The 125,112-nt window shown below is 36.5% G+C and overlaps 1 protein-coding gene across 2 annotated transcripts; it reads right to left on the reverse strand.

The window, feature by feature from the left end:
- Positions 1-40,412: 40,412 nt before the first annotated feature.
- LOC145689034 (alpha-L-iduronidase-like) lies at positions 40,413-121,428 on the reverse strand (the record flags this gene model as incomplete). Of its 2 annotated transcripts, XM_081763172.1 has the most annotated exon segments (10): positions 40,413-40,652; positions 45,041-45,159; positions 49,885-49,961; positions 65,398-65,526; positions 69,316-69,434; positions 76,459-76,625; positions 94,656-94,784; positions 110,576-110,779; positions 120,548-120,827; positions 121,333-121,428. In XM_081763172.1, coding segments are annotated over 10 exon segments (1,433 nt in total), but the record flags the coding sequence as incomplete, so codon positions are not given.
- Positions 121,429-125,112: the final 3,684 nt, after the last annotated feature.

Consider the following 125,112-nt stretch of genomic DNA (forward strand, 5'->3'; position numbering starts at 1 on the left):
TCAACACTTCGTGTAGAAGTTACTCCAGGTATGTAAGAAATAATTCTTTTGCTTTCTACTAAACGGCAAAGAAATTGCAGATATGAAGGTTGGGAGGCTGAAACTTTGGACTTTATCAACTTTCCGTCATTCAGATCATTAACTCTAGCTTAGTAAATTATTTTTGCCACACTTTCCTTTTCGGACGTAGGTAGACTACCATACAGTCGTGAGATAGCCAATGACATAAAGGGTATTCAATTGGGTGTTTAATATTATGAAAATAAACTACATAAATGGTTAAAATATAAAATTGAATAGAACTCTTGTAAATCTTGAAGAAATGCTAGTTACTTCGGAATTCTTACTTTGTAATTCTATTGTATAAATTATTTTCACTAGTCTTGTAATAAATTTGCTAGCTTGAAAGGATTATTTCATTTATCATATGGATTATTGTTCTAAGAGTTAATGACCACTAACAGCGGTTTGGAGGATCAGTCGATAGACATACTATGCTACTCGATCCCGTTAGTGTATTATAGCTAACGTCCCCGTTTTCTTTATAAGTATCCTGTGAACTTGGCGCTGATGACAGAAGGTTTTCTCGAGGCCGTTTAGATAGCTGACTACTCACTATCTTATCCAAGGGACATGATACTGGGAGTTGCTTAAGCAAGTACTGAATTAGATTGTGAGACGCCGGCGTGAACGAAAGGTGTGTCGGAATCGAACCTTCTCTATGAGCCTCACTCTCCTTCAATCTTACTCGTCCTACACCTACTTTGTGTGCATTCACAATAATGTAAGACTTGCTTAAGGAAGATTCGCCTAGAGGAACAATCTGCGACCAACCTTGATAATGGCATCATGGGAATCTAATACCCATATTTGGTAAAGTAAGTATGTTTCTTTTTCAGGATCCGTCTAGGAACCACATAACTAGTGTTCTGCATACTTACGTAGTTACTAAATTAGGGTCGCCACTTGACTCTTGCCAACTCCCTCAGATTTTTAGTGTAATTTGCAGTGTGTACATACACACAAATATATATCGTAATAATATCTACTATTATTTGTCTCATATTTGGAGAATATTTTAGTTAAATAGAAAATAAAACTTTAAAGAGTTAACCATACTTTTTGGTTATATCTCATTCACCATAGTACGTACTTTCGTCTTGTTAATATCATCATGAAGAGATTCATAGAGGGTATACTTCAGTACCAGTCCCATCATAATAGTTGTGTAACCGCTTTCCAGATCTGTTCCTGACGTCCCACCAACGAGTACTTTCAGGAGATCTGAATGTACCTGGTTAAGACATTAAAGAACATTTCCAAAAAGGGATTACAGAACTTTTCCCGGATCGCTCTCTGCTTTCAACAATAAGATGAGCATCAAGCACCGAAAGGTTCGGATGTCTCGTCTCGAAATCCACACGGACGTCCAGCTGATCGCTCAGACCCCGACACACAAAAATACCATTCACACACGCAACAAAAACACATTAAATAAAATTATACTATGCTTATTTATTAAAAGCACTATATATATATATAGAAGAAAAATAATCACAACACTACAACACTAAAAACTGATATGAATGTAGACACTTAACTATTTCAATAAATATAAAATAAAAATATAAAATATATATATGATAGATAGATAGATATGGATATGAATGAAATATTATATTTTGGGGTTCACCACAAGCACTTTTCTCTCACCGCTAAATAATGCACATTGGGATTAACACTGTGGGGTAACACTGAAAGTAATCCAACGACGTATATTCCTTGAGGTTATGCTGAGAATTCACCAAAAATTGAAGATGGTGTATCCATGGAATGCATGTCTGTCGGCACGGCATAAAATTCAAAAAGTTACTGAGAACCGTTCGCACTGGGCCAAAGGATCCGGGACTTTACTAAGTGGGTGCAGGCCGCTGAATAAGTCCTTGGGCGGCTACTTAGCTTTGCCCCTTTGCTTAATTCTATAGCGAACTAAACAAATTTGTTGGCTCTATCGACAAACAGAGAAGATTCCTAGAGTTGAGGTGCTCCAGGTACGAGCTGGGTTGACCAACCGGTCAATGTTGGCAGTTCATTTTAAAATGTGATAAGGTTAAACCACGTGTATGGATATGCAAATTAGATGTTGAAAGGATTTGAGTTAATTCACAGTTCACTGGCCACAATGTAGAAGACGATGATGATATTTCCATCGCGAGAACTTCAAGATAAAAACTTGGCTGAACAATATTACTAGCCAACTTTTCCAATTCCGACAACAAAATAGCAGTTGTTGTTATCTCATTCCTTATTAATCTCTCGCTGTGCTCAGCTACTTCAAGTAATACATCACCGTTTAGTGTTGGATACGTTTCAACTAAACATTTAAATAAGCTAACGACTGTTGACAAATGATCTCTCACACATCGGGAGAATGCATGACCCGATATAAATTGTGGAATGGTTTCTCTGGCATATACACATTACCATAGTCTCTCAATTCCACTTTTACTGATGATGGTTCCTATACTCCCTAAGAAACTCATGAGTAGATGGAATCCTCCGAGCCTGACAATGACGGCAGACAGTGGACTGTCGACGGCAGATGATTCAACTATTTCGCATACCTTCATAAAGAGTGGCTGATCGAATGTCACAATACAAGGTTGATTTCTGCGATGGGATTCAGATGCTGCGTAGAGCAGTGCAGAGTACAGCGATGTCGGGTTGGCTGCAATGAGGTGGATGAAAGGCAAGGGTATAACTTTTGATGTTTGGTATTCTGTGGATTCTTGTGTGGCTTCAAGCATGTATCCATTCCAGAAAGGCATTGTAGTATTTGAAAGCAGGTAATCAGCCACCCAGTGCAAATGTACGTGAAGTTCATTTCTAATTACATCTTTCTCGGTGCTTTCCACATTAAAGATCTTCACCTACACGTTTTCCAGACCTACGTGCAGTGGTTTCTTATACTGAATTATTGGTATACTATTCGATGATGGGGCCAGTTTGTTGTTGCTTTTCACACGAAGAAGAGGTGGGGAGGAGTTGGCAGCATTACCAGGTGTTACGCACATGATACCCCCAAGTATGTATACCATTCCATGACCATCTAATGTTTTAGTGTTTACGTCAGCATTGTCAAAAACGTACTGCGAGAAGCCATTGCTTCGCAACTCAGACTGTCCATGATAAGCAGCAGTATTCAGGTACGCTACAGTTTCGTTGTAGGGGACACACAAAGACATGGAATGAAGGAGGTCAATCAGGTAACGAGATCCAAACTTAGTGAAGGTGAACAGGGAGAGCTAAGTGCAGAGGTGACAGAAAGGGTCTGGGTCGAAACGATGAAATTATAGCATGACTTAAGGATGTAACCACCTTGGATTTATCAGTTCGCTCTTTACTGTTATTTCCTCGTATGATGATCTCCAGAAATCGTTGCAAAGTATCTGGTACTACATCATGACCACCAGTTTTCATATCATCCAACGATGGATAGTGTGACAGGCCATAAGTTTTTGATCGAATATCTTGCCGCACAATCTCATCCGCCATTTCGATGATTCTATACCTTTCGTTTTCAACACTTTTCTTTCTCTCAGAGCACCATTGCTCGTACAATACGTTATATGCAGTTCCAAGGAAACTAATGATTACCGGTCTGCCTCCACAAGCCTCTGTTATTAATATTCTGTCTTGGAAGTATTTCTTTAATTTATCTTTGATAATGTAATCGGAAATCGCACACTCACAACCACCAGAAAGCTCTTTAATGATTTCTTTTAATTCCGTAAGCGTGTATTGACATTTATCTCGGTCTTCGATGTACTTGTACAGTAATTTCATGATTTGATCATACTCATCTCTTGTTGGGCGCCCGCGCTTCTCACGATCAGTCACCCATCGGAAATCGGCATAACGATTAGTATGATAACGAGTTTCCTCTGCAATTAAGTCAACTGGAAGTACACGTCGTCTAACTGCTTCACCATACTCATCTGCAGGTTCATTGCATTTTTCGAGAATGGACTGCCTAATTTCTATTGTCAGAATATGAGTGATTCGTCTTCGTCTGTTTTTTGGAAGTTTTGGGTATGGAGCAAGAGCCTCTTCTCCCCAGAATAGACAGCAATCTTTATAACAGAATGATGTTGATGATCGAAGAAATGGCGGGTAACTGTTCGAATCTCTATCGTCGTCATCTTCTAACTTTCGTTTAGCAGCTGCAATGCTCGTTGGTTTTGTGTATGACAGTCTGCAAGAAACATGAACTTGAATCGCCTTGACAGTAGCTACTTGACGACTTATTCCATCTTTTCGTTCTTCGCTGGCTGCAATCAAAGTGGTAAATCCCTTCATGACAGTGACAACTTTACTATTTGACAGATTAGAATGACATGTATGCACGTTTCATCTTCCATGGTTGTTGAGTGCTTACTCACAATATGTTCTCAATCTCGCACCTGAAACACACATAAAAATAATAAATAATCTATCATCCACAAATCAAAATTATTTTTTTTCTTAGTAAAAGAACATAGCAAATATAATTGGAAATCTAAACTTCTTTGAATGATTTGCCCAGTCATAACATGAAAGTATTGATAACTTGTATCAGCATGAAGTATTGTTGATAGATGCGGTTAGTTGTAGTGCAAACCCTATTGGAAGATTGCGCAAATATTACACATGTGTCGTCATCTTCCAATGTGGTGATCATTATGACATTTACGATTTTGGAAACTTTGTGTTCGTGCTTTTCACTACAATTAAATGCTTTTCTTTACAAAGACTCCTGTTTAAAAGTTTTCAAACTGATCATACTTGAAAATAATTTCCATGATAGAGTGGCCACTTACCAATATGGCGGCCATAGCACACTTCAAACTTTTGATGCCTTTAAGTATGCTTTGTGTTTCACTACTACAGAAGCGTCTATTTGCGAAGTCCCATTCTTGCAAAGTTTTCTTCTAGTTACAAGTTCATACGAATTTTTCATATTGTGTCGGCCATTTTCCAATATGGCAGCCTTACCACACCTATAATTCTGTTCCAACTTTTAGTATGGTTTTTACTCTAACACAATGCAGCTATAAAGTAAGTTCCATACTTATAAGTATTTTTTAAACTGATCGCAACTTTAAAACCATTTCTTTTCTTGCGGCGGCCATTTTTCAATATGGTGGTCATAGCACACTTGCGATTCTTGGGGACTTTTAGTACGTTTCTCAATGCAACTTAATACATCTATTTACAAAGTCCCATGCTTATAAAGATTTTTTCAACTAATTTTCATATTATGACTGGTGGACTAATGGGCCAAAGTAGATCGAGTGATGTAGCATTTCTGTCAATAAATTCGGAGCAAGTTAAAAAAAATGGATGTACGGGAGTTACTAAAGAACTTTGGTGACAGGAAACTAAAAAGGAAACCACTCAATTAATGCCTGGGACTCTTCATGAAAACTGACGTCAATGATTACAAAGAGGTGAGTCTACCTTTCATTTTGAAGTTTAATGAATAAATTACAAGTATAACAAAGTGGTTTCCGTTCATGAATTTTTAGTGATTGCAATTCACTTAACACATGTTATTCACTAATATAGCGAAGTTTGGTGCTAATCATGTTATCTACCATTTTACCAAGGGAAATGTTGATCTTATTGGCGAAATCGTTAGGCGGAATGATAACTAGGTAAAATGCGAATTCACACTTCGTCTAAAATGACAGATGTGATTTTTATCAATGAATGATACTGATAAAGAGTTAAGGGAAATAAGGATTAGGCGAATCGGCGAATAAACCAGTACTGTCCATCAACTTAGGTCTGGTGTAGTCAATTTTGCCTGCTCTACTTCGATGTCCACTTTCTTTTTTTCTTTCTTTCTTTTTTTCAACTCATAGTTTCGACGAATTCTAAATGCTGAAATTTTGCTCTGCACATATTGTTTGACAAGCTCTGCAATGCCACCAGGTTATCAGTATTGCCAACGGAACATGAATTTATATTTTTCAAATAACACTACAGCAGTTTATTACATATTTCAAATCTGCTTTTCAATCAGAAGGAACAAATACCACATTTTATTATTCAGTGATACAAACTCAGGATGCTATAGTATAACAAACATCGAACTTTGGAGCCTCCACAACAGTAGAAATACAACTAAAATATCTTAATATCGAATACTATGATCATAATACGACATATTTCCAATCTATATATATAAAAGAGAACGCACAAAATCCTTTGTCCGCTCATCACGCTAATACGGCTGAACCGATTTCTTTCATTTTTGGGGGGTTGTTAGGATTTGGACCCTAGATGGTTTTTATCATATCACTTTAATTTTCAATTACCAGTGTCTTGAGATAATTGACCATTCAGGTGTCCATACGTAGAAATCCTTTGTTATTAGTTCATCATAGGTATAAAAATAAACGTATTTATATGCAACCCGCATGACCCTGTGACTCGGCGGGTTAACATAACTAACAGGCGCTATAAATCACTTGAAAGCGAAAAAGTAAAAATTATCTAAGTAACAAAGTTTATTGCGTTCCGGGGTGACCGCAGCGAAGCGGGGTGAACGCTGCTAGTAAATAAAATAAAGTTATAAGGGATTTAAAATAAGACCTTTCTCGAAAGTCTTTATTTGGACAAACTGCTTAAATGAATATCGCATTTACTATGTAGATGGTTTTCATTAGTTGTTAAGATCATAATGCCGCTTACAGCAATGTAATATCACAGACCAGCCCGGAAACATGATGAGCATTGGTAAAGTTTGCTTACTCTGCTTAAAATTATGGAATTCCGAGAACTTGTAATAAGTACAGAAACAATTCCTGTAATGCTGTAGAATTAAAAAGAATAAACAATCATATCTAAAAATTTCCTAAAAATGCGTCATTTTAACCACTATAGCTGTTTCTACCATGTTTCTCATATCTTCAGATCGCTTTCATATATCAAATTACAGTAAACAGAATTATGATCTGTACGTCTACTGAAAACCATGTAAGTGGTTGGATGTAATACTTATCACAGCATTTTTTCCAAACATCGTTTTGAAAAAAATCAAATTTTCAATCTTTTGTAATTTTGTTCTTATTTGAGTGGCTCGGACGAACACAATGGTAATAACTACTCCCGATAAAATTGAGTTGTTAGGTGCAATGCGTTGGGATTGAACCACAGAAGAGTATGGAGGTAGTTCAATTTCAGGAAATGTACCTGCACATGACAGGGTAAATTGGTTTCGTGAGTGTCATTGTATTGATTTGCATAGGAAAGTTGAAGTTTCTTTTCCAGTTTATTCGAAACTTAGGAAATGTGATATACCATTATGATTGCCCGAGCTGCTCATTTATTGGAAATATGTCATACCATGATCATAGTATTCGCCGTTAAGGTACTCCCTCACCTGCGATTTTGCTGTTGTAGAGGCCTCCAAAGTTTTCATGTTTGTGATACTATATTGTCCTTAGTTTGATGCATTGTTCATTCTCGTGTAACATGTAAATTTGATACATATAACAAACTAATGTAGTGCCTGGCGTGGGAGACCCGAGTTCGATTCCCGGCGGGAGTTCATGTGGTCGGATTAGCCTAGCTGCTGAAAGGGACGTTAAACTCACAATCAACTCAACTCAACTGATGTAGTGCCATTTGAAAGAATAGAATTTTAGGTTTGGTTGCCAACACTAGTAGCCTGTTGATATCACAGACCATTAAGATTTCAATGTTTTTATCTAATAGTTTAAAAGTTTATATCTATTAGTTTAAAACTTACAAAAACATTTCGAGATAAATTGTTTACTTTGTATGTATATACAAAGAAAATTCATGTGTCTTTTCCGCTATAAGTAAAATTTTACAACATTCGGTAGAAGTTGAAAGCTACAAAGTTTTTGTATATGGGTAATGAAAAAACTAACTTCGCTATTACAGTAGTCAGAGTTCAAACTGTCTTCAATAATTCTGATGGTTTTTGGTGAATCATTCGTCTACAGAAAATTAAGAAACAATGCTTCCCTGCAGTGGCGTAGCACACTTTTGCGGGCCCTCCCGCAAAGTATAGAGAAGGGGCCCTAGTTGTAAAGCCGATAGAAGTAAGATTGAAGTTCAACTTCTTTAAATCTTTATTCATTGCAAGACTTCGGGGCCCCTACACGTCGGGGCCCCCCCGCGCTGCGGGGGTTGCGGGGGCAGCTGCTACGCCACTGCTTCCCTGGCTTGTAAATAGTAACGTGCTTTCTCACTAAACACTTAAACTTGCACAAATCTTTGTAATGATTTTTTGTGTTAATTTCCCATAAGTCATTCTCGGATTTCTGTCTCTCTATCATCTATAAATTCTATAAATTAAGTTATTTTGTGAACAGAAATTTTCGCATGGGAACAAATAATAAGCGCAACAGTAAAGGCAAACTTGAGCCTCAACTCATAAGCGATTCCCCTCAGCCAGTGGTCGGTTCAACTCTATCTTAAATAATGTAGACTGCAACGACGCATGGAAGTGCACAAATTTCTTAGACATATCCGATTTCTCTGTTTCCCTTTCTCTTTAAGGAAATATCCTTATTTTCTTTCTGTACGCGTTTTCTGTATGTGTATGGACGGGGTAGAAGTAACCATATTTGCATTTTTCCAGCCTTTTGTTTCTTTTGATTTTACACGCACACTTTGCCTTTTGTCCTGCTTTTTTCCAGCTGTATGCATTCAGGTAAACGTGACACTCATGCGAATCCATTGTTTTATCATCGACTATTTTCCTTTCTTTCCTAGATGCTTCTTCCGCCTTCAGAAACTATTGTTCATGAAAGATTGCCAAATACGAAGACATCCAGTAACAGTTCCAGCAGAACAGTGAGACGTATACGGAAAAATAATAGAATGCAAAAGATCTAACAATAACAGATTTCCAAAGATAGGTTACCAGATTCGTACATTTAATATTTTCTTGTTGTTTACATAAAATATATGTTTGCCAGCTTACAGAGCTTTTGCTTCGCTCATTGTATTATCTTTACCAAATATCTTGATTCCTTTAAAACATTGCACTTAAAAAGCCAACAGAATCCTAAATAGACGTATTAAACCTCCGATCGACGAGTAGGATACAGGCAACCAGCGAAATATTCCTTATATTCTACCCGGTTCACAGACTTCCCTAAACTTTAATTAATGCCAAGTTGACAAAAATAATTCAATTTCCAACAGACTTCTATAATTTTGAAAACTCACGTATTAAACTGTAAGTTCATTTATTATGTAGCATCGGTAGTAAAAAAAAAAAAAAAAAAAAACTATTAAAGAACAAAGAAGAGATTTCATAAAAACGATTTACGACTCTGAAAACTATTTTTTGACATTGTAAGTTCATTAGTCTGATGTATACATGTACAGTTGCCTACAAGACATACTGTTCGATGTATACGGACCAAATTTTAAAGATAAAGTATTTACAAGATCCTTCAGGAAATATGCACGAATTTTCTCGATACAGACAAAAATAACTATTTTTTATTTTTGATAAACCAATATTTCATCCACAATCTTGTAACTTGGTGTAAGTCATTTTTCTGAGCAAAATCCAGAACTCTAGAGTAAGTTCTTTCCGGGCAATTTTGTCAAAAACGACTTACGCGAATTTGTTACGTATTTCATAAATAAATATTTCGTCAAAATGCTATGATGCGCCATAAGTGAATTTTCATCGAAAGAACCACAAGAGTAGTATATTCTTAGAGATAAGCTGGACGATTTTATAAAAAATAACGGGCGATTCTATTCTAATTTCATAAATAAATGTTTCATTGATGACTTTACAATATGGAATAAGTCAAATATTTTCAACTAATTTCAATGGAAAATATGTGTTGATAGATATTTTAGGTTAACGATTCGAATAATAATAATAAATTGGCAATATTGAATATGTTATTGTTCGTTTGGCTTTCTGCCCAGTTACGTTTTGAGATTCACACAACAATCTTGTTCACACGCGTTTTTGTATCTTATCAAAAGTGTATTTGGTGACGAACAGTCTGAAAAAGCACTTAACTGGTCTCCTGAATTAAGAAAAAAGTACCGGTACACTGTTCGTTGCAAAAAAGAAGAAAGAAAATTAATGATTTCAGAATGTTTTAGATTCTGCGCTTCTCACAGAAATTGAGAATTGTTGCGAACAAATAAATGCTGGTTAATATGCATCGTACACTCGGGTAAAAATCATGGAACCATGGACCGATTATAACATAATGTCACTCAATATCACGCTCAAGCCATCAAACGCTCATTCAATCTTACACTTACATTATTCCAATCTCACACTTACACTATCAGTTCAACAGCAAGGTCACTCGATCTCACGTTTACAACATCAATCAGACATCAAAGTCACTCAAACTCAGACTCACATTACCAGTCTGATATCATAATCATGCAACCTGGCACACACAACACCATTTCGACATCACTCTTACTAAGACTCACAAGTCCATATCCTGATTTGGAACTTGAGCTCACTGAACCTCACGCTCATTTAATTTTGCACCCTTGAAAACGAGACGAGAGATATATTTTTAAATTCGGGACGGGACGAGACGATACATTTCACGAGTCTCGTGACCAGCATTAGTTCATCCAAGTTTTAGATCTCAAACACCGCTTTTGTGTTACATGATTCATAGTATAAAACTAAAAATTGATAACGTAATTGTTTGAAGACAATGAAAAGCATTTATCAACATTTAATAATACACACATCATTACACAATATTCTTCGGCAATCAATTTCTTCCTATCTTAAAGATCGTCACCAGAGAGTATCGTACCGAGGTATACAAACTGGCGATTACTCAGTCCTCTCAGGGGTCCCTCAAGACTCAAACCTTGGCCCACTTTTATTTTTAATTTTAATTAATAATATTCCCAGTAGCCTGCAAAATTCATTCAGCCTACTATATGCAAATGACTTAAAATTCGGAAGATGCATTGGTAATGTCAATGACTCGGTATCTCTACAAAATGATATCAATGCTGTTTCCAAATGGTGTCAACTCAATGATCTGAACTTTAATGTAAATAAATGTTTTATAATGTCATATTCGCGTAAGAACACACCTCTAAAATTTAACTATTGCATTGGTAAAGTCAATTTTAAAAGGATCGAAGAGTTTAAAGACCTCGGGGTCACCTTTGACACAAAACTAACATTTTCCAACCACGTTAAAAAAAATGTGAGCGAAGCTTATAGACATATGGGATATACGATAAGAACTGCAAGAGATTTCAAGAAACAATACACATTAAAAACGATATATAACGCAATTGTTAAATCGAAACTAGAATACGCTGCCGAAATCTGGAACCCAGCAAGTAAAAAATATAGCCACAAAATAGAAATGATACAATCAAAATTCGCAAGGTACTTAGTTTTCAAGGAAACAGACATATATCCTAAATTTGAAACATATCAATGTTTAATTAAACAACTGAACATTGTATCCCTCGACAGCAGAAGAAAAGTTCGGTTACTCTGCCTTCTATATAAAATTTTAAATAACAAAATCCAAGTGTTGCAATTACTTGAACTTCTGAAATTTAAAGTTCCCAACGTTAGAAGACGTCCAAAAGCTGGCTTATTTCACTATAGAACATTAAGAAGAAATATGATTAAAAAAAAAAAAAAAAAGCTCACCCATTTGGAACATGTGTGAGCTCTACAACAAACTGTGTGTGGTTGATCGAAGTATTAATATATTCAGAATGACCTTCATTAAATTTAAAAAAAAGTAGTAAATTCTTTAAGCGCCAGAATCGATTATTAACCACTCATTAAAATTATCACTTGTCTATTTATTCTACTGTTGTTATGTTTATCTGTTTTTGTGAATGCTGTAAGTGGGTATCTTTACCTGTAGTATTCATTTCTTTAAATAAATAAATAAATATGGTTTAAATGTTGTCATATTACTCTCTTCGTGGGCCACTCGTAACGCAGAAGACTGTGACAACTTTTGTATCAAATAAAAGAAAACTGGGCATACATGTTGTACATAAATTTACAAAATGAATGGAGATGAGTAATTCTATTGGAGAATCGGGACAAAACGAGAAAGAATTCTTCAATAATTGAGATGATATGAGAACTCTATAAAATTTAGGAGACGAGACGAGTAAACCTGATTTATCGTCTCGTAGGAATCACTACACTTAGTTTGTGAGATTGAGGTCGATGGAAGTGAGTACCGTACTCATAAGTTCGAACCTCATAAGTTGGGAAACGTATACTCTGCAGTTTATTCTATGACATCGTGTGGGGTGTCTCAAACCATGGTACGCGGATCTGTTCCGGTGGTTCTTTTAGATTCAACATTAGTCCGAAAACATAGAAAACATAAAATTCAGCTCGAATTTCGTACCACATACAATAGTTGAGAATTTTAGAAATTTTGGAAGTGCCACAGACAATCGTCTATCAATTTCTCTTTTTCTAGCGAGGGAATTTTGATTATTACTACCTGAAAGATATAAGTATTTTTGGTAATAACATATGCTCAAAAGTATATACACTAATGTGCAAAACTTAACGGCAGAGGTAAGTTTCGCATGCTGTGTCATCTCAAAGTTGCATAGATTGATGAAACTTGAACCATACGTATAAATTAGTGCTATATAGAAAACAAAAGAAACTCGTGATTAGAAGAATAAAAATGACATAGGGTGAATGTGCCACTAGTCAGCCCCTCACCAGTAGTCAGCCATTTACGCATTTTCGAAACAAAAATAAGAAAACGTTACGTTTTGACCCTTATCAATATGAAGCTTAGCTTTTAGACATTCATCCTCTACACAGCCGATCACATGTCACACCGAAATGTCACCTAGTGTCGCAGCAATAGGTGGACAAAGAAGACACTATGTTGTAATGCGTGAATCTACTACGTAAAAAATAACAGACGAGACTTTTTGTTACAAGTGTGTATTTGTTATCTAATGTAAAAATAATAAATATTCTTTTTATTTTTTAATTTGTATATATTAAGGAAATGAAAACAGAAAAAAATTTTTGGTAGATTTTGAGCATTTCGTTTGTATAGGGGGGGGCCGAGTACTGGAATTGAAAAATGAGTGATTTTCTAATAGTCAGCCCCCGGGGCTGAGTACTGGAATTATCGCATATGTGTGCAATTTCGTCCATCACATGCCCAGACCAAGTATTCACTTCCCTTCTGTTAATAACATACAGCATGACTCACAAATCTTTGTTTTTCCAGTAGTCAGCCCCGGTAAAAATGCAAAGGCCGAGTACTGGTGCCTCGAAAGCCAAAAGTCAGCCCTGTTGGTAATTTTACTGCAATTTTAAATATCAATATCCAAATTTGCAAAAAGCCAGGTTCCCACTTACTCATTTCATGGAAGTAAATATAAATGAATGAAAAAGGAATAAAAATGGAAGTTAAGAAATTAAAACGGTGGTCAATTCACCAGTACTTAGAAGAGTCTCTCTACAATGCACTGAGGGCTGTAGAAAATGGAATGACTATACGTGAAGCTAGCAGAACATTCAATGTTTCTCGCAACACACTAAAATAGCCAAAGTTGGATTTGGGCAAAATAAAATGGATATATTTAATAGAGTATACAATATTGTAAAAAGTGACAATAGAAAGAAACTTTTCAAAGAGAGCTATCTAGGAGAGAAATGGTATAAATTGTTCTTACGAGGAAACCCAGAATTAGTTTGCAGAGTTCCCGAAGGCAAGAGCAACAGTCACCGAAGAATTTATTCGGAAGTGGTTTAAAGAACTCGAGGTACCTCCAAAGCATTAACGCATCCGATATTCTGCAAGATCCCACCCGAATCTTTAATGGTGATGAAACTAGTTTTAGCCTTTGTCTCGAAACAGGTGAAGTTATCGTATCGAAAGGTTTGAAAAATGTTTATGAAGTCCGACGTGCAATTGACAAACAATCACTGTTCTTCTAGTTTCCTCTGGCAAACGGCGAAACTGTATTTCCAATGGTTATTTTCCCGTATGTTTAACCATCGCCTGACATCATAGAAAGTATGCCAAAGGTCTGGTTTTGGGGAAGATCAGAAACAGGCCTGGATGAGGATTGATACTTTTTATGAGTATATTGTAAATGGTATAAACAAATGGCTGGAAGAAATAACGTTAAAAGACCAATAATTTTATTTGCTGAAGGGCATCGCACACATCCAACTATGGAATTTAATGTGTTTTGCATCGAAAACTGAATAATTCTACATGCCTTACCACCTAACACAATACACATTCTTCAGCCAGCAGATGTTAGTGCCTTCAAACCCCTCAAGATAGAATGGAAGAAGACAGTTCATGACTGGCAAAGCCAACCCAAAAACATAAGTCTGTAGCAAAATCTCATTTCTCTTCACTTTTGTCAACAGTAGTAAACCGTTCTTTTCTCTCCCATTCAATTAGAAATGGTTTCAGGAAATGTGGCTTGTGTCCTTTCAATGCAAATACTGTAGACTACTCTAAATACATCAAAAATAGCTTAGTAAAAAGACGTTTGGAAAAAGATTGAAGTGTATCGGCTGACTGATTTCCTCGCATATCCCTTCTCTATTTCCTTGTCAAGCAGATCGTACTGAAATATTGGTCCATAAGGTAATGGAAGATGGTACGGTGTTTTGAAAGATGGTACATTACTTCAAGTTCAAAGCGCCAACGATAATATTGAGAAGTCATACACAGTCATAGATAAAGCTCCCGAAAAAAGTTCAAATAACAGTAGACAAGTCTCACCAAATTTTGAAAATAATTTATTTTGGCCAGAACCAATTGGAAGACTTCAGAGAGGCAACGAAGCAAAATAAATTATCAAGTGCCATATCGTCAGATGAATGGAGAAATATAATGATAGCCAAGATCTTAGAACGGAAGAAAGCAATTAAAGCCAAACAAAAAAAGAAAAGAAAGAAAGAAAAGGAAAGAAAAAGAGCAAAAAAGAAAATTCCAACTTCCTGGAATTTTTGTGAAAAGACAACTACTACAATTTTATTATTATTATTATTATTATTATTATTATTATTAGTAGTAGTAGTAGTAGTAGTAAGAAGTAAATGCTTTATTTGCGTTTTCTAACTTAATAAAGGTGTTCAAACATGGTGATAAACTGATGGCTGTGACATATTTCTACTCTAGTTCTATGAGAAATATTCCTAACTTCGTAGAATTTTTATGAAGACATAATTCGATTTTATTTCATATTTTTGTGAGTTTTTTTTTCTTTTGGCGTTTTCTAACTTTTAACTGGAGTAATCAAATGAAATTGCGATATACTGGTCATGAAATTTAGCTATGACCTAACAACTTTAGTTCTATTTGAAATGTTTTAGCTTCATGGTTGCTTATATTTTTACGAAGGGTCCGCTCAATACAATTTTGTTCCTGTTTTTCCGAGAAATAAATGATGTGTTTTTTTTGTTAGACAATTATAATGTAATCTGTTATATTTGTAGTGTCATGTAGTAAAATAAAAAACGCTCCATGATATTACATCTGTTTTTATCATTAGTTTCAAATTTTGTTGGCTGACTTTAGGTTCGTTAATGGCTGAGTTCTAGAATGTAGTGGCTGAGTACTGGTATTTTTCGGCATTTTTAGGAAATTTATAAATATTGTTAAAATCCTAATAATAACATTAAAAACACTCCTTTCATTGTAAACTAGACTAAATAATGAATACATATATCATGAAGAAGTCTCATTCTGTTCAAAATTAAAATAAAAAATGACATTCGAACTTAAAATTTGAGTTAGGAGGCTGAGTACTGGCACATTCACCCTATTCATACAGAGGCAAAAACTTACGCTGAAAGCACTGTGACTCATGATGTCCCACTGGCATTACAAAAAGACTGAAATGGTCCTTTAAAGTGTGTGTGTGTGTGTGTGTGTGTGTGTGTGTGTGTGTGTGTGTGTGTGTGTGTGTGTGTGTTGGCCACTATGAATAACGATGCATGCTGTGCAACGTGCTCTCGTACTTCTCACACAGTTGATAATGAGTTGTTGTGATATCGAGTTCCGTTACTCCACCACCGCTATTTATAATTGCTGGATGGCCCTTGGTGCATCTGGACGTGCAGCAAGACTTCTCCCATAGCAAACCAAACGTGCTCGATTTGTTTCTAGTCGGGGGAACAGACAGGCAAGTTCTTTCGCCGAATATCTTCTCGCCCCAAAAGATCCTCCACCTGTACTGTTCACTGTGGTTGCATTATCGTTCAGAAAAATGAAGTTATAGCTGAATGTACCTCTGAAAAGACTCACGTAAGAAGGAATACAGTTTCAAAAGAATGCTGAAACGGTGATCGTACTGCTTGAAAAATTGGGAGGTTGTAATGTCCATGAAACATTATTTCTTCCTACAAACCACTAATTGCGAGTGTCAACGAAATACAATGTATTGGCCGTCGTGCAAAGATATCATCCCATGCAGTCGACGTGGCGCTGTTAAGTATGAGATTGGGCGACTTGTAATCATCTAAGATTTGTTTGCAATTGCAATTGACGACGGTCGCTGGTTGCCTGTTTCACAATGTAGTAGCCTTCAGTTGCTGTAGTTTACAACGATAACGTTGTATGTATTATTAACAATCTGTGCCAATTTACAGAAAGGGATCAGAGGCGAATTAGTTGAGCAATACTATGTATAAAGAAAAGAAAGATATATAGAGATTTCGAGATATTATTATTGTATTCGGTAACTAAAATAAGAGAGTTGTTGTTACTATAGCAACGTCGTAAGTAAATGAACATGTACGTAGACATCTTGTCGAGTAAATAAGTGTCTGTATAAAAGGTGTAGACATCTTGTTGAATATGCAGAAAAGTTGTTTATGTATACTTCTCATGGTCAATTATTAAAAACCAGCTAAGAAAGTGTTAAAACGTTTCGAATTATTTTGAAGATTACTAGTATACGAACCAGGACAGACCCCTTACAAGTTGACCGTGGTCGACCACCACCTCTCCTTCGCACAGCATTGCCTGTGGTTCAGAATCCTCCCCATCCACATGAAACAATGCTGTGGATAATACCAAACTCCTGGTCCACACTCGTGAAACTTTGTCCTTCTAGTTTCACGATGATTCTTTCGCACGTGAAGTCACTCAAATGTTGTCTCCATGCAGTTTAACATCTCTGACTAACACACACTGTCTGGCAGCTTCATTCAAATCTTTCGTGTTGATTGAACAGACCCCTTCGGCCCTACTCTCACACTATGCAATGTCTCGCTCCCAGTGTACATGTGGGAGACTCCTGGCAACATATTGCTGGGTCATTCATTTTTATCGACTACATAATAGTTTATGTTGTTTTATCTATCCTATCAGTGTTAGTAGGTTGAGGAAAATTTCCCTAAAAAAGGGATATTTTGTAAGTAAATTTAGCAAAAGGGAAAGAGGGATTTTTGTCCATCAAACGTGATAATTCAGGGAAATTCTTGCACTGACTGATTGACCAATATAAATGCTTGAATTTTTCTTTGTTTTTTTTTCAGAAATTAATCAATACAATAGCAATAGTGTATGTGTGTTTATCCAGAGTAGCATAGTTTGCACCCATTGTTTGCTGAGTGTACTTGTGTGTATTTTTTGTTTAAAAAATTTAGGGAAAAAGTAAAAATTAATAAAAGCGAAAAACAAATGTGCTTGACATTTCCTTTAATATAGTTCAATTAATCTTATCACATAATTTCTGTGATAAAAACTGGACACTCAACAAAGGGAAAATTTGATAAGAAAAGGGAAAATGTTGTATCAGTCGAGGGAAATTTTCTTAAGGAAACCTACAACACTGACCAGTATACATCAATTTTGCAATTGAAAGTAACAGGAGTATTGTGCTCTATAGACCATTCTGATATATAAAACTGATTCTTACTTGAAAATAGTTTGATAAACATTGGAATCAAATAAAAACAATTGATAAGCAATTTAAACGGCTTCCAAAGTATATACAATTCGATTATTGTTGCTGATACATTTAAATAACTAGCTTCTGATACCCGTTTTATATTTATAAACCTAATTGTCTTTTTCTCCAACCTCTCCTTGTATTTTTTCATACAATTAGTTTGATTTTTTCAATTTTCATCTAGAAAGTTCTTCATTCAAGTGAAGGAATAAAGAAAACACACCGAAGAAACATGGACCAAAGAAGAATTTTTTGAACTTTCTGCACCAATTAGCTACAGACTTGCTTGCTAAGAGACGAATTTAATTTCCATCATTAAAAAGCGTGTGCATCATCATCCGTGTGCATTTCCAGGCAGGCATACTGCTGCTAGAAATTAATCATCTTTGCTACTACTGCTGTGCGCTTCGCTTTTGTTTCATTCAAACTTATTCTATGAGATGCAAAGGAAGGAAGGAAGATGAAGAAAGGAATCTTTTTTTTTTTTTTTTTTTTTTTTGAGTTACCAGATTAAACTTTAGACCGAAGCAGTACAGGTGAGAATAGGAACAAACGAAAACTTGGAAGAGAAAGACGAGACGAGTTGGGATATCAAAGCTTTAGGTAACGATCCAAGGAAACTATGAATAATGGATTAGTTCCTCCTGGTTGGATATGGCGTGAATGAAAGCCAGGTGATTAATTTCTGTAGAAAGCAGAATGACATAGAGGAACCCTATATTCCGTCTCCTAGGAGAAGAGCGAAACTGAGAAAAATATAAAGGATCTTCCAGCTAAACTCACTATCTCCTTGCAAATCCCCACTTGATTTCTCTCTCGATATAGTAGCTGTCTACAAACAGGAAGACGTACAAATTTCTGTTCTGACTTTGCAAGGATCAGTAAATGGTAACAAATTTAACAAATTTATAATCCTATACATTTTCATTTACATAGATCTACTCGTATGTGTGTGTTTATAATGCGTACGTATATATATACGTTTCTTTTTGGAAGACGCTCCCACCAGAAAAATGGTGCGCGTGTGCTAGCCACTAGACCAGCGGGGAAAGTCGCAATAATACAAGTATTGAATGATTGTTTTACTGTATTTGTAGACCTAAAATATAGTTAGCAGTAACGTATCTTACCTTAGAGAAAAATTTTAAGATTAAACTTCACTTTCTTTCCGTGTGTAACGAGAGTTGAACATGTGATGGCCAGAAGAAACCCATGTATGAGCAGCTGTAACAGCATCCCATAATTTTAAAGGAGATCCACTAAGTTTAATTATCAATAAAGATGGCAAGGTACTCGCCAACATATGGTTTCTTTCGGAACTTTTAATATGAACAACACTGAATCCACGTTCACAGGAAGCAGTTGGTAATGGCACAGAACGAACTTTCCGCGTTAAGTCTTCAAGAACTTTAAAATCATTTATCGACTTAGAACTTGACTTGTACTCTCTCCATTCTGACACTGTAGAACCCCTGTTTGCTCTAGTGGCTAGCACGCTTGACTTTGGTTAGCGTGGTTCCTGGTTCGATTCCCGGTGGGGTACAGTTGAAAGACCAAAGTGGTTCCGATTTCATTATAATCAGTAGGTCCACGTCTCCTTTAGCCTAGTAGGTATAACCGTGGGATATTAAACTAAATCAAACCAAACCATTCTGACAATGCAGTATCAGGATTCAATCCAAACAATTGAGCTGCTTTATATACGTCTACGTTACCATATAAACCACTCATGCTATTACGATCTTTATTTTCAAACACTGAAAAGCACTTTCGCACATCATTAGAAGGAAACCTTCTTTCCACTTCGTCTGCTAAACCCTGGATTACCTGCCCCCTTATTTGATCAAACTCACTATCATCACTCCCTGTATCAGACGCTTGTCTGCAGTGCACTAACACAAAGACTTTGCTAAACATCGTCTTTCATACGCATTTCTCTCAGAGCTTGGATTAAAGATTCAATTTTTGATCTATTTCATTGTACGAAACTACTTCCTTTTGCACCGTTTTACTAATATTAGAAAGAATGGACGCAATATCCAGAAGAAAATCGAGCAATAGAGTGTTCATTTTCCCCGAGTTTTTTTTTCGGGGGGGGGGGGTAAATACCACTCAGTTTAAAACTATCTTTGTTGAAATGGTCAGTATTTTCATACTCCAAAAGTAGGAATTGAATTATACAAGAAAAATATGTAAAGACTCCAAATAATGCATCCTTCTGATTTGTTCGCTTAACAAACATTCAAAGTTGTGAACAGCATTCACAACACCAAAAACTCTTTCAGATACAAGATCCATTTGATGTGGCATGCAGTGTACGCTAATTAGGAACGGGTCGACATTTCTTCTAATTTGAGCAGCAACACCTTGTTTCTCCCAGTAAACACTACATATCCGTCCGAACCAAATCCAACAAGCTTATCTTTAAGATTAAAAATCTATGCCATCCTCGGAAAACGCTTGAATAATTTTCTCTTCAACGGATTTTGCATCGGCATTTTCTACATGCACTAATTTATAAAAACAACAACAAAGGCTATTTTCTTCTTCCACATATGTTACATATACTGTAACAGCAAGTGCTTATCCGTAAACCTATTTGTAGATTCGTCAACTGAAATTTAAAAACAATCTGTTTAAGAAATTTTATCAATTTTGTACGCAACTGGTGCGCTGGAGAATAAAGGTCTCCATCTCGTCACAACGAAACAGCCGACAAAGTTAAACACCTGATCCCTTTCACAACTAAACTACGTTTTTTAAAACAGGCATGCATTCAAATTTATTGTTTGTCAGGTTGGCCAGGTTTTGAATAGTTCGAGAATTGTTCTTGTATACCTCTTGCTTTAAGTGGCCCATATAAATGAACAGCAGTGTTCATTTATTATGTTAATTTCAAAGTTTTTTTTTTTTTTCGTTGTTTTAAGGAACTGCATAATGTAGACAGATCCTTAACACACCTTTTGATGCATTGAAACATCAGCAGGGTGCCAATTCAGAGTGTTAATTTATGAAAACTACGATTTTACCTAGTTCCCCTTACAGAGGCCTCGTCCGATTAGTTATCGGTGGCAATGAAGTTCCTTTTCTGTTCCATAGTTTCCAAGCTACTCCAAGTAAACAAACTGAAAATTAACAGTAGAACATCCATACATATGAGTTATGAGTCAATTTACTTGTTTAAAAAATTAAAAACAAAAAAAGATTTACAACTTCGATTACACCCAGCAACACTGTGTGGTTCCTAGTGTACTTCAATCGTTGCTTCCTAGTTTAAAAATATATGCATAAACAAGCCTTCATTTTGGTATAACCATTATTTGTGTATCGCTTCAGATTCAAAAGTTCTACTATCCCAAACTCTGGGTTGCATTGTATATTGGACATCCTGTAGTAGTAGCAGTAATGTTTTTTTGTTTTTCAAGTCCAGAGGCATTGTAGAAGACCTTACGTATGGTTTCACACCTTCCTGCGTCGAGACATAGGAGGTGATGACGTCACAATTATAAAATATATATTTTCTTTTAATATTGCGGGGCCGGTCTATGTTCATTATTTTTGGCGGGCTTATTTTTGCACGTAGAAGATTGAAATTTTCCACAAACATTCAGTCCACCGAGTAGTATTTACCAGATTTTTTTTCAGATTTCTGCGTTAAAACAGGGGGGATCCAGAGGGGCAAAATGTTGAAGAAAGGGATATTTTTTACCAAAAAATCCCTTCCTTCGCGATTTTCTCGCCTTAGATTCATGATGGAGACAATTGAATGGTGCCGCCTGCAAGGCAGTTCTATTCTGAAGAGAATGATGTGTGACACATGACCCTAGTGTAATTAGGGAAGTGTCAGGGAATTTTTATCAAAATATACTTCTGTATAGGGGAATTTTGGACATTTTCGGTATTATTTTTTGCGGGCTTATTTTTGCACCTAGAAGATTGAAATTGTGCACAAACATTCAGTCCACCGAGGAGTATTTAACAGATTTTTTTTCGTACTTCTGTGTTAAAACAGGGGGTACAGATGGGCTAAACGTTGAAAAAGGGAATTTTTACCAAAAAATCCCTTTCACGTGATTTTTCTGCTTTAGATACATGATGGAGACAAGTGAATGGTACCGCCTGAAAGGCAGTCCTATTCTGAAGAGAATGATGTGCAAACCATGATCCTAGGGTAATTAGGGATGTCTCAGGAAATGTTTAAAAATTTCCCTCTGTATACGGGAATATGGGACATTGTCAGTATATATATCTTTTGCCGGGCTTACTTTTGCACCTGGAAAATTGGAATTGTGCATAAACATTCAGCTCACCTAGTAGTATTTATCAGATTTTTTTCAGATCTCTGCGTTAAAACAGGGGGGTCCAGAGGGGCTAAAAGTTGAAAAAAAAAGTATATTTAGACCCAAAAAATCCCTTTTTCGGGATTTTCCCGCCTTAGATACATGATGGAGACAAGTGAAATGTACCGCCTGAAAGGCAGTTTTATTCTGAAGAGAATGATGGGCGAAACAGGAAATTTTCAGGAAATTTTTTTACCTGAGATCATGGTGTTTTACGGTAATTTGGGGCATGGTGGGAATTCTTGATAAAATTTCTCCCGAACTTAGTATTCAAGATAGATACTTGAAATTTGGCACAGATATTCAGTGTACCAAATACTATTTATCAGATTTTTTTGAGATATCTACGTTCACACAGGGCCGTTCCAGAGGGTCCCAAAGTGTGAAAAAATCCCTCGAAATTTTCCCTTTGACATCCCTTTTCCCTCTCCTGGTATATGGTATGGGCATGCAAGTGGTACCATTTGAAAGCCAGCTCCATTCTGAAGAGAATGAGGTATGAACCATGCTTCTAGGATAGTGACGATGCAGTAGCTGCTTGACTGAAAGTCTAAAAAATAGCCCAAAAACCCCGGATCCGGAAAGGGGTAGTAGTAGTAATAGTTGTTGTTGTTGTTGTTGTTGTAGCAGTAGGAGTAGTAGTAAGGTAGTTGCAGTAGTAATAGTAGTAGAAGTAGTAGCGATAGTAGAAGTAGTAGCAACAACAGTATTAGTAGTAGTAGTAGTACAAGTAGTAGTAGTAATAATAATGGTAGTAGCAGTAGTAGTAATAGCAGTAGTAGTAGTAGTAATAGTAGTAGTAGTAGTAGTAGTAGTAGTAGTAGTAGTAGTAGTAGTAGTAGTAGTATAATGATGTATGTATGTATGTATGGAGATTCCATATCGTTGTGCGATTTGTATTCTTGATTCCTTATTTTGTGGAAGGGAGTAACTGGTACATTGTTGATTGCCACCATGTCATGTTACCACTTTTTCATAAGGTACCGATAATATATATATATATATATATATATATATATATATATATATATATATATATATATATATATATATATATACCACAACGATATGGGATCTCCACATATGCTACATCAGCGTTGTAAAGAATTACCCAGAATTTTATGTATTTATCCTGTGCACATATGGTGATACAAATGATAACATTTGAAGTATTCATGTGAACTATAATTGAACTTCTCTTTACTTAGCAGTTACTTCATTATTTGCTTTATTCATATTTTATGTATTTTGTACATTATATTTATTATCATTAGTCTTATTGTTAGTAGTGCAACCTAATTTCTACTTTATGTATTTATTTATATTTACATCTTTTCCCGTTGAAATTAGCTAAAGCATCAAGAAATAATATATTCTAGTCAGAGCAACTTAGATAACACATTGACAAGCATTTCATTATTCATCTGTCTAAAGAATCTTTCTCTTTAATGCAGGAATGACGTTATGACTCCGAAAGGAAAAATCGTTTTAAAATTTAAACTAGAATTTTGCTGCTCTGTTGATTATACTGTTTAATTCATAATTGGAATTAAGTTTCGCGGCGTTCAAGTTACATGAGTAACATGAGAGCTGCTCATGTGCACGATTCATGATGAACTTCATGACTTAATGATTCATATTCTGAGCTGTAGTTATATATAATTACTTAAATTAGCTGTGTCTTCAAATATCAATTTGCGTATTGTTTACTTCTTTGCAGATAATTAGCAGTAGCCTCTTGACGTTTAAAGCTTAATTTTCGATTTTTCAAATTTGTTTAATTTAGTTTCACTTCATTTAGATTATGAGTTTAATGTATAGTGAATTGTTTTGAAGTTCTTTTTGTTTAACTCCAGGTTCCTAATGGCAATGATTTTGCAGCCATCTTGCCAGTAATTATGTGGACAATAAACAAAAGAAAAAATATGCATTGGAAACCGTACATAAATATTGTAACAGCAACTGTGACATAAAGCAAATTATTTGAATTAAAATATGGTGTAGGTTAGTTTTCTGTACACAATAACAGGAGCAATTAACATATGTAATGATAAACAATAAACACAATCTTGTAAACTTATCGCTTATAATGTGTAATTGAAGGTCCATAGTACATACTTTATTAATCGACTTAATTGTCTATGTTGAATTTTATTTGCTGAAAGAATGATTTGCAGTAACAGTTATAAGAAACTGTTATAATACAATGTTTATAATACAATGAAAAAAAATAATACAAACTTTAAAAATATCAAACTCAGCTGGGCGGTGGTTTGAAAATATGACGCCTTGTGCCTCGAGCAATTTTGTAAAATAATATGAAAAGCATAATTGTCAGACAATTATATTCTCAATGGACTGATTAAAAATGTTTTAAATGTAAAAAACAAACAAATATAAATAAATATATAAATAAAACTATAAATAAGTTATAAGAAACTATGATTGGGTGATTGTAATAATGATTGAGTTAGAAATGTTACTGGTTAATTTTAAGTTAACCACAATCACTGACTGAGCCTACAATGGAATTTTATCAACAATGACCTAAAATCGCAATCGGTTTGAGGGATTTTTCATTAACAAGGGTGAGCAATTTTTAGTTCCGCGCGCTTAATTGAGCTTAATTGAGTAGAATAAGAGCTTAATTGGGTTAAATAAACACTTAAGTGCTTAGCGTATAGAGTTAAGAAAACATTTGTATTTTAAACCGTTCCGAATATCTAAAACAGTTCTCCGAATAGCTAAAACTTGTAATTTTAGCAATATTTCCAAATAAATTTTGTGTAAATTTTAAACATATTTTTTGTGTAAAATTTTTAAAAATAATTTTTGTGTACAATTTTTAAACCATTTTTTCAAACCAAAATTTTATTTCGTTTTCAAAACTTTGTCTATTTTTTTCTGTTTTTGTAAACATTTCCGATATATTAAAACGATCTTTTTGTTATACTTGCAACTTTTTCAGCATTTCTCTTGTAAAATTCTTCATACTAAATTTCTTTTATGTAAAAGTTTTTAAGTAAGAATTTTTATACAAGAATTTTTAATTATTTTCCTTGTAGAAGTTTTCAAGCAAAAAATCATTTCCTCCAAAAAATAAACAAGAATTTTTATGTAATTCTTTAACTAGTTTGTTTGTAGAAGTATTCAAACTAAAAATTCATTTCCATATAAAAACTTTCAACCAATTTTCGTCTTTTTTTAAAATTAATTTTCATGTAATTTTTTTCGAACAAGTACTTGTATAAATTTGGTCTTAAAATTCACAAAAATTTCATTTGCATAAAAATTTTCCCACTTTACTGGTTAGTGTAATTTTTAAAATTTAAAAATTACAGTGAACAAAGCAATTTTCAGTTAAAATTTATGATCAAAAATATTTAAAAGTTAATAAAACTAGTTTGCTAAAAATGTCATGTTCATTACAAAACTTTAGGACAAGATATTCAAAGAAGTGAATCACAATGATTTACAAAATAATTCTGGTTACACATAATATTAACAAAAAATATTTTTGTTTAAATGATATCTGCTGATGCACGTTAACGAAAGTTATTCTTATTCTTACGTTGTTGTTGTCTTGAATCACTCAACTATTGAATTCATAGTTTAAGCATGGTATCACAAGATGATCTTGTCAGCTCTCGAACCTGAAATTATAAATTTAGTTAGCGAAAGAAATAATATTCAAGAATTTGTTTTGTATTTACAAACAAAACTGTTGTATTGAAAATACGGTATAATTACCTGTGAGTGGCGTTGGTCGGTATCACTTGAGGACCGTAACGTCTTTATAAATCCATTTATAGACCTGTGGTTCCAATCTGTCATTCTTTACTGGTAGTGATTTGTCACCTGGTCGTGTAGCATTGCATTGCTTTCTAACAGTAAGGTAATATTGCGAGCTCTGTAAACAAAACAAACGATTTTGCTTATAAGATAATTTTCTTTGGAACGATGTAGCGTTTCTATGTATTATTCTCTAGATCTACTCACCGATAGACTGTTCTTCAAAAGTACGCCAGGATCGGTTTGGAACGCCAGGATGATACTCAATGGAGTTCAAAGCCTAAGTTGTGAAGGTACTTTCTAGTCAACTGGATCAGGTTATTGATATGCTGGACACACGTTGACTGAAATACTTGATATTGTAAAAGATGCAGGTTTTTATCTTCCAAACATCTATTCATTTAACTTTGTTGCCTTGATTTATTTCTAATCTGAAGTTCTTCAATATATTGATCAGATCCAAAAATGTGTGCGATCTGAGAATATGACTCCCCAGTTGAAGAGCATAGTGAGTACAATTGATCTTGGAAACTCAACCTGCCGAAGCACATCATTGAAAAAAGCGCAGATGGAAGTTGACAGTGGTAGCACACAGCACAAAAAGATGCATGCCTGGAGAAGCAAGCAATGAATAGAGACCGGATGTTATGCAAAATGCATATTCTTTAATATTAAAGTTTATATGCAGGGTTATAGTTTCAATTTAAGACAATTTTATTTTTTCTATTTCGTCCATTTCCGCCTAAATAATTGCTTTAGTGCCTAATGTTGCCTATTCTATGCATTTTGTTCAAAATAAGTCTTTGTTAGGGATAGAATATAAAATTTAGTATTTCAAGAAAGGATTCTGTCTCTTCCGAGAAATATAAATTTTGTTTCTAGTGATAAGATGTCGTAAAACTTTGAACTGCTATTTGTACTGACAAAATGCTATAAAATTTGGATTGCTGTGTGTACTGATAAGTATATAAAATTTGGATTGTTATGGGTAGTGATAAAGTGCTGTAGAGAATATATTTACCAAATATACATGAAATACACGTCAAGCTTCGTTTTTACATATACAGTAAAAAAGATATGAACAAACAAATATGTTTATGTATTCTTTGAACATTATTTATCACTTGAATTTATCAATGAACTTAAAAAGTTCGTTACTGAATTCTCTATGTCTATCTGCTATTTGCGAATTTTTCAATTTTTAGTCCTCCATTCGATAGAGCATCAAAACCTATCTGAGAAAGTGATGGAATTTTTCGAGCCACTCTTGCCGTACCCGAGATATTGGCCAAAGAATGTCCAATTTCGGGAGATTTAACAAGCCATATCTCGAGAACCATAAGTTATAGAGATGATACTGGCGTTGATCAATACCTAAGAGGATGGTGAACATTTTGGAATCAAATCCATCTCCCCATTTTTTAAAAGTTCCTTCTGACAATGTTCTTGGAGCATTCTCAACTAGTTTTTTAATTGTATTGAGTATTTATCTTCATTATTTAGAGTTACATTTTAGTGCCTATTTTTTAAATTCTAGGTTCCTATTTGCCTGCCTATTTTCCAAGTTTTTAATGCCTAAACATCCGGTTTCTAGTAGTGAATCTTTGACTGTACAGGCCTAAATAAAGAACTCCATCGATTAAGTTCCAAATGAAATAAGACATTTTTTAGATACGAGGCCCAAGAGATATATTTGGATGCCTCTGTTCCACTGCCGATTCGTCCAACAGCAATCAGATAAAACTGAAGGGCGGAGGAATGCACATTGTCCTGATTTGGTATTATTGTATCTCAATGACCTCGATTGTGTAGGTCATTGAGATCATCGACATCATCCGTTCAATATCGACATTATCCGTTCACTAAGCCGAGAGGAAGCTAAAGAATAGGTAGACTTTTCTGCACAAGGCATCCTGAAATACATATCTTCCATGGGGTTTAAACCCTGTAGGTTTAGCAACTGCATTTCAAATTTTGATTAAACTGCCTATGTCTGTCGCCTCATGTGAACAGTCCTTCAGTAAAATGAAGCCGATAAGATCGTATTTGTGTTCTACTATGAGCTAGGAAAGACTTACAAGCCTAGCCGTTCTTTCCATCGAGCATGAAATAGCATTTACTTTAGATTCTGAAGATATGAAAAAACTTTCTCAGGTACGAAAGCACGAAATATTTCATTCTGAATTCTACCGTAAAGACAGGCTACGAAATAGTGGTGCGGTAGTTGGAAATATCAACTCATGTAAGAATATCAACTGAATAGTCATTTATGTAGATCATACTGCACATGTCTCATAAAAATATAATAATAATAATAATAATAATAATAATAATAATAATAATAATAATAATAATAATAATAATAATAATAATAATAATAATAATAATAATAATAATAACAGTTACAATACAAAAAATAATTGCCCTTCAAAATTTGACTACTAACCTCCATGTGTAGATGCTAATGGAAAATAATTCAGACAAATTGCTTCCACAAACTGATCTCGATGAATTTTACTTGTCCCTGGGCCCAGATGAGTTGTGTTGCCTTTCTGTGTGGAGGTACAAAACTTCGATGCTGAAGAAAATCTAATAAATCTTTGACCACTTTGTATATGATCAAATAATCGTCTAATAGCGAAAATATTGGATATACACATATTTACATTTTTCAAGTTTTGAGACTTTGAATTCGAAAAAAATCATTACTATATTGGGCAAAAGAGAATTGACTTCGTTCTGTTTATTTTACCTCAAATGTATAATAACTACAAAGATCGATCAAAGGATTGAACACAATCCAATGTAGCTCAATAATGGTAAGCACTAGAGAAATGAAGTTTTGTAGGTAGAAGCATTGGCCCTGTACCAACTAAATTTTATTTGTTGTAGTTGATAATAAGCCGCCATCGATGATAAACATGGTACTCTACTACGCTATCGTGCAGAAATTGAATTCCTTAATAGATCCGGAGAAAAACCCACTAACATAGATTTCCATTAAACTGTTGCGGGACAATACAATGAATCGAATAATGTGATCTATGGCTTCAGAGATGTTGACTTGCTGATTGGAGAATTCAGAACTAGCTGCGGTCAGGTAGACCTTCAACCCTCACAAGGGTGAAAACACATCAACCGTTGAGAAATTTATCCAAAAAGATACATAGATGGATCACCATGAGATAGTTAATGGCAGGATCTATGCTAACATTAACTCAATGATTGGGACACAAAAAATGTGTGCCCGATGATTCCACAGAACAATTCAGAAGATTAGCCAATTGACATGGATTGTGGTCCCATAGCCCCCATACAGTCCAATCTACGACCATTGGATTTCTATCTGTTTAGATGATTGAATATTTATTTGGGTGTTGAACATTTTCAAGATGGCAGTGAGCTCGTTGAGTATGTGAAAAAGTGGTATATAACGATCAACCTTAAGCGTTTTCACCAACATGCCATGTAAACAAAGATGGCTGCAGTGTAGTAAAGCAAATGGATCATATATTGACTGGCAAGTCTAAAGAACCAATGTTTCTACATATAAACTTTCATTTTTATGTTGATTGTTATTGATTGTAGCCATGTTATGATTGTCATGTTATTCTCTTCGATAGCCACAGGGGACTACGCGTTACATTTTGGTCGACCTTTGTAAGTTTTAGGCAAAACTCAAGCTTTTTTGTGACTTCAGAGATAAATCCAATCCAAAAGCGTAACCAAAGGAAGGGTCTTACTATTCATATTCTGTTTGGGGATATCCTTCCCTTTACTTGGAATGTGATCCACTTCCAATGGAGAAAATTCGCGAAACACAAGGTAGAAGCGTTTTGTGGAAAATGGCAAAACGGACGAGTGCAGAGATCAAACTTAGAACCTCGCTCTGAAATCTTGACTTCCGTTGATCTCTTTCGTCTCTTTTTATTTTTTTTAAAAAATCCTCTATCCGTGTAAGCTAAATCAAACTAACAGCAGAGTTTGTGTCCATGTCATTTACTCAGTTTGTGGAAGTGAATGTGTTAGACATCCAAGTGACAAGTGCGCTTTCGCAATGGTCTTCCGTATTCAGACTTCTTCGTCTGTAATAGCTGCTGCCCGTGTTATACAACATACACAGCCATACACACATTTATATATATGGCCTGCCAGAACAGCAGGTGTACGGGAAACCATTCGTTTTTCCTCCTGGTGAATCTCGGGGCGGGGTGTAAAAAAATATATCCCTTTTCGTCTGTGGATTTCTTTCTACTCGGCATTTTTTCTCTCTTTTCATCCCACGTCACCTGGTGTTTATCGAGCGGATTTTATGTTCTGTCCTCTCCAAAATAACATTTCCTCATCGTCCTCTTCCATTTGTCTCCTACCGCAGTTCATATCCTCTGAACAATACTTGAAAAGAAACTCACAAATTTCAGGCATCAAAACTGTCTGGAAGCAACAATAATGAAATCAAAAAGAGGAAAGCTCATTATGAAGTTGAGAAATTGTTCGTCATAGAAACAAATAATTGAAACACTATATATATTACCTCAGATAGTATTCCCAATGGCCAAACGAGGATTTTTTTTTTAGTTTAACGTCCCACGATTGTACACTGAGGCTAAGGGAGACGGTGATAATGAATGGATGATATTGGTGGAATGTAGAAAGTGGGAGAACCCCCTAGAAAATTTACACACACCTTTTGTCCACCAGAAAGCCCACTTGGCAGGAAATGGGATTGAACCAGAAACCTCACGCACCAGATGTGAGTGATCTACCACGAGCCACCGCGAAATGAGGATATTAAAGAAAGCATACTATCAGAACTAATTTGTGTCACCTACTATTCTACATTAGGTGAACTGGTAGCACTTTTTCTTATAAAAAGGTGAAACTAATGTAAAATATGTGAAACATATACAGTCCTTTCTTGTTTTAGCGGACTAAAAGGGGTGGATAGCGGTTCGACGTTGCTAATTGTCCGTAAGTTCCGATACTAAATTTGCAGTGGCTAATATCCACACTAATATTTTATATTACGAAAGAAAGTGGAATAATACAGTACCATACTTTTAATCAACCGCACTATCCAATCTGACACTGTGAAATATATATCTATGATATTCTGTAAAAATACAGTAAAATTAACTTTTTTAGTTTAAAATCATGACTTTGAACTGATTTTTGGACTCCCTATATTTCATCTGCTGCTTCAAAAATCCGTAAAGCCAAGGATCGTAAAATCAAAGGATAAGTGTATAACCGTTTGATAACCCAATTTAGACAATTTTGACACAACTTTTAAATACTTTCTGAGCTTCAAATATCTGACAAAACTTTTATTATTTCCAATATGATTCTAAATCAATATGATTACATTCAATTATGATAATTCACATTATAAACAGAGTTGCACATATTACAAAAAAGAAAAAATCGGGCAGAGATAACTGTCTAAAATAAAACTTTTTAAGATTTTAACAATACCTCAAATGTCATTGTATCTAGTGTAAACTTGAATATTTCGTGGGTTCTAATTTACATTAACCTGTGACCAAGGGCGCCCATGTTGTGGTTTCCAAGGGGGGGGGCAAGTATAAGCGACGTTTCAAATATAGTTTCAAATTTTGCTGTAACTAATGTTAAAATTCTATTGGGTTTTCGATATCCCCAAGTACAATTTCCTCTTGGGGGCAAGCGCCCCACCTTGCCCCCCCTGATGGGCGCCCTTCCTGTGACCCTAAATCAGTCAAACCCATAACCCACCAGACATGGTGAGCCGGAAAGAAGACTCGATGTGACCCAAAGACGACGAAACATCGTCATATATCTTACATGAAGATTTGTACGTAATTGTAATAAACACAAATCTGTCCTCTCTCTACCCTCTGCTTACGAAATCTGTAATTTTCCTTTTCTCTTGTAGGCGTCACTATGGGGCAAAGTTACATAGTTCATCCGACTGAAAGTTAACTAGAAAGATTAACACAGAAAACGATAAGGTATATCTATCTATCAATGTAAGATGCACCGCTGAGTCCAAAGAGCTTTTTGTTATATATTTCTGTATAGCACGTGTTTAAACCCACTGCATTAGTTTTCACCATGGGAAGACGAATAAACATGAAATTCTATTTGAAATATTTAAAGACATAGTATTGTATTAAAATATGTCAAACCAGGGATCAAATACATGATATTCAACATCTACTGTAATACTCGATGAGAGCTGATATTTCGGCAGCTATAGGTTCATCAGCCAACGGTCTGTTTGGATCGCCGGATATGTCCTGGTCACTGGGTTAGACAAGGTCTCCCAGACCTGGATGTCCCGCACAAAAGTCACAACCCAATAAATCAGGTGACCCGGGATCAGTGCCATCACTGACACTAACTATTCCCACTTAATTGAACCTTACCAAAGAAACAATGATGACTCATACCTCAAATACAGACAACAAATTAGTAATGGTGAATGTGTATAATAAGTAAGTATGTGTATGTTCGAAATAAGTAATGCTATGTTGGGGATGTACATTTTTCAACCAAATTGCACCGTATTCTTACATTTTGATGATGCTTTAAAAAAAACATTGCGACAAGATTACCGTATATTTTGCATATGACTTTATAATAAATACTTGTCATCTGTTGATACATTCTTAATTCCACTTTTAACACCATAAATATCTAACTTTCTAAACGAATTTTCTATAAACTTCATGTAATAAGCTCCTCAACACAGGCGAGGACAGCTCGAAATTTAGTCTGCAAGGCCTATATTTAGTATTCACTGGTAAATTAATATCAGTTAATCATTCTCTCAATCACACGCTTGAGTACGAGCTTAGATATCTGCAGTGACTCACTGTGTGTTATTATAAACATACAGCATGTCTTTACTAAACACTTCCTAGTATAAGAAATTCTTGAGAAATGTCACCTACAACAACAGAACTGTGTTCTCTGCTAGCTGCTGAAGTGCAAAAACGAATGTACCGACGCAGCAGCTAAGAACCTTGCATTGGTAGAACGAGAACCCTCTCTGAAGCATTCTCTCCCGACCTTGGATTTCCATAGCAATTTCTTCCAACGGAAGCGATCTCACTAGATAGTGGATAGAAACCAGAACAACGGAAATAAACGCCACTCTAGGGAATGTATTTCGGGCATATTGGTATACGTCGACATACACTAGTCTCCGAGACGAAATGACCCTGTCTCGATAGTGTATCGGACACTCTCACTCCACACATTGTCATTTACTGCGTGGCGCTAACGTCTGTATTGTGAAGGCTGAACTGTCCCACTGAGTATAGTAGAATGTCCAGAATACTTAAATCTCAAAAGACGATTAGGTTCTGGAAGGTAATGAGGTCTTTAGTGACAGTATTTTTGCCATTATTCGTGAGACTGAAGTAGTTAACTTACTCTAAAGGTTTTACTTTTTAATGTTTTTCCATGTATTATTAAGGTTTCCTGTTTATTTATATCGTGCTTTTCATTGTTTAATCCTTTTCGTCGCTATTGTTTTAACTTTTAGAGTTTTTATCTCTTAATTTATAGAACATATAAACTATTCTATTTTAGATCTTTTGTTCTGAATTTTAATGTACAGCATTTGTCGGTCATATTAACCTTATCATGACGGAGACAAATAGTCTAGTACTGCGGTCCCCATTAGACCACAAACAATCAATTAATCAAGCTTGTCGTCACGTGCGAACTCTGTGCAATATTTAGTTAACAATGCATGTTCGGTAATATTTACAAATACGTAATCCTTATATGAAGATAATCATTATATCCAAGTCTCTAATATACCACTTTAAATTTAACACGGAACATAGAATTAGTTGATGCTAAAGTATACGAAATATGAAACGAAACATTCCTATTCTTTGTTTCCCCCACATTTGTAGTGCTTTGCGTGTTTCAATTCTTCTGGTTAGGTTTTATCGTTGTTTCGCATCCTTACCACGTAGAGTCGCTGTTATCTCTTTCCATTTTTCTCTGTCCAAAACAGACCACATATGCTCCTGGAGGAAGGATATTGAATTGGCTGCTGGCGTATAAAGGATGAAACACATAAAAGAAAAAGCGATATACACACAAAAACGCACACGAAAACATATAAAATTGGCGGGAAAAGATTATTTCTCTTTTGGCAATGCGTGTCGCAAAGCAATGGCGAAAACATTAAAGAAAAATTCTCGGCGTGTTGAACATCTATAAATGTCAACATTTTTTTTTTTTTTTTTTTTGTCCTTACGAATCGAAATATAAATAGGATTTTAGGTAATGGTGATATTAGTATTTTAGTATAGTGAAAGAGAGAAAGGATCTTCATAGCGTGTGTTACCTATATTGAGACAGAACCTACATGATATGTTACATTTCCATTTTAAGCCATCTCTAGTACAAGCTGCACTCTAATCTTCCAATGTTCATAATCTGCAAAGGTTTTAGCTACAAATATGTCCAAAGATGAGACATAGGTACCAATCGATGCATCTCATTGAGCTGAAGAAAATGATACAGATGAGTATAAATTCTCATGTGTAGCTTTCGAAAAAGTAGAAGATATGTTGGATTGAAATTTAGAGTCCCTTTCAGCAAGAAGCTTATATGAGACATGAATCTAAATCTTAACGTGGCGTGGGTTCCTAACTACATGAGCTGCCCCCGGAAATCAAACCAAGGTTTCCAAGAAAGTGGAGAAAAAATATGTTTTTGTGAACCTGAAAATTAGTGCTGTACGAAAACCACATCACATATTAAGACAAAATTGGTATGGCATTCTGGTGTATACCGAAAGCCTTTTCATTATGAAACTAGCTAGACAACACAGTGTAGCTAGGGCTCACAAATATAGGCTACTCCGGTTTAGCCGATACAGACTCGAATTTACATCATCTGTCCCCCTGTCCCAAAAGAAATTTTTGGAACTCCAAATGTCCCGGTTTCTCTCCAAAGCAAAACATGAAACTATTTTTTAAAACACCAACAACACAAATAGCTCTGTGAAACTATTTTTTAATCTTCATATATTGTGAAAATATATGAGATGACCGATCTTAATTTTGTCAGTCGTCGTACATCAGCTTATGAATCGCCAACAAGCTACTGCAACTTTTACAATTATGTATGCACAATATTTACTTTGTTCCTTGATTTATTAATTTCTTATTTTGAACTGATGAAACGAAGTCCGCCAAAAGAAACGAAGGCTATAATGACGATATTATCAACTTTAGTTCTTGGAATACCCATCTCGATTATTACTAACTACTGCTGACATAATTTCCGACATTGACACTAGGGTATATCGTTTAGTAAGTAATGGCACTAATTACGCCAATCAAAGATTGCAAATAAATTCGCGATTTCAATGATCATACGTTGAAATATTATGTAAGACAAAGTGCATTGAAAGTCTTCAGAATCTTTGTTCTATTCTTTTGATCTGACTATGCCACTGTCATACAAGAATATATTGAACATTATCCAGGTCTAAATAAGTTTGTGTGCCCTCAGAGGAACTCAGACCTGATACAACTTACCTTTTACACTTATGGCTTACGGTAAAAGAATACCTGATCTCCATTGTCTGTTATTCAGGTACTCTTCACAGCAGATAACCCTACTGTCATCAAATCAATGTTAACGGATAGACCTACTCTGTGAAGATTGCTGCTCTACAGTATCTGGCATCCACAATCAGCCGATTGATCTTACTACCGTCAGTCTAGTGTTAAAAGATACACTGAGAAGACTGTTAACCTACAGTGCCTGGTATTCAGAATCAATTACGTTTGTCAGTAGATTAATCCTACAAATCAGTGTTAATGAATATACTGCGAAAATTGAAGATTTTCAGTTCTTGCCATCCAGAGTTAGGCAAGCATATGGACTGATCTTAACATCGCCAACCTGGTAATAATAGATACGCTGAGAATATTGCTGATCTGTAGTGCAGCGTCGGACTGACCTGCCAGCCCACCGGCAGTGAGTATTCTATCTCTGTGATTGTATAATATTCAACTATTAAATTTGGATTTCAGGTCCAAATTTGTATATTTTTATATATTAGCTTCATGACATAGAATCATAGCGATGATCTACACATTTTAAGTTAGTAGCACTGAAGCCCCGGATGCGTAGGCCAAAATCAGAAATATTGCCTAAAACACTTCTTTTCAAACGTAAAGGTTATAAAATACCTTTCTGGTAATTTTGATGTTTCGGTAAAGTACCTGTGATTCCCAACCATATTCACACTTGGTGTTATGCTCATGTTTTCAACCGTGTGAGATGACGCAATGCCATACAGCTTCCATATCCTTCTTTGGATAACTTCAGGAAACACAGATATTTCTCAAAGAATCCTACAAGCGCCTTAATATGTATATACAACAGAACCCTAGTGCACGTCTTATTACTATTGGAATGGTTAGGTGGAACATTAAAAGTCATGCTATTGTACGTATATTTGGTCTTTTTCATTAATGGGCAGAAGGTAGAGCTGCTACAGAGAGGATATCGGAGCCAGTCTTTGTTGAACTTGTGATTACACTCTTTGTTATTGGTAACTCCAATGGCTCCGAATTGTTGGTCTCCGCTCTCAATTTTCTCGTATCTTCTCGCCTTACTCACAGTCATACGTTACTTACATATGAGGCGTATAGTTTCTAAATCCGCCATCTCCAATTTTCAAAAAAAAAATGAGGTAAATAGATTTACTGGTATTCCTTTCCATGCCCTACATGATGATGAAAAGAGTTGTTTGAAATGTCGCCACCTCCACCCTCAATTACTGCTTTAAAGTTCAGGGTATTTTTCAAAAGCCGCCATCTCCACTCAGCAGTGTGTTTGTAAACCCGCCATCTCGATTCTATTCTATGCTATGCTATGAATTGAAGACCGACGTTAATGAAAAAAAGTTGCAAGATGTTGTTCAACTCGTAACGAAACACTTCGGGGAGAATTGCCGTGCTAATTCAAACTTAGCCATTTAAGTTGATGCTGAAAAGGGACTGACTGCGTCAACAGAAGAAAGTGTAGATGAGGATAAGGCTGAACGCCAGTGTTCCGAACATGATTCTGATGAGATCTATATCTGACAATAGTGTAAAGATCACTTTCAATCCTTTTCTTGTTGGTAAAGGTGGCATTTATTCCGAAGTTCCCATCCTGTTATGTGAAGCTATGTTAGGTTAGGTCAGGTTAGGTTAGGTTAGGTCCCAATAGGTTAGATTAGGTTAGTGAGATGAGGTTAAGTTAGCTTATGTTATGCTAGGAGACGATATTTCTAAACGGGCTGGGAACTTCGGAACTTGACCCGTAAATGTAGCTAACGTACTATGATTAGAGCTTCATTTTTTTCTTGTTTGTGCACATTATAATGTCACCCAACATGTTAATATCGTTGTTTAGATTCAGTTTATCTCCATCTACTGTTTTGTTCTGAAATAGTAATCCGAAAGTATAATAGTAATGATTTGGAAGTAAATAAACCCCAAAAATAACTTAGGTACGTTTGTTTCAAAGTCCTCCATCTCCAAAAGTTGTTTACAAAATCCACCATCTTCAAACTGCTTTCTGCAATAACCGAGAAATGGAATGAGAGAGATTTTTGTCATTTGGTAGTTATAATGAATGTCCAGAAAGCAGTAAAGTATTTCTAAAAAGAAAATTTTATCTCACATAATCTCTGAGTTATCAGTTTTTCCTGTTTTTCTCGAAACCGTTTATGAAGGAGATGGCGGATTTAGAAACTATACGCCTCATATATAACACCCAGATTATCAATTGTACAACGTTCCTTATACTTCAGCCAGTCATCATTGTATAATAGTTTATTGTCAGGAGTTGATATTTTTTACTCTGAAAATCATTTTAAAAACAAGTTAAAGTCTCTGTAAATATGGCACATATTCTATGTACATATAAATATATTTTGTAATATTTTATTTTTAAATTTTTTCTTTCTTTTTGTTATTTCTTATATACGTTGTTACATTGTTTCAGTGTAAAATGGACATTGATCTGTATCTGAAACATTTATAAATAAATAAATAAATAAATTAAATCAAAAAGTTCGCAATGATGCTCTTTCATTATTGAAGAAACAATCTTAGTGGCCATGAGTTTTACTATATTTTCAATTTACTAGTCCGCTCTCAGATTACCTTCAAACCAAGACTCTTGATTATGTCCAAGCTTCGAGGTTCATTTCCGCTGCACAGGATGATTTAAATAAAGCAAGGAATAAATTTGATAAAGTTAGTCCGACAAAAAAGACTTTTGTAAGAGTAGTGTCAGAAAAGATTAGTGATAGTAGAAAAGTGTCCTTCACTTGAAGATCTTTAGATTGAAACAGAACTCCCGAAAAGAAGAATACCTAAGCCAAAGAAAATTAGTGGTGAATTGGCATATCATGAAATCATTGGGAATACAGAAGAGGAAAGCTTCAGATTGTGTATTTTCAATGTTGCTCTTGACAAAATCAATTAAAGTATGACAGGCTTTCGAAACGCAAAAACCTGTATCTAGACTTGGCGTGTTTTGATCCAAGGCAGTTTTCTTATTTCAAAGACGAACTACCCTAGAATGCAATGAACAAAATCTGTGAGTTAATTCCCAGCATAGATAAAGGAAAACTTATCGAAGAACTGAAGTCATGTGCAGAGGCTTGGTCCAAAATATCACAAGGAGATGTTCAGAGTGAGTATGATATTGAAGAATTAAGTAGTGAGTATGAAGAAGAAACAGAGTGAGACGATATTGAACCAGCGATGCAGGAAATTAAATTAAAGAATCCTTACAAGTTTTGCCTCATGTGTGCGTTCAAAGTTATATATGAATATCGCATGTATTCCTTATGTTATACAGGGCTCTTTTAAAGTGTAAAAATTCCTCCTTAGATCCCTCTTACAAACGTAAGTTGTGAACAAGCGTTTTCCAAACTCAAGATTATTAAATCTAGACTAAGGTTAATCTCGCTCAAGACAACCTTAAATCGTTTCTGTTGATGGAGTGAAAGAAATATATTAGGTAAAGTGAAGAATGGTGCCATAATTAAAAACTCTGTCATGATAGTGCAGAATTGAAAATTCTCCTCATATAAGGTAAGAACGTTCTTGTTTCGTGTCATGTAAACAGATCAAAGCAATAAAAGTTGAATGCTATGTATATGTATAATAAGGCATTGCATCAATAGAAATTAAGCAGTCTGAAGCCAAAGTGAACTATCGTAACTGCATTTTTGAGCTGTCAGCAATTACGTATAAAACTTCTAAAAAAGAGAGCATATTAGATGCTACATAAAAGGTAGATTACCACATTTTTACCATTTCATCTACCAATGTTTTAAAAAAATGTTAATTTATCACAAATAATGAAAAACTACATAGTTCACTCATAATTGCTGATTGCTTGAAAATGCATTTAGTTCACTGATTTTAGATAACTCAGTTGAAGGCCTCAGAATACAAGAAATCTAGCATTTACTCGAGGGTCTAACGATGAGTGGATTGCGTCTTGGTTCACCTTCCAATTATATTTCACTGTGGAAAGTCCATTTCCTGGGAATAAATAAACTTTATTTCAAAAGTTAGCTAGACCCCTTGATCTCCAAGGTCCTCACTTTATGTTTGCTGTAAACGTTTTATTGAGTGTAGTGGAATAAAAACAATGTGGTTTTGAAACTTGCATTTTGAGCGTTTAAATTGTCTGTGAGAATATTTTTGTCTTAGGACTTTATATAATACTGTTGATCATCCAGTTAATCTACGTAGAATACGCATATGTAATAAATGTCTCTGTTAGAGGCAGTACGCCCTCCTAATGATTTAAGGTCTGCACCCCCGACAGCTTCTCAATCCGACCCTACTATAGTGTCTGGCATTCAATTCAGCATTAGGTATGCTTGCCATTATATGAATACTACTCTCATCAGCTTAGTGTTAATGAATACATTGAGAGGATTGCTGACCTACTATACGTGATATCTAGAATCAGGCAGGCTAATCTTCCATCGCTAATTTGGTGTTAGTTAATTGATGCTCTGAGAATACTGCTGACCTGCAGTGTCTGGTATCTAGCATCAAATATAGTTGCCAGTAGCTTAATTCTACCGCCATCTGCTAAGTATAATGGAATGACAAGAGTGTTAAAAATAATGAAATTGATTTTGAACATGTTTTATAATTCCAAACTTTCGACACATCCTTCATATTAATGTCTAGTAGACAGGTAGTGGCATAATATGTACAACTTTTACACAATAAATAACAATTATATATATATTTTTTAAATAAAATTAACTTTATTTCTTTTAAGAAACAAATCATACAAAAGAAATACATAACATGGATAAGAAATAGAATTTTCTTTAGATCAACAAAACTTACGAACAGAACCTAACTCTTTTTTATAGAATGTGGTTACTAAGCTCGCCATATTGGATAACAGAAGAATACGGCCCAGGACGATCCCAATAATCCACAGCTCGAACTCTGTATAGGCCACGAACCTTTTCAGAACCTAAAATTAGAATATCTCATTATTTAGTTTATCAATTTCCATACAAGAAATATGTCACAATCACTTCTCATGTTTCTAGTCTCAAAAGTAAAGAACAAAAATAATTAACACAGCATGATTACCAGCTTAATAATACTGCTACACAACTATTACAAATCCATAATACACGTTGTAGACATCGTTAATGAAAATATCGGCGAATTTTGGATAATTATAAATTTTGAATTATATAAATCTTATATAGATTTTGTCTACAAGAAGTAGCTCAACCTCGTTACGTGGAATCTAACCCATCCCGTTGGAGTAATGTGAGAAAGCAATTTACATTAGCTTGATGCTTTTTGTCTAAGCTATTATATATATATATATATATATATATATATATATATATATATATATATATATATATATATATATATATATATATAGGATGATCAAAAATACTGTCACCTCTAAATAATTGATATTTTCTTATAGCAGTAGAAAAGTGTAAAACTTAGTAAAAGTGTTTCTCCATTGGACAATTTTATGATGGAAGAAACTTCTGTTTAAAATTAGTTAAAATAGTTTAATCAAAGACAGACCATGCACAGTTCGAGCATCAACACAACAAGCAATATGTGCTGAGGCAGTTGTGTTTGTTGGAAGTTCACCGACGAAGTTCTTTCGTAAGTGAGCATATGAAATTGACTAGTCCCACCATGTCGTACACAACATATGAAGCAAAATGTGGATCTTAAGCCTATAAACTGTCATTCGGCATGAGGTTTTGTCTCCATAAGGCTCTGTGGGTGTATATACACTGTATTTCCAAGCGTTTATTTCAGAGCAGATCGATTATAGATTTCATCTTTAACCACTGATTATTCTTTGCCTTACATGCTTATATTCCGTGTTTGGTTGTTGTAGGTAACATGAAGAGAAAATACATTTTTGATTTTTTTTTTCTCTAGGTAAGAATAGAAATAATAGGCATATAAGTAAATATAGTAGGCGTAAATATAGTAGGCATATAAGTAATAGGACAACTAAAGTTTTTTTTCTTTTTTTAAAAAAAGAAATAATATCATTACCCATAGGCGCCGACTACATGGGTGTTCCGGGGCTCAAGTATACATTGGAGGTTTTTAATGGGTACTGAGCATCCAATTGAATTTTTGTGTTGAAATTAACTTCGAAATTACACTTTCATAACGTGAATAAAAAACAGCTATAGTGCACGTAACCCCAGGTTAGATTTCAAATAGAGATTCATATGTGTTAAAGAGACATTTATCAATATCTATTTTAGACCCTTCAGTTTTACGGTATGTCAAGGATCGAGCGATATAGCATTACAACGATAATAATAATAATAATAATCCGTACTCACAAGCAAGTGTAATTTTGTATAATTATTTCTTTAAAGAAGTTTGGGTTTGATGTTATTTTATGTTTTTAAAAGTGAAAAAATGCCTTTACATAAATTACAAGACAGTTGAATCGTTTATTTTAACTCAAATTATCCTCAAAATGTTCTAAAGATTTGACTGTAATCATTATTATTTTAATAGTTTTCTCTCTCCTTGTTTTGACCAATATTGCTAAACACGTTAGAAATTTACAAGCAAAATCTTAATGTTTAAGAATTTTCTTGAATATATATAACGTTTAGGAAATCGTGCTAAAATAAATTATTATTTTTAAGGTTTTGCAATTTGAAAGTAATTTCACGATTCATTTTATTTCAGCAGGTCTTAATAGCAGGTCTTGACTTCTCACCTCTCAGGAAGAATTTGGGAACATTGATCTATTGGATCTACTAAAATAATAATAATAACAATATAAGACGTTAGTACTGAAGCCTGAGCACCCATTGAGGAACTTAAAAATCGGCGCCTGTATCGTTGCCAATGTTGTTATATAAACTTGTAAGTATACACAAGTTCCCGCCGGTTAATTTGCTCAGCGTTATTACAGATTCCATCCTTCTAATATATGTATCTTGAAAGCACTGAGGCCAGGGAGTTACATTTCTTCCATATTCTATAGTTCATGATGCATCACGTCTACATCCTTTTTATATACGAGAGCTGCTGAAAAAGTTTCTGCAAATTACTACTAACAGTGGCACTACTATTCTGCTATTATAAAATTCGGAAGCTAGATTTTTCTATGTTTAAATTATCTTTGATTATTTGTTTAATTTTATTCGTTTACGTTTCATAGCAGATTGAAGAATAGGCTGTTCGGAATGCGTCAACAGTTGCTTCACGCAATATTTTGATTTGATTTGATCTAGATTTAGCATCCCTTTCAGCGGCCAAGCTATATGAGACTTAGACTTAGAGTTTAACGTGGAATCCAAACCACATGAGCTCCGTCGGGAGTTGAACCCGCGTCTCCCACGCCAGAGGTGTCTATGCTAACCGCTTAGCCACGAAGGAGCCGTCAGACGATACAAATCACTCACCATGCACCTTATTTTTCATGTGTGAAAGCAAAATAGAAATCATTAGGTGTTAAATCAGATGAGTATGGACGTTGAGTCGTTAATTCGATATTTTTACTGAACACAAAAATCATCAGTTTTGTGCCACTCAGATTTGTGTGGTGCGTGGGAACTAGCGTCTTGGTAGTGAAGCATGGTGCAATGATTTGGATTGTTTTACAAAATCCATTGATGATCTCTACCAAACAAATTGTTGTACTCAGTACTTACAGGCATTTGATCTAAAATTCTGATAATCAGATGTCAGGTACAACCGAAGAGACAAACAGTCATTTGCTTGACACTATTCCTCCAACGAACAACTTTTGATTGTTTCGGTTCGTTTCAAAACTCAAACAGTACATTGTTTATCGATATTTGATTTCGGATTTGTATGAACCGATCCAAGTTTCGCCCCCTATGATGACGTAGAATACCAAATTTGACTTACCTCAGTTGAATTTTTTGATCATTTCTTTACACGAACTGATACGAGTCCGTTTCTGAGGTTCGGTAAAGTTTTCTGGGATTCAACGGTTTGAAAGTTTCCGTACGCTCAGGTGACCATGCAAAATAACATGTATTGCTTTTATGTCAATGTTAAAGGATACCCGAATCTCACGGTGTGTCACATTGTGATCTCTCTCAATAATTTCACGTACAGCATCAACATTACTGGCGACAACAGATGTGTATATATGGTCTCAAGTTCATCAGTGAGAAATGTGTGACCACTTTGGAATTAAGAAAACCAATTGTATACAGTCCTATTGGACGGTGCTTCATCCCTAAAAGCCAAATGAGCTCACTTGATGCATTATTTTGGTGATAAACTATATTTAAAATTTAGAAAATCATTGCCCGGAAAATGTTCACGAAAACTTTCCATTTTTCACTCAAAACTACTTTTTGAAGCTGATGTGAAAAATAAAGAATCAATAATAATTTAAACATATACAAAAAGACCTGATCTTCCTAATTTCATTATAGCGGCACACTAGTAGTTTGCAGGAACTCTTTTGTCAGCTCTCGTACACAGCCTAAAAATCAGTCCCCGCTTTCAAATTTGATCATGTTATTATCTTGAATAAAGAGTTTTGTTATTATTTAAATTACGTACGCGACACAAACCATAAAGACATTGGTACAATATACTTGATTTTTGGGGCTTGAGCAGGAATAGTAGGAACATCAAATGTTTAAATACTTTTTCTCTAGTCTGCTTAAAACCCACGCATGAAACCCACGTTTTTTGTGAGCACTCTTGACTGAGTTGACATAAAAAGTCTCGCCCCTAAATAGCTATCATAGCCCCTTGTTGGTGTTAATCAGTGAATTTAAGGAGAAATGAAAGAGTATTATTATTATTATTATTATTATTATTATTATTATTATTATTATTATTATTATTATTATTATTATTATTATTATTATTATTATTATTATTAACCAGAAAGCAGGCTGTAATGAAGCATAGATATGCCTATATTTTTACGCAGTTTCTGTTTAACTGGTTACTTATGATACCTTAAACAATTTAGAAACAAACATTACTATCAACTCTTGTGATGGATTTTACCTTAGGCATTAAAATTGGAAAGATAGCTATATTACATTCATCCCATTATTCATGTAACTGCATATATCGAGAAAGTGCGTTGACAAATGTTTACGTATTCATGTGGCACTCTGATCTCGTTCGGAAGTCAAATTGATGTTCACATAGAAACTATGTGAAAATGAAATTCAGAAGACAAAAGAACAAACTGCAGCACCTGAAACAAGCGACTAATTTCTAACATTATATCCGGAAGATGGATCAGAGAAGACCTTAAACTCGTAATTGATATGAGCAAGCAATGATTGTGAGAAGCGTGGAGATTAGTTGTCATAGCAACAAACTTTAGAAGAAGCTAACCTTGTCGCGAGGAGAAGACAACATGCTGGAATGACAGGAGAATGATGTCGCTGGGGTTGATCCTACGGAAGCTGATGTTCAACACAGGAGAAAATTCAACTTCATACGTCTTAATGCACCTGCGGACGAAACAATCAAGGATATACAGCGTTTACTTCATTAAATATAGAGTATTCATTCATTCACTCTCTCATAATAAGATGACTCACTATTCACACTCACATGCTCACAAATAAATTAATTTATACAGTGTGAAACAAATGTCAGGCTACCATATTCGAAGAGTGATATTTAAATGATACGTGTTTCAAATGTTTCTTGTGATTTGAACATCGCATTCTTTTATCAATGACTTCTGATGGTCCATAAATAGAGAAACTTAAAAGACAATCATGCATTTCGAAACCACTCGAAACGTCTATCATCTGACAGCAAGATCACATAAGTTATCGCTTAAATCATTTCTATTATATTAACGTAAGTATTTCACAATTGCGAACACCGTATGGAGGCAGCATTCGAGCAAGCAATGGCCACAGCGAACTCATCAATTTAAATAACCCACTTCGCCTATGTAGCCTGACTTCTGCTTCGTATTTAGTTTTAAAATATATATATATAGCTGTAAAGGGAAACAAATCAGTTTGAGAGATACCCTATATAGTTATAAAAGGGGAAACAAATCAGTTTGAGAGATACTCTATTCTGGATTATTTTACAACCTTACTTGTAAGTTGGTTGTAGAATGACAAGGGCCACAATAATAATTCCTTATAATAAACGGCGAACATATTGGCTACTTGACGTTAATAGATGTCACTAGCTATGGGGTTGTGTAAGTATAACAAAGTCCTTCAATAACACTAGCCAACAAAATTTCACTTTTTTTCTGTAACTGGCATGAAAGCAGCTAATCTTTACGTTTTCGGGTATGCTGATAACGAAAATGTTAATGAAAATGCAAGATTAGCTCTCGTTTTGAAGTTCTCGTTGATAATTTTACGTTATTGCCTATATAAGTTTATGCATGTATTTTCCTTGTTATTATCCCTCGGAGAAAGGTCACTGAAAGCGCAACTGCTTTGCCTGACGTTTGCAATTTTCTGCTTTTGATTCCCTGATTAGTGTCCAGCAGTTATCAGCTAACATTGATGCACTCCACTTTCCCTGGTATCTCATTTCCACGTCCGAAATTTGCTGGTGGAAGAATTCCTTGTGGTCGTCGCTTACAGCACCATAGTCGTTAGGAAAGAAGTCCTTTTGGGAATCTAAGAAATGTAACTTCGAGGACACATTGCACCCCAGTCTACCGCAGCAGTGCAGAAGATTTGCCACCAGATCCTTACAGTTTCCTGCCCTCTTATTTCCTAGAAAGTTTGTTGATATTTAAACAAAGGAAGGTGGCACAGGAACAGGCAGTCCGTCTGCGTGAGGCACTGGTCGCATGGCCGACGGTATGTTGGTATATATGAAGAAAGATTTCTCTTCTTGGAAATACCATGTTAATGGAGTTGTCATACAAAAGTAACAAGCATTCACATTGTTTGGTGATTCTCGCCAGATCATGGGAATAGCAAAGCCCATGGAAGATCCTTTACGATTCAATCACGAATGAAGACTCGAGACACAAAATTGCAACATACCTGAGGAACCCAGAGCTTGTCCCTGATTTCACAGCCAAAGTACGGTCTGTACGCATTCCTAATATTATTAGTCCTCCGTTATTAGTCTCCTTTGCGACCTTAATGTAGCCTGTCTGTTCTGTAGCAAAAATTGTCAGCACTGTTTACATATTTACAAGGCATAATGAATCATAGCAATTAGTGACCACACACACTAACTGCACTTCAGTAATATTTTCCAGAACACGAACAGAACATGGAACACAGAAAGGAAACATGCTCCGCTTCTCCGTTCTTCTTCCCTTGCCCCTCTCCTAGTTGCTATTAGCCCGGGCTAAAAATAGCAACAAAATACACATAGCTATTGTTGCCTGTAGGAAACTTAGTCAGTCTGTCTACCATCATCGAGATGTCGAAGCCTAATAGGAAGGGATTGACAATGAATGCTAATAAAATATAAAACTTATAATTAAATGCACCTCCTTTAACTTAGAAACGAGAGCTAATTCGAGTTTTTCATTGTCGTTTTCGTTATCGGCGTGGTCGATATGGTTAACAAACATCTATTTCATTCCAGTTACATTCTCACTGTTGGCTAGTGTAATTCATTAAAAAATGGTATGGAGTTTGGTGGGTCAACTCAGAAATAAATACATTTGTGAAATGTAAAAAAAAAAACTTTTAATTAAGTACAATTTTAGCCTACCGTATGACATACAGCAGACAGAGGGTTTGGACGCAGCTACTAATGAAATAAAAAGTAAATCCAAAAGAAATCGTTTGTGCCAAAACGGGAAAGACAAATTCAGAAAAATCAAAACTATTTATCAAACTTCAAACCTTTATTACCCTTATATCTCAAAATTAGTAGAATTAATGATCATTATGGCCCTATACGGTTATGCAATTCTAGTAGGACGTGTGGGTGTGGGATTGAACTCATGAGCCTTTTATTCAAAGATCAATAATATACTAAAGATAACCCACTTAACTATAGTAGACAAAACTAAACTCTCTAATTGGTTTGAGAAATCAGAAATACATCGTTCTAAAATTCCGCCATTTAATCAATCCTACATCATTACACGCCAATAAGCTAGGATCATTATTACCTACCTGATCCTAGGATATATCTTTAAATTATATAAATTATCCTGTGTATTCTACATGTATGTCTTCGAATAAATAAACTTAACTTATCCAGTGTTATAATTTCAATTCGTTTGTTTTAGACATAATAAATAAGTCATATCTTTTAATATGCTCTTAGCAAAAGTGAAAACAAAAATAGGATACCAGAACACAGTAAAACTTGTCCAAACCGGAACGTAAATACGGCGGAAACTTGCCTATTATGAACAAATTTTATGGTCCCAGCTAAGAAAATAAGTTACGCACGTACAATGGCATAATACGGAATATATCCAACTCGTAAACAGAAAGTAATAATTGGAGAATTTACACGAAACTACGTGAATAACGCTCAAATATTTTAAGAACAATCGCGCTTTTATTCAGGTTTTTAACAGTGAGTATCATGACTATACCCTGGCCGGTGAACGATGATTTCGGACAGTTCAGCTCGCGAGGACGACTGAGCAGTGCGGTATTGCCATGTGCTTTTCGCGCAAGGGGAGAATCGTCTGCTTTCTCGTTGAGGGTGAGAGTGAAAGTTTAGCAACGTGCGGTGGTTACCATGGAGACGCGACAGGTTCTGAGCCTAAGGTTGGTTGACCCGCTGTCTTCTGCTCGCTCGCCGTGACCTTGTGCAAAGCTGTCAGAAATCATCGTTCACCGGCCAGGGTATAAGTCTTATGTTTCATTCTCACAGCCCCGTTACTTTGTCAAGCGGAGCTCCGCGCGCGGAGTTCCACGTGGCAAGATTGTTCTATTAGTTCTTATGGATGCATACATAGTCACGCGGAGGCCTCCTCGCGCGGAGCAACCTTCGCGTGGCCCTATCCGCGCTCCACCCTCCGTGAGGCGGATAGAGCCATTGAGCAAATGGGTGCTTACATAGTCGAGCGGAAATCCGAGCGCGGAGCAGCCACTTTCCTTTAAAATGTAAAGAGCAAGGTGCATTGTAGCAAAACCAAAATGGAGATTGATCCAGAAAGACATACAGAAGTTAAATTAAGACCATGTTTATGGAATCCCGCTTGCGTAGAATACAAAAGCCGTGAAATTTGCAATTTTTCCAAGTAATTCATCGAACGACCGGATTTACATTCGAAAATAATTGAAGAACTTTTTCTCATCTTCCCGCAAATCTACCTACAGAGTCACAAAAGCTCCCTTCAAACTTCTGTGAGTAACTATTGAGTAATAAGAAGCCACTATTGTCGTTTCGATCTTGCTTATGTTGGCTTCCAACACTGACTGAGGAGAATTGTGTATGTAATCACGTGACGCGTAGCTACGGATGACTGTGTAAACACACACGCATATCACGGAAGGCGGAGCGCGGAGCTCCGCTTGGCTATGTAACGGACCTTAGTGATGATGTTATCGAAGCTAAAGATAGACTCTTTGTACTGGAAATAATGATTCGATTTAAATGCGGGAAAACGGAAATTTAGGATGTGCTAAAAAGGAAAGATAAAGTAATGGATGAATGGTTGCTAGGAAATGGTCAAATGAAGGGGAAACCAAAGAAAACCGGCAACGAAGAAATTGACGAAGTCGTTTGAGAATAGTCAAAGAATATGCACATACGTGGACCAATCCGACAAAACGAAGCTCTCACTGTAGGCAATCTCTCGAAAATGAGCAGTTTCTTGTTAGACCTTTGGAAGAAGACTTAATAGGCCCAGCACATAGTTTCCAAGTGCATAGACCTAAAGATGTATTGTAGTGTAATGTGCAGTGAAACATAGCATGAAATCTAGTGTAGAAGAATAATAAATAATTATGCATTTGGAAACTATGCACATCAGTGTAGAAATGAAATCAGGGAGAAACTACACTCCTAAACAGCAAATATTCTATAGGTATAAGCTTAAAATTAATATAATTTATTCAGACTGATAGCAATCTCTGTATGTAATTTTGCAAAATGCGGAAACTTGTCTAGTTTTTTTTAATAGTTCGGTCCATTGCAATTACACCTTGAACAAGTTTTATTACAGTAGTCAAATGTACGTTTACCTGTTCTTCGTTAACATTTCTTCCAATAAGCACAGTTAATTACAAACATGTAATTTTTAGCTTATTCGTACTTACCGTGATATTACGTTTGTATCGCTCCAAATTAATAGAACTTCATTGAATGTCACATTAAATGCTTTTAGCCCAGTAGCCTATATAAAAAAAGAGGTAGAAGTTACTACATATATATATGATATTAAGCTAGTACTTATTTTTCGACTTACGATTTTTTTTTTTTTGGCCCACCCGCTGCCAAAGTAACCTACGAAAAAAATTTGCTCAATCGAATAATATTAAATGATGCTTCAAGCTACCTCAAGTTCTGAATGCATTTACAATTTACAATATGAGGCAAAGGTATTTTAAGTTTGGAAAGACACTTGGAAATTAATAAATTTATATTATGAAAGTAATAACTGTAAAGTGATCACAAAACTTGAGACGTGTGTTTGCGGTGAAAACACCTCAAAACGTGCCACATGACCCCTTCCTATTAAAAACTTTTGACCTGAATCCAAAATAGCGGGCTTCAAGATGTCCGCCATGGCGCGGTACTATACCTATACAATAATAGATTTAGGCCTATGTTTAGCTTCATTATCCCTATTCAAGATATGTTGTCACGCCTTCTAGTCGTTCTAAGCTTATAACGAACGTTTACCTCATATTGTAAATTGTAAGTGCATTGAAGACTTCCCACATAGCACAAGTACGTTCACGGAATGTCCGAGACTGAGCCCGCAACGGACAACGGGACATCCCGGGATTATCCGAATGTGCTCCCGGGACATCCACAGAATTTCCGCGGGAGATCCAGATGTCCGCTAATATCCCGGGATATGGGATATTCAACGGGACTGCGAAGGGATGTCTATTGGTTTTCCCTCGGACCTCCTGTCCCATCTGAGACGTCCCGTGGACATCCTACATGGGAATCCTTCAGGACGTACCATGCAGGACGTCCATGGGATGCCTTCTCACTGTCCCGATAATCCCGGGAACCGAATGGGATGATTGGGATCAAAATGGGACATCCCAGGGACGTAGTGTGCTATGTGGGTTAGGTTGCTTGGGGGATCATTTAATATTATTCAATTAAGCTCATTTTTCACATGGATAACTTTGGTATAACATGGAAAACCATTTTAGGAGGTGATACTCCGGAAATCGAAAAGTAAGGACCACCCTTACACACACACACACACACATATATATATATATATATATATATATATATATATATATAATTTTTAAAATTACATATCTGGGATGTAAAGTATTCCAGGAATTATGCCACACTAACAATAAAACGCCACAATGTATTAAAGGATTGAATAACTAAAATCAAATAATGCCCCCATTTCTTGTAGAATGTTAACAAGAAAAAGAAATGTATACAGTACATCTAAATGTTAATTTATGGAAAACAAAACTGATAATTTTGGCCATCGCTCCGAGTGAATTAAGCCAGTTAAACCTACGCTGCTGCCTTCTCGCCAAAATCTCAGCATATTGCACCTACTCCCAAAATTATTCACAACTTCCTTCTTTACACTTACATCACATTGTTTAATCAATGTGTGTATAATTTATCAATTTATCAATATCCGAGATGTGAAAATGATACATACAGTATGCGCCAAAATATACAGTACTGAAACTCGCACATCTCAAACATGTGGATGCGTTTATCGACGGGGCATAGCTCCAGCTGCACGTGTTTGCAGTAGTGAAAAGGAAGTTGTGTTGCGCAGTTGTTGTTGGAAATTGGTCTCTTGACGGAGGAAAAAGTATTCATAGTTAAGCATTATTTCCGCTCATACGGAAGCGGTCGTGAAGGTGAACCGAGTTTGAAAAAGATGGCAGAACAATTCCGAGAGGAGTTTAATAAGACGCACAGTTATGCCGTCTAGGGATGCGCTCGAGTCGAGACATGTCTCGAATCTCGACTCGACTCGACTCGAATTCGAGTCGAGATTCGAGTCGAGACACACTTTGTAAAATTCGAGACGAGTCGAGACAAACGTATTTCTCGACTCGAATTTTCGAGTCGATACACGAGTCGAGTCGAGACGGCTCTTAAAAATCTCGACTCGACTCGAATGTCTCGAAAATCTTTCTATAATTTTTAATATTATTTTGAAGAAAGTATTCAGTCAGAAACAGCCTTGAAACCAATTCCAGCTTTTATTCCTTCAGAAAGGTACAGAACGCATAAAATTAATAGTTAATCTTTAAAGATCAAGATTTAATTTTCAGCTCAATTCAGTTAATTAGAACTAATAGTTAATGTCGTTTTATTTGGTTGTACTGCAAATATAATGATAATAATAATAATAATTGATTATCTAGTTTGTATAAAACTATTATCCGTAGTCTAAATCTAGTTTGTATAAAACTATTGCGATAAAGTGAACTTCATAAATTCTCTGAATGAGCAGTTGGTAGTCTATAGTAATTTAGCATAGTTATAATTATTGTGTTTTCGTTACCATGAACGCAATAGGGTTACGTAACTTCTGGATTATTCGCTTGCCCAACTATTCTGAGGCTTTAATATGTTGCAGCATATCACGAGTTACGGATAATATATAATGTAACATTTGTTGTACATCACATATTATGATACGAGACTATTTTACATAGTATATCTTATCTAATATAAATAAAATAAAGAGTTTGTTTGTGTTTGTCTGTCTGTCTGTGCGACCTGGGGACCAGACGAGGGGACCGAGAGTTCCCAAAATTCGTTCACGGGTACCTTAGTCCAGGCCCCAGATCAAGACGAAGCGTTTTTTTTAAATTTCGAACCAGGGGGTCTCGGGGGGGGGGGAACGTTTACTGAGACCGACCTGGGGACCGGACAAGTTGACCGAGAGTTACCAAATTTTGGTCACGGATACCTTGGTCCAGGTCCCAGTCTAAGGCGAAGCGTTTTTGTCAAAATTGGAACCAGGGGGTCTCAGGGGGGCGTTTAGCGAGACATGTAGTAAAAATAATCCAAATTGATCGACATTAGTGTCAAATCCATAGTTTTCACGGTCGCTGAGATCAATGGTGACACTTGCATCAGCGTCGACTTGCAAATTCAGCTACTACTGTATGTGGGCCGGGTGTCAGCGGGTGAAGAATACCGAGACATGTATAAATAGCCCATATTGATTGATACTAGTGTCAAATCCATAGTTTTCGCGGTCACTGAAATGAATGGTGATACTTCCACAGGTGTTGACTTCCAAATACAGCCCCCATGCGAAGAATGGGTATATTAAGCTAGTATTACAATAAATGGACTGCTTGGATGCCAAGAACTAGTACAGCTAAGTACCATTCACTTCTATGAATAGGTAATTTTTAAAAGGATTTTTGTAAACACTAAGTTATAAAACAATGAACTACATACAGTAGTTATGGTTTTGGTTCCCAACATAAAAGAAATATGGATTGTTCATGAGATATTGAACTTCAACTTTCACTCCTGGAAAATTTCAATTTTGGAGTTAGGCCACTTGGCATCAAAGCAGTTCACTGTAAGATAAATACATTCCGCACATTAGTAACATAGTTGTTCAGGGGCCTTCGATTTCCATCCTCTCAAATGAAAGCTGAACGATTGCTTGATACATGCTGACTATATAGGAGAAATAGTGTATTAAGTTTTCGAGCTTTGGTGCGTATCCGTATTTACACTCTGATATAACTTTAAGTTCACACTCAAATCGAGCTAATTGTTTAATGCATTTCGAAAGCTTTTGTTTATATGCAGCTCATTAAGGAAAATCTATTTCATAATCGTAACATTTATGTACTAAGAAACTATGAACGTAAAGTGGACTTGACCTAGCCCCGTGGCCGCTGTGACTCAGTGGCACAGCTCTCACCCTTGGTGTGTGAGGACTCTGATTCTGTGTGTGAACTCCGCGGCTAGTGTATGCGTCTTTGCCGTGGAAGACTCGGGTTCAATTCCCGGCACGAGCTCATGTAGTTCGAATTCCACGTTAATCAGTAGGTCTACATTTCATATATCCTCGCTGCTGAAAGAGATGGTAAAGTCAAAATCAACTCAACAATATATATGTGTGTGTGCTTATGTGAATTTCCTTGTGGCTGTATGGTTAACACATACGCCTTGATCGCGGGAGACTCTGGTTCGATTTACGGTTGAAGCTCATGAAGTTGTTACCGGTATCCCACTTTAAACTGTAGATCCATACCTCATATAACCATAGATATAATATATATGCCTTTGATACACTTATTTTCCGACTTGGAAGCCATCGAAAATTTCCGGACACAGAGTCCCGTAGACCGAAAATGAGAAACATGGGTACAAAGTAAAACAGCCATAGAAATTTAAGCTTTTTAGGCTAACTTAATCCTTACATATAATGCAACTAGCTTGGCCAAGTTATAATGGAGGAAATGCTATCATTGCAACACTCTGAGAATAGAAAATATTCGTCAGGTATTACTATTCCCCCCTCTCCTGCAGAATGAAAACCCTGACTAAAACTCAATATATATATATATATATATATATATATATATATATATATATATATATATATATATATATATATATATATAAAACTATTTTGTGTAATGTAACAAACAGTGGCGGATAGTATTCATGTTTCCTTGCAAAGGTCCTTACGAGGGTTCGCTTCCATCTTCCTCTCCCCAAGAACTAAAATAAATTAAAAAATTGCTATTACTTGTTAATCTTGTACAAAGGACGCAATTAAAGTCCCAGTGTAACACCCCTTCACATTTAGATTTTTCCCCTGGAAGAAAACCAGTTATTATTGTTTCTTGATTTCTCAGTCTCACCTACATAAACATACGAATAGAATTACAGGATAGGACATGTTTAGAGTGCTTGCATGTGACATCTAACTATATTTCTCATCAAATGAGTCACAGATGAAAATGTCACTAGTTCAATAGTAAAATCACTAAATCTAGTACGAAATCATAAATGTGGCATCCCTGGGTTGGATCGAAAGTAATGGTTGGAGTAAAAACTAGTCCGTATTTCTACTGCGTTCTGTTGTTGAATTCACAGAAATGTTCAAAAATAAATTCAAGAAGTAAAACACGATCCTACAAAAGACTGTTTACTTGCTCACTGGTTTTAGTATTGTGAACTGAAACTCAAGTGCGCAGTCATGTTGAATACTTCTGTCCCTTTCTACTTTACAACTTGAGGTGGGATGAGGGTCAGGATAGATCTAGTGACATACCGCTAAAGGAAGTGCTTCAGTACAAAGTCGGAAGCGGTATGTATTGTTTATACTACTTACAACGTTACCCCCCACATAAAATATAAATTCACCCTTTCTCCCTTCCCTTTTTCGAATACAATGAACCGACTCTTTTGCTGAAGAAAGATGCTAAAAGAAAATTGAAACATCTGTGTCTAAACTTTCTTTGAAGCGCAGTCTTTTGTATTTGTAAGGTTTTGTGAGTGTTTTCGAGATAGCCAAATCTTTTACCATGGACTCCTGCTGCGAACTGACCGTGAGTAAACACCCGATCTCGCTGTGCTCAATTTCTCTCGCACACGTGAAATGGGTTTGTTGTTTCCAAAACCAATAGGAAGTTACCTTGTGCTTTTGCATTTCTGCACGCACACAGGTACCATTGTTGTTTTAATGATCAGAAGAAATATCAAAACCATCCGATATATATGATACAATACAGCTAACAGAGGGAGGCAAAGATAAAAGTAGGCCTATACCAAGTTTTCCGCGTGGTACCATTATGGAGAATAAATATTTGATAAAGTCACGTAGATGCGCTTAAACCTATTCCATCTGTTCTTATAATTTTTCTGGTCTCATCAATTTCTCAGGAGAATACGTACAACATATGTCCAAATTCCATATATACTCTTTCTAAACTAATGAGTAAACTCATTAAGAACACCAACTGATATCAATAAACAGGAAAGAAAACAATACTTTATACTTCTATCATTTGGTACACATCTCTATGAGGCACAGCTTGTTTCTTTTCGAAATAGCTCCTTCGTGTCACAGCTGTGGTTAGTTTTGTTTTGTGTTAGGATGAAAGAGAGAAATGCAACATTTGCTTCGCGGTGAAGTTATATATATTATTAAGATGAGCGGTAATAAGCGAGGTTTAACAAAGAGTGCCTTTCGGATGCACAATTTAACGGGTAGTTGCAGTCCGTGTTGAAAATTGAACCAAAGCTATGTAAGACATGTTAATATTGAGCTCTTTTGTGGTAAAAGTGAACTTCAGAAACACACAAAAGACTTGAAACATCAAGCTAATGTAAAGCAATTGAAAAATAGCCTACCTATCGCTACATCTTTTCTGTGGCTAGGAACATGCAGTGTGTAGCAACAAGAATCGTGTTAAGGACTTTTTTTCGAACATACAATTCCCTTCCACACCATAAAAGACAATATAATGTTTGCTAAAAGAAAGTGCACATAATATTTTTAAATTTTGTTTGTGATCCTATCATGCATAATTATAAATAATGCCTTTCATACTACGAGAATGAGTTCAACTATACGCCATGGCCCCTCTAAAGCGGGGCCGCGGTGGCTCAGTGGTAGATCGTTCACCTCTGGTGCTTGGGGACCCTGGTTCTATCCCAGCTCGCACCAAGTGAACTTTGTGGTGGACAAACACCGTGTGCGTGGGTTTCCTCGGGGTTCTTCCGTTCCTCCCACTTTCTTCATTCCACGATTTCACTAATTTCTCATCATCACCGTCTCCTTTAGCCTAACCGGCATAACCGTGGGACGTAAAACTCAAAGATTTCACTTCATTTTTTCCCTCGAAAGCGATATCTTTCAAAATTATTTATTGTTAGATATTGTAAATTTACGGTATCTATTTCAGTGGACGGGAAATTTTGCATCTAATCGGATAATTTCATGGCTTCTAACAGGAATTCGCAGTTACGAAATTTGCATCACTGTCTTTTGAAAGGATGCCTAGAAAAAATACTACTAGAAAATAACTGAAAACACAAAATGGATTTGATAGCCAAATTCACGTCATCTTGGTGCGTCATCATTTTTCTTTAAATATTTGTATTTAGTATTAGATTAGAGTTTAGTGTCCCTTTCAGCATCAAAGCTATATGAGACGTGAACTTACAAATTAACGTGGGTTCAGAACCACAGGAGTTCCCATCGGAAATCGAACCTAGGTCTCCCGCACCAAAGACGCGTACGCTAATCATATGGACAAGGGTGTTCGATATTTAGTAATGTGTACATAAAGTTGTGAAATTGCGCTTGTGTAATGGATTGCAATTCCTTCTACTGACATAAACCTTCACAATGCTTAGCTGGACAAAGTATCTTTAAAAAGAAAATGTCACTCTTTATGTTTCAGTTCCTGGTTCGACTGAAGGATGGAACAAATTGCAATGAGCGTTTTTGGATCCTACTTTGTGTAGTTGATTCATCATAAACTAGGTATTTGATACGGATATGAACTATTACACTTATTTGGTGTTTATTTCTAAATAATAAGTCCTAATACAATTTCATAAAGTTGTAATTCTTCTTTGGTTTGTATCACTTTACACAATGACAAATCCAAAAGGTGTGTTGTATCGGTGCAGTACCAGTTTTTCACGTTTTTCATAATGTTCCAAAACCCAAAGAATAATCTTTAATTTCTGATATTTTAGTCGTCACAAATTACAATTTTATAATGTAGTCAATGTTTATAATTACTGGGCAGTTGGACGTTTAAACTAATGACATCATAATAAAGTCAAAACCATAATTTTGAGTTGAATTGATTCTAAGTTTAACGTCCCGTTCAGCAGCGAGGCTATGTGTGACGTGGACCTACTGATTAACGTGGAATCCGAACCACATGAACTCCCACCGGGAATCAAGCCCAGGTTTCCCACTAGTGTTGCCACGAGACGAGACGAGACGAGACTTCAGGCTATCTCGTCTCGTCTCGTGCAAAGCATGTCCCGTCTCGCGTCTCGTCTCGAAAAAATGTGCTCGTCCCGTCTCGTGTCTCGTCTCGAGAGGTTCTGTCCCGTCTCGTCTCGTCTCGTCTCGTTTGTCTCGTTTTGTCTCGTCTTGTCTCGTAAAAAATATAGCAGCATACCATTTGAACGAAAGTAAAATCTAGCAGGCTGCACCATGCTAATCAAGATACAACTAAGTTATTACCCTGGACACACAAGAGAAGAACAGAGATGGATTAGGTCAGTGGATCGGTGGGTCAGTGGGTCAAGTGGGTCAAGTTTTCTGAGTGGATCAGTGGGTCGTGGGTCATCAGCATGTGACCCATTGTGACCCACCACCCACCTTGACCCACTGCGACCTCCCACCCGCCGTGACCCACTGCGACCCACCACCCACTGTGACCCACTGCGACCTACCACCCACCATGACCCACTGCAGCCCACCGGCTCAGTATGATCTACCGACCCACTCTGCTCACTGCACTGTAGACAGAATATTTTCTGAAGAATGTAAATTTTTCTTCGTTTTACTTTCAAGATCTTCATTTCCCTTCCTTTTCCATTTATTTCTGTCTACTTACCTGAGATAAGTAAATCTAACCAAGTGAAAAAAGATCTTCAGGCACTTTTGGATATTGATATTTTTAGTTGTAATAATAGCAATAGGGCTTATACTACTACTTGGCTTTCGAGACCTGTGGCTTTTAGAGGAGCTAACTACTGGAAAAAATACATTTTTGAATCACTATAATATATAAATTATTATATGAAAAAATGAATGTAACTATGTGTGCCTGATCATCACGGCCAAATTGCAAAGTCAAATGAAATTCCTTTTGGTATATAGTTATTAGGCCTTAATCCAAACTGGGATGTTATATTGCTTTCATTATAATGCATAATATCCTAAGGAGGTAGTAAGGATCCGAATTTTTGAGAAACAAAATGAATATTTCGCAAGCCGTTAAACTTACGGAGCTGAAATTCAGTGTATTAACTGTTTATTGAAAATAAACATCCTAGCAGTTTTTAAAATTCTCCTTTATGGGGGAGGGGGGGCACATTCTATATATGGAAAATTGGTAGTGAGTTGGTTTGTAAAAATGATCGAAATAGATCGATGTTATTTAAGAAAAAAAATCAGAAGCAAAAAATACAGTGTTTGGCTTCATATATCCATTGCTTTCTACTATAATAATTGCTGAAGCTTATGTTTATTATATAGAGCGCTTACAGCACAGGACAATCAACCCATAAAGTTGTGACTAAAATAGGCATAAATTTTGTACTGTAAGATTAATTAAACGGAAATTTTAAGTTTGGATTGTACGCATAATTATATGGAAAATTTTACACTATTTTTTCTTTACGTTCGTACACTTACCTTAATTTGGAAGTTTCAAATTTCATCCTTTGTTCCACTCAAAAGTATCGATGATAATTTAATTGAAATTCATCGTAATTTGGCACAGGGCAAACAGTAATGTGGTAATTGAACAGGAAGAAGGAGGGAAATTCCTATTCACCTATGAACACTTTCCAGGAACCTCGTTCCCTTTCGCTTTCTAGACGGGGGAGGAAACTTGGGAATGGCATCAAACCTCCATGTGTAATTACAAAAATTAAATTTATAAACAAATAAGAAATCATCAGTTTATCAGGCTTTAATTGATAATTTATTCACAAGATTCCCTATCGAAGGCGTGAAGTTTCTGTTCTCCATGAGTCGAAATTGCCAACTAACATGGTCGATATGGAAAAGATGTTGCATAGTGATAGAGAGATGATACTTCTTGCTGAGTATTTCAAAACTGACCAAGGAATATCGTTATCAGACTTATGTCTAACAAGCAGATTGTCGATGGCTCAGTGGTAAAGCGTTCACCTCTGGGGTCTGAGTTCTCGGGTTCGATCCCAGCCCCCGCCAAGTGAATTTTGTGGTGGACAAACACCGTGTGCGTGGGTTTTCTCGGGGTTCTCCCGTTTCCTCCCGCTTTCTTCATTCCACCATTTCATTCATTACTCATCATCACCGTCTCCTTTAGCCTAACCGGCATAATCATGGGACGTAAAACTCAAAGATTTCATTTCATTTCATTTTTCGAATGTGTGTGTTTTCTCGAAGTTGTCTAATATCCTACCACTTTCTTCATTCCACTAATTTTCCCATCATCATCTATTCGGGGTGGGCCAAAGTTGCCTAAAGATCTTAAAAATAAAATCAAATAAGCTCACAAGGCAAGGACAAATAGTGTACAAGATAATATATCTCTGCTGTTAGTTGTCTGAGGCTTCTCGACCCTGGCTTTTTTTTTTTTTTTTTTTTTTTTTTACATTCTGAGACATTGAAATTTGTTTAACCAGTTTCAATACACGAATATACAGTAAGTTGCTCATAGGTACGTCGAAGATGAAGACACTAATGTCAAATAATGTTTACAGGACAAGCAAAGTTCGATCTAAAGGTGTCACCATCCCCGACACTATCGTATACTATCAGCCCACTTGCTTTATAGTGTATATATATATATATATATATATATATATATATATATATATATAGAGAGAGAGAGAGAGAGAGAGAGAGAGAGAGAGAGAGAGATGGAAAGATATATAGATAAATAGAGAAATAGATATGTGTGTACACTTTGATTTCATATATTCCAGCCTTTAGGTTTCACAGTGTTAACCACACCAATCCAAAAACTACTTTCCACTTTAGCATGTTTAGATTTGTTGCAATTATTTTTTAAAAAAAGAAAGCTCGGAACCAAATAATTTTATTGAGTAATGGAAAGTATTTGATTGAAATTTTATATGTTACTGCACAGTAAGCTCTACTTAAAGTGCCATAGTAATGGGAGCTGAACGACACATCGGACGAAAGAATGCTTGGGACCAGTCTTCACCTCCATGGTACAAATCTGTTCCCATAACAGCGGGGTTGTGTGACACTATATGGTGGTTGCCCCGTTTGTGTAACAAACTCATGACAGTACACCCAGATTAGCTAGTGGTCTAAAAAAAGTTGATTTTTGGGTGGCCATTTTGGATTAAAGTTTCTTATATTGTCGTGATCTATTCGCAATCATACAACGTACATCTTCATACCAAGCCGAGCGGTCTGCGGCGATAGACCATCGGCTTGAAGGACCTGGGTTTAGTCCCGGAAGGGTCATGTGTATGGATTTTAACAGCATTTGTTTCTTCGTATTATGTCAGGGGGCGAAATCGTACGGGATAAAAGGATTTCAGTCTGAAAAAAATTGGAGAGAATATCCTCCCCAGGATATTTTCATGGGAGTAAGGAATTAGTAAAAATATAGGATATACATTTTATGGCAAGTTTAAAAATATGGTTTGGGTATCCTATTTCTTTTCTGTTAATTATGTTCTTCAATGTTTGAATTTTGACCATTCTCATGATATTTTCTGCTTTCAACGGAGTTCCATGAATATTATACCAAATGTTCTTTACACTCTGTAAGAAACCATTTCTGAAGATAATTCAGGTCCTAATGAATATTATTCACTAGGAAAGGGAAGTATTTCCCTCCTCACAACATGGAAGCAGAGGGCAATTTCGCACTCTGGTCAGATGAAACATTTCCGCGTAACAAAACGAAGATCCCCCTGTAAAACCTCTTCACTTCCAGTGTTATTGTTAGTATCATAAATTTGCTGAAAGCAAACAATTTGAAGGGTTCGTCAATAATATCTTTGCTTTCTTTGTCCTTCGTTCGCCTTCCAAACGAAGAGGTGAATTTTACAACATGACTGCTCTATAATAAGCAAGCGATTGGTAAAATGGTAAAAGTGTGTTTTTATGTGTATGTGTGTGTGTGTGTGAGAGAGAGAGAGAGAGAGAGAGAGAGAGAGAGAGAGATAAAACAAAATTTTAGTTGCAAGATGACGTACTTCAATTGCCGTTTTCGGTTCATTTCGGTTCATATAGCAAAAAGAATACCGTTACCAGAGAATAAAGACAAGTGTAGTCTGTTCTGTTCTCTTCCGCCATCTCAGCCAGAACTTTGAACTACAACCTGTAATGAGTATAGACCTTACCCAGTTTTCAAATTGAATAGATGGTGGTGGTAGTTCGGTTTCTTGACCTTGTAAAAAATCTTCCCTGTCTTTGATTTTGTTTGTCATCATTCCAGCCAGAAATGAAAAAAATGAGAATTCCTCAGTTTACAGCAAGGGGAATTGCGGACAAGACATTAAGGATGATATTCCTGGAAGCTCATGTATCACGATTGTTTCATTCAATAAACCGAGGACACTTTTCTATGAAGGCTTTTCAACATGTTTTCTCACAAAGGGGATTTTCCTTTTGCAATCTATATGACCACTGGCAATTTCAATCTTGGCCATTCCCGCCAGCATTTTCATTTTCGAGACACGAGACGAGACGAGACATTTCACGAGACGTCCCGTCTCGTCTCGTGTCTCGTCTCGTTTTCGAGACGGGACAAGCAGTCTGTCTCGTCTCGTGTCTCGTCTAAAAGGGTTCTGTCCCGTCTCGTGTCTCGTCTCGTTTACGAGACGAGACGAGATGAGACACGAGAAATGTCTCGTCTCGTGGCAACACTATTTCCCACGCCAAAGGCAAGTATGCTAACCGTTAGTCACGAAGGAGCTCCACCATAATTTTAGTGGGCGATAAGAAATATCTCGCCAGTGCTTTTACAATAAATAAAATTTTATAAGTATTAAAGAATAGTGGTAAGAGATTTTATAATAGCTCTTTTATTTATGAGATATGAGTATTTTGAAAAAAAAACAACAACTAAAGAATAGGTTGGCGGAACCACAAAAGACTCGTAAAATAAACTTTCTTATAAATACATACGCACCTTACTCACCTTTTATAATTGCTATGCTTACGTTCTCCATAAAAACAGAAATTCTCTTTTAGTGATACTTTACACAAGATCATGAAGTGGGTTCAAATTTAATTAAAGGCAAAATACAATACAATAATCCACAAATATTGCCTCAAGTGAGTTTAAAGATTTCTAAACACTAGTGCGAAACCGGGCTCTGCCGTTGCGATCGATTTACAGGTCTTGAGACGAAAGTAAGAAGGGACTTACGCACACAGTAAGTAAAAACAATTAATATGCCTGTAACTTTCCCCCAAATGGGTGTATCTTAAAACTAACCTCACCATTATTTTTCTAATTAAATTCTAGCCCGAAATGATGTATCATATTACCCTATTCCCATTTTGAAAACTTGACTTTAATTCAAAATGGCGGATTTCAAGATGGCTGCCATCAAGGTCATATCTACCATACGACTTCCCCCCAGGACTTATATGTATCCACATGGTTTTTCTTCACTTTTCTTCATTAACGCTCCGTTTACAAAGGGTAGTAAGGGACTTCTGTAGAAATCTCTAATAACCACATCACAACTCTTAAAAGTTATTTTAAAAAAAATAGAAAACATGCACCATGGCAAAAATTTGTCATCACAAGTAATGATGCATACATGCCTTCTATCAGCAAAAAAAAGTTTCATTGAAATTGGAGCCGGACATTTGAGTGATGTCCCTTGTGGGATGTGATTGAACGTGACGTCAGAACACATCGCCCCCCTTCCCGGAATTTACGGGAATTAGGTGACCTGAGTAAGACATGTGGTGCCAGCTCTCTCCAGCGACCTATCAAGGATCATTGCGTGTATGCCAAGACGTGTCGCCGTTTTTATCCATGCCAAAAGTCGACATACTGACAATTAGGTAGGTAGTTATGATGGTCTGGCTGATGTGTGCGTATATTTTAACTCGTACATTTTGTCTCGACTCGAATTTCGAGACGTCTCGACTCGAATTCGAGTCGAGTCGAGACAGAGACTGTCGAGTCGAGACACGAGTCGAGACAGAAACATATTTTCGAGTCGAGACACGAGTCGAGACAACATTTTCTCGAGACGAGTCGAGACAAGCTTAAATCTCGACTCGACTCGACTCGAATGCATCCCTAATGCCGTCTATTGTTGCGAAATCCGTCAAGAACTATGCCTGCATTACGTGAAAAAATCATCTCATTTTGCAGGAGTCTGCAGCAACCCTTGTTTCAGGATATGTCTTTGAGAATCTGCGTGAACGATATGAATACTGTCTACATCGACGCAGTGCACACTTCGAATACGCATTACGCATACGGTAGTAATTCAACACGCCAATAGTGCGTGTATGCTAATTTCTTTTGAGGAGAAATCAACTCACAGATGACAATAATGTAATTTTATTCATCTTTTCATTTCACTACTGTATATTTTGGCACATACTGTACTTATCTACACTGTCGAGAAAAGCAAATGAATATCGAACATCTATAGAATCAAAATCTACCTATTCTGAAAAAACATAAAATTAAGATAACACTATTTTCTTATGGTTACTGTGCCGGTAATACAAACTTGAATTCAAAATGTTTCAAAATATCTTTTTAGAATGTGTTTATTGATAGAAACCGTTTGAATATAGAATTAATTACCGAAAGAAGTGTGAGGAAACAATACTCTCTGAATTCCCTACCTTTTGGGACAAGGGAATTTTGGTCTCGACCTCCTCATTTGGCACAAGATTTGACTAATCAAACACTCATAAGGACATAACAAGTATGAGTCAGAGTTGAAAACTGAAAGTATTTATTATTCATTTCACTACTGTTTCAAAATTTCCTACGCCAGTATTGATATTGAGGAGGTGTCAGTTTTTAGTGTCTTAAGACATGAAAATGTTAAAAATGACTCCGGCTACAAACTAAGGAAAGAAAGCTTACTTAATGTGCTACTTCTTGTATACATTAGGTTAGGTTTATTCCCTTAGCTTATTGTATTAATTTTTAAATTTGTACCAATGTGGCTTTCCTCAACAGGCATCATTGCTTATTGTTTTTATATTTTACTTTATTCTTATTTTCGAGCTTATATTTCTCGGGCTTGTTGGAAATACAGTGTACCCTAGATTTACGAACTTAATCCCTTTCGTAACGCTGTTCATAAACTGAAATGTTCGTATACCGAAGTTATTTTTCACATTGATTTTAATGTAAATACAAGCTATACGTTTTAGCCCCAGAAACATGGTACTGTATGTTTTCTTTTTTTAACCCCCAAAAAAACACATTTTTTAGTGTTTTCTATGACAAAGAATACAGAATGAAAATAAACACTATCATTTTTATAAAGACACGACGTAACTAATGTTAAATGAAACAAAACCGTACGAAAGCTAAAAAGCAAAAATGAACTTGAAAAAAATTCTCCCAGCACTTTGCAATATAATTTTACGGCAAATGCACAAGCTTATTATTGGACGAATGGAATAGTGAGTACATGCGTATATGTGCGTTCCTATCCCGAAATATTGTTCGTAAGTCAAATATAACATTGTTCATAAAGTGATTTGTTTGAAACCTTTAGTAATTTGCGATTATCGCAGTCCGAAAGAACAACTGTAATTTTCCTAAAAATGGTCACGTAGCTTAAACCATATATATTTGTAGTAAGTTTGCAGTAAAAATAATTTTACTTTGTTATAGAAAACAATTTATCGTTGTTATATGTAATTTATAATAAGTTCAGTGATACTATACCTGCCCTGGTGGACTTTCTGCACGTTGACAGAGATGCACTAGCGCTACACTTGGCAATGTCAATGGAATAGTCAACCGAATTACCCTTGAACCAAGAACGCTTTGAATCTCCGTAATTCTACTAGGACCCTGCAAAATAATTAACAACATGCGAAAACAAGTTAAAAGTTGAGAACCAGAGTGGATTATATTAATGAGGTAATATTGCAATGCAACCGTACTAATTGCGGCTTGTGAAGGAAGTCACATTCTAAAAAATATAGTTTTATTGCTAGAGCCTAAGGGAAAAACTTAGCATATGCCCTAATTGTTATATATAAGAATTAGGACATTTACTAAGTTTCCTTTCCTTAGACTGTAGTGATAAAATTCCAATCTTTACTGATGTGACTACTTTCACGACCCGCCACTGAACTGATCTAACATTGTTTATCCAAAAGTTTTTCAGTTTTCTGGGCCATTCAGTTCAAGTTTATTTAGATTCTAAACAATGTAAGGGTGAATTCTTCGTTGCTTTCGGCTTTCCGTTTGCAATAAAAAGTGTGATTGGGCCAGTTTGTTTCTCAACCGTTCAGTTAGTTCCTATCGGAACTCAAAGAGAATGTCTCATTATAGTAGAACGCACAGGTCTGATATACGTGTAGATATAAAATCTTAAAACAAATTCTGCACAACCATCCATCGTAAATGCAAGAATTAGATTAACTCTCATTCACACAATTAGTTTGTTTACCCAGCAATGAAACTGCCACACAACAATCCTCCTAGAGAATATATATATATATATATATATATATATATATATATATATATATATATATATATATATATATATATATATATATATATATATATATATATATATATATATATATATATATGAGCTCGGGCGAATATAATGGTAAGCGCCACTTCTGGTGAAGAATTGACTTATTAGCTGGAATGAGTTGGGATTGTACCATAGAACAGTATGTCCGTAATTTAATTTCGGAAATACCTGCAGATACGGAGGGAAGCATGTATGGTATGTGTCATTGCAATAAATTGCATGGGAATGTTGAACCTTCTTTCGCAGTTTACACACACACACACACACACACACACACACACACAAAAAAAAAAAAAAAGAATATGACATACCATTATGTTTCCCCAAGCCGCTCATATATACAAGACACAGTAACAAATAATGAAATTTTTACTTCCAGATTGAGATTCTAAATTCTTGTATAGAACCTGATAGATACAAAATAATAGGGCATACTATCGTTAACGTTGTTGAATACTAGCGCTATCTATGGGGGTGATATTTTTTTCTGTTTTCTTTGAAATTAACTCGGATTTTGATTGTTTAATTTTACTGATTTCTTCTCCAAACCTATAAATTTTCCTTAACTTGAGGAAATTAAATTTTATTATATTATTCAAGATAGGGTCTTGAATACAGAGAGATTTCTTTGACGATTTACTTAAACGAAGCCAAAAACTAATGTCGGTGGAGAAAGTGAATTTTAGCTACACCGCAGAATCGTACATTCAAGAGCCTAACCGTACAAAAGTAGAAATTGCTATAAAGAAATTAAAGAAGCACAAAGCTCTGAGTGGTAGACGAAATTCCGGCTGAATTAATTTTAGCTGGAGGGGGTAAATTGTGGAACAAGATACTCAAACTTATTCCCCTAATCTGGAACAAGGAGGAATTGCCACAAGAGTGGAAAGAATCAACCATTGTTCCAATGCACAAGGAAAACGAAAAAGCTGATTGTAATAATTATTGAGGCATTTCTCTTCTGTCAACATCTTATAAAATCCTGTTAAACATTCTATTAGCAGGATTGATCCCATACGCAACGGAAATTATTGGAGATTATCAATGCAGATTTATGCGAAATCCATGAACTATTGATCAGATATTTACCATTCAAAAAATACTCGAAAAGAAATAGGGATACAACATCCCGGCTCATTCAAAATTTATTGATTTTGGAAGGCTTACGGTAGGAGGATACGACTTGGTTAGGAGAGAAACATTATATAATATTCTTACAAAATTTGGAATACCAAAAAAGCTAGATAGATGTATTTAGGCGAATTCCAATGTAAAGTTGAGGTAGCAAAATTCTTGTTCACGAGCTTCCACGTCGACAATGGACTGAAACAAGAAGATGCGTTGTCAATATTATTATTCAACTTTGTTCTGAAAGAAAAAGGAAGTTTATAAGGAAAAATAAAAACCGTAACCAGGGCCTGGAGTTGAATGGTATTCAACAGGTTATGGCGTACTCTGGTGATGCAAATATAATAAGGGGTGATAGCAGAATGAAATGCAGAGGTCTTATTAAACGCTTGCACGGACATGGGTTTAAAAGTAAATGCAGTGAAAAGTAAATACATGGAAGTTACGGCATTAGTAGTTTCCATCAAGAGGTCTTTACAGATTCGTTATTATTATTATTATTATTATTATTATTATTATTATTATTATTATTATTATTATTATTATTATTACTATCATTGCAGTTTTGAAAATACCTTTTAAGATTTGAGTTTCATATCGATCTATTACTTAAAATAACTAAGTAAGATGTCTCATAACCGGCAATATCAAAACAGCGGAACTTGTATTGTTGTCAGTTTGTCTCGGGGAGGTAAGTCCAGAACGAATGCTTAGTGCAATAGCTTTCTATAGCCACTCATTGGCTAAGAAATAACATATCGTCGGTACATTTCGCGGCCGGTACTCGCGCCAACAAATTTCATTCGCAAGTGTGCCGCTAGACTGAGTTTACAAAAAGACAGATTAAAGTCTGCAATTTTTACAAATGGCGTCATTAAATATAAGCAAGTAAGTTCTCGAAATACAGTGGATATAGAACATGTATAACTAGTAAATTTTTATATAGTATATATCCAATTATCCGGCAAAATCTTGTACCCGGAAACAGCCAAGCCACATAGTGTCGGCTACATAGTGACGTTCGGGCACAGCTTTAGAGGGAGGCTCTAGTACAGAATCAGAATTTTTTTTTATGTAAGATGAAGTAAAAAATCGAAAACCTACTTTTCACTTACCAGAAACATTGAGTTTTAAGTGTTTGTCCGTTCATAAATAATTAACATTAACAAACCTTCATAATTTGATTTCAGTTATGTGTTTAGGCTTAAATTGTGTTTTTGGTTCCCTTATCTCCCATCAAGCGCTCCGGCACAGATAAATTTGGGACTACAACCCTGATTTTACTGTTCTATAGGTATAAAATAAAGTATTAAAGTCTTTAAAATACTGTTAATTCAGCAATGACTTGACACTAATTATTACGCCGTAATGAGGACTTTTAAATTGGGAATAATGTATAATATTCCAAGGTACACTCATGTCTAAAATTATTGTCGCATGTCTATAAATATGTTGTTGTAGAAATATAATTTGATAACAAATTCTCCCGGTATTTCTTATAATGTTAGTATGTGTATAATCGGCAAAGACATGTATGTGGCAAATTTCATGTCAAAACAGCAGTAAATAACAACAATAAACCGAAAATAAAGCTTTCTTGTCCATTTAACAACATTTTGTTTTACTCACTCTAATTTTAGTATTTATAATTCTTTTCCTATGAAATTTACCACAAATAGATATTTTCCGATTATGCACATAGTATCAGTATGCATAGTATGCATAGTATCAGTATTAAAAGTAAACTGCAAAATCATTACCAAATTATTTTCTTACAAGAAGACAGTTATAGATATGCGACAATCATTTTGGACATGAGTGTACTTGGCCTGTTGGAGGCTTTAAAATACTATACTGTATTTCTTCGTTCTTGTCATAGTAATAATAATAATAATAGCAAATCCATGGATTTTTAAAATTATATTTAATGAATAAACTGTTTGTGATATGCATTAACTTACCTCCGCCTGGCGCATTTTATACCTAAGTTTGGCATTCGGAAATACCGGTGCACCAGCTTCCTCCCATACTGCACTTGGAGATGTTCTCTCATTGTCCAATAAATATGCTGTCCATCGAACTATACATATGAAAGAAGAAATACATATACTGAAATATTACTCAGAGAACAAAGCATCTAAGACACATTCGTTATAAGTCCTAGAAGCTAAGATCATCTTTTATCACCTTTCTCTCACATCATAAAATATTACGCGTATGGTGATGATACGCACCCCTTCGGAATAGGCAGTGTGCAGATAACACTTTACATATTCGACCTCTGCACATCAGTGGTGGAACAGGTCACTTGAGTCACGACTCTTGTACGGTTCATCCGGGTCTAGGTCTCGCTTTTCAGACCCGGTCTGACCCGAAGACCCAGACAGTTTGACCAAATCACTGGATCAGTTCAGGTCATAGTTCAGTCTTTGTCACAACTTATTTGTTCGGGACATGAGGTCACTCTGAGTCTGGATCTGTATAGATCAAAGCGGGTCTGTCCGGATCACTGAGTCCAGTGGATCATAGTTGGATTGCCTCTGAGTCTTCTGGGCAGTCGCTTCTGCGCCAGACAATTTAGATAGAATCTCTCCTTTTGTATTGATCTCTCTCTCTCTCTATTCTTTTATCTTTATTGATCCTAAATAACTTAAGGTGGAGGCTGCATTTACATTTTTATCAACCTGGCACCTAAACTTGCATCCATGCCGTGATTTTAATTTGTTATTTTACTTTTATTTTCTAGGATATTATATTTTTCTTTTAATTAAAAAGACACATAATACACACATGTAACATATAATGCACAACAAACAACAATTATAATATATGTTGCGGAATGTTTTTCTTTCATCTGTTCCTTCAAGTTAGTTTTCGCCTTCCTGTATGGTTTTCCTCTAATTTTATAGCTTTTATACCTATTTCACACCCTTGTACCTTGTTTCTCTCCTGCAAATGCTTTAATTCTTTTGGTTTTGCACCTGTTGTTTCTCACCTGTATATTTGGTTTCTTTTCTGTGCATTAAATTAAGATACTTACACATACACAAGACAATAGTAACAGAAAACAATAATAACCGTAAAAAACACACAAACGCAAACCCATTGTCAATACATAAATGACACGATACTATACTAAATCCAATCTTATTATCTGTTGTATTCTTTCCATTTCTAAGGAGTATAAGATTCGACTTATTTCTAGTATTTTAGACATAATATTTAAATCTTTTAGTTGTTTGTTTGTGGTTACTTCCCTTATGTTCTTACCACTCAAGTTTCTTGTTCTTTCTTTACTTTCCCAATAAAGTATGATTTCTCCGCGCTCAAATAGCAGATGCTGAGGGGACTGAAGTTGCCTGCCACAAAAAACATACGCGTATTTCATTGATTAAGTGTCCCAGTTTACAAAGTGTGGATTTGAAAGGTCCGTGTCCTGTTAGATATTGACCTAAGTCTTTCCCAATTATCTATAAATGTCTAGCCTTGCCTTTATATTCGGAAACATTTCAAATACTCCCTTTGCCTTTGTGCCGTAGTGATCTTCACTTTTGCGTATTTATTGGTATTATGGAGTAAGATGAATGCAAAAGGGATTTAATTTAAAATAGAAACAGCGTTGTTTCCTTCTATTTTGTTTTTTGTTTCTCTGGTAACCTACTCACCTACCTTTTTCCTCCCTGTATTGCACTACAGTATATTTATTGGTACATTATAGAGCTTAGTGTTTCCTAATTTAAGTGATCTGGTAATATGGTTTGAGTCTTTTGTTAATATGTAATGTGATTGCTATACTTGTATTTGATTGGTTGTTTATCCTTCCGATGAAGGAGCCTTGAAAACAAGTGATTGGGCCCACGACTTGTTCTCTTCGCTAGGTATGTGAAATACCATATTTAGTAATGTGTGTATTATATTTTATTTGTGAATTTAAAAATCATATTCTTGTTGTTCCGTGAGTATATAAAAATGTAGATAGAAAATTGCTGAATTATCTAATTGAATCATCAGTTCAAGTATTGTTATTGAATTACAGTGATATAAGTAATTATATTTTAAGAATGGTTCGCATTAAATATGACTTGTTATAAGGCAGGAGCCATCTTGGAATTTCACTTCATACAACATGTGCCTGATGGATTTTTCTGTAATATATATATATATTTGTTATGATTTTGCATGAATCTAATTTATTCAAATCTAGTGGCTGAAAATATTTTTTTCAAAATCAGACAAAATTTTTCGAACGCTACAAATTCGTTGTTCTATTCAATCTTACATATTTTTATTGTTATTTTTGTTTAATAAAAATAAAATTTGTTAATGTTATCTAAATTGCTTTCGTGTTTATCAAGTAATATTAGTACGTTCCTGTAACCTTTGAAGACATATTATTTGTTGGGCTTTAGCATACCATCCTTTTTCAACAATCTTCATTTTTACGTGCGCTAAGCGGCGTTGTGAACCATATACCGAACCGGGAAACTCTTCTCGGAGGGGCTTGAATAGTGGGAGGGGAACATAATACTTTCTTTCCTGATTTTCAAACAATTAGTTTTTCTGCGAAGGGACGGTAATGGCAACATTACCCACCTTGTCTGTTACACCTTTTTTGATTTTTCTCAATACAATTTCCATTTGTTGTAGATAAATGTTTCAAATGCCTTAATGACTTTCAGGATCACATCTAAAAATATCTGAATGTCTATCGCTTCTACCCTTCTTTTGTAACCACTATTTTCCTGCTGTTCTCAGAATTGACAAACGCACTGGCTCCATGGACAATACCTGAAGTGATACCATAGTCGATGTTGACATGGTCCCCATTGTTCTTTTTGCAATCTAACGAACCTTTCTCGTATTGTAACGTTTTGTAGATCCTGTGTTTCCTGTAGATCCTGTAGACCTAATTTTACTGGCACTCTTTGGATGTTTTTGTAATCTATTTTGCTAAGCGGATTACTTTGCAGATTCCCATCTAAGAATACGTATTTAGTTTTACTTGTTGATAATTTTGACTTATTCTCATCACACCAAATTTTGTTTTTATAGCTCAGTGTTACCTTTCCTTTCTAATTCTTGTCTTGAATTTCCTTTAATAATGATTGCTACATCATTCGCATATCCTACAATCCTAGCAACTTCTCTCGTATCATTTCTGAAGACACGGCTGTACAGTTATACCCCATAAAAGAGGACCTAACACCGAGCCCTGTGGACATCCTTTTGTGATTTGTTTCTTAAGCATTGTTTCTGGGCCTTGAAATATAACTCTTCTGTCTCGACAGTAACCCATAATTATTTGGAGTAACTAAAGTGAAATATTGCAGTTTAACGTCCCACAGTTATGCCCTTTAGGTTAAAGGAGACGATGTTTTAGGCAAATGAGAATTGATGGAATGATAATGTGGGAGAAAAAGGAAGTAGCCCGCGAAAACCTATGGATAGGATGTTTTTCACCACAAACTTATTTGGCCGAGAATCGAACCAGGAACACCACGCACCAGAGATAAGTGTTTTAGCACTGAGTCAATGTGTACCCATTGGAGCAACTTGTATGTAGCCTAGTGATGAGCGCAAGAGTCTTGGTCTTGCAGTTTTTGCAAGAGTCTTGCATGCAAGACCAAGACCAAGACCAAGAATCCTGATGCAAAACCAAGACCAAGACCAAGGTATGTAAGACCAAGACCATACCTGCAAGACCAAGACCAAGACCAAAAATCCTGATGCAAAACCAAGACCAAGACCAAGAATCCTGATGCAAGACCAAGACCAAGACCAAGGTATGTAAGACCAAGACCAAGACCAAGACCATACCTGCAAGACCAAGACCAAGACCAAGAATCCTGATGCAAGACCAAGACCAAGAATCCTGATGCAAGACCAAGACCAAGACCAAGGTATGTAAGACCAAGACCAAGACCATACCTGCAAGACCAAGACCAAGACCAAGACCATACCTGCAAGACCAAGACCAAGACCAAGAATCCCGATGCAAGACCAAGACCAAGACCAAGGTGTGCAAGACCAAGACCATACCTGCAAGACCAAGACCAACACCAAGAATCCCGATGCAAGACCAAGACCAACACCAAGGTGTGCAAGACCAAGACCATACCTGCAAGACCAAGACCAAGACCAAAAATCCTGATGCAAAACCAAGACCAAGACCAAGAATCCTGATGCAAGACCAAGACCAAGACCAAGGTATGTAAGACCAAGACCAAGACCAAGACCATACCTGCAAGACCAAGACCAAGACCAAGAATCCTGATGCAAGACCAAGACCAAGACCAAGGTATGTAAGACCAAGACCAAGACCAAGACCATACCTGCAAGACCAAGACCAAGACCAAGACCATACCTGCAAGACCAAGACCAAGACCAAGAATCCCGATGCAAGACCAAGACCAAGACCAAGGTGTGCAAGACCAAGACCATACCTGCAAGACCAAGACCAACACCAAGAATCCCGATGCAAGACCAAGACCAACACCAAGGTGTGCAAGACCAAGATCAACACCAAGACCAAGAGTCTTGCACAAGTACCGGCTCAGTGGTAGAGCGTTCACTTTGGTGCTGCGGTCCCTGGTTCGATCCCAGCTTGCATCATGTGAGCTTTTTTGGTGGATAAGAGACCGTGTGCGTAGGTTTTCTCGGGGTTTTCCCGTTTCCTCTTATTTTCTTGATTCCACCACGTAAAACTAGAAATTACATCATTTCAAAACATATTAGTCTTGTTTTTCTTCTAAAACTAAAGAAAAATGTAGTATTGAACATCGGTAATTTCGTACTCCATAGGTGCGAACTATATGGGTATGGCCTTGGCTCCAAGGATCAAGTACCCGATAGAAATTTTTAATGTGTGCTCATAAAATTAATATCGAAATAACATTTTCATGACATTGACAAAAACTTGTTTATGTGACCGCAAGTTTGATTTCATGGGCAGGTACTTATACGTTGAATAATTGTTTATCAATATAACTTTTAGCCTCCTCAGGTATATGGCACACGAGGATTGAGCAATATAACATTATACAACAATAAATAATCCATATTCACAAGTGAGAGTGATTTTTGTACAGTTATTTCAAATAACTTGGAATTTGATGCTCTGTTTTTGTATTTCTAATATAAGTCAAAAGTATTTGTATAAATTGAGTTTACACAAAAGACATGGTCAGTTGTGTCGTTTTCAGTGTTTTACTCAAGTTATACTGAAATATTAAGAGGTTTGATTATAATCATTATTATTTTAATTTTTCTCTCTCCTTTTGGCCAATATTGCCAACATATCGTCATAGTTGGTCTGTCATTGTTGGCATTTCACTTGTTGCAACTCAGAAACTTCGATATACGGTGGTCCTCAGCTAGTCTCTTCGTCTTGACGTAGCAATTTTCTGTTTTAATACCCTCCTTCAACTACAGTCTCCTTTGCCTCCTCTCTCTCTTTCCTTCCACCATATTCTCTAGCATGTCCCCCATAATAAAGTTCTTCCTCAGCCAATGTCCCAACCAGTTCCTTTTCCTCCTGTTAATTACATCTAAAATTGTTCTTTCCTTCCCTACTGCTACTATTTCTAACATCTTCTCATTCGTTTTCCGTTCAACCCAGCTAATTCTTTCCTTTTAATGAAAACCTCAAATATCTTTTTCATTGCTTTTGCGTAATGTACATGTTTCTGCCCTATAGAGTACATATTGGAATCAGTAAAATAAAATCTCCATATTTAATTGGAAGTTTGTTCAATACAAAGACTAGCTAATCTTAGTTAAAAATAAAAAAAAATATCTGACGCCTTTAGTGTAAAAATAATTTAGCAATTTATGGTATTTCAGTAATCTGTGCCGTCTTGATTTTCTTTCATGCGTCTCTCCAATTTGGGAACCAGTAGAGTACTGAATATGTTAAAAAAAAATATAAAAAGATTACGAAATGTAATTTATCTTATAAGTAGTGAAGCGTGGGGACTCATTGAAAAAAATTAAGGTTATCGCCTATCTTGTATACTATCATCATACTTAAACGAAAGTAAACTATATTTCATTTAAAAACGTACATTGTATTTTCGTTACGATTGGCGCATTGCAGAATATATTATCCCTTATATCGATAGTAAAATAAATCTATGAAAAGCATAAGATTTCTTAAAAGCAAGACTTGGAAGACTCTGAGATATTCTGAGATACAGTCTGAGATATATATATTCTGAGATATAGTCTCAAAAAGTTTTTTTCTCTTTCTATGGCAGAGACGTAGTTACGTAGACATCACCAAGAGGCAGCTTACTCGAAGTGGGCAATACCGCTTCTACAGGCGATAGAACATTCTGTGTGCTTGATTTTCATGCTACTACAGGCCCGTGTCCACGGGTGTCTAAGGAGACCGGACCCCCCTAAATTTTTACTGATCCCCTAAATTTTCACGGTAGGCTTGCAAATGAGCTATAATATGGTGATTAACTATAATGTGGTTGGATGCCCCCCCCCCCCTTTACAGTTTTGGGCTGGCTACCGGCCTGTGCTACTACGTCCGTTTTACAAGTTCAACAGCATTTCGGGTATTTGTTAGAAAATTTAGGGTTTTTGTGTCGCCACTTGTTACAACTGTGGTTGAGTTGCATGAACACATCATTTCAACTGTGTCCGATGTGGACCTTATCATGACAGGCTAGGAAGAATTTGGCAGAAACTTGATTATAGAATAGATGTGTGTCGTGTAACTCGTGGATCGCATATTGAACATTTATAGTATGTTAGAAAAAGAAAGCATTTAGAGTTGATCAATCATTGTGTGTAATCTCTGTTTACATACATGTTATTAAAAGCAAAATAATAATAATTGAACAAGGAAAATAATAATGGTCGGAAACATCATTTTGACTCACTCTGCAGGCCCATAGCCACCCCAAAAATTTAGGGGGGCCCGACCCAATCATATTATACTTCATCACCATATTATAGTTCATTTGCAAGTCTACCGTGAAATTTTATGGGGGCCAGCCAAAATTTAGGGGGGCCCGGCCCCTCTTGCCCCGCCCCCCCGTGGATACGGGCCTGCCATGCTGTATTTGAATAATGAAACTTCCGATATTTTTTACCTGTTTCGTTTTCAGCAAACGGCACATTTGTCATGCTGAGAGAAACGTTATTTATAAAACTCATATTCCTCAGTGTGTTGTTGGCGAAAGCAAGAATCACTCCAGCACTCCAAGCTGATGATGTGGTGTTGGTAAGTCCATTGGTGAAAGCAGCGAGAACAGCTAGCCTTACCAGAAAAGGAAAAGAAGCAATAAAACAAAGGTATACTATTTAATTAAATTTCTAGTTGTAGTAAACAATAGCAGTAGAACTTTCATTAACCATACGTCTCCTTTACCTTAAAGGATATAATCGTAGAAGATTAAAGATCTCATTTCATTTTACAATCAACAGTGGGGAAATTAAGTAAAGTTCTGTGCCCAGCCTAGCGTGTAAAATGATATGACTACTCTGGTTCTCTAAATACGAGATTGAAGCCTTCTTCTTACTAATTAAATATTCAAAAATTTATTAACTTTATTTCTTTAATATTTTATTATCTTCTTTACCGGAGTTCGCAAACATTTTCAGAAGAAGAACATTATAATTTGATATCTATATCCATATAATAATAATGATATTATACTCTCTCCTGTCATTAGAATCGGGACCAAATCAATATACTCTCGAGCCCCCGTCGGGAAAAGGTAAATCCGCTGTTATATACAATGTTTAATAATAATAATAATAATAATAATAATAATAATAATAATAATAATAATAATAATAATAATAATAATAATAACTAACTAACTCTATGGCCTATGGAACCCGGAGGTTCAATGCCGCGTTCACAAAAGCTCTCCACTGACTTCTATCCTTAGCTAATTGCATCCAGTTTCTACTTTGTATTCCTATCTCTGCGAGATCCATCTTAATATTGTCCTCCCATCTGCGCCTAGGTCTTCCTAATGGTCGTTTTCCGATTGGTCTTCCAGTCAAGACTTTGAAAGCGTTTCTACTTTCTTCCATTCTAGCTACATGACCCGCCCACCTAAGCCTCCTAGACTTGACGACCCTAACAATGTTGGGTAAACCGTATAAACTATGTAGTTCCTCGTTATGAAGCTTCCGCCATTCCCCATTCTCGTTCCTCTTGGGTCCGAATATTCTTCTCAGGATCCTGTTCTCAAATACTTTCAGTCTATGTTCTTCCCTCAGAGTAAGCGACCATGTTTCACAACCATACAGAACAACAGGCATGATTATCGTTTTATATATTTTAAGCTTCAAATTCCTCGACAGAATTCGCGACGACAAGAGATTTTGAACCGAATAGTAACACGAATTCCCTGCTTTTAGTCGACATTTAATTTCTTCGTGAATATGATTTTCGTCTGTTAAAATTGATCCTAAATATTTGAAAGTATCCACTTTATCAAAAGTATTATTTAATATTTTAACGCCTCCACAATTTGCCGTATTACGGTCCCGACGCACTTCCATGTATTTAGTTTTCTCTGCATTTACTTCTAAACCCATGTCCCTGCAAGCGTTTAATAATATCTCTGCATTTATTTCTACTGTTCTCCTATTATCCCCTATTAAATTTACATCATCAGCATATGCCATAACCTGGTGAATGCCGTTCAACTCTAGGCCCTGGTTGCTATCTTTGATTTTCCTTATGGCGTATTCCAGCACAAAGTTAAATAATAATGGCGACAACGCATCTCCTTGTTTCAGGCCATTTTCGACGTGGAAGCTCGTGGACAAAAATTTTCCTACCCGGACTTTACTTTGGGATTCACTTAAACATATCTTAATTAATCTAATTAGCTTTCTCGGTATTCCAAGTTCTCTAAGAACGTTGTATAATGTTTCTCTCCTAACCGAGTCGTAAGCCTTTCTAAAATCAATAAATAGTTGATGTACCGGGGTATTGTATTCCCACTTCTTTTCGAGTATTTGGCGAATGGTAAATATTTGGTCGATAGTTGATCGATTTCGTCTAAATCCGCACTGATAATCTCCAATAATTTCATCTGCGTATGGGGTCAATCTTGCTAACAGAATATTTGAAAGGATTTTATAGGATGTTGACAGAAGAGAAATGCCTCGATAATTATTACAGTCAGTTTTGTCGCCTTTCTTGTGAATTGGAACAATGATTGATTCTTTCCACTCTTGTGGCAATTCTTCCTTGTTCCAGATAAGGAGAATGAGTTTGTGTATCTTGTTCCACAATTTTTCGCCTCCAGCTAAAATTAACTCAGCCGGAATTTCATCTACACCCGGAGATTTGTGTTTCTTCAATTTCTTTATAGCGGCTTCCACTTCTATTCGATTGGGTTCTGGAATATACGGTTCTGCGGTGTGTATCTCCTTTTCTCCACGCACATTAGTTTTTGGCTGCGTGTTCAGCAAATCGTCAAAGAAATCTTTCCATCTATTTAAGTAGTGCGGTCTGTAAGTGCAATAATTTGTATGGATCGTGCATTTCCGGTTACCAGCACGAAATTTGGTCAGAGCGTTTAACGTGACATGTAAATGAGAAAAAAGCCGGGAGACAGCTTCTCAATATGTTTTGTGTGACTCTGGGCGCCATCTTGAAAAATGGCCTACTTTTCACAAGTTCCCCAAATTTTGTCCGATTTACACCGTCTTTGGGCTCAAATTCACAGGCAAAACAACTATAGAAGACTGTGAACTGCTAGACAATAACGGCAATAGCTTTAATTTCTTGAGGGGGGCTAGTGAAAGGGCACAGGTATTCTGGGGGGCAGTTATTTTGTGTACACCAAAAATAAGACTATTGTGTTACTTGACCTATATATCAAGTCAACATCTCTGGGAAGGGGACTCACGACAGGCCCGTATCCACGGGGGTCATGGGGGCCACCCCATAAATTTCTACTGCCGCCCCTTAAGTTTTCACGGTAGGCTTGCAAGAGCAACTAGTAATATAGCAATGTGGATATACCAGCAGAGGCAGTACTCGGCTCAATTCCAATACTGGGTTACAGTTATGGAGCTAGAAGCACTGTTGTTACTGTTTGTGAAAAGTATGCGTGATGATAATTTCATGCTTTATGTAGAAGTAATCCAATCCATGTGTCCTTGGTACTTAGCTTTGGACCACGTACATTACGGGTGATGGTTACCAGTCTTTCTTCATACTCTGAAGCAACTTCCAGTTCGTCATCCTGACGTATTTAAGGAATTCTCTATGGGACATTTCACCAGTAGGAAATCTTACCGGCACTTTTCACGTATGTCAGACGACCACCTTCACAAACAGAACAAAAACTGATAAAAGAAAGTGGTTCTGTTTGTCCCGAAGTCGCTCATTTACTGGCTGAGTATGAAGACAGCTACTCTGCTGAGTTGCACGTATCGAGATCACACCACGAGGACACGAATGCATTCCAAAGCAAGTACAGGACACATGTGAAGAACCTGATTGATGTATTTCGTGATACTGGTAATCGTTTTGAAGAAGAGCATCTGTCTACAGTTGGGTTCACCAGACGTACAGCGCCAGAAGATTAGTGCCAGTCTGTCCGCATCGCAGCTACCACAGGAGCCAAAATGTATGAGGACTTCGTTTATAACCGTCTAATGACAAGCAAGCAGTCCATACACGATGCTATAAAGAAAGTTAATATGCAGCTTTTCAACTGTAGCTTGTTGAAAGTTCGTTGCAAAGATATGATGAAACTTGCTAGTGCACACAAAGATTCTAACCTGTTCTGCAAGATGTTCATAGCATGTCAGGAAAGGGAGGGCGATATCAGATAATTCTTTTCTCATGAGAACACAATTTAACCTCCATCAATATCTGAATTTGGAGATCTCAGACTTCCTACCTCTAAATCAGATATTTTGAAACGTTTTGAAAATTTTGATGTGTATACAAGTACTATCATCCCCCATTCCTCGTGTCTCGTCGTCGATGGAGCGATGCTGGTACACCAACAGCAACCAGAAGCAGCGAAAACATTTGCAGAATATGCCAAATTCGAGACACTAAACGTGGTCTTTGACCGCTACATTGAAAAGAGCTTGAGAACACAGACGCGTCAGAAGCGTGGGCAGGACGACCGCTTTGTTGTCAAGTCAACGGGACCGTTTCCAAACAATTTCCAGAAGTTCCTTGCAAACGATAACAACAAGGAAAGGTTATTTCATTACCTCGCCAAAATAATAACTGTAGCTGATATTTCAGAAAGAGAAATATTCTGCACAAGAGGAAATGAAGTCTTATCCTCTTCCTTAGACTTAGATATTACTGGTATTTCTCCCTCATCCTGCATAGAAGCTGATGGAAGAACCTTCTGCACGTCCGACATGCCGCAGAGAAGGGACACAAAAGTACAGTTGACTCTGATGTTGTTATCGCTCTCTTTGCGTTTCTGCATCTGTCACCCACTCTGGAGAAACTATGGATTGATTTTGGTTCTGCAAAGATGCGACGTTTCATTCCTATACACACCATGTGCACGAATTTACCTTCTGGAACGATAGATTTCCTGTCTGTTGTCGTTTTTTTTTCAGAGTTTTACGAGCTGTGACACAGTGTCAGCCTTTCTTGGCGTTGGCAAGACAAGTGCATGGAATACGTGGATGGCTTTTAGAGAAGTGGATACAGATTTCCGGGAACTGTCAGTCGTTCATTCTCACGATGTTGTAAGCTACCAATCTCGCATGCTAATCCAGCGATTTGTGACGCTCATGTACAACATATCAAGTAATTACTTGCGAGGAACTCAACGAAACCAGACGTATTCTATTCAGCAAGAAAAATCACACAATAGACAGAATATCTCCAACCGAAGACGCATTGAATCTCCATACAAGAGCAACTCTTCAGTGCAAGATCTGGCGACAGTGCCTCAAAAAAGATGTGCATGACGTTGAACCCCTAAACTGGGGTTGGAAGGAAACAGATGACGGACTCGGTTACCAACCTGTGTGGATTACGTTGAGGAGTATGTCTGATAACAGTCGACAACTAGTGACATGCCGTTGCAAATTTGCGCTGTACTTGGGAAATGTACTTGTATTAAGAACGACCTCGTCTGTACGTTGCTTTGCGAATGCGAAGAACAATGCTCATAGTGATATCACTATGAACACAGCAGCTGAACTTTTTTTAAAATGTGAAATGAATATGAGTTATGTAGATATGTAACATTGTAGCAAACATATAAAAGTTGTAGAATTATAAACTGTATTAGTTTGTACTTGATATACAACACCTCTACAATAAAAACTCCCGGTGAGGTCGGGTGACCGGGGAGGCCATTCATGCAGTTAACCCTTATGGGACCTTGCCTTTTTAGGTAAATTTTAGAGTTTCAGTCAAGCAGCTATTGCAACAAGACTATTTATCGTAGAATCATGGTTCATACCTAGGTTTTTTTTGTAATGAATCTGCGTTTTCAACTGTACTAGTCAAGTTTCCTTATTTTGTACCTAAGGCGTAAAATTCTCACCCAGAGTGGGAAAAACGGAAATCACAAAAAAAAAAAAAAAAAAAAAATTGGCACCAATATCTCCCCTCGAACATGCAAGTGGTACATGACACGAACATGCAAGTGGTACCAAAAAAACTTTGCTTTATAGTGAATGGAATGAGGTATGAAGAATTGTGCCCCCAAAATTAGTGTAGATGCTCTTGCCGATTTACCAATTTCCCTCAATAATACATTGTCAGTCAATTGTTTTTAATGAGCTTCAGCATAAAGACTATTCTTCGCAAGAACATGAATCGTACCTTTTGTCTTTGGAGTGAATTAACCTTTCAAGTGGTACCACTCGCATGTGGATACCATGTGCCTATGGACGGAAAATTACCTCCAAAGGGAAATTTTGTCAGAAAAAAATCACTCTTTTACAAGTTTGGGTCCCTTTCTCCCCTGTGTTAACGCTTGGATCTCAAAATGGCCTAAAACATACTACATGGTGTATGTAATATCTGTGGAAAATATCAATCTCATATCTTGAAAACTAAGGACGGTAAAGAAAATTCCCCCACGTGGAAAGCATAACCCATACTACTTTAAGGAAAAAACAAAAACTCCCTGACACGTCCCTATCTATTCGAGGATCATAATTCGCAAACAATTTCGTGTCAAATTAGGGTAGCTTTCAAATGGTACCACTCACATGTCCCTATCGTGTCCCTGAGGGGGGGAAATCCCGAAAAAGGGAATTTTTCCTGAAAAAATCTCATTCTTTTCAATTTGAACGGGATTTTCTCGCTTCTGATACACAATAGGGAAATTATAATAGTACAGTTGGAAACAGTATTTCATTACGAGCACAACGACGTACGAATCATGATCCTAGAATAAATAGAAATGTGTCAAAAAAATTACCAAAAAGCTCTAAAATTTATCCAATTTTTTATTCTTCAATGTTCGTGACGTCACCACCCGTAGGCATCGCACGCGTGACTGGAAAATGCCCATGAAACGCATTCTTTGATGCTTCCACGCTTGAATAAATGCAAAAAGCCCGGTGCGAAAAAGCTTAACTAGAGACATATAAGGCAAATTTTAAAGGTCGACGCTGTGGTACAAATCTGATCCATCGGTCCCCAAAGGGTTAAATGACTAAAATCGGAAAATGTTTGCTATTAACTGTTCCTTATTCTGTTTGGCAGCAGACTGGAGAAGAAGAAGTGTTTTCTAAAGCTTTCATGTAAATATTTAGATTAAGTTGCTAGAAGTTAGCCATTTTCCAATATGGCGTCCAGTGTCGACCATAATGATCCTACGAACTGTCTCCCGGTAATTTTCCAACCTTGGATGGACATGTAACAAAATGGCGAACTTTCATGCTGGTAACCGGAAATGCAGGATACTTACGCTAACATACCACACTAAAGAGGCTATCCGTATCGGTGAGAACTGTTCCGTCAGATTTCTTTAATAATAATAATAATAATAATAATAATAATAATAATAATAATAATAATACACTCACATTGATTTTGAAATGCCAAGAAATTCTAATGGTAGATATGTAGTCGATATTCGAAACAAAAATAACCCAAAAATTCACCCCTTTCCACCCACACGCTTCCCCATAGCAAAACTAACATAAAAATGACTTCTGTACATTTTGATCTGTCAAAATCATGTATTAGGTCATTCAAGTCAAAATTTCATAATGTCTCATGTTCAGCGTCCATTAAATTAGACGATTTAGTTGTGATTTTGTAATACGAGAGGTGCTCACAGGTGGGTTTTAGGCGCATGTTATGCCCATGAAATTATTCGAGGGGACGTGATTTTTCATTGAAAATGGTACAATCAAACTGGAGAATTGTAGATTGATGGGGAAGAATGGTACATTTTGTAAAAGAATGGAAAATTTGGGGGAAGAACAGTAAATTTTGTAGAAGAATCGTAAATCAGTAAGAGAACAGTGGTAAATTTGGAGGGAAGAATGGTACATTTTGTGGAAGAATTGTAAATCTGTAAGGAAGAGTGGTAAATTTGGGGGAAGAATGGTAAATTTTATGGAAGAACGGTAAAGCTGTAGGGAAGAATGTTAAATTTGGGAAAGAATTGTTTATTTTGTGAAAGAATGGTAAATTTGTAGGGAAGAATGGTAAATCTGGGGGAAGAGTGATAAATTTTGTAGAATAATGGTAAATCTGTAAGAGAACAATGCTAAATTTGGGGAGGCAGAGTGGGTAAATTTTATGGAAAAACGGTGAATCTGTAGGGAAGAATGGTAAATTTGGGGAAGAATTGTTTATTTTATGAAAGAATGGTAAGTCTCTAGGGAAGAATGGTAAATTTGTGGGAAGAATGATACATTTTGTAGAATAATGGTAAATCTGTAAGAGAACAATGCTAAATTTGGGGGGGCAGAGTGAATAAATTTTATGGAAAAACGGTAAATCTGTAGGGAAGGATGGTAAATTTGGGGGAAGAATGGTAAATCTGTAGAGAAGAATGGTAAATTTTGTAGAAGAATAGTAAATCTGTAAGGAAACAATGATAAATTTGAGGGAGAATTGCTAATTTTCTGGGGAGAGAAAACCAAAATTGGGGAACAATGGTACATTTGGAGTACAAAACAGTACGTTTAGGGAGAATGGTAAATTGGTAGGAGAACTGTACATTTTGGGGGAAGAATAGTAAACTGAAAGGGTTGCGCCATACTGTTTATTAATTTATTTTTTCTTTAGTAGTCTCATTTGAGGAAATGAATTTTTAATGCAGGCGTTAGTCACCATCACTGAAAGAAAAATCCGATCCAGCATCAAATTACTTAATACAATAAAAGTAAACAACACACAGCTTAGCAACAAAATTCAACGAAGTTCAACAGCAGTTTTTGTTTAATTGAATTATTTTGTAAACCTAGTTTGAAAACGACAATCGACAAAAGTAATCAAGGTTTTAAAACTAATTCTCACTTATTTCCTCATAATATTTTCATAAAATATTTTGAATCAAGTAATATTAGGGTTACGTAATACTATACGAACTTGAACTGGTACATGGCGAGCACTGAAATTTTGTTTGGTTTCTGTATTAAATAAGGCCTCTTCAAGATCGTGGACGGGGTTCGCCACTAACTTGGAACAGCCCTGACTGGAATAACTCTTTTTCTCTTCTTTCTTTCCCTGGCTCGTACATAATTCTTGCTAATCAATGATTACATTTTCATTTGACGTGTATGCATAATAAACAATCTGTATGTAGTACGGAAGAGCTAGAGAGTGAATTGAACCTATGCTCCCTTGCGATGATTAGAGGATTCTTCTGCTTCTGAAGAAGGAAGTTTTCTTTATCTTTATTTCTCTCCACTTGAGTTTTCGTATGAAAAATGTGTGCAGGGATGAATAAAATATTAGTTGGGAAATTTTTGAAAGAGGCTAAGAAGAAGGGGGCAGTATAATGTAGAGATGGGCCTTAGAAATATGTCTAACAAGATCCGTGAGGTTTGACTTGTCAATGGCAGGGCTTTTATTTACTAGTCGAATAACCTTTTAGTTTCTTAAGACATACAATTAATTACATATACTTTGTATTATAATCGGAGTATGACAACGACTTCGATCCTGGGGAGACCAAGGAGGTACGTGTGCCCCAAAAAGTTGCTTCAGCTTCTCACGTCAGTATCTGAACTTTTTTTTTTTTTTTTTTTTTTATTCAATGCCTGAAATACACATATCTGAAGGTCCGTCTTCCTTTAAAGTTACACAGAAATCGGTGCCGCTGATATTCACGATATAATACTAATCATATATACAGAAATATAGACATTACATTTATATGCTGCATGTAGGTAAAGAAGTTATAACATAATGTGGGAAAACTAAATACATTAAAATACCAAACCAAACGTGACTTGAACGAAGGGAATATCAACTGTAAAAGTAGGAGGAAAAACAGAGTATTTGGTTGCCTTCGGTACTTTGATTTGTTGTATATTAGAGTTTAGCGCTCTTTTTAGCGCCAAGGCTATATGAGACGTGGATCCAGAATTTAACGAGATCTTGAAAGACATTATATCCGACTGTAAATCCTTCCCGATTATTCCACCTCGAAAATGTGAACGCTAATCATTTATTTTATTTGTTTGTTTATACCTACGTTGAAGTTCTCTACAGTACATAAATTGTCTTAATACTTAGTATATAAACCATGCAAGAAAATAAACAACAGAAAAGACTGAGATTGCGCAAAATAACATTTAAATAGGTGAAAGAAGATTGTGAATAGATCAACAGAGAATTACGATAAACTTTACTATGGAGTACCATACAATATGAAGCAGAAGTATACGATAGAATAGAAAATAGCGATGAAAAACAACTTCCTTCGAAATTTTAGTATGAAGAGAATTGGGAAAAATAGGTAGAAGGAATAGAAAAGCAGTGTGGAAACGTTGGAAAAGATGTGAGTAGGATATATATATATATATATATATATATATATATATATATATATATATATATATATATATAGTAGAATAAAACTCCATCTCCGTCCAACGTTAATCAATGCAGGAAATATTTAATCAAGGATGGAGTTCTGGGAGAACTAATCCACAGAGGGAACAAATTCCCCTCGCTATAAATTTTAATAATTTGAAATAGATAATCCATAAGAAAAAAATAAGATGAAAATTCTCTTTCTTTCCCTATCGGGTAAAGATATGAATTTATCATTGCACTGAAGGCCCATTCTACGCTAGTCTAGATTGAAAATACTAACATTTCCTACTGCTCCTTGCGAAACAGGTCTTTATCCCCTCAATTTCTTGGATCTTGAACGAGGGAAGGCCTTGATTGGATATATATATATATATATATAACTTTAGAAAGAAAAAGAAGAAAAGGGAAGGAAACCAACTAGTTAGGATATTCAACAAAAAATTGTATCCAGGAACATGATGGAAGTTGCTGTGGAAGAGGAAAATAATTTTAAAATGTTATAATTCATTTTAACGGGGGCCGTAAATTTGTCAATTGCCGAGACTAGTAACCAGCCAAGAACTCACAAAACATAACGATGATGACTTTCAATGCATTATGTCAGTTCATGTGTTAAATAGGCTGGAACCCATTCCCTTTCTGTCTTTAAGAAACGCGGGCTGGAAATCTTTGTAAGTAATCGATCATGGACGGGAACACTCAACTAATAAAATTAACATAATATAAACATAATTAGCTAGCTCAGGTTGAAAATAGTGTGTCTTATCACCAGAGCAATCATACATCTCCTTGTAAATTTGAAATATTAAATTTAACACTATTGAAACGTTGAGCGGAATATCGCTTTACACATCTTCAAATGATTTTGTACCGGAAACTCAACCTCTGAACCAACAGCAATCTATCAAAACGCTTTCTTTTTCTTCCCACTCTGAATTTTATCAACTATCATCGACTAATCCATCCTTATGATTGATTAGCATTGCACTGCAAAGTGATCAGGAGGTTGACCACCGTACTCCTATCATATTCTCCTCGATCAATCACTTTTACAGCTCAGTTATTTTGACCGCACACTTTCAGAACATTTTTGCTTTTCTCAAGCGAATAAATAAATTTTCTATCTTCACCACTAGAGGGCAAAAGTGTGCCATGAAGATACTGGTACCATCTGTTGGCCAACATGAGTAACTTTGTAATAAGCAACTTGCTGCTCTTTTTCTTTCTCGTATAATTTTTAATGGTAATATCGCGTTTTGCTGACAATCTATAAACAGGGGTGCTGATCCTGGGGGGCCAGGGGGGCCCGGGCCCGGGCCCCCCAAAGCTCATGTGGGCTCCCTTATTGTATTTATGAATATACAATATTTGGCATAATTTGAATGCAATTTGTCTTAACATCCTGATATATATACATTTTGCATATGAATGCCCACCACCCAAATTTACAAAGAAATCGGCGCCCTTGTCTATAAACTCCTAATATGAATAAAAATAGCTAGAATAAACGGAAGAATAGTTGCTGTCTGATAGTTGAGGGAAGATGAAAACACTAGACATGCAAGAAATATTAAATATTAGATTGAATTTAATCGGATCTCTCAACAATAGGCACTTCAAACTAATCAGCTAATAGAACAAACATTTCTATCTTTTATATAAAATGATTTCATTCATGGTCAGTTGTCTTTCTTTCAATAAGATTAACGTATTATTTGAATCATAATCACATTATGTATTCGTTTCCTGGACACTAGGTGTCACACAAATATCCATGGAGTGTGTGTGTAGGCCTACTACTGCAAGCTAAGAACAAATTCAAGTTCTAGTTATTTCGTTTATAGAACTAATTAATTAAACTATTTTAGTTTAACTACTGACTTAGTTTAACTACTTATAAATTTAACTTTAAGGATTACACAACCGGAGGTTCATCGTAATTCGCATCAGAAACAAAACCACGGCATTGGAATCCCTTGGCATGACTAAGATATTTTGCTAGGGGGACAACAGTCCCTTGCTTCTGACTTCTGAGAGTTGAAAGAAATTTACATATGATTAAATGATATTCTAGGGGGACAAACATTGTTCGAGGGGTCCATCCCCTCTACTTACACCTATATTGGAATCTGTCATGATAATCTAGCCATGATTTATGTTATCTTATGACCCTGTTTTACATTCAATGTTGTCCACGTAATTTTCTACTTATGTTAAGAAGTTATTTTTAATAAATTATTGTGAATATTTAATACATTATAGGCCTACGTAAGTAATTACTGCATTATTTATACTAACGCGTTATTTTACTATGTCATCAGGGAAGGGTCCGAATGGGACACTCGAGTTGCCGAACAACATGTATCATATATGAAAGAGGGTGTGAAACTATGTTCATATGCAAATTTATAGCGGCTGAGGGCAACATGGAAAAGCAGGAGAGCTGGAAGAAATATGGCCGACCGTAGGGCCCAGCAACAGAGAAAGCTAAGAAATCACTCGTTCCGTGCTTGAATGGTCACAGAAATGAAGCTAAATGTTTAGTAATAGAAGCATAAGATCTGCTATATGTAATGATCATCCTGGCCACCATATTAAAAGTAGCCATCTTGAATTCGGATTTACAGTGTAAAAGAGAAAGTGGGTCATGTGGCATAAGGAATAGCACTTCAATTTTACCAGGAATGCATTGATGTTAACCATTCTGTAGTAACTATTGTGAGTTGAAAAGTAGCATGCAAAAAGTACGCACAGAAACTCTGTCAAAATCTCACTAGTATGGCTCAAAAGCTAGAATTTGGAGAACTTTGGTTTGTATACAGACCAAGAGAAAATTGTGTTTACATGGAGAATAGTTGCGAGTAAGGAAAAGATGGTCATTGACGACAGAGAAAAAAGAGACCAAATATGAGTCCGTGCCACTTACTATGTGTGCTGTTTGCAGACAGAAAATACGCGAGAATACGAGCTCATTAGCTAATACTGTATCTGCGTTATCAGTGAAGTAGTCGAGTTAGCGTGGTTGATAGGGAGGTTAATGTGCCCTTGATCGGTGAGCCACTGTTGAGGAAGTGCTAGAAAGTGACAAGTTATCTTCTAATTCATCTTTTGGAAAAGTTATTTCCTCTTGTGAGCATGAATATCAATTCCCAGGTAGTTGTGCGTCAGTTTCGGACATGCGACAATATTCCCTGTGCAGAAGATCAGTAATGTTTCGAACGCATCAGGAAGTTATTAATGAATATTGATACAATAGTCGAAGAACATCAAACATTAGAGATTGATGGTTGCGTGTCAGATGAGGACGAGAGAGAAATGACCGTGATAAGAGTAGTCACAGTGGCCCTCGGGAAGAAACTGGTGTAACGGTTGTAACTCAATGCATGCTTGACGATATAGTAATTCTGACCAGAGTAGTAGTTCGTTCTATCCCCACCTAATAAGGAGCCTGCAAAATATACGAAGCCAACAATTAGAATATATGTATTACTACTGGATGGAGACAGAAAAAAACTTTAGGTAAATGAAGCAAAGTGTGATCTGTGTTTTCAGGCTACAAGTTTCTGCCCTTCGTAACTTTGAACGAAACCGAAACAAACTGTCTGTGAGAAAAATAAACCGTGAAATATTACTACGTTTAAAAAGAACGCAGGCCATGAATGGAACAGTTCATCGTCGGACAATTAAAATGTGTTTGATGCATATAAAACAGGACATGGATCCAACGGGCACTCTACAATTCCAAACATCTTGGTCTTGAATAAAAAATAACTAAATAAATAAATAAAAGCGTAACAATATTGTGTCGCGCAAAATTACTTATTCCGTGTTCAAAATAGCCAAAGATGAACAAGAGTTACATCAAACTGCAGAAAAGTTCTTTGCTAAAACAAAGTGTATGATCGTAAAATAAAACCTCAATTTAAGCCAAGTTTTTAATAGTTCAAAGTAGATCTGACAAAGAAATGCATTCAGGCAGGATACTGGCCAAAAAAAAAAAAAAAAAAAAAAAAAAATCAAACGAGTGTATTGTAGCATAGGATCAACGACAGCAGTTACGCACTCGTATATGATAACGCCCATTATATCAATGGATGGGTAACTGTTATCGCCATTATTCCTTATATCCGCTGAACCTACGGGTAAGTTCCCTGCAATGATGCCTGACATCCCTTCGATATCAAGGCATTTGCTAGAAAATCAGCAAATATGTGCAAGGATGATTTGAAGTTTTTTTCTTCAGGAAGTATTTTCGCCATATGTGCACGACAATTCCATCTTGCTGTTGATTGATTCGTGGTCTTGTAACAAAAATGATAAACCGATGCATTCCACTGCTCCGGATAGTATTGAGTTTCACAAGAATCTGATACCTCCTAAATGCATTGGACGTATTCCACCTCTCGACATTGCATTCTTTCGCACGTTCAAACAGTACGTGAGGTTTATCAAGGATGCTGCATTATATATTGATGGGTTTCATGTACGACATCGTGACAACTTCATCCGTCTCCAAGCGTTTCACACTTCCGGTTCAGTGATCCCCGGTTCACCAACTTCATTAAACATGCCTTCTACCTATATCTTCTACCTATGGCTGGATATCTTGAAGAGAACCCGGGAAAATTCCAGACTGAAATGTCCTTTTGTTTTGATTATGAAACATAATCGGATTGTCAGCAGCACCAGTATAATAATCCGTTTCGTCAGATATGGACACTGTAAACAGCTCTTATGTTTTCATCATACTCTCGTAGATACTATTAACATCAACTGTTCTTCATAGATTGGTATGTATCTTTATCAGTATACTTGCTTAATTAATGATATATTTTATTTTCTTTGAGAAGAACCACTTCGTAATTGTACCTGTAATCCCCAGTCTTCCTTTGTGTCAAGTGTTTTAACATGACGACAATAATGAATCTTTAACACTGCAATATTACCAGCTCTTTGCATGTGCAAATGTTCTTTGTAATCTTTTTCTAGATGTGCATTCTGTGCCATTATTCTAACAGGTTATTCCGACGTTTGTTCAAATATCCCCTCATGACTTTCTTGCAGATTACTTCTCAACTCACAATAGAGTTACTGCAGAAATGTTAACACCAATGAATTCCTGGTAAAATTTCAGTGCTATTTCGTATACCACATAACCCACTTTCTCTTTTACATTGTGAATCCAAATTCATGATGGCCACTAAATATGGCTTCCATGATGTTAATTACATATAGCAGATCATATCATATATCTACTAGTAAACATTTGACCTTCATTTCTGTGGCCATTCACACACGGAACGAGTGATTCCTTAGTTTTCTGTTTGCTGGACCCTACGATCGGCCATACTTTTTCCGGCTCTCCTGCTTTTCCATGTTGCCCTCAGCCGTTATAAATTTGCATATGTACACTCATGTCCAAAATTATTGTCGCATATCTGTAAATATGTTGTTGCATGAATATACTTTGATAACGAATTCACCCAGTATTTCTTATAATGTTAGTATGTTTATAATCGGCAAAGACATGTATGTGGCAAATTTCATGTCAAAAGAGCAGTAAATAAGAACAATAAAACGAATATAAAACTTTCTTGTTGATTTAGCAACATTTTGTTTTACTCATTCTAATTTTCGTATTTATAATTCTTTTCCTACGAAATTTACCACAAATATAGTTTTCCCGATTATACACATAGTATCAGTATTAAAAGTAAACTGCAAAATCATTATCAAATTTTATTCTTACAAGAAGACAGTTATAGATATGCGACAATCATTTTGGACATGAGTGTACATAGTTTCACACCCTCTTTCATATCTGATACATGTCGTTCGGCAACTCTAGTGTCCCATTCGGACCCTTCCCTGGTCAGGAGACTTTCATGACTTCCACCGACGATATGCCCTTCTTTATAGTACTCCTTCATTTTCCTCTTGAACTATATAAATGTATCTTACACAGTGATGATTTGACAGGTGGCACAGAGTGAGTTTCACCCCGGAGCCACGAAATTTCCCGGAGAATATCCTATCGTACTCAATGTAGATTCCCATTATTTTCGTAATACTAGCGATTCTTTGCTCCCAGTGTATTAAAATCCCCCTCCCCTCCCCGGCGAAAATCTTCTGAAATCATCACTGCTTTTTCCCATAAGCTTCTCGATTAGTACTGTATGCATCCTGTGCCAATTGTCGCTTTATTATCAATATGATGTATCTTCTTACTATTGCGAAACTCCTTATCAGTGTGTATATATGACTTTCTGTAGTCAGCTATCTATTCTCTCCTTTCTTCTGGAATGTTTTCTTCAAAATTTTATATTCAAAAACAACGTTTATACAATTCAAAAATTGCACAAACAAATTAAGTATTCATGCGGATTTTCCGTACTTCACACACGACTATTCTGACTATTCACGTAACCGGAAAGGTGAAACCATGCCTCATCCGTGAAAAACGTTTTGTCAAGAATCCCCTCATCATTGTTTTGCAGGAAGGACAGGAACCAGTTCAAAAGCCAACACGCGCCGGGCGATCGGCGTCTCTCAGTTCATGCACGACCGAAATTTTGTACGGATACATGGAAAGTGACTTCCGGAGAATCTTGTGAGCGGAACCCACGGACACATGGGCCTGCTGAGCTAGCCGTCTAACCGACCCCTTTGGACTTTCCAGCATCACGTCTTGCACCTCCGCCACCTTCTCTGCGGATGTGGCTGTGGACGGCCTACCTGATTTCGGAGCATTATGAACCCTTCCGGTCTTTCGAAACTTGGTGGTGAGGTTCCGTACAGCATTGCCGTTAGGCATCTTCACTCCTGGGAACTTTGCTGCAAATGGAGCTTCTACTGCTGAGGTAAACTTGTCTCTATTGCGGAACACATGCTCCACAAGAAACACTCTTTGTTCAATCGTCAGCATGATGACCTGGATCACAATGATGTCACACAAGACGTTGGTCTTCAATCAAACCGGACCTGTGAACAAATACAAATACCTGGTCAAATATGGTTCAAATATGTTAAACAATGGAAAATGTTGTATTACTAATTGACAATCATATCAGTCATCACTTAGCACACCACAACGCGGCACTGCATAGTTACTTTCTGAACACCCGGTGTTTTTTATTCAATGACCCTACATAGCCATTATGATATTTATAGTCATCGAAAAAGATGGCATATATGTCGTTCTTATACTTTTGTTAATAACTTTAAAAAAAAAAAAACAAAATAACTATACTAAGGGACAATATTTGTGGCACTCGAAGGTGCCGCTCCGAGTTCCTTTTAAACAAATGATAAAGTTATTATACTGCAGAGAACGAGATGTATTTGCCAACTGTTCACTTGCTTGCGCTGTAGCGTGTCTGCTTGCCCACGCTCTGACGTCCCCATTAAACCTAATCAATCAATCAGTATGCTTAGCCACACCCGTTTCCCACAGGGCAACGTCTCGTAATAGCCGTCGTTTCAGGTCAGTTACCTAGCCTACACATCATTGATTGCGTAATACTATACAAAGTGTTACGTTCTCTTTACTGAATAATAAATGGTGTACTATTAAGTAAAAATTATGAAAAACGAATAAAAGCTTTCGAAATGTGGGTGTGAAGAAGAATGGAGAGAATCAGCTGGATCGAGCGGGAAACGAATGAGAGGGTGTTAAAAATGATGGGAGGAAAAGAACAACTTTAAATAATATTAAGAAGAGGAAGAGAAACTGGTTGGTATATTGGGTAAAAAGTAACTCTATCATGAAGGACGTGCTAGAGGATTTAGTGGCAGAAAATAGAGGGAGGGGGCGAAGGAAACTACAATTAATGGACGATGTCAAAAAAAATTGTACGTGAAGACGAAGAGATTAGCAGAAGACCATGCGAGCATGGAAACTTCTCAGTTGTGACAGGTGACCTGCAAATAATGGCAGATTATTACTCATTATTGCTGGTTACTGTATATCATCCTTACTGATCTCGCTTGGACTATTTTAATGCTGCTTTGTGGCTAACTTTAATTTTCGAAAATCACCTTTTTCTAAAATGAATAAATGTTAAGTAAAAACGTAAAGAGTTACGAATTCTGTCACACAGCTCTCGGCCTACATTCAATCTTTCCACTTCATTTGCTGTACTTTCACTAGCCTTACAATCTTGTTCAAAATTTCAACGTTTTTCCAAGAAATATTTAAGATTTAACCACTACCACCAGAATATCAGTTCACTCCTTTTTTTCTCGGACAGTTGTCATATCACTTAATTTATTGAATTTCTTAAATTGCTTGTCTTTACTTGTATCACTTACCTTTCATCAACATTATTTATAGTCACATTTAATTCTGTGTCACCTAAATACGACAGCAGAGCCATTGTGGTGTAAACAGGCTTCTTGAAGAATTGCAAGTGGGGAGGATCCGTATTATTCATTTGAAATCTGAAAATAATCAGTACCGGTATCAAATATTAAACAAATAATCTCATTTTTGTACAGTATTAATTATCTATATTATAATATTCGACAATATTGATTTTAAATTAAGAATATCGCAAAGTTTTAGTTAATTAAAAATTAAAGAAATTAAGTATATATTTTCTACTAGTACAATAAGCAAAAGATCAACAAATTCTTAAGAATTATTTTTTCAAGTGAAACTAAGGAGAAATGGCAGCAACTTTGAATTGAAACAAGAGGATTAAAATGCGTGAACTACTAATATTCTTACACAATTCCTAACTATTATGTTTTTAGGTCCCGAAGTATGAGTATTAGCACTGCTTTCAGATACGAAAATGTAATTACTAGCAGTACTGTTAAGGTGGATCACTAGGTGTTCTCGGTGCTATGCTAAACACTGATTGAATAGTGCGGCGTTTCCAGATGGTGTCGACTGTTTACTGATGGTAAGATAATAAAGACTAATCATGGAATTCTGCTTGGATACTTACCGGAGAAATTAGTTTTCGACCCTTACCGCAATCTCGCTTCTCGAACTGCAACGCTAGAATCCAGGAATTTTCTTATTGTGACTACTACAGTAAATGTACAAATTTGGCAACAACGCATTATGGCGTTTTGTGCAATTTTTGTCTCAAAATCTATTTCCTTAAATGTAAATTAATATTTAAGTAAAATATGAAACACAAGACGAAAAACAGTCAAACAATATATATTTTGTAATAAGATTGTTACTTTAAAATAGTTTACACACACAAATAAACATTTCATAAAACGGAGCACTTCTAGTAAGATCTAACAGAAAGTGCCATCTTCTGTGCTCATTGTAAAACGAATCAAATATTTTCTTTTTTATTTGTTACATTTTTCTATATCAGGGGACACAACCAAACGAATCATTGTCTTGTGCTGTAGGTGAAACATTACTCTATCTTATAGTACAATATTTATAATATGTAACGTTTCATTGCTAAGTAGTTAATGGAATAAGCTTAAATATGTAGTGACTTCCGGGTGATGATCCACCTTAATCACTGAAATATAAAATCTTTAATGTTTACGTCCTACTTCACTGGAATATAATATGTAGGCCTACTAGTCTAATACCTCCAACATTGAAACAAAACTACTACCAAAACTTTTAGAGAATAGTTTTCATGGGACAAAAGATGTAAAATAATAATTGAAAAACTTTCCTTTCCTTTCTAGATCGCACGAAGTTATTAGAATATTTCTATGTATAAAATTCTTCAGTGTTTCCACAACCAATATCTGTTCCTGTAGCGTTTTCTATGTTCATGGATGATTTGTAGTTAGTGTGAATATTTAACAGACTTTTTAATATTTCCAAGTTCAATTCAACAACTTCTTTAATCTTATTGAAGAGAAGAGATTGCAAAGAATGGCCTTAGTGATGAAGTTGCTACAGAACTGACACACAATCATAGTCATACGTCTTGCAAAGAAAATCAGAAAAATAAACACACTGCTAAACAAGACTGCACTTATTTAATATATTAAATGTGTTTTTATATTAAATAAGTGCAGTCTTGTTCAGCAGTATGTTTATTTTGTAACCGAAATACTACTGTTCTCATCAGTGAAGTGTGCATTACATAATGTGCGTTCTAAATGCCGCTTCCCTTGCCGAGTTCTGTGAATAAATATGTAGTTGAAGGTGCATGGACACAAACATCGAAAGGGGAAGAAGTTTTGCTCATAGATGGTGGAAAAAGTCCGTATTGTTTCCTGGTAAGCCAAGATTGGATTTTTTAAAAATAGAATTTAGTACTCTATATAGAATCATGTAGATTCGTGTTTGGAACATAGTGTATAATATTTTGGATACATACATTAATTCACATTTGGATATTTACACTGTAGTACTCTGCTTAGTAAAAATGTGTGTAATCTAGTCATGCTCTCGTCGTTTCTTATTTATACATGTAGATTATTATATGATTTATATACTGTGTGTTCTGGTTCAATAGGATTTCAATCTGCGTTTATTTCGTGTAATGACTGTATATTCTTGGTATTTCATTTTAGAATGCTTTTTACACCGATTTTTTTTACACAGATTTTAGAATATTCTCTTTTCACATATTTTTGGGACCATTGGAAACCTTCAAAAATTGTGGCACTCAGAAAAGATAATGATAGATGGGAAACGTTTAAAATTTATCCAAGTATATTTTTACAGTTAAGTTGTACTAGAAGTACGCGTATTTGGGACAATTCTTTCCACTCCTGTTCTTCTTATTGCAAAGCAGAAGTCAGTCATTCTACACACATATGCTTGGGCAAATCAAGAAAAAAGCTGAAGATTGTTGCTTCCAATTTCGTGTCCAAGAATTTATGACCGACTTTAAACAAGCGGCAATAAACGCTAAAAGATAAACATTCCAGCAAACAACAGTACGCACTTGTTTGTTTCATTTTACCCCATCTATGTGGAGAAAGGTACAAGATATTGGGTTGGCTCCAGTCTACAAGGCTGATAATCACGTGAGGAAATGGATTAGGAGACTAGTTGTATTTCCCCCTATTCCTCTTGAAGACGTACTTGATGCATTTCTATATATACAAGACGTTGCACCTGACATCCGAAAGGCACAGGTTTTCCTAGACTACTTGGTGGACCCCTATGTTGACGAACTGGATGCAATCTTCCACGCATAAGTGCAGCAATATTTGAAAATTTACTCTTTTTTATTGTTATTCACGATGTACTAATTATATTTTTATTAATATTTCAGGTCAATATCGAACAAGTTTGATAACAACAGCGAAAGAACCACTAACAATCCCGGCTTGGCATTCCATGTTTAATAGGTAGTCGATAGAAATTCATCTCAATATATACAGTACATTTTGCTTTTGAAGCAAGAACAGTTCGAAAATGCGGCTTGAATGCGGCTGCTGGAAGATTGTGGAGACGTTTAGACAGTCATATTTGGGTCTTTCATAGCAAGTCTCTCTGCAATTATTGTCAGTAGCCAATTACAGTACACAACCCATTTACCTATGTCCGATTCATTCAGGTCCTGTATAGGTGTTACTTGGTATAGTCTCAGTTTCAGAGGCTCCAGTACATGCAGACACATTGTTCGTGACACATCGACTTGCTGGGATATTTTCCCGGTAGACTTTGCGGGCTTCGTGATATCCGCTGCTGAATATCATGGACGATCTCCGGTTTCCGCCTACTTACCACAAACCCGGTCTGACGTCATTTTTATACTAGATTCTGAACACAACGTTCCGCACGATCCCAACTCGCGCCAAGTGAGCTTTGTGGTGGACAAACACCGTGTGCGTGAGTTTTCTCGGGGTTCTCCCGCTTTCTTCATTCCACCATTTCACTCATTTCTCATCATCACCGTCTCCTTTGCCCTAGCTGGCATAATCATGAGACATAAAACTTAAAATATTCCATTTCATTTTTACAACGTTCCGCAACTAGTTTTGTTCCTGGATACCTGCCAGTGAGAGCCGTTTGCGTGTTATTAATTAACCCCGCCCACACATATTCTTCCATTATCACAATTCGCTGCTGACGGTAAAACCCGTATTTTCGTCAGACTTGGTTTTATAGGGGGTTCACTCGGTCCGGACCCCCTTCCAAACATCATTATTCGACTAATATTTGTTCACTTTCCTCACTCTAGTATACTTGTTTAACAGATAAATTTTATTGATGTAGCCTAAAGATTTGATTTTACACTTCATCTGTACTCTTCTCAAACATAATCTAGTTGTTTCATTTTTTCTGAGAATATAGGTGGCAGTAATTAACATTTATTTATGTCTTCTTGGGTGCAGGAATAACAGTACTATATAGACGTATTGGACCCACCCTGAAAAAAAAAACTTGGACTCATCCCAACAAAATTGTCTAGGTACGCTCCTGGTTGGTTGGATTACAGTTTTGTATCTCTTTCAGCACTGAGACTATATGAGACGTGGACCTACACTACAGCATAATGTGGGATCCGAACTACATAAGCTCTCGACGTGTCTTGTTTACCAACTAAATAACTGCACATCGGACGGTACACCGACGCCACCATCACGACACCAAGTAGAAACAGACCCAGCATGGTGCTGAACAACTGCGCATTGGATACCACTATGGTGTCGGCCAGAATTACTAAGAGAATTATACGTAATTATTTGCTCGTCTCTGGTATTACTCGACTGGGCTACTTTTATGTAACTGTATGACTTTCGGATAAGGTTTCGTTTATGACCCCCCATAAAGTGGAGGAACATAAAGTTGTTTTAAACGTTATTTTGATAATTACTTGTGGTTATGTTAACATAAAGAGTGGCGCCGACGCCGAGCTGACTGATACATTTCAAACTTGCATATTGCTCAGGGTGATTATTCACATGCGCACGTGGAACCGGTTTGTGACAGTCCGAAAGTGAACGTGTTTTGCGCTGTTTGCAGAGCAAAGGTGTATGGACCATTCTTCTTTGCTGAGAGCACCATCACTGGCATTGCCTATCTTGATATGCTCCAGAACTTCCTTGTTCCACAGTTAGATGAAGATGATCACTTATGGTGGCAACAAGATAGCGCCCCGCCACACTACCTGATAGACGTAAGGAAATTTCTTGATCAAGTTCCCCAGATAAGTGGATAGGTCATGGTGGACCAATTGCCTGGCCATCACGGTCTCTAGATTACATGCCACTTGACTTCTTGCTGTGGGGGTTTGTGAAAGATAAGGTGTACACTTCTCCCCTACCTGATAATGCTAATGAACTGAAACTTGCATCACAACAGCCATCGCGGACGTTACCCCCGAAATGCTGACTACTGTTTGGCAGGAAATCGAATTTCGTTGAGATGTGTCCAGGGTATGGCAGGTGCACACATTGAGCCATAATGGATTTGTCACCAAAAAATCTTGAAGTGTTTTGCAGTATAATCACATATAAACCAAGTCTGTATGTGGTTCCAATAAAGAATTATAACTGACTGAAGTTGTAAACCCTACAAAGAATCACCCAATATTAGTTGGCGGGGTGAGAACCGAAAAAGGAAAGAACGCCACGTTAACTGGTCAGTTGCAATGGATCATTGGAGCACAGAACATCGCATTGCCTCAGTTTATAGTTATTAAGAAACTAAGTCTGTGCCAAAAGTTCAACGTTTTATTATTTATAGATTAAACCTTAAGTTGGTCTCTCGACGTTCACAGCAGTTCACACTGCTCTTGAAGTTCCATGTTTCATATCCAATACATTACCAGTCATTTCAAACTTCTTCACACAAGCCAATATGGTACGAGACGGCGAGACGGAATCTTACCATGTCGACCAATATTAAAGTTTCGTCTAAAACATTGTTGCATTTCTGGCACAGACTTACTTTCGTAACAACTACAACTGAGGTAACATAGTGTTCTGTGTTCAATGTTCCATTGCGACTGACCATATCGCACATCCGGTGGAAGACTGTTACAAGTCATAAAATACACATTTGTAGAAACATGACATTTAAAGTTTGTTATTCTATCAACATTGCTCCCAGGAATACTGGTATTTCTGCCATCTAGGGATTAATTTGTTCAGTTACGTTTCTGCGAAAATACCACCAGGTAGAGCTCACTCCTCTCTCTCTCTCTATTCTCTTTTAACCGATGATAACTCAAAATTTCCATTTTTTTTCAGTTGTAACACTCTTCCAACGGTTCTGCGATACAACATGGCGTTCTTTCTTCTTTCGATTCCTACTCTCCCAACCGACATAAGTTAACGCTTACGCAGTATTCAAGTTTGAAATATATCAGTGGGCTTGGCGCCACCTTGCACCTTACCATTACTCCAGTTTCATTTCCTACTTCAGTTGTAATTGTACAATTTCGCAAATAATTGCTAATTTCCTGCTTTCTTTATTCTTCATTAACTACCTATTCTATGCATTCATATTGTACAGGGTGGTCCGGAAGTGGGCGTACCTCCCCTTTAGTTTCGACAGTATAGTGTTAGTTATGGGAGAATGTGAGTACACAGTTACCTTGAAGTCTTAAGAGTCTTCAGAGTCTAAACACGGTTCGGTATAATCACTATCCATGTCGTAACACAGCTTAATTCTGCGCCAAGTTCTCGCAGATGATTTGCAGAGCTACTCCGGGGTCACGAGGGTGAAGGCATGTTCCAGAGATGCTCGTAATTCATGCGTTGTATGATATCGAGTGTTTCTTACTTGTTGCTTTATGAATCTCCAGAGAGAATTGTCTGGTGTTGTCAGATCGGTACTTATTGAAGGCCAGGCAAAGGGAGCTATATTGTTGAAACCAGAGGAGGGTAGTCCACTTCCGGACCCCCTCTATTACTGCGCTAAAGTAGTGCCTTTAAAGTGTTCACTGTTGCGAACCCTATCATATTCAGAAACACTAATGAACACAATATTTCAATGGAGACATCATTATCTCTGAATTGCTGCGGTGTATTTACAATTGAAAAAACTTTTAGAAAGACCTTAAAGTAGCTTTTTCAACCAAACTGTTTTGACTTGTTTTAAAAGATAAACAATCACAAATATGACATTATGATTTTCTCAGCTTTGCGCCCTTTCCTATCGCAGTTTATACGGAGTGCTACGTTGCCACATTTTCCTGGCGCTATACACTCTCAGCCGGACGGGTATTTAAACTTGTCATGCACTCTGTCCGGCACTTTTTAGATATTTTTAAAATTTTATGTCTCCACAGATTTTAAACCAATTTCTTAGAAATTAACAGGATATACAGTAAATGTGCCAAGTGTTCAAAATTAGAAAAGCGAACTCTTATTTTGTTTGGATTTGCATGTGATGGTCCTCGAAAATCTGTTGCTTTTTGTCAGTTTTTCACTTACTGCACGCAGTACAAAATACACTTGCACAGAAACAAATACAAGCACAAACTTTATTATACGACACAACCTTAGTTGATATGTAATATCGAGTTTACACTTCACAGAAAATCTGTTTTCAGATCTAGGAGTCCCAGTACGCCTCTTTAGTGCTGTACATTTCGAAGCACTTTCCCACGCAAAGTCCAACTTTATATATCAGGCAATAAACCAGGGATGCAAATAAGCAACAAAAGTTTACTCGCCCAAGAAAAAAGTTACTAGCCCACATCACATAATAATAATAATTTACTTAACTTCCATATGATATTAAATACTCGCCCGCACCGATGAACCACACGCCCCGGGCGAGTGGTTATTTGCATTCCTGCAATAAACGCTAATATTTATTAAAAACTTCCTTTCACCTTGCGGATGCTACGTACTTGTAGTTTGGATTCCACGTTTATCAGTAGGTCCACGTCTCATATAGCCTCACTGCTGAACAGGACGTTCAATTCAAAATCAACTCTTTTTTTTTAACTATAAAACTTCATCGGTAAAAACAGCTGAAACACTTTATATGCGGAATACTCTGTACATAGCCCAGCATTTTGATCAATTCCCGGGACACCACTAAACAGGGGTTTTGCGTTTACTTGAATTTTATCCCTCCAAGCTACATCAGAATCTGTCTTTGAATAGGAACGACACGTTTTTTTTTTTTTATCTGTCCCGGCGCAGCCTCAGGTTCACTTGAAACAGAGTTACTATCTTGTTCACTCCCGAATACGCCACTGAGCACAGAATAATCAATGTCATTATTATTCATTACTAACTCATAACCGTCTGAGTCGGAGTCATTCATCAGTTCTGCAATTCCATTATCGCTAAAAATTTTGCCTCTTCTTTTTGTAATACCGCCGCTCGTAAAGGAGTTGAGTTGATTTTAGTTTAGCGTCCCTTTCAGCAGCGAGGCTATATGAGACGTGGACCTACTGATTAACGTGGAATCCGAACCACATGAGCTCCCGCCGGGAATCGAACCCGGGTCTCCCACGCCAACCGCTCGTAAAGGAATATCCATATATATATATATATATATATATATATATATATATATATATATATATATATATATATATATATATATATATATATATATATGCGTGTGTAAGTTTTTGACGCCTATGAACCGAAGGGAAGTGTTGAAGACGTAATCAGTGCGACGTGATTAGACGCAAATACAGCCCTCGTCAGCTACTCATTGCATTGTTTTCTTTCGTTGAAAGAAAACAAACGACCCATTCTGTGTTACTGTACATTCGGCAGGGGAATTGATCGCAGAACTTGGGTGAACACGTGATTGCCAAGGCTACATTTCTTTTTAACCTTTAACATGTTCCTAAGCTGGAAAGTGTATACTGATAGATCTTGAGGTAGAAATGGAGCCATTGTTAATAAGTGTTCAGGAAGATAGCAGGAGCAGCGATGAGTCAACAAACCCATTACGAAAGTGAATGAAGTAAATAGATTAAGAGATGAGTTTTTGGATGTTTTATTTCAACGTTTTATTTTGATTACATTGAGATATGTAATGCATTATTATTATTTTTATGATGTTGTGAAAGATTATTATAAATACTTTTTCCTATTACATTCTTTATGAAGTAGGCTTCACGCTACAGGCTTCCTGAACGCGACAACACTGTACGACAGCAGTGCCATACTTCCACTTACTGTATGCTGTATCTTCATATAAGCGCGGGGAATTTAAAGGTTGGGCTGCAACATGGCTCACCGCTTAACGCAGAGAATATGTTGAAGTAAAAAAATTAAAAATAAATACTCTACCAACTAAACCTTTTTTGTTAATAGATTCAAATATTTGGAACACTAGACTTCGTAATTTTCGAACAGTGTTTTGTACGTTTCTCTACCTACCATGGTAAAGGAGATCAGAGTGTCGTACATTTGTTTTAATTACACAAAAAGTATCAAGGGATAAAAATTGAATTTTTCACAACTTACAGTTAATGGATGCATCTACATATTGTACACAGGAAATTATTTCACGTGATCTCTTTTCTGAGATATAGTTCTATAAACATTGATCTACCAAAAAAGTACGAAAAATACGCACTTTTTCATTAATTTTTATTTCTTTCTCACTACATAGTACAAAGAAAATTTTTATGTCTTAAGTATTGAAAAGACAACATTCCAGCAATTCCAACGAGGTACGACAATGCAATATAAGTTTTGACTGAACGTCATGGCAGCACCACGAAGTCAGGGACCTATCTTTATGAAATGGATAGTAGAAGTACGCATATTTGGGACAATACTTTCCACTCCTGTTCTCCTTATTGCAAAGCATAAGTCAGTTGCTCTACACACATATGCTTGGGCAAATCAAGAAAAAAGCTGAAGATTGTTGCTTCCAATTTCGTGTCTAAGAATTTATGACCGACTTTAAACAAGCGGCAATAAACGCTAAAAGATAAACATTCCAACAAGCGACAGTACGCACTTGTTTGTTTCATTTTACCCCATCTATGTGGAGAAAGGTACGAGATATTGGGTTCGCTTCAGTCTACAAGGCTGATAATCACGTGAGGAAATGGATTAGGAGACTAGTTGTATTTCCCCCTATTCCTCTTGAAGACGTACTTGATGCATTTCTATATATACAAGACGTTGCACCTGACATCCGAAAGGCACAGGTTTTCCTAGACTACTTGGTGGACCCCTATGTTGACGAACTGGATGCAATCTTCCACACATAAGTGCAGCAATATTTGAAAATTTACTCTTTTTTATTGTTATTCACGATGTACTAATTATATTTTTATTAATATTTCAGATCAATATCGAACAAGTTTGATAACAACAGCGAAAGAACCACTAACAATCCCGGCTTGGCATTCCATGTTTAATAGGTAGTCGATAGAAATTCATCTCAATATATACAGTACATTTTACTTTTGAAGCAAGAACAGTTCGAAAATGCGGCTTGAATGCGGCTGCTGGAAGATTGTGGAGACGTTTAGACAGTTATATTTGGGTCCTTCATAGCAAGTCTCTCTGCAATTATTGTCAGTAGCCAATTACAGTACACAACCCATTTACCTATGTCCGATTCATTCAGGTCCTGTATAGGTGTTACTTGGTATAGTCTCAGTTTCAGAGGCTCCAGTACATGCAGACATATTGTTCGTGACACATCGACTTGCTGGGATATTTTCCCGGTAGACTTTGCGGGCTTCGTGATATCCGCTGCTGAATATCATGGACGATCTCCGGTTTCCGCCTACTTACCACAAACCCGGTCTGACGTCATTTTTATACTAGATTCTGAACACAACGTTCCGCACGATCCCAACTCGCGCCAAGTGAGCTTTGTGGTGGACAAACACCGTGTGCGTGAGTTTTCTCGGGGTTCTCCCGCTTTCTTCATTCCACCATTTCACTCATTTCTCATCATCACCGTCTCCTTTGCCCTAGCTGGCATAATCATGAGACATAAAACTTAAAATATTCCATTTCATTTTTACAACGTTCCGCAACTAGTTTTGTTCCTGGATACCTGCCAGTGAGAGCCGTTTGCGTGTTATTAATTAACCCCGCCCACACATATTCTTCCATTATCACAATTCGCTGCTGACGGTAAAACCCGTATTTTCGTCAGACTTGGTTTTATAGGGGGTTCACTCGGTCCGGACCCCCTTCCAAACATCATTATTCGACTAATATTTGTTCACTTTCCTCACTCTAGTATACTTGTTTAACAGATAAATTTTATTGATGTAGCCTAAAGATTTGATTTTACACTTCATCTGTACTCTTCTCAAACATAATCTAGTTGTTTCATTTTTTCTGAGAATATAGGTGGCAGTAATTAACATTTATTTATGTCTTCTTGGGTGCAGGAATAACAGTACTATATAGACGTATTGGACCCACCCTGAAAAAAAAAAAACTTGGACTCATCCCAACAAAATTGTCTAGGTACGCTCCTGGTTGGTTGGATTACAGTTTTGTATCTCTTTCAGCACTGAGACTATATGAGACGTGGACCTACACTACAGCATAATGTGGGATCCGAACTACATAAGCTCTCGACGTGTCTTGTTTACCAACTAAATAACTGCACATCGGACGGTACACCGACGCCACCATCACGACACCAAGTAGAAACAGACCCAGCATGGTGCTGAACAACTGCGCATTGGATACCACTATGGTGTCGGCCAGAATTACTAAGAGAATTATACGTAATTATTTGCTCGTCTCTGGTATTACTCGACTGGGCTACTTTTATGTAACTGTATGACTTTCGGATAAGGTTTCGTTTATGACCCCCCATAAAGTGGAGGAACATAAAGTTGTTTTAAACGTTATTTTGATAATTACTTGTGGTTATGTTAACATAAAGAGTGGCGCCGACGCCGAGCTGACTGATACATTTCAAACTTGCATATTGCTCAGGGTGATTATTCACATGCGCACGTGGAACCGGTTTGTGACAGTCCGAAAGTGAACGTGTTTTGCGCTGTTTGCAGAGCAAAGGTGTATGGACCATTCTTCTTTGCTGAGAGCACCATCACCGGCATTGCCTGTCTTGATATGCTCCAGAACTTCCTTGTTCCACAGTTAGATGAAGATGATCACTTATGGTGGCAACAAGATAGCGCCCCGCCACACTACCTGATAGACGTAAGGAAATTTCTTGATCAAGTTCCCCAGATAAGTGGATAGGTCATGGTGGACCAATTGCCTGGCCATCACGGTCTCTAGATTACATGCCACTTGACTTCTTGCTGTGGGGGTTTGTGAAAGATAAGGTGTACACTTCTCCCCTACCTGATAATGCTAATGAACTGAAACTTGCATCACAACAGCCATCGCGGACGTTACCCCCGAAATGCTGACTACTGTTTGGCAGGAAATCGAATTTCGTTGAGATGTGTCCAGGGTATGGCAGGTGCACACATTGAGCCATAATGGATTTGTCACCAAAAAATCTTGAAGTGTTTTGCAGTATAATCACATATAAACCAAGTCTGTATGTGGTTCCAATAAAGAATTATAACTGACTGAAGTTGTAAACCCTACAAAGAATCACCCAATATTAGTTGGCGGGGTGAGAACCGAAAAAGGAAAGAACGCCACGTCAACTGGTCAGTTGCAATGGATCATTGGAGCACAGAACATCGCATTGCCTCAGTTTATAGTTATTAAGAAACTAAGTCTGTGCCAAAAGTTCAACGTTTTATTAGATTAAACCTTAAGTTGGTCTCTCGACGTTCACAGCAGTTCACACTGCTCTTGAAGTTCCATGTTTCATATCCAATACATTACCAGTCATTTCAAACTTCTTCACACAAGCCAATATGGTATGAGACGGCGAGACGGAATCTTACCATGTCGACTAATATTAAAGTTTCGTCTAAAACATTGTTGCATTTCTGGCACAGACTTACTTTCGTAACAACTACAACTGAGGTAACATAGTGTTCTGTGTTCAATGTTCCATTGCGACTGACCATATCGCACATCCGGTGGAAGACTGTTACAAGTCATAAAATACACATTTGTAGAAACATGACATTTAAAGTTTGTTATTCTATCAACATTGCTCCCAGGAATACTGGTATTTCTGCCATCTAGGGATTAATTTGTTCAGTTACGTTTCTGCGAAAATACCACCAGGTAGAGCTCACTCCTCTCTCTCTCTCTCTATTCTCTTTTAACCGATGGTAACTCAAAATTTCCATTTTTTCAGTTGTAACACTCTTCCAACGGTTCTGCGATACAACATGGCGTTCTTTCCTCTTTCGGTTCCTACTCTCCCAACCAACATAAGTTAACGCTTACGCAGTATTCAAGTTTGAAATATATCAGTGGGCTTGGCGCCACCTTGCACCTTACCATTACTCCAGTTTCATTTCCTACTTCAGTTGTAATTGTACAATTTCGCAAATAATTGCTAATTTCCTGCTTTCTTTATTCTTCATTAACTACCTATTCTATGCATTCATATTGTACAGGGTGGTCCGGAAGTGGGCGTACCTCCCCTTTAGTTTCGACAGTATAGTGTTAGTTATGGGAGAATGTGAGTACACAGTTACCTTGAAGTCTTAAGAGTCTTCAGAGTCTAAACACGGTTCGGTATAATCACTATCCATGTCGTAACACAGCTTAATTCTGCGCCAAGTTCTCGCAGATGATTTGCAGAGCTACTCCGGGGTCACGAGGGTGAAGGCATGTTCCAGAGATGCTCGTAATTCATGCGTTGTATGATATCGAGTGTTTCTTACTTGTTGCTTTATGAATCTCCAGAGAGAATTGTCTGGTGTTGTCAGATCGGTACTTATTGAAGGCCAGGCAAAGGGAGCTATATTGTTGAAACTAGAGGAGGGTAGTCCACTTCCGGACCCCCTCTATTACTGCGCTAAAGTAGTGCCTTTAAAGTGTTCACTGTTGCGAACCCTATCATATTCAGAAACACTAATGAACACAATATTTCAATGGAATTATAAATTGTTTACTTACCATATCACTGTCAGGGAGGATATTTCGTGGCATAAAATGTACAGTGAATAAAACATGACGAACTTAAAAATACAAATCAATTTGTGCTAGCTGGCCAGTAAAAAATACGAATACTATCTAACCGAGTTAGGACAACAGTCAATCAAGGGACCCACTCGCTAGCATAAGAATGCGTTCGTAGGGCGTAGGCGCGTCAGAGACGGTGAATGTAAGCATGTAATAAGCGAGAGTAGTGGAAAAACACTTCATATGGCATAATAAACATGCTTTGCTTATGGCATAGCTTTACGGTACTTACATTATCACTTTGTAGACTGCATTCACACAGCACTTCATCATGTCTTCAATATGGAGTAAGGCCTACTACATGGTAAGGAGTACACTGCATTTCGTATTTCCACCCTTATTATACATGTAAGAGGTAAGATCCTGATATATTTTGATTACTTATACAATCCTATAATTAAATCAATTCACATATTTCTTCTGTGAATTTTATAAATGTAGCCCTAAAATAGGATAGCACCGAACCCGGAAGAGGCGATACATTGTGGAGCACTATCGTATGTTGCTAGAATCAATCGGCACCTTTTTCTCTTTTATTGCGTCACAAAATCCCCAAGCTAATTACTAACAAGTAAGTGACCATATGGTTGTCGCGCAAATCAGATGCAGACATACGCCATCTGATTGAGCATGAAAACATATGGAGAACACGGTAATTTAAGGTGCTAAGGGCCATAGGGAGAGGAGCGAGGAAAGAGAATACATTGAATGTTGGCAAAATTAAAGAAAGTTAGGAATGACGGGAAAAGATAATTTCGTGCAAACAGGGAAAGATAGTCAACCAAAAGAAGGCAACAAAACATAGCAAGGGCATCAAGGACGAAGAAAGATCATAATCAGGGTTGCCATCCGGACCGCAGTGTTGCCAGCGCTGCATAACATTGATAAGGAAGATATAGCACAATATAGCAATTCAAGCGCAAAGAAAAATATTAGTAACACAAAAGACAATTGAAAAGACTCTGTACACGTGCGTAAAATGGTTTAACGTAGTCGTGAGTGAATATTACACCCGCGTGAATACAAATGGAGGAAAATAGAGAACAGCACGCACCATTTGTAGTTTAATTGCAGTTGACGTGAAGATCACGAATGAATACGTGGTCAACACACAAACATTTCTCGCAGTGAGCACAGCGGATGAAAGCAAGCTGGTCACACGCGTCTCTGCAGCATTCCTCTGTGAGTCCTTTTTCAAACCAATATGCGGAAGGTGTTTCAAACTGTCCATGATGTTCATTGGAGTAGCCACATTTGGAAAACGCAAAGTGTATCATCTTTTGGAATCAATAGCAAACCACCATGGGCCCATCCAGCCCAGGGACCTTCAGGCAGAACACCGATCATCATCATCATCATGGAACGATGCTCCCAAACACTTTCGTTTCTGTGTTATCATGTGTACCCCCTTCACTTTCATGTTTATATTTGTCCTCCCTCATGTACATTATTTACTCACGATTATCGTTAAACCTTTTTACGCACGTGTACAGAGTCTTTTGTGTTACTAATTTATTTTCCTTGTGCATGAATTGCTATACTGTGCTATATCTTCCATATCAATGTTATGCAGCGCTGGCAACACTGCGGTCCGGATGGCAACCCTGATTATGATCTTTCTTCGTCCTTGATGCCCTTGTTATGTTTAGTTTCGTTCTTTTGGTTGACTTTCTTTCCCTGTTTGCAAGAACTTAACTTTTCCCGTCATTTCTGACTTTCTTCAATTTTTCCGACATTCAATGTTTCCTCTTTCCTCGCTCCTCTATGGCCCTTAGCACCTTAAATTTCTGTATTCTCCATATGTTTTCATGCTCAATCAGATGGCGTATGTCTGCATCTGATTTGCGCGACAACCATATGGTCCCTTACTTGTAAGACATTGAGTTTGAAATATCATGCTCTATCGTTAGATTACATAATATGACCTCATTCTAGACTTTCACATAGTCCTAGATTAAATTTCAGTTTTTTCCGTTATCTTAATTTTATTACCTTTTCAATTTTACTGATACTAAAATTTCTTATAATTCTATCAATTTCCCCGTAACTTTTGTAATTTGAGGCGGCCACTTGTGGAACCTAACCCTAACTTTCAATCATTTTCTATATTTTACTCCTTGGAAGCAGTGTTAATTACATTTTAGTGCCTACAAATAGCTAGTAGTTACCTTTAGTGTTTGAAAATATTGCTAATAGTGAGATTCTATCATTTAGATCAAACTCAAGGGAAATGTAAAACAGTGAAAGAAGAAAGTATAAAATGTTTACAATTATTTATACACTAATAAACATTATACCTGGCTAGTAAAGTCCTTTGGGAGAAATAGAAAGGATGAAAATTTAAAAAGCCATTGTCATTACTGAGAACCTCAATGTTTTTTCCTTTTTCCCTCACCAAAGTGTGCTGGTGTTGTTTTATTACTTGTACGACAATAGCGCCGTATGTTACATCAGCTCTCCAAGTTTCATTCTTGGACCAGCCTGTTAACGGATCAGCTTCACTGGAAAAAATAATATACTAAATAAAGAATAATACCAATTATCCTAAAATTGTACCTAAAACAGTAGTTAAATATGGATGTAACCTTAAATTGGATCTTCTCATTACCTGAGATAATTTCATGATTCAAATCAAATACGAGCACAAAAAGTGCAAGAACAATCTAACACTGTAAGCCATTTTTTCAGGACCAAATATACATTTTCAATTTATTTAAATTGTGTTGCCCACGAAACAAAACATTTCTCGCTTTCGAGACGAGAAAAGCACTTTCAAACAGTGCGGCCAACAAAGCATTAGCCTTTAGCCCCAATTTCATCTCCCCATGAATTTGCTCGAACTTGAGTGCAAGAGACAGCGTCCGACTATAGAACACGACTCTAAAAGAACCAGAGTGGTCAGATGCACCGTTCCTGCGTTATCGCGTTTCGTATATTACATCATCTCCCTAAAAGAAGAGGTTGTCGAAGCTCTGGGGATTACAGTTAGTATTTATACACTAGGTTACTAATAGTGAGGGCCGTAGTATATTGTTGTGAAGTTCGCACGTTATATGGTGCCATTATAAAAAGTTTCTAATATCGGTCTAGTTCTTACTAGTCGTATCAAGTGGATGACAGAACACAGTCAGAGAACGGTTAAAGTCATTACTTTGATAAATGTAGTCATGCCAGAAAAAGGTTACCAATCCGAAGTCCTGAATTTCTGAACACTCGGTATATGTAGGTCAATATATTAGGGATATCTATATGATTCTCAGCGTAGAAGCGAAGAGAAAAAATGTTGTTGCCGGCCTTGTGAAGTTCGTTCGCTCGAAACGGAAAGAAAATGCTGGCTTGCAATTTTGTTCACTGAAGGAAAGTGTATGTATGGATGCTTGTTTAAATGTCAGAATACAGGTAGGTTGGGAATTATAAAACTGAAAAAAGACAAGGGATCGCTTGCGATTTGAATACTAAGGTAGGTACTAGATTTGGTCACTTCAAATAGTTAGCTGTATCATGTGGTGTATCTTGTTTTCTCCTATTCCATGTTTTATTTCTTGTCTTGCTTTTTTCTTTTGTCTGCCGCTGAAACATGAAGAGTGCGCTTCGCATGTCGCTCGTTTATATCTGCTGGGATGATGGTAATCTTTTCTTTTTTGTCTTATTTTTGCTCGTTTCGTCGTCTGATCCGCTGCGTTCTTCATTATCTTCGTGTGGTATGTGTTTTTCGCCATTATGGTAAAGTTTGATTCTATCGATGGAGATATTCTGATCTCTGACCCTGAAATTATGGGGCATGCGAACTCGGTAGAGATTATTGTTTAGTTTTGAGATTATTGTAGCCGGTCCGCAGTATCTATCGGTCCATTGTAATGGCTCTCTAATTCTTCGAAAGGGGAAGTAAATGAGTACTTTATCTCCATTGTGGAAAGTTTGTTGTTTATGTTTTTTTCATCAAATACTTCTTTTGTTGTTCGTGAGCCTTCAGCAAGTTTTGCCGTGTCTTTTCTCGAAGTTTTACGAGTTGGTCTCGTTCAAGCTGTAGCTGAGAAGCGGTCTGTAATTGACAATCGCTGATTGTCCTGGGTTCGTACCCAAACATGAGAAAGAAGCTTGATTTCTTCGTTCCTAATTGAGCGAAACTGTTTAAACCAAAAGTAATATGAGGTAATAATTTTGGCCAGTTTCGTGGTTTTGTTGGACGAAAAATTTTAAGGAATTCTGCAGTGTTTTGTTCATAACCTCGATTAACCCTTAGTCGGTAATATCCGTCTCCCAGACGGATGTAAAATGTTTTTTTCTTCAGAGTTGGTACGCATATTTGTCCTATGAATTGACATTTCACCTATGCTTCAGTTATGGGTTGATTGTGCTGTTTTGTGCAGTTGGTCGCGTATCTAGCTGATTGTTGCAAACTTCGAAGTGTATAAAGTTATTCCACGCCGTCTCGCTAGCGGATAGTACTGTAAATGAAATATATCTTGTCTGTCTAAGGGACGGATATTACTTTACACTGACAAATATTAATATTTGTGTGTTTCTCTCGTTTCGAAAATCTCAATATATTTAGATGTCAAGTAGCAAATGTATACCAGAAAGGAATAGGGCTATACTACAAATGGCTATAGAACAGTTAGAGATGGCTGCAGAACACTTAGAGAAAACTGATTATGGTTACGGATCCAATGGTCCCTCTTCGTCAAGTTGTAAGAATACTGATAAGACTGAAATTGAAGCGCTCATTGGATTGATGACTTTGTGTTCCATTTTCAAGTCGGGGCGTGAGAGCTTGGTGTTAGTTTTATCAAATGACTGCACTGGAGTTCATGCTTTTCGTGCAGCCATGTCTCTCAAAAGTTTTGCTGGCAGCTTTTGGGTTTGATGATTCATCTACTCGTTAACGAAGGAGAAGAAAGAATCCTCCTGCAGCAGTGTCTAATGTTTTCAATAAGTTCATTTTTAATTGCCAGAAGGCATATTCTGTTGGATGTGTTGATAAAACTCTACAAGTTATGTGTATAGGAATGGATTCTCAGCGGTGAAGCACGTTGTGTTGAACTCATGGGTACATCCACAAGTGAATTACGACATGCTTCACTATTCAGTTTATGAATTTTGTTAGGTAGAATCAATTCTCTGGGTGTAACTAAACCTTATTGGAAACTGGCTTACACCACATTGGCTTCAAGCGTCTCAATTATGCGTGTCCGTCTCTCAGGCGGATGTTACTATTATAGCTTATTTTTTGGATGTTACCAACTAAGGGTTAATCCTATGTGTTGATGGTTGAAAGCAGGGCAGAACTTAAATTCGAAATTATATATTTCTGCTAATTTTTGAAGTTTCTCCGCTCTGTGTACAGGATGTCTGTCCAGATGAAGGAAACGAAAGGCGCCGAATTTCAGAATTATTTCTTCCAATAAGAACTGTTCAATTCTGTCAGCGGTAATCCCATTAACAGCCTTCGTCACTGTATAACGTGTACTTGTTTCGATGGCGACTAAAACATATTTTGGTTTTCCTTCTTCGTGCGGATAGGGACCTAAAACGTCAAACACCCATCTTTCTCTTATGAGGCCTGGTGGGTGATTAAGGAGTTCCCTGTGGCTTTCTCGGTAGTTTTTTCAAGAGTTGGCACTCCTTATAGTTCTTGATTCTGAATGTCAAGTATGATTTCATGTTTGGCATGTAGTATTTGTTAAGGACAGTTTTATATGTCTTTGAAAACCCAAAATGGGGTGCTGACGGGTCTTTATGAATAGACTCAAACCAATGTCCTGCCAAGCTTCTCGGAATGCACAAAAGATGAAATAGCCCAAGTTCTGGATGTTTTGTGTACGGTACAATATGTTGTCTTTTAATCTAAAATACTTAGCTGCCCTCGTGGTAGAACTTTTTGCCGGTTCTCCCCCTTCCAAAACTGTTATTATGTCAGCGTATACGTCATCCTTACGCTACTCTTCCCGTAAGTTCTTTAAAGATCCTGAGCATTCTTTTTGAAGAATGGGTTCCTCTACAGAATTGGATCTGTATGCATGCAGATCTTCGGTCGCCTGATGTAGTCCGTGGGTTCTGGAGTATCCTCACTATTTTGTTCTAAGCGGCTGATAATGGCCGGATGCTTCTTCCCTTCAATGTGGCAGATATCAAAATTATAGTCAGCTAAGAAAAGTCTAAAGCGAATGCATTTTCCTACTCTGTCCGGGTGTGTGCGCAAAGAAGTTAGACATTTTGCGTCTGTAAACAATTTAAATTAACGATTAAGTAAGAAATATCGGAATTTGCGTAAAGCATATATAATAGCTTATAGTTCTTTTTGCCAGACTGAGCTCTTGGTCTCAGTTTTTGTAAGACATTTGCTACAAAAGGAAACGATTCTTTCTTCGTTGGTTTTGGGATCATAACATGTTAATAGCCCGCCGAGCTGATGTGAGAACGCATATGTATAAAGTCTTATCTCTAGCTTTTCGTCGAAATGGTAGAGAGATGGCGCATTCAAAATATCTTCTTTCAGCTTCTCGAATAATTCATTGTGTTTTCAGTCCATTTAAATTTAGCATTTTAGTAAGGAGTTCCTGGAAAGGTTCTATCTTGGTCGTGAAATCCTTAATATGACTTCGTAAATAAGAGCATAGGCCTATAAAGCTCTTAAGTATTCGTTTAGTACTCGGCTTTTTAAAATTCTTGATCTTTGCATTTTTCGGTGAGATGCTTATCTTTTCTCCGGATACAAGGAATCCGAATACTGGGAGTTCATTATATAATAGGTGCGTCTTCTTGGGGTTGGCTCTGAAGTCGTGCGTTTTTAGTTTTTCGAATAAAAGCTCCATATCTGAGAGTTTTTGTTCTCATGTATAAGAACCAATGACGATGTCATCAGCAAAATTGGTAATGCGTTCTGGTAAGCCATCTAATAGCATTTTAATTACTATGGTTAAAGATTGGGAAGAGGAACAATGGCACATTACGCATCTAAGGAATTTATAGCTTTTGCGTGTATGATTTACCTCGAAAGTCATGTATTTAATGCTTTTTGGATGCAATTTTATCTGGAAATAGGATTGAGAAATGTCAAGCGTTGTTATTATGGTTTTCTCTTTTAAAACCTGCAAAACCTCCTCTGTAGACTGGAACGGGATGCTCAAATATTTGGTATAGCTATTACATGCCTGTAGATTCAACACAAGTCTGAAATCTGAACTGTTTGGCTTTTGATCGCAATTAAAGGCAAGGAGAAATTACTCGTCTATGTCTCAGTTATTATTTTGGCATCTAGCAGTTGTATCTGCTTATCAATTTGGTTTCTGATCCCTAATGGGCTAGGTGGTGAGGCGTGATGGAATGACGCACTTTTATCTATACGGATTTTGTGTTCATATCTAAAAAACCTATATCTTCTGAACTGTATGAAAACACATCCCTGTATTTGTACAATAAGTTGGTTGGAACTTTTCGCTGGTATTCCGGTAAATCCGGATTTATATCAAAAAGGTCAATATTAAAAGTTTTAGCGGTTTGTCTTAATCTTTCCTCTATTTCTTCTTGAGTACGAAATTGGTAAACTTTCTTTTTTGTCTTCTTCTATTCTAAACGAAAATTATTCCACGTCCTCCTCTGTATACGCTACTGGTGTACCTTTATTTAGCGTTATTATTCGTGCCGTAGGATTGGAAATTAGTACCGTAATGTCGTTACTCGATACTCTCATGGTCATTGCCTGTAAGCCGTATGGGTCTAATAATGATTGTAGTGGAGTAATATACAATGCAGCGTCATGAATTGTTTCTTTGAATCGATACAGGAAAGTAGAAATTGATTTCGCCGGAATCGTAACTTTAGTGGCTGTGATGACGTTTGCATTTCTTGTGACATTTCTTCCGATTCTTTTTTTCATTGGAAACGTAGGTCTCCTAGGTTTTCTATATAACGATATGGATTTATTCTCCAAGTCTATTTGAGAGAAAAGTCTTATGAGACTGTCATTCCCAAAAATCGGATTGTAATCAGCATCTATTATGCGGAAGTAATGTGAGAAGGTGGTGGTGCCAATTTTAAATTTAATTAAAGCTACTTCCTTTAAAGTTAGAACTTTGTTAGCAATGCCCTTGATACAAATTTGAAATGGTATCAATTTGCAATTTGGGGGTACGTCCCGTCTTGACCATAGACTAAGACTAGACCCAGTGTCTATTATAGCTGGTAGACAGCTTGAATTTACATTAATATTGACCTATAGTTTATTATTTTCTATTCCCAGCTTAACAAGATCTCGGTGTTCATTATAGGTCGTCTGGGTGAAAAAATTGCCGTCCGTATCCTTAAAAGTTTCCGCTGTTGCCTGCTCTTCTTGAATGTTATTACGTTTAGATTGTGGTGGTTCCTCTGTGGCCCGCGCCGACTTTTCTGGTATGACCCGCGAGGCTTGGCTTTGGCCTGCGAGCCCAGTTATGTGTTTCCCTGGTTGAAATTTTTAGGATTATTCCAACACGTGGATGCTCCGTGGTTCTTATAACAAATTGAGCGTACTGAAATGTTATCGCCTTTTACAAAATTGTTCTTTTTTCTACTACCGTTATCTCCTTTATTGGTATTTTTCGCATTCACTTTTCGTCCGTTGTTACGCCTATAATTGCATTCTGTGCCACCATTAATGATACACCTAAAATTGCATTCTTCATGGCATTCTGTGTCACCATTAATGATAGATCGGCCATTTGATTAGCTAGTTTGGTGAAGTCCGTGTGAGGAGGTTGTGAGGGCGGGTTTTGACTTTGGTAGGGGTGCGTATTTGAAACTTCAGGTGCCGAGGAAGTTGTCTGTGGAGGGGAAATATTCTGCAATGGAGGCGCAGAAGGTAACGATTGAGAAGTTGGCTGTTGTATATAGGTTGGCAAGTATGAATTAGGATGCGTTTGGCTATGATAATTGTACATAGGGAGTGTTGAGGGGAGGTTAGGTTGGCCGATTAAAGAATGAATTGCCTGTGATAATTCCACATAATTCTTCTTCTGTATGAGGTCCCGAGCTTTTTTCCAGTTCATGAAGTCGATCCTGCAGCCGCTGGATTGTTGGAAAGGATTCTAACGCTATCTTTTGTAGTAAATTTCTTTGTAATCCCAATGAAAGAAAATGAATTTTCTGTTCCTCCGAAGCTTCTGGCATTAGCTATCTGATAGCCCTTAATTTCCTTAACAAATATGAATCGACCAACTCATTTTCATTTTGTTAAATTTGGAAAATTTCTAATTCCGCCTTACGCTGGTAAATTTGGGTGGACAGAGAAATTAATTTGGTTTTAAGTTGTTCGTAACTTAGTGTCAAATTGGTCCTTATTTTGCAATTGTAAAACAAAATCGAGAGCTACGTCCTGCAGATACATTGGAAGAATTTCATTCTTCTTTTCGGGGGTCCATGCCTGGAGTAAAGACAAATGATCGAACACCATGAAAAATCGATCGGGGTCGTCTGTATTGTGACCAGAATATCTGGTTAGATGAGGAATATTAACAGGTACACGGGAGCATGATTCTGTCATATTATTATCACCTTCTTTATACGTATTTTTCCCAGATCTAGTTGTCGGCATAAATATCTGCCAGCCTAAACGAATCAATTTACCGCTAAGAGTAATGAGAACGCATATAACAATACGGATATTATTTTTTTGATCCTGCTCTTAGTAAGACTTACATTTAATACACTGTACTTTTCTAAGTCCGTTTGTTAATAAAAAGAGCGTCTCGTAGGAAAGTTCTTCTAATGTCTGTAAATAGACGCCGACGCATCTACCATGTAAAATTTCTTGGGTAGAGCAATAAAATGTACTCGGGATTTGGACTTTCCGTTGAAATTTCTATTATAAAAGTCTTCTTATATACACAATTATAATGAGTAATTTCCCTAATATCTACTTGGGTAAGATTAAGATAGGAACCCAGTGACCAAGCGTCGTGGGCTTTGAGGTGAGGTACTCTCGGTGACCGCGAGTCGTGAGAGGGGTCTAGATTAGGTGTTTCTCGGTAACCATGCGTCGTGAGAAAGAGGAAAGGAACCCAGTGACCAAGCGTCGTGGGTTTAACCCCTTGGGGATCTTATGGTACATTTTGTACCATACGGGGTGTTTCATGTACATTGCGTTAGAACTCTCCTATTTGAGCTTTTTCGTCCGGGGTTTTTTTGTTTGTTTGTTTGTTTTTCAAGTCCAGAGGCATTGTAGAAGACATTACGTATGGTTTCACACCTTCCTGCGTCGAGACATAGAAGGTGATGACGTCATAATTCTAAAATTTATATTTTCGTGTAATACTTTTTGGGGGGGTTATGTAAAGTATTTTTGGCGGGCTTATTTTTGCACGTAGAAGATTGAAATTTTGCACAAACATGCAGTCCACCGAGTAGTATTTACCAGATTTTTTTCAGATTTCTGCGTTAAAACACGGGGGATCCAGAGGGTCAAAAAGTTGAAAAAGGGATATTTTTACCCAAAAATCCCGTTTTTCCTCATTTTCCCGTCTTAGATACATGATGGAGACAAGTGAATGGTACCGCCTGAAAGGCAGTTCTATTCTGAAGAGAATGATGTGCGACACATGGCCCTAGGGTAATTAGGGAAGTGTCAGGGAATTTTTACCAAAATATACTTCTGTATAGGGGAATTTTGGACATTTTCGGTATTATTTTTGCGGGCTTATTTTTGCATGTAGAAGATTGAAATTGTGCACAAACATTCAGTTCACCGAGTAGTATCTACCAGATTTTTAAATCAGATTTCTGAGTTAAAACAGGGGGTATAGAGGGGCTAAACCTTGAAAAAGGGAAATTTTTATCAAAAATCCCTTTCATGGGATTTTCCCGTCTTAGATACATGATGAGGACAAGTGAATGGTATTGCCTGAAAGGTAGTTCTATTCTGAAAAGAATTATGGGCTAGACATGACCCTAGGGTAATTAGGGATGTCTCAGGGAATGTTTAAAAATTTCCCTCTGTATACGGGAATATGGGACATTGTCGGTATATTTTTTTGGCGGGCTTAGTTTTGCACCTGGAAAATTGGAATTGTGCATAAACATTCAGCCCACCGAGTAGTATTTACCAGATTTTTTCAGATCTCTGCTTTAAAACAGGGGGGTCCAGGGGGGGCTAAAAGTTCAAAAAAGGATATTTAGACCCAAAAATCCCGTTTTTCCTCATTTTCCCGCCTTAGATACATGATGGAGACGCGTGAGTCATACCGCCTGAAAGCCAGCTCTATTCTGAAGAGAATGAGGTATGAACCATGATCCTAGCATAAATAGTGACGATGCAGTAGCTGCTTGACTGAAAGTCTAAAAAATAGCCCAAAAACACAAGATCCCAAAAGGCTTAAGGATGGGTACATCTCGGTGACCAAGCGTCGTGAGAGAGGTTTTAGGCGTTTCGATCAATCAGGGTAGATTGATGTTGGTCGAGATGTGCAGTTCCCATTTATCTTGTTTTGTCGGCTTCCTTCGGTAATCCTCGTCCTTCCGATTGTTGGCGATGGTGGGCGACTCCTCTTCGAGATCGTCGTCTGCTTGTTTGTGTTTTTTATCAACACGTGTAGTACGCATGGCTATTGCATGGTACGGCGATATGGGGATCCTTACAATATAGTTCATGTCTCGTAAGCAATGCTAATTAGAATCTAACTTAAGCTTGCAAATTAATAAATGGAATATTGTATTGCAATTCGATAGACTTTTTACCATAGACACTTTGTATGGCCGAATTCACCTATTCCAGAAATTTTTTTCTTCTAATTTCAATAATCTATCCGCAACTACATCGTTTTTCAGATATAAATATACATAGTCGTAGTGCTGTTGACAGACAAGCATTTAAAAAGCACCGTCAATACCAATGGTTAACTTCATATAGTACCCAGTGCAATTCCACAGAGTATCAATACAACTCCTGATATGCGAGTATCAATACAACTCATTATTGCCTCATCTACAATTACTTCATATTTTAGTATATTTGGACGACGACCCAGTCAAAGTAGATTTACACATTCCGATAACTATCTTTTGCTTCTGACCACTTGACAGAAACCTCTCGCCAGTGCTAGTAACAATTTCGACACTTCTAGATGTTCTTTCTAGAATAACTGCATCGTGGAGACGTAGGAGTTATGTTGAGGGCTTAGTGCTGTGAGATTGTAGTCAGGTAATTAGCGTAACTAAATATCATCATTCCCTTTGAAAGGTTTTGCGAGTACTGTTCCTAATATTTCGGTAATACAAACTATCACATAAACACTTACTCATTCGCCACTGGTGTCTCCTGCAATTCCGGATATTCTTCGTCCAATCTATCCATTAATTGAACACCTTGTTCCAAAATTGATGAGGCCACTCCTCCTCCTTTTTTGTGGAAAGATATATAATCCAATCTTGTTGAGTTTCTTGCACAGTGCTCTACGATTCCCCAACAGAGTGGGTGATGAGTTCGGTTCTTGAAAAGTCCAGCAGGTCCTCCGAACTTCAAAGTGGGATTTGCCATTCTTAGTCCTTCCGAAGTACTAGTGTAGTAGTTTATAAACCCTACAAAGAGTACAAATAAACATGATGTAAATAAACTGTGACAAGTTTAGAATGTTTGGAGTTGAATAAGTAGAACACTTAAGCAAAATTGAATTTTAGCGCTTCCCTTTTCTTACTAGGTCTTAGATATAGAAAGTTGATAATTTTGTTAGGTATATTACTGCTCCCTATAGGATGATGGTTACCTTGCGTGATTTTGTGTGCGTGATTATGGGTTCGATTCTGCTGAATTTCAATATTGTCGCTTCATTGTGAGGCAACTAGGAAGTATTAACGGGTGTCTAGAAAGGGTAAAAATAACGGCAAAAGGAAACATGTGTGTGAACTTTATATCTTCAATAATAATAATAATAATAATAATAATAATAATAATAATAATAATAATAATAATAATAATAATAATACACTTTTATTTTACTATCGGTTACCAGAGAGATGTTATTTGCACCAAGAGAAAAATCAGATAGATTTATGAATGAATAAAATTAAGTACCAGAAGCCTTACCTGGCAATGTAAAATTTAGAACGTTGTAATCTTTAAGATCTGGTTCATTCCAGCTTTCAAACCTCCATCGAGATACATATTCCAAACCATAAATGTCTGTGAACAAAGAAACATCATATTTTGTAAATTCCAGTATGTTAATTTAATAGTAAGGTGCATATTGTAAGATTCTATCATCTAGAAGCCAAATATATGGTAACAGAGATTGGAGACAACCCGTCACTCATCTTAAAGCTGCCCGGTCTTCGTAAAAGTAGTCATGGTAAACTGATACATATGACAATTTGCAACGTTGTCGAGTGCTTAGGAACAGGACAATGGACATACCTTTTTACCTGTAACTACATATTTTAAAATTATAATTGTGCCTAGGTTCTTCCTAAATTGCATCTGGACCTGATGGGTTCAGCTACTTTCAATAGCTCTAAGGTATCAACCAATTTTTTTTTTAAATTTTACTATTGAAAACGTTTTGTTAATAAATTATAGATTTTCTTATGCTTAAAATGTAGGTCTGCGTACTACAGATTAATTGTGCAAAACGTTGTGTGAAAAAATCACGAGTCAAATAAGACAAAAAAACTAACATTTGATTGCATTATGTATTCATTTCATATATGCATTCATTTGGCAATTCTAGTCTAACCAAAACTGTTTAAGAAACAATGACCAAACTTCCTACGGTAACAGTTATTACAGTATACTGTATATGGTTTTAAGGAGAAATTGCAATGATGAACTGTGTCCTTGAGGAATGATGATCGAAAAATATCACATAAATAGTTCTTTGTACTTAGCATTCGGAGATTGAAACATTTCAGTTTCTTTGTAGTCAAGGTAACCCAAGCTGGCTTGAGCTTCAGTGGACAAACTTTGCACGGTGATAATAACTACTGTAGTGTAGATGCTTGAAAATGTGTTGTTCTTATGGATCATGACCTTGAGGAATACTGGGAAAAATATTCTCATTTAACCCATATTTGCCCAGAATATTTTTGTCACGAAATTAAGTAATATTGTAAACATTAGTAATGGAAGTGTGTAAAAACCAGAATTTATAAAAACTTTTTACGTATTTGCACTACTTAACGAAATAATGCCTGTTGTGAAAATGCAATACCGAGATCGTTATTTAAAAAAACACTAAAATGCTATTATTTACTAACACTACAAATGTTGCGAAAACGCAACTATGGGCATATATGGAATAATTAGGATTTACAAAATTAGAAATCTTACTGATACGAGTTGCTTACGAGACAAAAATTTGGGCTGTATCGTCTCGAAAAGTTGTTGTGAAAGTGATGTCTCATCTCGCAAGGTATCTGTTTTTATTGGAAGAGACCTGTCTTGTCTTGTATCTCATCAGACGAGAATCGTCTCATCTTATCCCGTAGGCAACCTTTACTTCTAATCGAACTTGTCTGAGGCTTTGAACTACATTTAAAAAAAAAAAAAAAAGTATGGTGATACGGTTATCATAATTACAGTGAAGGAAAGTGACTATAAACGATAGTATCAAGCAGGGACGGCGATTAGGCTGGGCAAGAGGGGGCAGTTCCCCCCACTTGTTTAGAAGTAACCCCTCATTCTATATAGTTCCATTTGGAAATGTAAAGTTTTAGTATGTATTACTGGTTTATGGAAAAAATTGTGCCATATAATATTTGCCGTTGCGTGAGTACTACGTATTGGTTATTTGTCTTCCCGTGAAGTTAAGAAAGCTACATTAACTGTGTTCAATGCAATTAATTTGCAATTGCGCATTTCTTTAAATGTCGTATCATATGCATGTAATATTTACTGTCTTTCATTTTCTAAGAGTAATAACATACATTTAATAGCATGTGTGGAATTAAAAATATAAGTTGTTCATTAATCCCCAGCTTCAATATAACTTCTACAAAACAAGCCTCATTATTCATTGCTATGATTAATATTATCCTTTCTATTTATTTGTTTTGCAAATTTGTTATTAAATAATATGATCACACAATTTTCCAGACAGAATTTTAAGATGTTCATGAGCAAGGAATCAAATCTCTTCTTACAATTTCGTTGTTTAAGAGTATAAAAGGCCTACTTGCGTTGCTCTTGTCAATTTACTTAATAAAATATGAAATACGATATTATTATTAAGTATTCAGCCTTGCGGCAGGTCCTAGGACTAAAGAGGTTTTTTTTTTTTTTTTTTTTCAATTTTAGATTTAGGCCTGGAAATGTTTCTTCCGCGTTTTTCGATCTTCAGCTTCCTCTTTTAACTCCCAATATTTTCTTCTGTTTCTCAAATCATCGATCAGTTATGTTCTTCTTCTTCCTATTCCTCGCTTTCCTTCCATCTTTCCTTCTATGGTAGTATGAAGAAGACAATTTCTTCGCAAAATGTGTCCAATTCAATTGGCCTTCCTAAGAAAGATGGTGGCTAGAAGTGTCCTCTTCTGTCCTATCCGTTTTAAAACATCTTTGTAGCTTTCTCTCTCTGTCCATTTTATCTTCTCCATCTTCTTCAAACGCCGCATTTCGAAGCTCTCTAAATACTTTTTCTCTAACTTCCGTAATGTCCAAGTCTCTGAACCTTGCAGTCCAATGTTCGATACAGCACTTGACCAACTTCTTCTTAAGTCCAATATTGAGCCTGCTAGTTAAGAGTGATCTTACCTTGTTGAATACTTCTTTGGCTATGGCAATTCTTGACCTGATCTCTTTTGTTATAGTAAGCGTCAATCTTTTCAAGTTCCCTTTGTTCTACTCTGACCCGTAAGGGCGCATTTCCCCGGGATATTTTCATGACTTTCGAGTTTTCGATGTTGATTTCCATTCCATATAGTTTGCCAGAAAGTAGAAATATAGTAGAAATACGATATATATATATATATATATATATATATATATATATATATATATATATATATATATATATATATATATGGAAATACAATCCATATAGTAGAAATACGATATACGGCATTTTAACTGTAAAAATAGTGTCCTATTAGTTATACAACCTTTCGTCAGACGAAATGTTAGAACCAACCAGAAAAACTAACATTGATATACAAATATTCAGATCATGTCTTGTCCAAACCCCCCCTCACACACACACACACTTTTAACGTCCAATCGCCGCCGCTGGTATCAAGGAATGGTTACTGAAGATCTATACCATAAAAATGGTCCTAGAAAATTAAATGCTTGCAGCAATAACCAACACATTGAGGAATTGCGTGACAGGCTTAATCAAGTAACAGATTATCAGATAATTTTTCTAGTATCTATCGAGCAAGGTTGCTCAGCTCAATTTTGAATGCATTCAATTTTTAAAAATCCGAAATGATTGCTTGCTGATAATAACAGCAAGTTATCAGTTGATATTAGTACAATTTTTATGTACTGTAAATATTTTTAATTAAATCTAGATACGTTGTCATCATCATACGTATTCTGCAATTATTGACGGAACACTTGCGGCAACTGAGAGGCTTCCACGCTCCACGGTCTCCCACGAATCTCTTCGTCTTCACATACGACTTCTCTGTTTTAATATCATCGATCAATTTAGCCTCCTGTGCCCTCTACCTCCCTTTCCTCCCACCATACCCTCTAGAATATCCCTTATGGTACAGTTCCTTCTAAGCCAATGTCAACCAGTTTCTCTTCTTCTTCTCCTCAATAATATCTAAAATTCTTCTTTTCTCCCTCACCATTTCTAATGCCCCCCCTCATTCGTCTTCCGCTCGACCCAGCCAATCCCTCTTCTTCTTCCCTTTTTCCCTTTTTCTT

The sequence above is a fragment of the Thermobia domestica genome, chromosome 1, assembly GCF_964235325.1.
Source record: "Thermobia domestica chromosome 1, izTheDome1.hap1.1, whole genome shotgun sequence".
In the NCBI taxonomy this organism is placed as follows: Eukaryota; Metazoa; Arthropoda; class Insecta; order Zygentoma; family Lepismatidae; genus Thermobia; species Thermobia domestica.